This window comes from Eschrichtius robustus, chromosome 13, assembly GCF_028021215.1.
Source record: "Eschrichtius robustus isolate mEscRob2 chromosome 13, mEscRob2.pri, whole genome shotgun sequence".
Taxonomy (NCBI): Eukaryota; Metazoa; Chordata; class Mammalia; order Artiodactyla; family Eschrichtiidae; genus Eschrichtius; species Eschrichtius robustus.
In genome coordinates this window covers 10,814,137-10,958,315 of record NC_090836.1, presented here as the reverse complement: position 1 = coordinate 10,958,315, position 144,179 = coordinate 10,814,137, and the positions used below count along the sequence as shown (strand labels likewise).

Below are 144,179 nucleotides of genomic sequence, written 5' to 3'. Positions count from 1 at the left end.
AAGAATGTTGTCTTAGCCTGAAATGTACAGGATAGCCCATTCTCAAGGCTCTGACCTTTAAGGGGATAACACTTTTCCATAGAGATTCAAAGTTGCAGAACAGAGAATAACATTTGTTTTGTTGGAGGTTTACAGGAACATCATGACCTGACCTACATGGACAGATGTAAGGACAAAGGATTCTGACACCAAGAAGTTTGTAACAACCAACCATGCCCCTCCCTCACCTGGCCTTTAATAATGCTTTGCTGAAACCCTTCAGGGAGTGCAGGGTTTTGGGGGTCATGAGCCACTGGTCTTCTTGCATGGTCCTGCAGTAAACCTTTCTCTGCTCCAAACTCCCGACGTTTCAGTTTGTTAGGCCTCACTGTGCATCAGGCACATGAACTTGCGTTCGGTAACACCAGTGCATTAATATTAGAGGAATAGATGCCATAACATGGGAGGGAGAAAACTCTTAGATGGAGAACTGTTTATTCCTGAGGCATTTTCTCTAGCTTAGGTCACCAAAGGATTAGAATTAACACGTGCATGAGGGTAGAATTAAGCATAACAGACAGATGAAAAGAAAGGCGGAGATCAAGTCAACAGAAAGGTACATTCCAAATGAAATTACACAGGTGGAATCCAAGGACAAGGTTTGGGCTTTTGAGCCTTAGTCACTGCTGAGGAGTCCTAGGCTGGGATCCTCTCTCCAGCAGGGACGGGAGTTCTGATAGAAGAAAGACCATTTCCCTTCTTTCTGGACAGAGCTGCTCAAACCAGAAAAGCGAGTGAACCAAAATGCCATCGCTCCTGAGCAGATGTATGACTCTGGGAAAAGCCTAGAAATAGAAGGTGGAGAATCTTTGTAATCCAGAAGCTTGTGCAGAATGCATAAAGACCTAGCATTTGGGGACAAGGTAGGCTACTTGTAACACCAGGCTCTCTGGAATCTTTTAAAAATAACAGTGAATACAACCAATTACAAGAACAAAATAACCTTTGCCACCAAAAATGCCAAATAAAACATCTATCCAATTCAGAAGCATGAAATACACCAAGTTTGTAGCTAAAAGCCAGAATGAAGTATAGACATTTTCTGAACCACATACTGAACTTAGACTAACTTACTTATTTTCCTAAGCCTGAAGCCAATTCTAAGTGGGTTTAAGTATAAAAATTTAAAGATCTACATTCCAGTGAGCCAGGACAGAGTCAATTTTATAAAACTGAATCAGATACTAATTGGAATATCAAAATATGCTTAGACTCAAACGTAAAACAAACAATAGCTTGAGAATTCAACTCCAATTCGATTAAAACAAAGGAAATAAAGAATTCACAATTAGCCAGTAGTGATGATGATGGTGATCATGATAATGATATTGTTACCGAACCAAACTTGGGTCCACCTGCACACACACAGTAAAGCCAATCTACTGACCCTGGGTTGTGGTGAAGGAAAGTGTAGCGTTTATGGCAGGCACCAAGCAAGGAGTCCAGGCAGCTAGTGCTTAAAAGAACCAAACTCCCCAAGGCTCTCAGAGAAAGGTTTATAAAGGCAGGGTGAGGGAGGGGGTTTGTGGGGTGTGTGATCAGTTTGTGGACATTCTTCTGATTGGTTGGTGGTGGCGTAAATGGGGCTTGGCATCATCAGTCTTCTGGTTCCAACCTGTGTGGGGTCTACATGCAGCATACAGTTAACTTCTTCCACCTGGTGGGGGGTTTCAGTATCAACAAAACAGCTCAAAGGACATGGCTCAGAATATTATCTATAGTCCTTGAGGAAGAACTAAACGTTCTTTGATGTTGTTTAATGGCTAAACTATTATTATTTTGTCTTGCTTGACTGTTTTCCTTTCTTTCTGCACTTTCTCACTCCTCTGATTAAATTTATTCTTCGACTAAAGTTTTTCTACAGACAAAAGGCAGGCAGACGGTGGTCATTGGTGGGAGCCTATCCTCGATTATAGTACTATACTTCCTGGTACTGGATTCCCAGAGTAATGACATATCTCTGTACCCAGGGTGCTCTGATCCTGACTTCACCCTTCAATGATCTCAGTACCTTCTAATTGGATAATCTACCCTCTGACTGGTGTGGGCTTTGAAAAATGTGTTAGGCTGCAGATCACAGGGGAAGGTTAGGTCCCTCATGGGGAAATAGAAGATGGCTAATTAACTTTTTCTTTTTTCTTTTTACCTCTTTGAATATTTTATTTTATTACTTTTTTAACATAATTTTTATCTTATATTGGAGTATGGTTGATTTACAATGTTGTGTTAGTTTCAGGCGTACAGCAAAGTGATTCAGTTATACATATACATGTATCCATTCTTCTTCAGATTCTTTTCCCATATAGGTTATTATAGTAATATTGAGTAGAGTTCCCTGTGCTATACAGTAGGTCCTTGTTGATTATCTAAATATTTTACATATAGTAGTGTGTATATGTTAATTAACTTTTTCAACTGAGTATTGTGTTATTAGCATATTGGCCAGAGACTGTGCCTCTGTGTGTGTGTGTGATCAGTATGTAGGCATTGTTACACGTGCACATGGTTTTCCTTGTTTGTTTGTTTTGTTTTGTTTTTTAACATCTTTATTAGAGTATAATTGCTTTACAATGGTGTGTTAGTTTCTACTTTATAACAAAGTGAATCAGTCATACATATACATATGTTCCCATATCTCTTCCCTCTTGCGATACATGTTTTAATAATATAAATTAACAGGGAATTCTCTGGTGGTGCAGGGGTTAGGACTCAGCTCTTTCACTGTGAAGGGCCCAGGTTCGATCCCTGGTCAGGGAACTAAGATCCTGCAAGCTACACAGAGCGACCAAATAATAATAATAATAAACAACTTAAATGTACTCATTTTGTTGGAATGTGTCCTTCAGATTCTGTGAACCCTTAGAGGAAAATAAAAATGTGGACTTCACCAGTGGGGCCAGAGCACAGTGAGTTATTTGTGTTGCTAAAAAATACTGAAAAGGTAAAAGGGAATGCAAATCACATGTCCAGAGTGACATAGACACAGGGGCTCAGGGACGGTCTTTACGTGGAAGGAAAGGAAGACTTGGGAAAGTGGGGAAGTGGAGAGACACGTACATCAGGAGCAGTGATTTGGCAGGTCTTCCCGGAGACAGGGGAGATGTTGGCTGAGGGAAACAAAGGGTTTTTATTCCCTGCAGCCAGGAGTTGGACAACAGCTCTGACTTTCAGAGATGTGACGAACCACGACGAACCACGATGACTTGGCCACAAGGCCTCCGTTTTCCGTGCAGATTTACTCACCTGAGAAACAGGGGACTTCCCAGACCTGGTGAAAGAACAAACCAGGTGAGGCCCGAGAGAATGAGCTGCTGATTCAGAAGCTGAAGGAAGGAAGGACTGGGCAGTTTCTGGCTCCTTCCTCCACATTCTGGCCTCGGTTCCCTGCTGTCCTGAGTAAGACTCCAGACGCCCGGGTTGCCCTGTAGCCGCGCCTGGAAAACTCCTGGATGGGGCTGGATCAGATCTGTTCAGAGACCTGCAGGCACAACCCCTTCTCAGTTTTCTCTTCAGCAGCACAGTCTGAGGTGTGGCTTCTCTGTGGACCACAGATTTTAAATGTCAGCCCGCCTGGGAATGAGCGCTTCGAGTTCGTCTGGCCCCCGCACTGAAGAGTTGAACTTGGGTTCTGTTCCTCCCGTCTCATTCCTCTTCCCCTTGTCCTCCTTCCCCCCCACCCCGTGTCTGCGAGCGGTTTTTCCATTTCATCTCGCAGACATGTGAGGCCTCTCACTCCCCAGCCCCACTCTCCCACACATCTGGAAGAGCCATGTTCACATCTGGAGGCCATCCTCATCTGGGAGATTTCTTTCGACATTCTTTTCTTTGAAACTCAATCCATGTAACCTCTTGTTCAAAGGGCCTCTGAACTACTGGAATGATTTGCAGAGTCTCAGGAAGAAGTCTTTAGGTTCAGCCCTACGTGGTGGAATTTATGAGTCAAACCAAACCCAACATGATGCTTCTGACTGCTTTTTTTCCTCCATAATTACTTTTCTGAGCTTTGTGTTGAAAAGGGCTGGAAATCTAGTCTAGGTCGCATACAAAAGGAAGGTGGGAATCACAAGGGTAAGTCCAGTTCGTAGCTCTGTGGCCTTGAACGAGATAGTCATTTCCTCATAGATAAAATTGGGGGGTCCTTGTTTCACATGGGATTAATAACCCCGCTTTGTTAACTCCCAGGGTTCTGTGAGGACAATTTGGGATCATGAATCTGAGAGTGCATGGCCATGCGAACCTGGGTAAGATCACGGTGGATGGAGAAAGGGGAGGGCTCCCATCAGGAGAGACGGTCTGTGCGTTTGCACACCCCCTTCTCCATAAATCCATGGAATACCCCAAGGCTATGGTTCTGTGACGCTCTGCTGAGCAGGGAAAGGCAGAATTCTCCGGAACTCGAGTCCCGCTGTGAGCCATGTACCCTCATTCTAACCAAGTTGACAGTAGAGTATCTGATCAGAGTTTCAAACTTAATGTGTATTCAAATGACCCAGCCATTCGGACAAACTGCGGATTCTGGTTCACAGGTCTGGGGCTCGGCTGAGGTTTGCTTTCCTAACATGCTCCCAGGTGATGTCTATGCTGCCAGCCCCCAGACCGTATTCTGAGTGACGTGGTACTACGGAGGTGGATCCCTAACCCTCACATTCAGCCTCTGCTCACAAATGAGTTTGTCACTTTTGCAGTGTCAGGCAGAGTCAGTGGCAGGAGAGGCCTGAAGGGAAATGAACTCCACATTCCTGAAATGCACAAAGACCTGTTCAGCTTGACTTTGATCCGCTCCAGCCACGGAAGGGAGGAGCCATGTGGCCTCTTGGATGTGAAGGGAAAACCAACTACTTTACCCCACTCCCTGCCTTCGAATATTTCCCCTCCTGAGTCACGTTCACGTCTAGTGGAGAGAATGCCACAGCTATGGATGGCTGCCTTTGACCTTCAGCAAGTTGCCCAACTCCCAGCCAGGCTGCCACAAGGAGAAACACCAGAGCTCCTTCAGCTGGGCACTTCCAGCCAGACTCTATCGCCCCTGAGCTATGTTGCCTGGCAACCAGAGGGCAGGAGGAAAGCAGGGATGTAGGTTGATAAGAGGGCAGGGAGGGAATCACGGTACCTGGAGAGACAGGGCTGAAGCCATCTGAGGGCTTCTAGTCACACAGACACCCACACCCAGCACATGGAATGTTAATTAGCCTCAGAGGGAGGGCACCCTGGGTGTGGACCTAGAAAGCAGGAGACCAGAAGTTTACAAACACTCATTCTTTCCATTTTACTATTTTAAAGATATTAATAATAAAAGAAAAAGGGGAAAAAATCCTACTTCTTAGATGAGTTAGCAAGGCAGGAGGAAAAAACTGAAAAACTGCTTATAAAAACCAAGGGAACCATTAAAAGGTATGGGGGGTGTGGGGAGAAGTTGGTAGAAGTCCCATCCTAAAAACTAAACCATGGCTTAAAAAGGGGCCAAAAAATAGTTTATAGGAACGTCTAAAAAGCTGCACTGAGACGCCGCCCAGGCATGGGCTTCTAGCAGCTCCCAAGCGAGGAGGGGCTGCAATTCCACGAGGGCCCCCCACTGCCCCCCAACACGCCGCCCATCAGCGCATCGCTGGGCAGGGGCCACCCAGCCAGAGAGAGGGTGCTGGATGGCAGACTGCAGGCCAGGGCGGCAGCTAGAGTGGCAGGAGGATTTTTGATTCCAGTCACAGGTATAGAGCTCCAGTTTCCTCCCAGGTTGAAAGCCTTAGTTCAGAGCCGTAAGTCGTGGATGGTTATAACCATCCCTGCTCTGGTCCTCCGGCTTCCTGCCTTCCCACACTCAGAGCCCGCTTCACATTGCAATAAGGATGAGCCGCCTAGAACACAGATGGAATCATGCTGCTTAAAACTTTTCAACATTCCGTTGCCAACAAAGGAAATTCCAATCTACTTAGCGTGGGCATTCGATGCTTTCCACTGCCTTACCCTGGTCTACTTTTCCAGAGTCATCTCTGTCTTCTCCTACCAGCCCCCAACGACCCTTCAATCCAGTCACTTAAACCATACCATTCTCCCCAAAGCCATGAACGTTTTGCTCTTCCATGCCTTTGCATGTTGCCGTAATTCCTCATTTGGCTTATCGTCCAAAGAAGCCCTACTTACCCTTTTTAAAATACACAGAAATAAAATTTTAAATTTGCAAAGGAATATGGGCACACAATTTAATTTCTTCAGGTGCAGAAGACTTAAAATGTAAAGAAAAATCTCTTGCCCTCCTCTTCCCCCTGCCCATGACTTCTCCCTCAATTAAACCACCTTTCACTCTTTTTAAAATTGTATCTCCTCATGATTACATTCATTTCTCTAGGAACTCCTTCTGGATTTCTAGAAAGTTATTTCTTAATTTAGCAATTTTGCATAGCTTTTTTTTTTTTTTTTTTTGCATTCTGACTCTAATAAATGCATGTTTAGCACACATGAAACATACTAAAATTTTTATTTTCCTGGTGGAAACCATAAGTCACTTTAAGTTACAAGAAGACACAATGTAAGATAAAAATTAAGAGTTCAGGCTCTGAAGTTACTCTAACTGGGTCCAGATCACTAACTTCAACTGACTTAACTTTCTGTGCTTATGATGTCTTTATAAATGGCAGAAGATACACATTCGTGTTTCCTTCAGCTATAAAATCTGTACTGATCTCTCCTTAGACCTGCAGCAAAACTGTCATATGCATTTCTCATCACTCCTGCCCAGGGTTGCACATACTGCTTCCAGAATCCTATGTCTCCTCCTGGCTTGCTTTAGTCCCTCATTTTTTTGTGGGAGTGTGTCCTCAAATGACTTCCTTCAAAAGATGTGTGGAATTAAGCTTTTTCAACACTTCACTGTCTGAAAATGTCTCTTCTTCTGCCTTCAAAATTCACAATTTTTTGCTGGACATAGAATTCTAGTGAAAAGTAGTTTTCCTTCATAATTTGAAGTATTTCATTACAGTCTATCATCTAGAGTTGCTTTTTCAAGCCTTTGGAGCCCATTTATTTGTGGGTTATCATTATTTTTTCTTCATTCCTCTCTCTCTCTGGAAAGAGTTAAGATCTCTTTTTTAATATTAGTGTTCTGAATTTTTAAATGTTGCATTTGCTGTCTTTTATGCATTATGATGGAGAGTAGGTGAACACTTCTTTCTTAACTTTTGTATCCTTACACTCTGGGAAATTCTCTTGTAATATTTTTTCGTAATTCCTTCTCACTTTTTTTTTTTTTAAATCTCTTATCAGCTGGATGTTGAGCCCCTGGGTTATTCTAAATGTTTTTATTGTTGTTGTTGATCATTTTATACTCTTTGTCTTTTAATTTTCTCTATTTTATCTTCCAGCTTTTTAATTAGCATTTTCACAGCCTCTTCTTCTTGTTTAATTGATATGGTGCCTTCATAAATGTCTCTGGGGATACAAATTAGTTTCTCTCAAGCTCCTTATTTACCCTGAATTATCTCTTGTATTTCTATGAGATTATTTCTCTATTCCATGACATTTCTTTTTCATGTATCACAATTCCCTCAAGTACGTAGTCACTGGTGGGATTATTAAGGCTGACCGTGAACTCGGTGTGCCACTGTTGACTATTGGGCTCCATTTCAGGGTGAATAGAAATGGATCCCAGATGTGGCATTATTGCCCACACTAAAAACAGGTTGTTTGATTTCTTTAGACAGGAACGAAACTGTGTTGAACCCAAGTTCATGTGCCCTACTCACAGTAAGGCCAAACAAATAGAAACATCGAAGTTTGGAGCAGAGAAAGGTTTATTCCAAAGGCCAAGCAGGGAGAACAGGCAGGTCATGCTCAAAAGACCCAAACTCCCTGTTGGTTTTCAGAGGAGAGTTTTTAAAAGCCAAATTTGGGGTGAGGGCTGTGCGGTGCATGACTTTCTTCTGATTGGTTAGTGGTGAGGTAACAGGGCAGTGCTCCAGGAATCTTGTGCTCAGCCCGAAGTTACCTGGGTGAAGACCTTAGTTCCTATAGAAGAACTCAAAGATTTGTATCAGATTGTTATGTGTCAATATATCCCTTGAGGAGGAGCTATCTCCTTGCTCGGTGCCCTGTAATAAACGCTCCACTTTCCTTCGCCATAGCCCTGAGTTAGCGGATTGGCTTTGCTGCACATCGGATGAGTGGACCCAAGTTCCATTTGGTGACCGTCCTACTTCTTATAATCCACACATCACTTAATTGCCTATCTTCTGAAGACTCTCTCCATGTTCTCTACATTATTGGAAGTTTATACCAGTTTTTACTCCTTTGCTGTCATGTCATGGGGCTCAGAAGGTAAAGAAAATAAATATGTTCCAGGAAACCAAAAACAAAAATGACAAATCTAAAAGTTTCCAGAGAGAAGGTATAGATCCCCTGAAAAGAAATGGGAATTCTTAATATCTATAATAAATGCTGGCCAAGAAAATAACTTTTTCAGCATTGAAAGACAAGAACCTTCAACCTAGAATTTTAACACCTATTAAATTGTTTAAAATTTGGGACAAAATTAATGATATATCAAGCATACATAAAACTTCTTTTAATATTCTCTTGGAAGAAGTACTCCACTAAGAAGAGAATTAATACAAGAGGACACTATGAGACTTATGTTAATTAAGAATAAACAAATAAACACCATATAAATTTTTATTTTTTTCTAAAAAAAAGAAGCAAGAAAATGAAAGTTAAGATACAGAGCAGAGAAATAGAATTGAAAAAAACTTACTGAGTGTTATAAAACATAGATAAGCAGGGGGATCCATACCTAGATACATTATAGTGAATTTATAAAGTGCTAAATTGTATGTGGAATCGAAAAAAAATTAAAAATGATACAAATGAGCTTATTTACAAAACAGAAAGGGACTCACAGACATAGAAAACAAACTTATGGTTACCAAAGGGGAAAAGGGGGGGAGGGATAAATTAGGAGTTTGGGATTAAAATAGACTCTCTATTATATATAAAATAGATAAACAACAAGGACCTACTGTATACCATAGGGAACTATACTCAGTGTCTTGTAATAACCTATAATTTAAAAGAATCTAAAAAAAGAATAGATATACATGTATATGTATAACTGAATCACGTTGTTATATACCTGAAACTAGCACAACATTGTAGGTCAGCTATATTTCAGTAAAAAAATGTTTAAAAAAGAAGAATGTGAAAAAATACAATTTAATACAATGGCATTTTACGTGGCTTAACTAAAAAATAATTTAAAATTTAAAAATAAACAAATAGCCGTTAAAATATAAAATAAAGAGGCAAGTTGGCAAAGAATAAATTTAAAACTTGCATAGATAAATAACCGTTACAGAAGTTAAAACGTCAATCACTTTATGAGGTTAATAATATATATAACCTTGATTCCAAAACTGGACAAGAACAGCACAAATTATAGTACCTACATACGTAGGTAGTTATATATCTAACACATACAAGAAACTCTTGCAAATCAACATGAAAAAGATAAGAAACCCAAAAGAAAAATGAGCAAAACTTGCCATACACAATTTAGAGAATGGATACCAAGGATGAGATGAGATATGCATTTCTAGGAAGGCCTAGAAATCAGCAAAATGCGAACTTTTAAACTGCGATATACTACTTGATACACATACACGATATACAAAGATTAGAAAGCTGGGTAATACCAAGTGATGGAGAAGACTCGGGGAAATAGACTTTTTTGTGCATTTCTGGAGCAGCGTTAAACAGGCATAACCATTCTGGAAAGCAACCAAGTATTATTTAGTGAAAATGAAGTATTCATATACCTTATGCCCAGCAATCCCCCATGCTGGGTATGTGCCCAGGAGGCTCTTGCAGAAGTTGTAGGAACACAGGTCCAAGGGTACTTGTCCTATCATTAGAGACTGTCCTATGTGAGTCCGTGATTGGCACTTGGGGGGAGTGGGAAATGAGGGAGGGGGCAGAAGAGAAATAGAAATGATAATCAGGGATAAAAGGGAAAAGCAACCAAGGTAAAACCAGACTGTGACCTTGCACAGCCTGTTCAGGAACTGAGGGACATGTTCAACTCTGCATCTGAGGATCCTATCATGGGTCAAGGCACTTGTGGTAGAAAAATACATGAGTAGCTGCCACCTGACTTCTTCATTTGCTTTGACCAAATAGGTGAGCTGGGCAATGGACGTGACCTACCCTTTCCTTGACCTTCCAACAGTCTCCCTTCCCTCCCCCATCCATTCAGCTGGCCTCACCTTCTAGAAACAAACCCCTCCCCAGGCCTCAGTAATCTCCAGGCTTAGGGTTTCCCACCCAAATCTCATTTCCTTCCGTAGAACATTTGTGGAATGGGTTGCTCAACCCCTGAGTAACCCTGCCCACTTCACCTGGAGTCACATCAGAGCAGTGTCCACATTTGTCCCCTGCACTCACCAGAGCCTCGCTGCAGCCGTATCATGGGGTCTCGGACCCTCGTGCAGAAGAAGCCCTAAGGAACTAGATGGAGGCCAGATCCTGTGTTTTCTGGGGAAAGTAAGTTATTTTCACAGCAATTACTTCTGCAACTTCCTAGGCAATCAAACTGAGCACCTGGATACAGAAGCCCCACCTCTCACAGATAAGGATCAGAATGGACTTGTTGAAGTGACCGCAGTAATACAGAAAGGCAGCACAAAGGTGAACTCTAAGAGCTGGAGAAGTTACAAGAGACAGAGTTTTTTATGGGACCATTACTTGCCCATATGCCTGCATCAGACTTCTCTTTCAGAGCAAATCCTCAGTTATGTTTCCCCTAGATTCCTATTCTATGGATCTTGCCTCACCTGGTTTCCCGGCAGACATATACCGCCCCATCGTTCCATCTCCTGCAAGCCACCTGGTGTGGGCACCCTCAGTCTGGGACTTCACCAGACTTCAGAGCACAAAATGACCCTAAATCCTTTTCTGATTGTGTGTCCTCAGCTACCAAATAAGCTGGCCAGTCAGCAGTCCTCATGAAGCTTCTCCAGTGGGCAAAGCAGCATCCTGAGCCCTTAACAAGGAAAACTATAGAAATAGAAGTTATAGGCGCTGCCCTTAAAAAATGTGAATTAGTGCCTGCGGGTCACCCATTAAATGGGAGCCATTATCCTCAGCACTTGCATACATTTTCCTTGATTTATCTTCACAATGACCCCAGCAGTTGAAGCCCCATTTTCTCTGTTTTCCAGATGAGTAAACGGAACCTGTCTGAGGCTGAGGAACGTGTCTCAAATAACAGCTGGTGAGTGACAAGTCCAGGACTTCTGACTCCAAGTCCAGGCATTTTTCACAGCACCAGAGTTGCATTAAAGAGAATCCACCCTACTCGCAAATACAGAGCGCTGTGACCTGAAATAGACTCAGAATATTTGCAAAAGAGCATGTCAACAAGAACAAATGCGTGAAAAAATAAACCCCAAGCTTGTGTGTTCTGGTCTCTCTGGATGAGAGGGGTTCAGCAGTGAAAGATTCAGAAAGGGGGTTCAACCTTTGAAATCTAGTTTGAAAGGGGGCTATAGATTGGCAGGGAAGAGAAAATAAAGTTGGAATAAGCACCTTCCCTTAAGGTTACTTAGACACTCCTACTGCTATGAAATGAATTTTCCGGTCTGTCTCCCTGAGTAGCTGGAATCACGCTGAAACGTGGCAGGGTGAATTCAGGTCAAGAGCACAGAGATATTTCTGGTGACGAGGTGGTTAAATACCAAACCATTTCATTAAAGGAAGTGGTGAAATGTCGATTTTTTTTTTTTTTTTTTTCCCCTCGGATGATTTTGGCTTACTCCGTTTGGAGACAGGAGCTAGAATACACGAGCTCTGGAAACCTCATCTGAAAATGGCAATTCTGCAGCTATAAGATAACTTTATTACACTGGCATAAAAAGGGTTCAGGGCGAGCCACATAACAACAAACTATTACTCAAGCCCAGACCCTCCCAGAGAGCTGGTGCAGGAGCTTTTCACCCTTCCTCCCTGGTTCCCATACTCCAACAAGCATGAACTAGAAAGGGCCTGAGTCACCGGGTCACGTGACTGAAAGTGCACGCGGTGCCTCTCCAGTGTTGGCAGGGCCACATGAAACCAAAATAGCCAGTGCCCTGCGAGCCAGGGAGCACCAGACACTGACAGGTTCATGTCAGGAAACACCCCGGGGCTGCCATCCAGCCATCGGAGCTTTAGAGAAAAAACCATCCTTGGAAATTCTTCATTCCAAGGCACGCTGGCCTGGCTGCAAGACCAGTCTAGCCAGTCTCCTACTTTACTGGCGTTCACACGTGGGGTCTGCTGCACCCTGCAGGCCCGGGATTGCTGGGGAGAGCTCAGCATCACTCCCTGTTTCAGCGTCGTTCACTGTTGTTCACAGAAGAGGATGTTTACATTCCTACCCGTTCAGGTGTGTGTTGGTCAGTCAGTTGATTTAGTTGTGTAGTCAGTTGGTTAATTGATTGGTTAGTTTGTTCATTTTGTAAATAGCACAAGGGCACAAACCCACCTACAAGAAAATGATGTTGTTTCACAGACTCGTTCATGATTTCACTGCCCCTGTGGGAAATCAGAAAAGGCCTTGAACAGGAAGTCCACCTGAAGAAACTTTTCTCCTGCTCTATGATTTCTGTTTTCCTACGAATGATGGACCCGGAGACGATTTAGGCTTAGTCGGACCTTAGGAATCATCTAGCCCAATCTCGTTTTCCAGGAACGGAAGCCCAACCCAGGAGAGATGGAGGAACTCACCCAGGTCACACATCTGGCCAGTGTGCTTCACCTGGGAGTGGACCAGCCCACATCCAAGGTGAAGGAGGAGGAAAGAGGCCATTTCCCGCTTGTGTTTCAAGTAACACCGTACCCTTCACCTGTCCGTGTCCCAAACACCACCACCATCACCAAACACACACACCTATGCTGCCTGCCCTACTGCTTCTAAGAAATCACTGAGTCTTTCATTTCCAGGAGATTTTAAATATATAGGCACCATCGTTGCCTTCCAGCAGAAATGGGAGTGGCTTCCTGACCACAGAGGGAGGTGCCATCCTCAGCAAGCTCAGGCTGGGTGACAGGTTTTGTGTCATCAGTCTTGTCATTCACCTTTTTTTTTTTTTTTCATTCCTGCCTCCCAATTCCCAGAACCCACCTCCTCAGCACTCAAGTGGATCAATTGGGTGTAGACAATGAGGGTGGTTGAAAGAGCCGGGGTTTTCAAATCAAAAGGCCTAGATACTAGCATCAGCCGCATGGCCTCACTCAAGACGTTTAATGATTGGCATTTTAAACTGGCAACAGTAATGCCATGGTGCCATGAGAATGCAATGACATCATATTTTGGGAAAGCCCTTTTGAAATGGTTGTGAGAGGAAGCGTAAGGGATTTTCATCACTACCTCCAAGCTGCCTCCAGCCTGAACACGCGAGTAGCGTTCACAGCCCAGAGGAAGGGTGTCAGCAGCTGGGCTGGGCCAGAGGCTGGCCTGGAGATTGGGAATGTGGTCTCCCCCACCTGTGTACTCAGGAGAGAGCCGCTTCCCACTGTCCTCAGAGGGGACGTGGCAGGGGCCCAGGGTGGCTGGAGCCCAGAATGCACTGGGGCTGCTCTCCTGTCAGCCCCTGAGGCTGCTGTGTGTGTGTGTGTGTGTGTGTGTGTGTGTGTGTGTGTGTGATTGGTTCTCATGGCTTCTGGAGCATTTTAAAGAGGCTGTGTCACGGCTGGCCTGGCAGACAGGCAGCTTGCTCTAAGGCAACAGCTCATTTTTTTTCCCAGCCTGATCTTGTGCAAGTGGAGAATATCAGGGATGTGGACGCCTCTTCCCTCTTACTTCACGTCCTTCAAGCAGTGAGTTTCTCCCTCCCACTCCACTATCTTCAGCAGTCTTGACAAGAAACGATAGTCTCCTACCTAACATGAATGTCTCACCGTCCTTCTTCATCTCCAAAGACTGTTCCTTCAAGAAAAAGAGCATCCCTTTTTTTTTTTTTTTAACTTGGAAGCAATGGTATAGATTTAACCATGACAATGATGGGGGTTCAGAGCAGCCTCTTTTTACCAAAGGGGAAAGGTGGGGGGAGGGATAAATTAGGAGTTTGGGATTAACATACACACACTACTATATATAAAACAACCAACAAGGACCTACTGTATAGCACAGGGAACTCTACTCAGTACTCTGTAATAACCTATATGGGAAAAGAATCTGAAAAGGGATAGATATACGTATAACTGAATCACTTTGCTGTACACCTGAAACTAACACAACATTGTAAATCAACTATACTCCAATATAAAACAAAACTTAAATTAAAATTTTTAAAAAGAAAGAAAAGAGCATCCTCTTTTATACAAGCTAACCACAACACCTGTTTCATCACTTCCTGAACCCCCCCTCTCTCAATGAGCATAGCAGACCCCACCTTCAATTTCTCCTTTCCACAGACTTTTTCCCCTCTGCCTATGAGCATATCCAGGCTTCTAATAACTTGAGAAATGTTCCTCGATGCTTCCTCCACTATTTTCAATCCGATTCTTATTTTCCTTCCATTGCCACACTTCTTAAATCAGTGATCTATAGGAGCAGTCTCTTCTTTTCCTGAAATTTTGCTCCACCTCATGCCCCATAGAAACTTTTCCCCCAAAGGTCACCAAGGAGTTGTCTAAAGGTCAGTGACTGATTTTCAGGTCAGGCCTCAGTCTTCCTCTGCAATGTTGATGTTCCACTCAGTGGGATTCATTCGCCCCATGGCTCCTGTGAACGACCTTCATCTCTGTTTCTCTGCCGGATCCCATGTCCCCCTGGTCAACTCCTCTTCCTTTTACTGCCTCCTAATATGGACATTTGTTCTCAGGGCCTCTGCTATTCTGTTTATTCTCTTTCCCTTATTAATTTCCTTCACTCTCTTAGATGGATGTTTGTTTCATTCTGAAGACATGTCCAAACCTCCCTGTGGGGGGATGGAGGAGGGATGAAAAAGTAGGAGGCTAGCTAAAAGATGCTGGGCTTCTTGCTAAGGTCATGAAAACCTTCTAAAATTGACTGCTGTGATGGTTGTCTGTATCTTTGAATAGTCTAAAAAACATTAAATTATATACTTTAAATGGATGAATTGTATGATACATGAATTACATCTCAATAAAGCTGCTAAAAAGTCAAAAGATGTCTGTAAGGAATAAACAATTGGAAAACTTAATGGAAAAAAAATCTCATCCATAAAATCAACAGAATCTGGAAAACGAATAAATATTGTACAAAATCTTTATTTAGAAAATTACAGTATTGAAGTACATAAGAAAAGACCTGAATGAATGGAGATATAAAACATGTCTGTGAATGGAAGATTCAATATTGAAAAGACATTAATTTTCCCTGAATAAATCTATAAAAGAGATGCAAGTCCATTCAAGTATTTATTGGATCCTAAAATTCACAAGTAAGGGAAAGGGGTGAAAAATATCCAAGACACTCCTGATAAATAAAGTGAAAAGACAAGGCTTGCTCTACCAGAAATCAAGACTTAACTATAAAGTCGAATTGTTGAGAGTGTATTAGTAGGGGATGGACAAAAAAGCCAATAGAAGAGAATAGAGAACTCAGAAATGGACTCGCATATAAATTAAAACTTGATAAATGAGAGAAATGACCTTAAAAATAATCAATGGAGATTTTTAAAGAAAAGATGGCGTATTTAATCAATCAGTGATCCTCATAGGATTGATTACCCCCAAAATTATGTCTCTGTCTTCCACCAACCACAGAAATAAATTCCAAGTGAAGTAAAACATAAATTTGAAAAGAAAGCTTCACAACTTTTAGAAGAAAATTTGGAGAATTGCAGAAAATAAAATATAAATCATTCATAAACTTCTTAAAACCCGTTATCAAAGAAATTCAAATAAAAGTAAGAAGAAATTTTCACATATTAGGTTATCAAAAATATTTTTCTTGGTAATACTCAATATTGGCAAAAGTATGATTCCATGAACATTGATATGCTGCTGGTAAAAGTATAAATTACAACTAATATTCAGAAAAACGATTTGGCAATTCGGATAAAAATGTCCACAATTTTTTACCTTGTTATTATACTTCTAGTTAACTATCAGGAGCAAAAACAGGAATATGACAAAGATTTGTGTTCAGAGATGTTATTTACTGCATTGTTTATAAGAGAAAAAAAAGAAAGAAAGAAACAGCATAAATATCCAAAATAAGGGAATGTTTAAATAAATTATAGATTATAATTTATTTATAAGATAGACTATTAGCAGTCATTCACTTACAATGATGTTTATAAAGAATTCTTAAAGGCATTGTGAAATAAGTGTGCTGTAGGGTTAAGTAGCAATATAGGGTATAGACCTGTATTACAGTGTTATCTCCACTATGTAAACATACGCAGGGGTCCTCGTTATCTACATAGTCATTATCCAAGTCTCCAGAGTTGCAAGATTTAATGAAATGAGGGGGAGTCTGGAGAGCTGCACAAATCACGTGCGAAGCCACTAGCAAATAATTCAGAGTTAGATCCATAAAAAATTGAAGGTAAAGTTGGCAAGGGTGATGATAAGATGGGCCATGCAGAAGAGAATAATCTGACTAGTAAAGTATTCTGAGAGGCCATTGAGGAAACTGATGAACTCTTCAAATGTTTTTGCAAAATTGGTCCTCTTTATGACTGTGTTACAAAATAATCCAATATGAAGCGAAACGTGTAGTATTAAATTAACTTTCATTTTCTTGGGAAAAATTATCCCCCATCCCCTCTCCTGCCATTTTATTTGTTGGTATTCTCTTCTAAGAATTGGTGTGTAATTGAAAGTTTAACCTAAATTTCATTTCAAGAAGACTTAAAGTTATTTGTATATTTTTTATTGCATTTTCAAGGTAAAAATCATAAGGATTCTTTTTAAGAACTGTTAAAAGATAAACGAGGCATATTAAAAATTTTAAGAGTTTATCTGAGCAGAAATTTGTTGGCATCAGGCAGCACCAAATGGGAAATGGTTAGAAGCACTCCAAAGACAAGAGCCAGGACTAACTAGCCAGTCTCCAAAGGCTAACATAGAGAGTGTTAGGAAGCAAAGAAAGGAAATCATCTGATTGGCTATAACGTAAGCCTAGTTGGCTGTTTGTGACTGGTTGTCCCAAGTGTTTCAATTTGGTAACCTTGGGGCATTTACAGGCTGAGATTTTGATTTCTTTACATAAGCCGCCTTGGCATTAGAGCCACCTAAGTCTAACAACCTCCTTGTTTAATTAATTTAATGCTACTTATGAAATTTTGATTCCCATTTTAATTGATTAACTTCAGATGATTCCTAGTTAACAAAGACTTCCTGATTATTACATACAGAAAATAAAAAGTGGACAGTACCATCAGATGGAGATACAATGCGACCCACTTATGTGATTTCAGTGAAATTAATTTAATAATATATTGTGTTTAACACAATTATCCAAAATATTACAATTTCTACATATAATCAATATAAAATTATTAATGGGGTTTTTTTTTTTTTACTAAAGCTTCAAAATCTAGTGTGTATTTGACACTTAAGAGCATCTCAGTGGGAACAAACCTTATGCCAAGTATTATATAGCTCAGGTCTAGAAGAAAATGCACACAAAATGATTATGTATAAATGGAGGGATTACATGTGAGAAAATATTTTCTTAATTAACATTTTTATTAATTTTGGCTTCAAGTATCACATATTTCTAGCTTTCTTTTTTCACTTACAAAGGATAATATTTTTTCTATATCTCTCATTTATTGGTCAGTATTTAAATAATACATTTTTCCCTTATTTTTTTTCTTCTCTTCTTTGCTACTTGCATTTTATTTCCTGTTTTGGCTTTTCCGGTTTTCTGAGCAAATTATTTCTATTTTTTCCATCCTTTTCTCTGGTAGCTTGGCAAACTTCCACTTCTGAGATCATTTTAAAGCAAGCCTTAGCCCTGCCAAGTTAATTTCTTTCTACCCTTCCCTTCTTTCCCATGGGTCAAGATAGTTTTTTCATATGTTATTGAAACCATATTGTTTTCTTATGAAACAAGCAGGTCTCTTAGACTTCTTTTTTTTTTTTTGATTTTTTTTTTTTAATGTGGACCATTTTTGAAGTCTTTATTAAATTTGTTACAATATTGCTTCTGTTTTATGTTTTGGTTTTTTGGCCCTGAGGCATGTGGGATCTTAGCTCCCCGACCAGGGATTGAACCTGCACCCCCTGCATTGGAAGACAAAGTCTTAACCACTGGACCGCCAGGGAAGTCCCTCTTAGACTTCTTTGTCTTTAAAAAGACCCTTCCCAGCAGACTCTTTAAGCTACTGGAATCCACTTCGTTGATTTTCATTCTTCTACCCTTGCAGGTTTACTCCTTTCTGTCCTTCAGAATCATACATTTTAGAATGTATAAATGCCTGGTCACTTTCAACCAGGTTGCTAAATTTAAAATCTGAAATACTTTTTCCCTGAACACGAGTATCACATCAAGTTCTGTTTTCAATCCAGTGCTTTAACTTCTCCATCTCTTGCCATTAAAGGCTATTTCTCCTTAAAAGAGCCAGAGAAGGACTTCCCTGGTGGTGCAGTGGTTAAGAATCTGCCTGCCAACGCAGGGGGTGCATGTTCGATCCCTGGTCCGGGAAGATCCCACATGCCGCGGAGCAACTAAGCCCATGCACCACAACTACTGAGCCTGCACTCTAGAGCCCGCGAGCCACAGCTACGGAGCCTACACACCACAACTACTGAGCCCATGCTCCGCAACAAGAGAAGCCACCACAATGCCGCTCACCGCAGCAAAGAGTAGCCCCTGCTCGCCACAACTTGAGAAAGCCCGCGCAGCAACAAGGACCCAACGCAGCCAAAACAAATCAATAAATAAAATAAAATAAAAAATAAAATATTAAGAAAAACCAAACAAACAAAAAAAAAGAAAAACAAAGGTGGTGGTCAGTGGATGGAAAAGTATTAAATAAAAATACACAACAGCCCGAGAACTTATTTTGCATCACTTCCCTGCTATCTCCTTTCACAGAGAGAGACGCAGAAATTGTTGGGCTGCACTACTGCATTCTGTATTGAACATTTTGGGCTAAGTTGTACAAAGAAAAATGGAATTTGGTCAAGAGATGGTGTATCCTTTTCTTGAGCGTAACTGCTAAATTTCACTTTTTTTGATGTCCTTAAAATCCCTGAGTTAGGTGAGAAAAGAACTGTCAATATATGTATAAGCTAAATAATGTTGAAATCTTCCTTATATATTAGGAGATATATATATTCATATAATATATACAATATAATAGATTGTATATTAGGAATGATATATTCCTTACATATCATTACTGTAAGACACGACACACTCAGAAAATAGAAGAGTTCATTTAAATAATAGAAATAAACAGAAAGGAAAAAAGTAATAGAGGTGCTGGGGAGGGGTACTCAGGTAGCAGCCTACTGAATACTAACTAATACTACTGAATACTAACAGCTTACCAAAGTGATTCAGACACAAATTTACAGATGAAATCTAATTCTCTGAACATCTGCTCAGGAACCCTCACAGGCCACCCACAAAAAACAAGAGCATCCTTTTTTCTCCCCTCGGGGATGGGGGAGGAAGGCCATGAAAAATAGCTTCTTAATGCAGGAAATGGAAAAATAAAATAGAACAAACGCTTGGATTTGGGGTGGAATGAACTAATGATAATTTATATTTCCTATGTATTGTGGGTAAAAGTGGTGAAACGGACAGATCAAATGAGGTTATTTGAGGGAGGCGCATTATTTGTTTGTATTGTGCCTGTCTCTGTCTAGGGCTTGAGCAGGCTGGTAGTCACTCTGAAAACAGTAACATTCTATATGCATCAATGTTTAGAAGAAGGTAAGAAAAAAAAGAAAAAAGAAAGAAAGAGGGGGAGGGAAGGGAGAAAGACAGGAAGGAATTTCAGTTAAGTGTATTTCATTCGTAGAATCGGTTTCCTGGAGGGGGGAAAATAACAAGACAAAATATTGGTTACCATTGGATTAAATTCAAAAAAACATTTATTGAGTACTTGCCCTGTGCTAACTCGTGCTAGGTGCCAAGGAGTGTCACGAGATAACTGGAGTGAGTAGATCTCTACATAAGGGATAACCGTGTCCTCCTTCCCACTGTCACATGCTCACAAAGGATGGTCCCAATTTTACCCCATCACAAGGCAGGAATCCACATCAGGATGGAGCCCAAACCAATGCCAGTTCCCTTTGAGCGAGACCAATCCAGGGGAGCCTCAGAAGAGAGGAATGAATCCAGAAGTCATCTGCATCTTTCAGAGTCGACCTTAATCTTGAGTTATTATCCCCTCTAAAAGCGGTCTCTGGCCATTCTCACAATTCGCTCTGTCTTCTCACTAACTACTAAACCAGCTAGATAGGAGCTTTGGGGAATGACTCAAACCGGAACAGAATGTTTAGGGAGAATGTATAAAGCGTTATTTATGTCTAGGCGGGTTACTTGCGGCAGGTTACTCTCTTCCCCAAGAAAGAACAAAGGTGCTATAAGTTAAGGGAAATCATAGTGCCTGGGGCTGAAGAAAGGAGGCATAGGGTCTGGGGAAAGCTAGGGACCCCGGGTTTGGGAGCCAGTCACTATCTGTGCACTCACTACTAAATAAATTATTCAACTTTTCGTGTCTCTGTTTTCTCAAACTAGACTCAGAAAGCTGGAAGGAAGCATCTGGCTTGATGCCTCCATGACAGAAGCTATCCAAATAATCAGACTCTGCTCTGTAATTTGGGAACCTGGGACTATATTTGTATAATCGTATTGAGCCTAAATTCTACACGCTGTCTGTGAGAATTATAAGCAAAGAACATCAGAAGGCAGCCTAAAATCCACCGCTATCAAGGGCTTTTGAGGCTGGGGTGTGTTGTGTTCTAGAAGCCCTGAACATGGGCGGGACGTAGCTGGCCACTGACAGAAACCTGGCTATAGTCCCACCCCACCGTCATCTCCATCCTGTCTGAAACTGCCCTCCTGGGGCCAGGCTGAAGCTGGACCAGATTCCAAGTAAATGGGGATGCAAAGTGCCTTTCCCTGGACAATCCAGGGAGACTTGGTGTTACTTCTTGGTTCCCAGTCCTGGGTTTCTTTCCCCCTTGTCTTTGTTTAATTTTGCCTTTTACCCTGTTGCATCTTTTGAGCCCACACAATAAAAGCTGTGAGGAAACCAGTGCTGAACTGACAAAGAGGGCTGCAGAATTGAGCTAAAATGGTCCTTTGAATCTCACTCCTGGTAAATCCTAGAATGACCAGCTTTTCCCTTACATCTGTTTCCTCCTGTCAACTAAACGCCAACAAGGACACATAGTCTCAAAAAACTTACTACTATTTCGCAGACAGCTGCAGAATTCCAAAACACTGTAAGAATTTTGAACAACTAAAGCAGGAATCGTTAATAAGCAAACTGCAATTAGCTTTGGACAATTAATTCAGGTCAATAATCAACTGGTCCTATTTAATGTTTAAATAGCAGGTTAAATTCTCCATGTTAAGTCCAAAGACTTGAGCCGAACTGTGGTACTCATGTTCCCCGGGCATCTCTGGACCCCAGAACCTTACCACTCCCTCCACCCATCCTGCAGCATTCACACTATCTTCCAGCCCACGATGTCTGACCTGGAAGCCCCCGGGCATGCTGCGGCTGAGAGCACTGGAGGTGTGGCCAGTCCTAATTAAAACGTGCTCCGAGGGCAAACGCACAGCAGATTTTGAAGACTTGGGACAGAAATAAGGTAAAACGTATTAATAATTTAAAAATACTGATCACAATTTGGATATACAGAGTTAAATAAAATACACTATAAATATAATAAATAAATAGCAGGTTAAAGTTTACAAAATCTTTTACATCCATTGTCTCATTTTTTAAACATTAATTAACTTATTTATTTTTGGCTACATTGGGTCTTTTTTTGCTGTGTGCGGACTTTCTCTAGTTGCAGCGAGCAGGGCCTACTCTTCGTTGCGGTGCGTGGGCTTCTCATTGCGGTGGCTTCTCTTGTTGCGGAGCACAGGCTCTAGGTGAGTGGGCTTCAGTAGCTGTGGCTTGCGGGCTCTAGAGCGCAGCCTCAGTAGTTGTGGCGCACGGGTTTAGTTGCTCCGCGGCATGTGGGATCTTCCCGGACCAGGGCTCGAACCCGTGTCCCCTGCGTTAGCAGGTGGATTCTTAACCACTGCACCACCAAGGAAGTCCCCCATTGTCTCATTTGATGAAAGCTCCCCAGGTGAGGCATGTATTTGTGGTAGGTACCCCCAGAAGGCTCCAAGTGATTCTGGCCTCCTAGTATTCATGCCTTTCTGTAGCCGCTTCCATATGGAATGGGGCTGACCTGCAGAGCTGTTAGAATATTGCAGAAATGACGGAGTGTCACACTTCACCACGACATTGCAGCTTTCACCTTACTTCACTCGTGGGTCACTCTCTCTGGGAGGAGCCAGCTGCCATCTTGCGAGGACACTCAACGGCTCTGATGGCTAATTTTATGTTGTTAATTTGACCTGGCTAAGGGATGCCCAGATAGCCGGTAAAACATTATTTCTGGGTGTATCTGTAAGAGTGAAGGAGATCAGCATTTGAATCAACAGACTGAGGAAAGAAGATTGCCCTCACCAATGCAGGTGGGCATCAAGCAATCCATCAAGGGCCCAAATAAAAGAAAAAAGTAGAGGAAGTGCAAATTTGCTTTTTCTGCTTAAGCTGAGACACCCATCTTCTCCTGCCTGTGGACACTGGCGCTCCTGGTTATTGGGCTTTCAGGCTCAGACTGGGACTTACATGGTTGGCTCCCCGAATTCTCAAGCCTTCAGACTCTGAATTACATCATGGGCTTTCTTGGTTTTCCAGCTTGCAGGCAGCAGATATTGGGACTTCTCAGTCTCCATAAATGCATGAGTCAGTTCCTATATTAAAATAAATTATCTACCTATCTATATCTATATATCCTATTTGTTCTGTTTCTCTGGAGAATGCTGGCTAATTCAGCAGCCCGATGCAGAAGTCTACATAATAGGGAACAGAGACCTTCTGACAACAGCCAGGAGCAACTTGGAACTGGATCTTTCAGTCCCCATCAAGAATTCAGATAATTGCAGCCTCTCCCAACATCTTTTTTTTAAATAACAGCTATATTGAAATATAATTTACATATCATACAACTCACCCATTTAAAGTGTACAATTCATTTAAAGTGTACAAGTGTTTTTTTAAGTATATTCACGTACATGTGTAACCATCACCACTGTCAGTTTTAGAACATTTTCATCACCTCAAAAGAAATCTCGTATCTTTCAGCTGTTAACTCCCTATGACCCCATACTCCCCAGCCCTAAGCAACTTCTAATCTACTTTCGGTTTCTATAAATTTGCCTCTTCTGGACATTTTACATAAATGTAATCATCTAGTATGTGGTCTTTTGTGACTGGCTTTCTTCACTTAGCATAGTGTTTTCAAGGTTCATCCATGTTGTAGCAGGTATCATTACACCATTCATTTTTATGGACAAATAATATTCCATTGTATGGATATACCACATTTGTTTATCCATCCATCAGTTCATGGACATTTGGGTTATTTTCAGGTTTTTGTCTACTATGAATAATGCTGCTGTAAATATTCATATACAACTTTTCCTGTGGACATATGTTTTCATTTCTTTTTGGTATATACCTAAGAGTAGAATTCTTGGGTCATATAGTAACTTTGTGTTTAACCATTTGGGGAACGGACAGACTGTTTTCCAAAGTAGCCGAACCAGTGTATGTCCGGAACAGCAGTACATGAAGATTCTGATTTCTGTACATATTCACCAACGTTTGTTATAGCTGACTTTTTGGTTCTAGCTACCCTAGTGACTGTGAAGTGGCATTTCTCTGTTTTGATTTGCATTTCCCTGGTGACTAATTGTGTTGAGCATCTTTTCATGTGCTAAGTGGACATTTATACACCTTGTTTAGAGAAATGTCTGTCTGTTCAGTTACTTTGCACTTTTTTAACCGGGTCATATGTCTTTTAATATTGAGTTGTAAGATGTCTTTACATATTCTAGACACAATTCTCTTAACAAATATATAAATTGCAAACACTGTCTTCCATTCTGTGGCTTGTCATTTTACTTTCTTGATAGTGTTTTCTGAGGTACAAAATATTTTAATTTTGATGAAGCCCAATTTACTTATTCTTTTCCTTTATGGATTGTGCTTTTGATATTATATGTAGGAATCCATTGCCAAATTCAAGATCATGAAGTTTTACCCCTGTGTTTTCTTCTAAGAGTTTTATAGTTTTAACTCTTACAATTAAATCTTTGATCTATTTTGAGTTAATTTTTTTAATTAATTAATTTATTTATTTATTTATTTATTTATTTATTTTTGGCTGTGTTGGGTCTTCATTGTTGTGCGCGGGTTTCTCTAGTTGCGGCAAGTGGGGGTTACTCTTTGTTGCGGTGCGCGGGCTTCTCATTGCGATGGCTTCTCCTGTTGCGGAGCATGGGCTCTAGGTGTGCGGCCTGCAGTAGTTGTGGCATGCGGGCTCAGTAGTTGTGGCTCACAGGCTCCAGAACATAAGCTCAGTAGTTGTGGCTCACAGGCTTAGTTGCTCCGTGACATGTGGGATCTTCCCCGACCAGGGCTCGAACCCATGTCTCCTGCATTGGCAGGCAGACTCCTAACCACTGCACAACCAGGGAAGTCCCTTGAGTTAATTTTTTATGTGGTGTGAAATGAGTCCAATTTCATTATTTTGCATGTGGATATCCAGTTGGCTCAGCACAATTAATTGGAAAGACTATTCTTTCCCCCAGTGAAGGGTCTTGGCACCCTTGTCAAAAACCAGTTGACTACAGACACGAAGATTTGTTTCTGGACTTTCAATTCTATTCCATTTATGTATATGTCTATCATTATGCCAGTACCACATCTTGACTACTGTTGCTTTATAATAAGTTTTGAGATATGTTGTTCTTCTTTTTCAGGATTGTTTGTTTATTCTGAGTCCCTTGTAATTCCATATGAATCTTAGTGTCAGCTTGTCTAAGAAGCCAGATGATATTCTAAGAAGGATTACATTGAATTTGTAGAAACATTTGAGGAATATTTCTATCTTAACAGTATTAAGTTTTCTGACCCATGAACATAGAATGATTTCTATTTATTTGAACTTTATTTAATTGTTTCAATTTTTAGTTTTCACAGTATAAACTTTGCACTTCTTTTGTTAAATGTATTTCTGTTTTATTTTTTGATACTATTGTAAATAGAATTGATACCTTAATTTCATTTTCATTGCAAATATATCCTGCAACCTAGCTGAACTCATTTATTAGTTCTAATAGTTTTTGTGGATTCCTTAGAATTATCTATATACAAGATCATGTCATCTAAAAATACAGATGGTTTTACTTCTTTCTTTCCAATCTGGATGGCTCTTTATCTCTTTTTCTTGTCTAACTGCGCTGGCTATATTCTCTAATACAATGTTGAATAGAAGTGGTGTGAGTGACATCCTTATCTTGTTCCCGATTTGCAGGGAAAAGCATCTAGTCTTTCAGCATTAGGTAGATGTTAGCTATGAGTTTTTCATAGATTTCTTTTACCAAGCTAAAGAAGTTCCCTTCTATCCCTACTTTATTGAGTGTTTTTATCATGAAAGGGTGTTAGATTTGTCAAATGCTTTTTCTGTATCCATAAACACGATCATGTGGGTTTTGTTTTTCATTCTATTGATATAACATATTATGTTGATTGACCTACCAAAATCTTGATCAAGACCTCACAAGAGACCCTAGGCAAGAACCAGCTAATCTGCTCCTGAATTCCCAACACACAGAAACTGTATGAGATAATAAATGTTAATTCTTCTCAAAGCTGCAAAGTTATGGGATAATTTGTCATGCAGCAATTGATAACTAATACAATATAGTTATAACTATTTTATAAATGAAGAAACTGAGGTTTGGAGTGTTTGTCTGCTTCATAATTCTGGCCTGGGTTACAGAATTAGAAGTAGAAGTGATTTGAACCAAGTCTTCTGCTTCAAATAACAGGGCTTCCTCCACAAAGTTCTACTATGTTTGGTGACCGAGACCCAGCTTACGGCAGACTGCTGTCTCTGGTTGGCAAGCCCATTTCATATGATCGAGCAGGTAGTTCACTGCAAAGGGGCAACCAGCTGAGGGGGCAGATAGGGACTAATATCTGGCCTGTGCTTTTTCTACCAAGCTGTGCACCCCGACTCAGGGCTGCATCTGCCCAGAGGAAATGGCCCCTTTTCAAATGTGTCTGGAGGCATAGTCTGGTTGTCAAGCCTCATGCCCAGAGGGTTGATACCCACGTGTTGGCACTTTTTTCTAATTTGCACAAAGGTATTGTACAAGCCAGTTAGTTTGTTCCAATAAAATTTATATAACTGGAAAAAGTTTCATATTTCCCTGTTTACTAGTTTTGCATGCCAGTTAGGCAATATTAGTCAATGGGACTGGTGCCAGACAAATTTTTTAAATCTGTGACAAGATTTGTACTCACCACCCTCCCTTACCCCCTTCCCCACCAACACCTCTTCCCTAGGACCTGGCATTTAGGAAGGAGAAGCACAGGAAAAAGACCTCATATTATCTGAGTGTCTCCTGTGTGCCAACATGTGGCTGGTCACCTTCTATGTTCAATATCATTTAATGTTCATAATTATGAGAGGAAGATATTATTATCCCCATTTTACAGATAAGGAAAGCCCGAGAGAGGTCAAATAATGTATCCAAGTCCCACAGATGGTAAACGGTGGCAATGAAGTTAGAACTCAGGCTCATCTGGCTCCAGAACCCATGATCCACCCACACAGCTTGCGGGTCCACAAATTTACAAAGAAATCTAAAGGAGGTGTCCCACCAGGAATACTAAAATTCTCATAGAGAACTTCTGCTGAATAAATAACACTCAAGACTCAAATAAATTCATCTAAAATGGTAGACTGTCGAGCCTTGAATTATAGGATTGTTTTGGGCATTAAGAACTCCCAACACCCTTCAAAACATACCACATAAGTTACCTCCTTGACTTGAAGTTTGCCCTACTGACCAGTTTCCATGGATCCAGACAATCCACTGAAGTACATATCCTGGATCTCAGAGGCTAAGGTACTTTTTAAGTCTGAAACAGAAGAGAAGATCTACTGATACAGGAAGACAGATGCTCATTCATTCTTTCAACCAATCTTTATTGAGTGTTTACTATGTACCAGGTATGTGGCAGGGGCAGAAGAAACAGCACAACCAAGGCAGATATGTTCCCTGCCCTCCCGGAGCTTAGAAGATAATGGGGCCCCTTGAACTTGCCCTTTCCCCTTTTCACTGAAACACACACACACACACGGCTAACCGAGTAGGAGAGAAACTACACACTTAACTCTCCTTATAACCCCTACAGTGGAAGGCTCAATTGCTAGGGCAGACACTGATGGTTTAAAAAATAAGCAATAGCCCAGAAAGCTGAGATAACGCTTCCAAAAAATCTTCCTCTTACTTCTCAAGTGAACAACCAGACCGTACATACAGATGCCACCAAGCAGACGTTCACAGGGTCAGAGGGAAAGGCTCAGACTATACCCGTCCCCCCACCTCCCATGACCTGAAGGTAAAGAGAAGGCTGAGAGAAGGGCCACAGTGGAGAAACAACCTTTAGGAAAACTTGGCTTCAGAATCAGGAGTGTCAGCTTCTCATTGCCACGATTTGACCAGGGATTCTCAGAAGGTGACAGAGTTTGGGTTCATTTCAGAACAACATGTAGAAAGAACTGACTGGCCACCCAAAACCTTATCTGAACCTAAAATGTCTGCAGAGTTGGGCAATAAAGTTAAAAGAAACAGCCTTTTCCTTGCAGACTTTTAGTGCCAAGACTCCTTCTGGTCCCCTTGTAACTGAGTGAATATAGAAGCCAAAAATTTAAATGGAATTTTTGAACTCGAGACTGGGTGTGCTGCAAGCTGAGGACAGAAATATTCAGGTTGATGAAAGTGGGGTGTAGGCTTGTTTTCTTTAGGGTCCTTCCCATCCTCTAGAACTTTGGCCCATGTTAATGGAGTCAGGCTGGCTTCCAGGCTCCTTGCAACGACCAAAGTTCAAGGTAATCTGCTCCCAAACTTCTCCATTTACAGTATATTATATGGAGAGTATTAGCTAACAACCCCCTTTTAAGACAGAATAGGTTCCATAACTCCATATACCAGAAAAACTGGTTTGAAAAATGGAATGTGACACCATGTCAAAGAAACAGATGCACAAGTACTGATAAGATAGAGATGTGGGCAGACTCAAGGCTGCTGCAGCAGGCAAAGGAAAAGCCAGTGTGCAGGGTCCAGGTCCTACATCTCCCTTCAGCCGAGCACACAGCTTTCCCTCTTCATAAACGTGGGCTCAGGAAAAGATGTAATTTGAGGGGAAATGATTCAGATAAATGAAATGGATGGATGGATAGATAGATAGATAGATAGATAGATAGATAGATAGATAGATAGATAGATAGATAGATAGATATAGATGAAATCTATAAAACATGAAAAGCCCTCTTGTGTAGAGAGAACACTGCATTGGGAGTTAAGAGACCAGGCTTCTAGCCCAGGCTGCCACTAGGTCCCAGCTGACCTTAGGCAAGTGATCATAACTTCTAAGTCTCATCTTTGTTTCAACTGAGAAATGCCCAATGTGGGCTAAAATTTCTCTAAGGACCTTCAGCTCCAACATGAGTTGATTCTCTGATTGCAAGGAAGCTCTAGAAGAAGCCGACAGCTGCCTTTAATGACCAGAGCTGGAACCCTACTCTAGTCTCCCCTTCTTGAGAAGATGGAGTTTTATATGGAGATAAGCCTGAGAACTAAGTCATCTCTTTGCTTAGAAGATCCCTGTAACTGAGCACAGAACTCAGTTTACAGATGGAATCAGCACACTGTACTCTAAAGAGCACTATACTGTACCCTGGGCCATAATAATAACCCCAACATGGTAATGATGTAAGCATACTGTTATTGAGAACACGTAATGGGTCAAACCTGGGGCCCAGAATCTTATACATATTGACTCCTTCAATCCCCACAACAGTCCTACAAAATTAGGACGATTAGCATTCCCATTTTACAGATGAGAAAACTAAGGCTCCGAGTGGTTAAGTGGCTTATCCAAGATCACATTGATGCTAACAGCAGGAGCAGACTTCAACGCCAGGCAGTCTGATATCAGCGCTCTTGACAACTGTGCTGTTCAAAGTGGAAACCAACATGGCGACCCTGTTGACATTTGAAGACTCATCAGAGAAGGGAGGAGACATTGTGAACGCAACGAAATACATTTTCTAGCAAAGAGGTAGCTACTCAGTAAAAATTGGAATCCTTGTGGGGATGCCTCAGAGATAACTTCAGTATAGGCTGGCCAGACATACTGAGTTATTAAAGAACAGTGGCTCCAAGGAGCAGAGGAGAGACAGACTGAAAAGGAGTTCTCCAGGGAAATGATGAAATCAGGTCACTGACAATTGGCAGAATGAGGGAAAGATAAATAGGCAGGTGCCGGCAGACAGGGTGAGGGAGGCATGCTGGCATGTTGGCAAGGGGAATTGCCAGAAATCCACACCAAGTGTCCAAGAGTCTGTCTGCATTGCTTAATGGTTCTAGGACTATTTGAATGGAACTTGTACACTACTGAATTCCCAGTTTAGATCTAAAACAGGGTCAGTTCTGGATCAACTGAGCTGAGAGAGGGCTCTCTCTTCACCTGCTGTGGTAGCTTTTCCTCCGCATGTGTGCTGATTTCTTGTGGAGAGGGAGAAAGGAAAGTGACACGAGTTAGCATTTAAAGGCGATCCCTCTATAAGACTGAACTTCCAAGACATTCCCTTCCCTGTTGCCCCACAGCCTTCACCTTCTAGTTCAGAATTTCCAGAGTCCCAATCTTTCCCTCCACTCCTCTGTCCATGCTTGAACTTAAATACATATTCCACATGGCTTATTCCTTATGAAAAAGTTTCATCTCTTGCTTCTTTCCAACCTTAGCAACAATGAAGCATCACTGTCTCTCAAAAAGGGTCTGGAAAAGCTAGTCTGCAGGAGAGAGAGGAAGGGTCCGTGATGACAAAGAGCCACCCCAGAGCTGATACCAACCGGAAGCAGATGCCTAACATGGTGCCCGCCACGTGCCAAGGACTCAGTATTTGTTGGAAGGAAGGAAGGAAGGAAGGAAGGAAGGAAGGAAGGAAGGAAGGAAGGAAGGAAGGAAGGAAGGAAAGAAGGAAGGAAAGAAGGAAGGAAGGAAGGAAAGAAGGAAAGAAGGAAGGAAAGAAGGAAGGAAGGAAGGAAGGAAGGAAGGAAGGAAAGAAGGAAGGAAGGAAGGAAGGAAGGAAGGAAAGAAGGGAGGAAGGAAGGGAGGAAGGAAGGAAGGAAAGAAGGAAGGGAGGAAGGAAGGGAGGAAGGAAGGAAGGGAGGGAGGAAGGAAGGAAGGAAGGAAGGGACGGAGAAAAGACGGGTTATTCTGATTAATATTTATAGCTGATTTGAGGATTTGAGGATTTCCAGACTGTACTAAGGGACTGACAGAAACCCCTGAAAAGTATAAAATGAGTCAAATAATACATTCTATTTATGACCTTGATGGCTGCTCTGTACTGTTTTGTTTCTTCAACCTTAAGTCTAGAAATTCTCCACCAAGTGATCCTAATAACAATCCAACTTTATCTTCCTTAGCTCCTACAGGGAACCCTCTTCCCCAGCAAAGGCACCAGGTCAGATCTGTCTAATTAGAATTATGTGCACACCAGTCTCCTGCACTAAAGTATAAGCTTCCAGAGGCTAATGTGCTAAAACATTTTCTATCTGCCCCTCCAGGTCCACTTTCCATCTTTCTCCACCCTGCCTTTGAGAGGCTGAACTCTTCAGACTATTACCCAGACTCCCTTGCACCTTTGGCTTCCGGTGGGTTTGGCCAATGGGAGGCGCAGGTGAGAGATTGGGGGGTGGGAAGAGAGAGGTCTGGGGATTCATTCCCTCCTGCCGAGCCATGTTCAGGCAGTGGCTGTGGTCTTCTACCCAACGCCACAACTCCTGTCAAACAGCCCTTCTCTGAAAGTCATGACTCTCTCCGGGGCGGCTAGCCACCCTTTTCCCCTGCGCCATCAGGCTGAGAGGTTGCATGGGTTTTCCACCGTGTTTATCCTCGTGGTTCTCTCAATCTCCTCCCACAGCTTCGCAAATTGTCCATTCATGAAATCTCCACTTGCGTATCTATTCATTACAGATCACTCACGGTGTGGACTGACACAGGCCCCAGAGCCCCAGCCCTAGTCCCACAGGGTCACCTCCTAATTCCTTTCGCTTTACTAGCATTCTTTTGAAGGTGATAAATGTATCACTGAGTTCAGGCTTAGAAATCTCTCTTACAATGTAAATATGGCTTCTGGGAGGAACACACTCCTACTGTGATCATTCTGGCAGTGAATAAGCTTATCAGACTTACAGGAGAGAGTGAATAAATATAACGTATTTTGAAAGCCTGTGATTTATTAGCCATTAGTTAAGTGCTATCGCTTATGGGACTCCCTAAAGACGTAGTGCAGCAGATGTTGCTTTGGAGTGGGACAAAGGGAGGGAGAGACTGGTCAAGGCAGAGCAAAGGAGGACCTGAGGGTGGGTGACTAGAGGGGAGTGAGGACATGGAGAACAAAGGAAGGGGATCGTGTCCAAAGATAGGGACGGACCCTGGAAAGAAACTGGATTCATTCACATATTTGTACAGGGCTGGGCTGGCCCACCCTTTCCTTCCTCCTCTTCGCCCACCATCCCTTCTCCACTTGAACCGCTACTTCCTCTTCCCTCCTGTGTCCTCAGTCGCCACTCATATATGTATTGTCTAGGTGACAGAGGAAATGCACATTCACGATTGCTCAGAAAGAGGCTGGGTACCTCTTGCGTAGCATTCAAACAGCTGAAGGTCTGGGGAAAAGTTAGGAACATCCATACTGATGTTCTCAAGAAACTTGGAGGGCTAGGGTGGTAGCACATGGGGTGACCCCGCCTTTCCCTGGCATTTAATTAAGACCAGTGCTAAAAATATCACACAGATGTGAGGCTTAGTGACTCTCTGGAGGGCCCCTACAGCTGTTACATGATTCTCTGAGGCACAGGCCTCTTTGTTAAGAAGCAGAGGGGAGAGGCGAGGGTGTGTTCACTCTCTGAACACATGTACAGTGCTGGTTTCTTGCTTGTGGGATTTGTGGCAGAGGCTGCTAGTTGCCTACTGTAGCATCTATTCTCACCTTGTCAACTAGAGAAATGACATTTCCCAGGCTCCACTAAGTTCTGGCTCATGTGTTATAAGCAGAAGTGATGTGTGACAGCTTCCAGGAAATCTCTATATAGGACAGCTGTCAGGTGCCACTTAACCCCCTTCTTAATTGTCCCTTCCTTATTTCTGCTGTTGGGAGTATGGATGTGATAGCTGGAGCTTGAGCAGCCACCCAGGGCCATGAGATGGAAACCACATGCAGAGGATAACAGAGTATTAACACCGAAGTCTGAGTCCCTGACACTGTGCATGATTGTATCAACCTTAGACAGCTTACCCCTAGACTTCTTATATAGAAGAAAATATAGAAAATAAATTTCTATTTTGTTTAAAACACTGTTATTTTGGTTTCTTTGTTATATGTGACCTGATCTGATTCTAATTGATAAAGCCTCCCTCCAGGCTTTAGCTAGAACACCTAAGTTATCTTGAATAAATTCTAGTCCAAAAATTCCATTGTTGTTTCCTTAATTTCTCCAGAGGCTCTAAATATGAAACTCACTTCCCTTTTTTTCCAGGGAAGTGAAAAAGGCAATATTTCCATGATTCCAGAAGATGCCCATCTCACGGTCTGAATGACAAAGTGGAAAGTAGTGTATCATCTAGGCTCCCATCCAGGCCAAAGTCTAGTCCATGGATTCCCCGAGAGCAGCTGTGCCACAGTCTAACTACTACATAAGCAAACAACACCCACCTACATTTAGGGTCATGAGTGAGCTTAGTAGTGATTCAAAGTCTCCAGGTGACTTGATGATCCTTAGATGACAAGAGGCTTAGGAAATAGAAACGCATCCTTTTCAGCTAGAAAGCAACACTCTGTGAGTCAGAACTGGCACAGCAGGACTGAGGCCTAGAATGGTCTCTCTGGCCACTTCGGGAAGTAGTTAACACTGGAGGGAAGTGGCCAGTGATGAGAAGGGAGGGTGGAGACTGCGGGGCTGCTAGGGAGTGAACACAGTGTTCCCTCCGGCTACGCCAGCCACATGGTGTGTTTCGGTCCTTTATGGTTGAAACCGAGCGGGGCCTGTGGGGCTCCCAGGCACGGAGGCCTTTTTGTCCCCCCTTTCTTGTAGGCAAGACTCCAGCCTCCATGACCTTCCCTGAGTTCCAAAGGGCAGATGTGAACAGTTGCTAATCAAGGGAGGAGCAGCCAGGAAACCACCTGAGGCGAGATTAAAGGGACCAGAGAAGCTCATCAAGATTAGGAGACCCGACCACCTGAGACCCTGCTCACACCCTCATCTTGTCAGCAACCCCACCCTTTTGAAACTTTGCAGAAGAAAGAAGAATGCGAGACTGTTACTGTCTAGATCCGTATCTCATACCCCTGACCACAAGCCCCGACTATAACACCTCTCCCTATGCCCCAGGGAGGGGGGCACAGTTCTTGAGGTGCTAGCCTGCTGTGTTCCCCTCTCTGCCTGGCAAAGAATAAAGCCACCCTTTCTCCTCCAAAACTCCGTCACCGTATCTTATTTAAGCATCGGTGTACAGGGAGCCAATATTTTGGCATCATGGTCTTGCCCTAATGAACTTCTCTTTTCCCATCACTCCCCATGGTCTCCACTACCATCCTCCCTGCCCTAACCATAAACTCTAGATCATTCCCTGAAGAAACTCTGCTCTCCCACATCTACAGGCCTCTGTTCATGCTGTTCTCTGTGTTTAGAATGCTCTTAACCCTCCACCAGTTTGAATGACACCTCCTCAGTGCAGCCTTCCTAGATTTCCTAGGATAAAGTTAGAACCTTTTCCCTCTGTGCTTTCAGAGCACTTAGTACATTCATACAAACTTCCATCTTAGGGATAATGCAGGGCTGTCTCATATGCACATTTAACTTGCATGGATTTAACTGCACATGCTCAGTAAACAAAAAGAGGGAAAGGAAGAGAAAAGAAAGAGAAAGACATCTTTTTTTTTTTAATTCCCCTCCCCCTGCAAAATATACCTTAGCTTCAAAAAGTTAAAAAAATTTTTAAAAAAAAGGAAGTTCTAGCTGAAATGCAAAGAAAAATGAAGGAAGTTTCTTAGAGTTGATTTCGGGGGTTTTTGCAGGCGTGATTTCCCTTTGTCATTTCACTTTATATGCTGACTTTGGACTGAATCTCTGAATAAGATGTGACACTTGTGCACAGCAACATGTGGTGGTGTCTCTGACTGTCCCCAGACAGAATGCTCCAGGCTGTGAGCTTTTGAAGGGCAGCAATTTGTGTTATTCATTTTGGGGTCTCCTGGGCTTAGCACAGTGTCTGGTAGATAGTTGGTGCTCAATAAACATTTGTTGGAAGAAAAGTTGAAGGATTCCAGTGCTTCACATTGGCTACACCATAGTCAGGATCTGAGGGAGACTGTCTCACCCCACTCAGCTCTCCTCACTCTTTTCAAACTGTCATCCGGTCCCTTTTTGAAGACACCTGACCATGACCTTTCCAAAGCAGCACATGTCACTTCTTTGTTAGCAAATGTCTACCAGGTCCAGTTGTTAGAAAATGAAGACTGTGGCGCCGTGAGCTTCATTAAGTGAATCCTGCTGCTGTCACCACTGCCAGTGGGATTCACTCCAGGAATCAGAAGCCTTCCATTACTGAACTCACAACACTGGCTTTTGGCTTTCAGGGTTTGAGGAGTTGAGGGTCCGTTCCATTCTCGACAATGATCTGAGATCTGCCTTTAACATCTCAGTTATCCAGAGATCAGCCTTTTGGAATCCTCAGAATGGCTATGACTGTGGAAGTAAGAATGGAAATATAGATAGACAGATAGATAGATAGATAGATAGATAGATAGATAGATATAACTGAATTACTTTGCTGTACACCTGAAACTAACACAACATTGTAAATCAACTATACCCCAATATAAAATAAAAATTAAATTAAAAAAAAAAAGACTTTGGGGTGCATAAATCAACTCTTGATCACCCATCATGATGGATCAAAGAAAGATGAGGACCTGAAGGTGACAGCTGATGTCTGCTTGGCTGAGCCAAGAAGAAAATAAGCCCCAACTGCTGGTGGTGCAGAGGAGAGTGTGTCTTTGGTAAGGAGAGGCATAAAGCTGTCTTAACAGTGTTTTGGTTGGTTTTTTTCTTTTTTTTCAATTTTTTTCTCCTCTTCTCCTTCTACTTCATTTTACAGGGAATTGAAAATCCTTGCTTTGTATTCATCCATTTATTCAAGAAATGTCTTTTGAACATCTGCTCTGCACCAGGCACTGTGCTGGGCATTTGCGTTCAATAAAGGAAAAGCTCACAGTCTCACAGGGAGACAAGTAAAGATTAAACAACCTAGTGTGGGAAGTGCTAGGATCAGGTAACAGTCAGCATAACAGAAGCATATATGAGCGGCACCTACTCCCATACTGGAAGAGAAAATAACAATAACAATGACAACAATTAGATGACGAAAGCATAGTCAGTGTTTGCTGTGTGTCCAATGCTATTCTATGTATTTCATATATATTAACTTCTTCAACCTTCACAACTTTATGAGGGAGGTAAGTTTATTATTCCCATTTTCAAAAAAAAAAAAAGAGAGAGAAAAAGAAACAGAGCCCCAGAGAGGGTACGTAACTTATACAAAGTCATGCAGCAAGTAAATGGCAAAGCTGGGAATTGAACAGTCGGTGGACTTCAGAGCTGTGCTCCTATCAGCTCCCCTGTTCTGCTCCCTAGAGCAGAGGAGAAGGTCATCCATGAGAATGACTCTGATCTGGGAAGGACGAGTGGGCGAGGGCACAGGCAAAAGCAAGGTAAGTGTGGGAAGGTGCTGGGAGTAGTGAGTGGTGAGTCTGGGAAGGTAACCAAGGGGCAGATGAGGAATGGCTCAGAAATCTGACCATTAACCTGAAAAAGATGAATAACCACTGAAGGGTCAGAACTGCATTGTAGAAAGGTCCCTCTGGCTACCGTGGAGATTATGAATTACTCAGGTTCAAACTGGAGCCAAGAAGACCAGAGAGGAGGGAGTTGTTACAGTAATCCAACTCAGAGCTGACGGCCACCTGAATGAAAGTGGCAGCAGGAGGAAAGGAAGTAGATATTAAGGCTGGTGATGACAAGACTCGATGGTGGAAATGAGCAGGTGAGGGACAGGGAGTTATCCAGGGGGCACCTTGGTTTCTGGCTCGAGTGATGGGTTCATGGTGGTGCCAATCACTGACAACAATCCCGTGGAGGAGTTTATCTTCCATCCAAAGCGTCGCACCGTTGGGAGGAGAAGGGCAGAAGACACAGCCTCCCTCACCCTCTCTTACCCAGTTCTCTGTCATGGTCAGGTGCATGATGCCATTCTACCGATGTCCACAATCCAGGTTCTCTGGGAGATTCCTGTAGGACCCACAAAAGTCTGGGAGGCAGAGTGGTCACCTCAAAGAAGATAGGGCGGATATGGGAACAGTGGAGGAAAGACCCACTCAGAGACAGAAGACAGACTTGATCAGAGTGCAGCTGGCCAAGGGCCACACGACTCCTCTGGAGCCTCACTACTGCCTATTCTCAGAGTGCCTTTGCCTAGCTACGAGAAATCATGGGCTGGGGTGATGGATCTGTACAGTTGTCAGCCTAAAAAATTTATAGACTATACACCAGGTACCAGGTACTAGCTCGAATCTTTAAATTCAAGGTTAAAACAGAAAAGCTAGCCTCTGCCAACCCAGTGAGGGGTGGCTGGCTCCTGGAAAAAACTATGGTTCACTGTATTGATTGTGAGAGTAAAGAACAAAGATCCAGGGCTTCCCTGGTGGCGCAGTGGTTGAGAATCTGCCTGCCAATGCAGGGGACACGGGTTCGAGCCCTGGTCTGGGAAGATCCCACATGCCGCGGAGCAGCTGGGCCCGTGAGCCACAATTACTGAGCCTGTGCGTCTGGAGCCTGTGCTCCACAACAAGAGAGGCCGCGATAGTGAGAGGCCCGCGCACCGCGATGAAGAGTGGCCCCCGCTTGCCGCAACTGGAGAAAGCCCTCACACAGAAACGAAGACCCAACACAGCCATAAATAAATAAATAAATAAATAATTTAAAAGAAAAGAAAAAAAAAAAAGAACAAAGATCCAACGTCAAGGAACCTGAATGGGACAAGAAAGAGACAGGAAGGGCCAATTAGGTAACTTTTCATACAGAGAAAACATTGGTGTTTCTTGACAGCAACTCAGAAGAAAAGATCAAGAGGTCAGGGGAGCAGTTTAGGAAATGATCGAGGTGAACTCAGATGGAAACTAGATGGAGAAGGAGAGAAACATTCATCATTAAGACGCATAGCACAGAAACTTACTCTTGGAGGATAGGGTCTTATTGACAACAAATGCAAGGAAGTCTTTAAGAACTAGCGTCCAGAGAAGCAAGAGGTAGAAGACTTAATAGCATAGAGCTCCAGAGGGAGGATCTGGACATCTAAACAAGAAGAAATACGACCAAAAAAGCCTGGCCTTGACCATTTTGCGACTACAAGTGGGAAAAAGAGGATCTGCCTTACTAGATATTCGTAGAAGCAGCACTATTGGTGGCAGAGAGTGGAAGTTGGAATAACTGACCCCAAACTAGGTTAACCAGAGCAGAGAACTAGAAGTGAGAGAGAGGCAAGAAGGTGGGGAGTAGTGCAGAAGGAGACTGAGAAGGAGACTGGGGAAAAGGGGGTGGGCATTTACTAAGTGAAGTTATAAGAATTGGCAATGGTGCTAAAGCCATGGATGAGTTTGGAGAAAAGGCAGGGTGGCCAAAGGGTAGATGTTTCCTCTGATCAGAAAGGAGACAACATCTTTGTCCGTGGTCTCCCCAGCAACAGGTGGATGGGCCCTGGGATCCTGCCTCGTGTGGCCTCCACATGTTGTAGTCCAGCAGCATTCAAGGTGAGGAACTCACACCAGAATGTAACCACGAACAGCCTCCTTCGTCTAGAGCAGAGGTTGGCCAGCTGCAGCCCCTCCCCCACCCCCCAAGCCACATCCAACCCACTGGCCACTTCCTGCTTGTGCCAGTTTTTGTTTATTTTCATTTTTTTTTAATCACCCTTTTTTTTTTTTTAAGTCTTTATTGAATTTGTTACAATATGGCTTCTGTTTTATGTTTTGGTTTTTTGGCCGCAAGGCATGTGGGATCTTAGCTCCCCAAACGGGGATTGAACCAGCACCCCCTACATTGGAAGGCGAAGTCCTAACCACTGGACCGCCAGGGAAGTCCCCCAATTTTTGTTTAAAAAAAAAAAAAGTTGGGACTTCCCTGGTGGCACAGTGGTTAAGAATCCACCCGCCAGTGCAGGGGACACGGGTTCGAGCCCTGGTCTGGGAAGATCCCACGTGCCACGGAGCAACCAAGCCTGTGTGCCACAACTACTGAGCCTGAGCTCTAGAGCCCGTGAGCCACAACTGCTGAAGCCCACGTGCCACAACTACTGAAGCCCATGAGCCTAGAGCCCGTGCTCCGCAACAAGAGGAGCCACCACCATGAGAAGCCTGCGCACCGCAATGAAGAGTAGACCCCGCTCGCCGCAACTAGAGAAAGCCCATGCACAGCAACGAAGACCCAACACAGCCAAAAATAAATAAATAAATAAATAAATAAAATTTATTTTTTTAAAAAAATTGTATTAGAACACAGTCACACCCATTCGAGGTGCGTTGCCTATGGCTCTTTTAGTGCTACCAAACAGCAGCATTGACTACTTGTGATAGAGACTGTCCAGCAAAGCCTAGAATATTTTCTATCTGGCCCTTTACAGAGAAAGCTGGCCAACCTTTGATCAAGAAGTCTTACTCTAAAATGGCAGTAGAACCTAACAGTGTGCTTAGTGGCATGGGTGGTCGACATTTTGGTGCAAGCTCCTTCACTGGCGGTAGACCTAGACCACTAAGGGTATGTGGACTGGCCACTGTGGATGCTTTGAGTAGTGCTGTCAACTGAGCAGTGGGCAAGGGTCGCTACTGCCCACGTGTGGGTTCAAAGCTCAGGCTCCAAGGAGGCAGAACACCATTTTAACCCCATAAATGCAGTCACCCAGCACTACAGATGCCTAGAACACCCTGCCATCCTAGACGCCATATTTAAAAGAGTGGGGTGTTCAGAAGCCACAGAGCAGAGGCCCTGCCTGGAGGTTATTTTGATGAGAGGAGCACTTACGTGTATTTATGCTTGTTTGTCTTCATTATAATTAGACTGCTGACTCCTCAGGGTAAAACTTGTCTAACCATAAACTTCTGAGTGTATACTTCATTACTAAGGGTAAATAAGTTAACAACAGGAAACCACCAAACTCTTTACTAGGAAAAAAATATTTATTTTTATTCTATGGAAACTTTTGTGAAGTGATGGCCAATAATAATAATATGGGGATAATTTACCCAATTTTTCCCAATTTTAGTATCTAATTGATTTCTTGGATTTGACTGTGTGAGGAGTACTAGAACAGGTGGGGTGTTGTTTGCTTTGCTTCGGTGTGCGTGTGTGTGTGTGTGTGTGTGTGTGTGTGTGTGTGTGTGTGTGTTTTAAATCAGGAATGGCAAGTAGTTTCAGAAACATAGTTTAGATTGATTCTGGCTCTGGTTCTAATGCTGGCTCCACGCTAGCTGTTCAATTCAACCATCTCTGGCCTGCTGGGCCCAGGGTTCCCTGACACAGAAATGACCCCGCCGGAATGCTGTCCCATTCCGAAATGATCCCTCTGCTGGGCCAGACTCATCTAGCTGCCCTGACACCACTGGAGTACTTGACTCATTCCCCCAGCCAGGCTGCAGCAGGGTGTGGATGCCCAAAGGAGCTCTCCCACAGCCTCGCCTCCTCCAGCCCTTCCAGAAAGGCCCCTCAAGGATTCCAGCATTCCAGCAACCAGCCCTTCCAGTTGGGCAGAAATTTCCTGCCTTGGCAACCGAGAGGCATTAGGTTTCCTTTCATTTTAAATGCACGGTACATCCCCAGGCCCCCCCACCCTCTGTTCTAATTCCATTCAGTCGATTCCTTTTGGCCCTTTATTTTCAGGCATTAGAAAGGGGGCTTAGATAGCTAGTGGGAAGCAGCTGCATAGCACAGGGAGATCAGCTCCGTGCTTTGTGATCACCTAGAGGGGTGGGATAGGGAGGGTGGGAGGGAGACGCAAGAGGGAAGAGATATGGGGATATATGTATATGTATAGCTGACTCACTTTGGGTTTTGTTTTTTTTTTAATTCTTGAATTTTATTTTATTTATTTTTTTATACAGCAGGTTCTTATTAGTCATCAATTTTATGCACATCAGTGTATACATGTCAATCCCAATCTCCCAATTCATCACACCACCACCACCACCCCTCCACTGCTTTCCCCCTTGGTGTCCATATGTTTGTTCTCTACATCTGTGTCTCAACTTCTGCCCTGAAAACCAGTTCACCTGTACCATTTTTCTAGGTTCCACATATATGCATTAATACACGATATTTGTTTTTCTCTTTCTGACTTACTTCACTCTGTATGACAGTCTCTAGATCCATCCACGTCTCAACAAATGACCCAATTTGGTTCCTTTTTATGGCTGAGTAATATTCCATTGTATATATGTACTACATCTTCTTTATCCATTTGTCTGTTGATGGGCATTTAGGTTGCTTCCATGACCTGGCTATTGTAAATAGTGCTGCAGTGAACATTGGGGTGCATGTATCTTTTTGAATTATGGTTTTCTCTGGGTATATGCCCAGTAGTGGGATTGATGGATCATATGGTAATTCTATTTTTAGTTTTTTAAGGAACCTCCATACTGTTCTCCATAGTGGCTGTATCAGTTTACATTCCCACCAACAGTGCAAGAGGGTTCCCCTTTTTCCACACCCTCTCCAGCATTTGTTGTTTGTAGATTTTCTGATGATGCCCATTTTAACTGGTGTGAGGTGATACCTCTTGTAGTTTTGATTTGCATTTCTCTAATAATCAGTGATGTTGAGCAGCTTTTCACGTGCTTCTTGGCCATCTGTATGTCTTCTTTGGAGAAATGTCTATTTAGGTCTTCTGCCCATTTTTGGATTGGATTGTTTGTTTTTTTAATATTGAGCTGCATGAGCTGTTTATATATTTTGGAGATTAATCCTTTGTCCACTGATTTGTTTGCAAATATTTTCTCCCATTCTGAGGGTTGTCTTTTCATCTTGTTTATGGTTTCCTTTGCTGTGCAAAAGCTTTGAAGTTTCATTAGGTCCCATTTGTTTATTTTTGTTTTTATTTCCATTACTCTAGGAGATGGATCAAAAAAGATCTTGCTGTGATTTATGTCAAAGAGTGTTCTTCCTATGTTTTCCTCTAAGAGTTTTATAGTGTCCAGTCTTACATTTAGGTCTCTAATCCATTCTGAGTTTATTTTTGTGTATGGTGTTAGGGAACGTTCTAATTTCATTCTTTTACATGTAGCTGTCCAGTTTTCCCAGCACCACTTATTGAAGAGGCTGTCTTTTCTCCAATGTATATCCTTGCCTCCTTTGTCATAGATTAGTTGACCATAGGTGCGTGGGTTTATCTCTGGGCTTTCTATCTTGTTCCATTGATCTATGATTCTGTTTTTGTGCCACTACCATATTGTCTTGATTACTGTAGCTTTGTAGTATAGTCTGAAGTTAGGGAGTCTGATTCCTCCAGCTCCGTTTTTTTCCCTCAAGACTGCTTTGGCTGTTCGGGGTCTTTTGTGTCTCCGTACAAATTTTAAGATTTTTTGTTCTAGTTCTGTAAAAACTGCCATTGGTAATTTGATAGGAATTGCATTGAATCTGTAGATTGCTTTGAGTAGTATAGTCATTTTCACAATATTGATTCTTCCAATCCAAGAACATGGTATATCTCTCCATCTGTTGGTATCATCTTTCATTTCTTTCATCAGTGTCTTATAGTTTTCTGCATACAGGTCTTTTGTCTCCCTAGGTAGGTTTATTCCTAGGTATTTTATTCTTTTTGTTGCAATGGTAAATGGGAGTGTTTCCTTAATTTCTCTTTCAGATTTTTCATCATTAATGTATAGGAATGCAAGAGATTTCTATGCATTAATTGTGTATCCTGCAACTTTACCAAATTAATTGATTAGCTCTAGTAGTTTTCTGGTGGCATCTTTAGGATTCTCTATGTATAGTATCATGTCATCTGCAAACAGTGACAGTTTTACCTATTCTTTTCCAATTTGTATTCCTTTTATTTCTTTTTCGTCTCTGATTGCCATGGCTAGGACTTCCAAAACTATGTTGAATAATAGTGGTGAGAGTGGACGTCCTTGTCTTGTTCCTGATCTTAGAGGAAATGCTTTCAGTTTTTCACCATTGAGAATGATGTTTGCTGTGGGTTTGTCGTATATGGCCTTTATTATGTTGAGGTAGGTTCCCTCTATGCCCACTTTCTGGAGAGTTTTTATCATAAATGGGTGTTGAATTTTGTCAAAAGCTTTTTCTGCATCTATTGAGGTGATCATATGGTTTTTCCTCTTCAGTTTGTTAATATGGTGTATCACATTGATTGATTTGCATATATTGAAGAATCCTTGCATCCCTGGGATAAATCTCACTTGATCATGGTGTATGATCATTTTAATGTGCTGTTGGATTCTGTTTGCTAGTATCTTGCTCAGGATTTTTGCATCTATGTTCATCAGTGATATTGGTCTATAATTTTCTTTTTTTGTGGTATCTTTTTCTGGTTCGGGTATCGGGGTGATGGTGGCTTCATAGAATGAATTTGGGAGAGTTTCTCCCTCTGCAATTTTTTGGAAGAGTTTGAGAAGGATGGGTGTTAGCTCTTCTCTAAATGTTTGACAGAATTCACCTGTGAAGCCATCTGGTCCTGGACTTTTGTTTGTTGGAAGATTTTTAATCACAGTTTCAATTTCATTACTTGTGATTGGTCTGTTCATATTTTCTGTTTCTTCCTGGTTCAGTCTTGGAAGGTTATACCTTTCTAAGAGTTTGTCCATTTCTTCCAGTTTGTCCATTTTATTGGCATAGAGTTGCTTGTAGTAGTCTTTTAGGATGCTTTGTATTTCTGCGGTGTCTGTTGTAACTTCTCCTTTTTCATTTCTAATTTTATTGATTTGAGTCCTCTCCCTCTTTTTCTTGATGAGTCTGGCTAATGGTTTATCAATTTTGTTTATCTTCTCAAAGAACCAGCTTTTAGTTTTATTGATCTTTGCTATCGTTTTCTTTGTTTCTATTTCATTTATTTCTGCTCTCATCTTTATGATTTCTTTCCTTCTGCTAACTTTGGGTTTTGTTTGTTCTTCTTTCTCTAGTTCCTTTAGGTGTAAGGTTAGATTGTTTATTTGAGATTTTTCTTGTTTCTTGAGGTAGGCTTGTATTGCTATAAACTTCCCTCTTAGAACTGCTTTTGCTGCATCCCATAGGTTTTTGGATCATTGTGTTTTCATTGTCATTTGTCTCTAGGTATTTTTTGATTTCCTCTTTGATTTCTTCAGTGATCTCTTGGTTATTTTGTAATGTACTGTTTAGACTCCATGTGTCTGTGTTTTTTCCCTTTTTTTCTCTGTAATTGATTTCTAATCTCATAGCGTTGTGGTCAGAAAAGATGCTTGATATGATTTCAATTTTCTTAAATTTACTGAGGCTTGATTTGTGACCCAAGATGTGATCTATCCTGGAGAATGTTCCCTGCGCACTTGAGAAGAAAGTGTAATCTGCTGTTTTTCGATGGAATGTCCTATAAATATCAATTAAATCTATCTGGTCTATTGTGTCATTTAAAGCTTCTGTTTCCTTATTTATTTTCATTTTGGATGATCTGATACCGTCTTGGTTCCAAAGCAAACTGGTCAAGGCATGAGTTTTCTTCCCCCTCCATGGTCTGGTTTAGGGCCAGAGAATTTCTTGTTGTTTGGAGAATGTAAGGGAAGGGCCAGGATGCAGAACTCAAGCTTCTGCCCTGTGTCAGCAGCTGCCCCACCAGGGGACCCTGAGCTGGCTGTCTTAGCACTTTTGGAGTCCAATTCTCAGTCTATAAAGGGAGTGACGATTGTACCACTCTGCTTCTAGGATGGTGTGAGACTTTGTTAATTGGTGTTTGGAAAAGCTTATATCGTTGGATGAAAGCATTTACAAGTTTTGAGCTCTGTTCTTAGCTGAGTCTCTGTACAGTTGGATTTTCTTGACTATGGTAAATGGGACTTCTATAATTTCCCTCTGGAGAACTAATTCTATAACCCTAAGAGTGTCATGGTGAACAGATGCATTTACAAACCTCTTATGTTTCCCTCGGACTCATTTTTCATCTCATAGATGATCACAAACTCCTTAAACTCTAAGAAAAATTCTTTAAAAGATTTTAATTCTAAAAATATGTGGTATAAACTGGATTTTTCTGAATCAAACCGTGGATTGAATGCAGGAGCAAATTGTGCTTGCTAAACATTTTTAATTTTGAATCTTTTAGAAATGATTATGTTTTTCAAAGTGAATAGCTACCTTCTGATATTATCTTTTTTTAAACAGCTTTATTAAGGTATAAATGACATGCAATAAAGTACACTGTTTAAACTGTACAATTTGAAAAGTTTTAACAAGGATATACGTCCGTGAAACCATCACCCCAATCAAGATAATGAACATACCCATCAACCCCCAAACTTTCCTTGTTCCCTTTTGTAATCCCTCACTGTCTCCCCTTCCCCCATAGTTTGCATTTTCTAGACTTTTATATTAACAGAATCAAAAGGCATGTGCTCTCTTTTGCCTGGATTCTTTCATTCAGTGTAACTGTTTTGAAATTTATTCCATGTTGTTGGGTCTACCATAGTTCATTCCTTTTTATTGCTGAATAGTATTCCATTGTATGCGTATAACACATTTGCTTATCTCTTCACATATTGATGGACGTTTGGGTTGTTTCCACTTTGGGGCTATTATGAATAAAGCTGTTATGGACATTCATGTACAAGTTGTTGTCTGGGTATATCCTTTCACTTCTCTTGGGCAAATGCCGAGGTGGAGAATGGCTAGGTCATATGGTACAATATTATCTTCTGAGTAGATCCTAAATAAATAGAGATTGTGTTTGGAGAAAAGCATGATATATGTGAACCCCTACATATAGTTCTCTTGATGCCTGTAAGTGTTTATCATGGAACCAAAAAAAAAAAAAATCATACCTCCTTTTTCTTTCCTTGTATTATAATAATAGAAAGCATTTGCTTTTGTGTTACACAAGGGAATTTACAAAATGCCTTTGCATATATTATCTTAACATATCCTCTTAACAAATAATTTATTCTTCTGTTTCTCCAATTCACTCCAATTGATTATCTCTCCCTACACAACAGTAACACCTCCAGGACTGAATAAAATATTCTAGATGTGTTCTCAAAAGAACTACATGTTCCTATGACTAAGTCGCTTTGCTGTGCACCTGAAACTATCACAACATTGATAATCGGCTATACCCCAATACATAATAAAAAGTTAAAAAAAAAAAAAAAAAAGAACTACATGTTCAAATTGCTTTTGCTCCCTTGTTTCTCAAACCCTAGGTCATGCACCCTTACAAAGGCTACATTGTCCCCACCTCAAAAGTGGATCAGCAAGATGTAGACCAGATCCCCCATATGCCTGCTCTTGGCTGCTGTCTTCTTTCTCTCTCTCATTTCCATGTCTGTAGAGACTCATCAATCGTTAACGCTGCAGTTTTTATCTTCCAAACTTCATATCTGGGCTCTAACTCATTCACAGATATCTCCACTAAGAAGATACAGAAACTGCAATTCCCAAACCCTGAATCATCTTACCATGTTGTTTAAGTTAGAAAATAGTATTATTTGGGAGATGCTGTCAAAAACTAGCCTTGCATGTTCACTGTTTTATGCCAGAAATCATTCCACTCAGTTGTTGTAGAAAATTTTAGTGACACCTTTAAAATCATCACTCCAGCAATCTCATCCACTCTCTCTCCATCCCCTTCTGCCCTACCTTCTGCTTTTTTGCTGCCTTTTCTCTCTTCACTCTTCCAATTTCTTCTAAGGTTTGGAGAAAACTCAAAGACTATAGGAGAGGATTCTAAAAAGAGTGTTTGGCTTTGGGACAACTGGTTTCCCCACTGCAAAAGCTATATTATATTCCTCCCTACACAAAAATACAATTTAATGTGGATTTTAAATTTTTTAAATAGAACTACCAAAGCACTGAAAATATGGAAGTCAAAAAGTAATATTAGGGGACTTCCCTGGTGGCCCAGTGGTTAAGAATCTGCCTGCCAATGCAGGGGACACGGGTTCGAGCCCTGCTCGGGGCAGATCCCACATGCCACAGAGCAGCTGAGCCCGTGCGCCACAACTACTGAACCTGCGCTCTAGAGCCCACGAGCCACAACTACTGAGCCCGCATGCCACAACTACTGAAGCCCGCGTGCCTAGAGCCCGTGCTCCGCAACAAAAGAAGCCACCCCAATGAGAAGCCCATGCACTGCAATGAAGAGTAGCCCTCGCTCACCACAACTAGAGAAAGCCTGCACACAGCAACAATGACCCAACGCAGCCAAATAAATAAATAAAATAAATTTTTTTTAAAAAGTGAAAATATTTCTGCTTTATAAAGAAAAGGTAATATTAGGTTGGGAGACATCTTCCTAAGCAAACATAACACTTAGAATGAAAAAAGAAAATTATTGATAGATCGACTATGGACATTTTCCATTTCTGTATGTGAAAGATATCATAACAAAGTTAAAAATTAAGAGGCAGCTTGAGAGAGAATACTTGCAATATATATATAAGGGGAAAGAAGGTTACTCTTTTTTTTTTTAAACAATGAAACATGCAACACCTTTAATTTACTTTATTTTTGGCTGCATTGGGCCTTTGTTGCTGCACGTGGGCTTTCTCTAGTTGCAACGAGCAGGGGCTATGTTTTGTTGCGGTGCGTGGGCTTCTCATTGTGGTGGCTTCTTTTGTTGCAGAGCATGGACTCTAGGCGCTCAGGCTTCGGTAGTTGTGGCACGTGAGCTCAGTAGTTGTGGCCCACGGGCTCCAAGGCACGCGGGTTTCAGTACCTGTGGTTCACGGGCTTAGTTGCTCCGTGGCATATGGGATCTTCCCAGACCAGGGATCGAACCCGTGTCCCCTGCATTAGCAGGCGGATTCTTAACCACTGCACCACCAGGGAAGTCCCAGATTGCTAGTCTTAATATATAAAAAGCTCCCTACATTGAATTGTACCCTTAAGATTTCTGCATTTTACTGTATGTAAATTTTACTTCAAAAAATAGGACTGTAAATGAATATCAAAGTCTGTTATTGATAAACATCTGGAGTACTTAGTGTATGGATATCAACAACTTAATTTTGAAAGGCACAAAAATAAGGTGGCTTGATAAATGAATAAAGGGATGAATAGATGGAAAGATAAATGATAAAGTAAATATAGGAAAATGTTAATGGTCAAGTCTAGATGGTGGGTGTGTGGATGTCTACTACACAATTCTTTCAACATGTCTGTATGCTTGAAATTTTTCATAGTAAAATGTTGGGGGAAAGTCCTTAAAAAGGAATAAGAAAATACATATAGCTCCTAAGAAGAGTAAACAAGGAAATTTACAGAAATAATTTCTTTGAAATAAAGAAAAACAAATAGACAAATAAAAAAGGATGTTCAATCTCACTTGGAATCAGCAACAACTTATAAAGCTTGACAACATGCAACAGAAATATACACACATGGGAAAAAATATATGTGTAAGGACATTTATTGATTTTTTTGTTTAATATAGAAAATTTTTAAAAAAGAAAAGAAAGGGAAAAAAAGAAAAGAAACAAGCCAAACACCCCTCCCTAGGGAAATGTTTAAATTAATGACAATGTGTCCATGGTACAGAACGTTAGGCAGCAGCACAGAAGAGTGAGGTAGCTTAGGGTGTACTGACATGAGATCTCCAAGGTCTATTGTTCATCAGAAAAATGAACATCACAGAGGGAATTGTATAAAATGACCATTTACATTAAAAAAAAAACAATACAACTATGAATGTATGCAGATGCACAGAAAAAAAAATGTCCAAAAAGATGGTCAATCTCTGATTCATTTTAGGAAACAGTGAAATTGGAAGGAGGGGAAACGACACTAGAAGGACGTTTAAGCTTCTACCCTGTAGACTCCCATCTTACCTGGACTTTTTACAACAAGTAAGCAATACTTCGGTAACTTTTTAAATTACCTAAATTGATCCAAGATGCTAGTAATGACTATTATCTAAATATTCCTAAAACACCCTGTGGAAGTTGCAAAATTCAGTCAAGAATCCACATATTTTTCCTGCCTAACATCAAAAGCCTGAAGTCTTGCAGACAAAACATCGTGATCTTTTAAGGGGTTTTTCTTTACTTTTCCTCTGAATGTCTTAGCAGTCATGTCTATTAAGCCAAATGGTCACAAGCCTATAGACCATGTGAAAGTTCTTTCTTCTCCGAATTACTTCGCCCGAGGGTTTAACCCAACCCTGGACACAGAGCCTGATCCCAATAGAAGCTCCGTTGAGAGAAAAGGGTTCTTAAACATAATGGAACGTATTCTGAGCTAAATGCCAAAGAGTAGATGGGTCAGGAAGGGGGAATTTTACAAAAACACTGCAAGCCAAAGGAAAGAGAGGCAAAGATGGTATGTGAGAAGAAACAGAAAGAAGATGGAAGTAGAGAGAGAAGAGAGTGAGGAAAGGGTTTTGATTTTAAAGCTTGAAACATTCTGATCCGTGAAAGAATTCAAGAGGAATTTCACCACCTAGGCTCGCATGTGTATTTGCACATATGGCTCCATTCAGGAAACCAGAAGAGACTTTCTGGAGGCAGACAGAATGGTAAATCATTTAAGTGAAGGTTCTAGCTATGCAGATATGCAGACATGGGTAGAGGAGCAGAAGAGCTGAGTTGGGATACACCCTCTGAAAGATTATGCGCCCACGACGAACAGGCTCCCTGCCCACGAAGAGCCTCAGAGCTTTTCACAAATATTTTGTCATGAGTAGGGAGGACATTCAGCTTCTTGCCCCGCTGTGACTTCTCTGGTGCAGACTAGATGGCTTGCATCTGGAATTCAGCAAAAATACCTGTGTCCAGGTGAAGAGGTAATGTAACCGGTACCAGAATGCCATTCCCAGAGCACGTGTCTCATTACCTCTGCTGAAGGAAAAACTCCCCCTGTACTTTTGAGGGAGGCAGGGGTGTCCTGGTCAGTATGTCCTCATGTTAAACCTCAGTTCACTCAACACACACGTACTGGGGACTTAATTAATGCCAGACACTGCTCTTTGCTGTGGAAACGCAAAAATGAGTGGCACGACCCTCTCCCCAAGAATCTCACAGTCTGCTGGGTAAATACTTACAATACAATGGGTGTTTGTAAAAAGTACAGTGCCAGTACAAAGTCAACAGAGATCAACTGCTGGGGAAGGGAAGAGACAAGCCCAATGTCACAGAAAGTGAGCACTGAGCTGCACTTTAAACATGAGTAGAAGCTCAAGAGAATGAGAAGATAAGCCAAAGACTGGGAGAAAATATTTACAGAAGACATATCTGATGAAGGACTGTTATCCAAAACACACAAAGAACTCTTAAAACTCAAGAATAAGAAAAGAACGACCTGATTAAAAAATGGGCAAAAGACCTTAGCAGACACCTCCCCAAAGAAGATGTACAGATGGCAAGTAAGCACGTGAAAAGACGCTCCACATCACATGTTGTCAGGGAAATGCAACTTAAAACAACAATGAGATACCACTACACGCCTATTAGACTGGCTCAAATCAAAAACTGACAATACCAAATGCTTGCAAAGACATGGAGCAGGGCTTCCCTGGTGGCGCAGCGGTTGAGAGTCCGCCTGCCAATGCAGGGGACGCGGGTTCGGGCCCTGGTCCGGGAGGATCCCACGTGCCGCGGAGCGACTGGGCCCGTGAGCCACAACTGCTGAGCCTGCGCGTCTGGAGCCTGCGCTCCGCGACGAGGGAGGCCGCGACGGTGAGAGGCCCGCGCACCGCGATGAAGAGCGGCCCCCGCTCGCCGCAACTGGAGAAGGCCCTCGCGCGGAAACGAAGACCCAACACGGCCATAAGTAAATAAATAAATTAAATAAAAATAACCCCCCCCCCCAAAAAAAAAAGATATGGAGCAAAAAGAACCCTCATTCATTGCTGGTGGAAATTCAAACTGGTACAGCCACTTTGTTTTTCTGTTTTGTTTTGTTACTTGTACTTTGCTTCATTTATTGAGGTTTTTAGCTGTGTTCATGAAAGGCTTTGTGAAACTTGGTGCAAGTATAGCAGAACTGAGGAGAGGGCCATTCTCCTAGCCTGTCACCACTACACCACAGCCCACAGGCGGAGCCGCTTTGGATGACAGTTAGGCAGTTCCTTATAAAACTAAACATACTTTTACCGAATAATCCAGCAATCACAGTCCTTGGTGTTTACCAAAAGGAGGTGAAAATACATGTCCACCCAGGAACCTGCACACAGATGTTTACAGCAGCTTTATTCATAATTGCCAAAACCAGGAAACCACCAGGATGTCCTTCAGTAGGCGAATGGAGAAACAAACTGTGGTACATCCAGAAAATGGAATATTATTCAGCACTAAAAAGAAATGAGCCATCAAGCCATGAAAAGACATTGAGGAACTTTAAATGCATATTAGTAAATGAAAGAAGCCCATCTGAAAATCCTACATATTGTGTGATTCCAACAATATGATATACTGGAAACGGTAAAACTAGAGACAGTAAAAAGATCAGTGGTTGCCTGGGTTTGGTGGAAGAGAAGGATGAATAGGTAAAGCACAGAGGATTTTTTAGGGCTGTGAAACTACACTGTATGATTCTACAGTGGTGGATACATGTCATTAGACATTTGCCAAAACTCATAGATTGTACAACACCAAGAATGAACCCTAATGTACACTATGGACCTTGGGTGATAATGATATATCAATGTTGGTTCATCAGTTATAATAAATGTACCATTCTGGTGTGGGGCATTGATACTGGAGGAGGCTGGGAAGGGAAAGCACGGAGTATATGGGAACCCTCTATACCTTCCACTCAATTTTGCTGTAAATCTAAAACTGCTCTAAAAAATAAAGTCTATTTAAAAGGGAAAAAAATGGGACTTCCTGGTGGTCCAGTGGATAAGACTCCACACTCCCAATGCCGGGGGCCCAGGTTCGATCCCTGGTCGGGGAACTAGATCCCACATGCCTGCCGCAACTAAGAGTTCGCATGCCTCAACTAAAGATCCCGCATGCTGCAACTAACACCTGGCTCAGCCTAAATGAATAAATATTTTTAAAATAAATAAATAAAAGGAAAAAAACATGAGCAGGAGGTGCAGCACTGGTTACTACACGTGCCAACTTGAGCTCGTCCAGTAGGTAAGAGACCCAGGCAAAGTCAAGCCCTCTGGATTACACATGAAGCACTCTTGTGAGTAAATACAAAGATAGATTTTAAAAGATGATAATTATATTAGAAATATTGTATGATATGGCTTACAGGTAGAATCAAAAAAAATGATATTTATTTACAAAACAGAAACTGACTCACAGACTTAGAGAACGAACTTATGGTTACGGCGGGGGGAGGGGCGAGGGACAGTTAGGGAGTTTGGGATTGACATGTACACACTGCTACATTTCAAATGGATAACCAGGGCTTCCCTGGTGGCACAGCGGTTAAGAATCCGCCTGCCAATGCAGGGACATGCGTTCGAGCCCTGGTCCGGGAAGATCTCACATGCTGCGAAGCAACTAAGCCCATGCGCCACAGCTACTGAGCCTGCGCTCTAGAGCCCACGTGCCACAGCTACTGAGCCTGCGTGCCTGGAGCCCGTGCTCCCCAACGAGAGGCCACCACAATGAGAAGCCCATGCACCGCAACCAAGGAGCCCCCGTTCACCGCAACTAGAGAAAGCCCGCGCACAGCAACGAAGGCCCAACACAGCCCAAAATAAATAAATTGGATAAATAAATAAATAAATTTTTTTTAAAAATAAAATAAAATAAAATGGATAACCAACAAGGACCTACTGCATAGCACAGGGAACTCTGCTCAATATTCTGCAACAAACTAACTGGGAGAAGAATTTGAAAAAGAATAGACACATGTATATGTATAACTGAATCACTTTGCTGCACACCTGAAACTAACACAACGTTGTTAATCAACTGTACTCCAATATAAAATAGTTTTTTTTAAAAAAAAAAAAGAATAGGGCTTCCCTGGTGGCGCAGTGGTTGAGAATCTGCCTGCCAATGCAGGGGACACGGGTTCGAGCCCTGGTCTGGGAAGATCCCACATGCCGCGGAGCAACTAGGCCCGTGAGCCACAATTACTGAGCCTGCGCGTCTGGAGCCTGTGCTCCGCAACAAGAGAGGCCGCGATAATGAGAGGCCCGCGCACCACGATGAAGAGTGGCCCCCGCTTGCCACAACTAGAGAAAGCCCTCGCACGGACACGAAGACCCAACACAGCCAAAAATAAATAAATAAACCCAAAGTTTAAAAAAAAAAAAAAAAGAATAAATAAATAAATGTCCTGAGATTTCAACAACAACAAAACTGATAATTATATTTGATGAGTTGGGGAAAGGCAGATTATGAATGTAAAGCACTGAGCCTTGAGAATCGTACATTGTAAATTCCCAGTACACGGTGGCTGTTATTCTTATTACCATCCTCCTCTGCTTCGTCGTCCTCCTCCTCATTATTAACAGCATTCCAGAAAGAAGGAATGTGTTTAAGGCACAGAGATAGAAAACCACACAAAGCTGTTGGGAGTTCACAAACAGCGTCACGTCTCTGGTACACCCGAATGGGGGTACGAGCAGGAGGAGACGGCCCAGGTCTTGCCGAGCCATCATTACCCCCAAAGAACTTGGAGCTTTATCCCGAACCTAAACAGGGATAGTCTTCAGCAAGAGAGTCCATGAGATCAGATTTGCATTTCTGGAAGATTGGCGAGGGGAGCCAGCCCCAGGGCTGCTGCCATGGTCTAAGAGAGGAATCATGCTCTTCTGGGCCAAGCAGCAGGGGTGAGAGCGGTGGGAATGGAGGCGGAGGTGGTAGCACTGATAGACTTTGAGACTGCTTAGATGTTAGAGGTGAGGGAGAGGAAGAGAGAGGCAGCTAGGACGGTCTTGGGTTTCTGGTTTTAGTGAACAAGAATGATGGGGTCAGTAAGGGGAGGCACGGGCTGGGACAGGGCAGTGAGATGGGGGAAAGTGAGCAAAGGGCATAAGAGCTCTCTGCTCTTGAGCACTTCCTGGATGGCCGTGGGCATCATGGCACCACCGATGATGGACAGAGGCGGAATTTAGGAAGCACTGAACATGGTCCTGCCACTCTGAGAGGCTTCTGCCTGCATTATCTCATGTAATCCTTCCACCAACTTTATGAAAGAGATATTGCCATTATCCTTTTTTTACAGAGAAGGAAACTGAGGCTTACAAACTTGCCTAAAGTCACACAGTAAGTGGTGGAGCAGAGATCTACACCCCTGTCTCCTTGACTGCAAAACCCACACCCCCTAAACCAAAACACTCCACGGACGCAGTGAATCAACATCACCTCTGGCCCTTTCTCCTCCGTGTGACCTAGAGACACATGGCCTTGTCTTCCTAGCAGAGCCAGTCCCCATCCGGATGCACAGCTAGGAGAGAGAGCTCCCTCCCCTTAGCTGGGGACCCCTGGGCATGGTGCAGCCCGCACAGCTGAACATGGTGTCCCTGAGCCCAATTTCCTAAGCACGGTTCCCTTGCTGTCACGCTGGGGCAGGATAGGGCCCATCTGAGGACACCATAAATCCATGAAGGCATTTCAGCAGCTATAAGGGTCACGTTTCACTCTGGTTAAATGACACTTCCCAGAGGAGTGCTCCTTTTCTGCACGTACTGTTACTTCCCTTGCCTGGATGGGATACACTGTCCTGGGAACTAAATAAGCCCTCGCGACAAAGTGGGGTTTTCATTAAAAAAAAAAAAAAAAAGTAGAACTAGGGGTAAAAATTGAACCAAGAGGAAATAAAAGATGGATGTATATTTGGTACCTTTGTAATGAAAACCTTTGGGACTGTGAAATTTGCTTTCCTCGGCAATGTGGAGCAATGAAAATTGCTACAGTTAATTAATGGCTGTGACTTTTAGCATAGCAGTTTCCAAATGCCAGTCCTTGGGCCAAGTAAGTCCACGATGAAGTGTCACGGCAAGATGAAATGGGAAAAATAAGGGCAGTGCAATATGCTTGTGTATGTGGAGACGTATACTATGTAGATTACATAACTTTATCCATGTCTGCATAACTTTTCCAATTGCCTTTCTTGGGAAGAACTCTCCTTTCTTCTGAGACTATTATCTTCCAATTTTGAGAGTATTTTTTTACACTCCAAGCAGCAACGCCAAGATTCTGGAACAACTATTGCAGTTGGCAAACCTTGTTTAATCATTTAACCAACATTCATTAAACATCTACTGTCTGCCGAGCTCTGGGGATGTCCCGGAAAACAAGACCAACCAACCGCGGCTCTCACAGAGATCACCCAGCGGAAAAGGAGGGTGCTTGTGATGTCATAAGGAGCAGAAAGAATACTGTGAAGGAGAACACAGGGTGTTACAGGAGCACATGACACGCAAACTTGCCTCACTGGAGTTCTGGGAAGGCTTCGTTGAGAAAACGGCACTTAGGCTGAGCCCCGCAGGATGAGTAGGAATTAGCTGGTTGAAGTGACCCTGAGTGGCAGCAAAGGATGAGGTATTTTTGAGGGATGGGGGAAAGGGAGTGAGGCTCAAGTGCTAGGAGACTGGCTATGTCACAGGAGCACTTTACTGGTTTACATGTAGATAGTCTATGGCTAAGAAAGGCAAGTTCCCCTGCACAGGGTAAGCCAGAATCAAACCCATGGACCGTGTCTCCAGAAGTTGCTCCTAACTGCTTGCAGTAAAGTCAAGTTATAAATGTGGGACTGCACACTCTCACGCACTGTTTGATAGATAATAAGTGTCCAATGAATAAGACGCTGTCACTAGTTGGCAAGGCTGGGCGAACAGGTCATTTTTCTGACCGCTCTGTGCTTCGTTTTTTCTTGTGTGTAAAATAAGAGGGTTAGACCATACAAACTACTATATATAAAATAGATAAGCAACAAGGACATACTGTTAAGCACAGGGGATTATACCCATTATCTTGTAATAACCTAAAATGGAGTATAATCTGCAAAAATACTGAATCACTATGCTGTACAGATGAAACTAACACAATATTGTAAACCAACTATACTTCAATAAATAAAGTAATTAATTTAATTAAATAAGAGGGTTAGATTAAATAAGCTCTAAGGTCTACCCTGGGCAAACATTCCATAATGATAAATGCAGAATAGCATTTGAAAATTGAGGTCATGGTGGTAGGTGTTTCATGTGTGTTACCAACGATCCTCATCACAGCCCCATGAAATAGGTGTTATTACTACCATTTTACAGATGAGAAACTGTGAGGCAGAGAGCAAAAGTTCCAAGGTCATGCTCAAGTACACAGCAGATCCAGGATTCAAACCCAGTTCTGTTTGATTCCCAAATCCATGCTCTCTCCATCAAACCGAGCACACTACCATCAAGTTTTACGACGCTCTATGATTTAGCAGTTGCTCCATCAGTATTCTTCAGCCTGGCATTCAGAGTCTCTTCTGTGCCACTCTTCCCCTTGGCTCTAATCAGACTGGCCTCCGGGCTGGCCCAGTATCGCTATCACCCGGCAGCACTCCGCTCATGCTGTTCATCTTCGATCTCCCCATCACCTTCTCCCTCTCCCACTGGAATGAAATCAAGTAAGCAACTGGACGATGACCCAGAAACAAAACACACTGGACATGGTCATACAAGCACGTGGGAGGAGATGTTACAGGAGAGGATATCTGAAGCCCAACTAGGCCTTCAGAGTAGCCTTAGTAGAAGGAATGACAGCACAAAGCTCTTGGTAGGCAGGTCACTATCGGGAGTTCCTGCAACTGCGACAACTGCACCAAGTACAGTGGGGTAGAAGACACACAGATCCAGGCATGATGCTGAGCCAGAGTGGCCCGGAAAATGGCAGGGGAATCCCTGAGACTGTGGAACTGGGTCAAGTACCAAGACAGGCACTTCAGCCATGAGAAACAAGGCAAGAAACACCACAAGAATGGAGCCCAAGGTTGGGACTTGGCTCCAAAGGGCAAAAAAGGAGCCCAATCATTGATGAGTGATGCCTCATATGAGCCAGACCAGCAACAAAACTTCCCAAACAGGACGAGGGCTGGTCCCAGGTGTTGGAACAAATCTGAGTCGGATATCTTGGACAGGGAACCAGTGAGACCATTTCAATGATCTTGGCTGCTTTGGTTCTAATCCTATCCCTGATGCTTACTAGCTGGGTAATCTTGAGACAGTAATGAGAGACAATTCTCCTTGGGTCTCTCATGAGTTTGCATGGCTTATGAGAGAGGCACTGACTACTCTTTGTTCCAGATTTATCTTTTCAAAGACATTGGTATAATAAACAGCCTTGGAAGACAGAGTCTCCCTTCGGAACAAAAATCAAGGCTTTTACTCCCCATTATAAAAGATTTGGGTTCCCTAAGCTCAAGATTCCTCTTCTGTAATGAAACCCACTTCGTGCGCAGGTGTCATCTGGTCCACTTAGCATATTTTTCAACAAATTCTATTCCTTCCTTCCACCACCTATCTCAGAGAGGTGGTATAGGGATCATAAAAAGAACTTACTATAAATGGTAATGTGCTCCATTTTTATAATTATTATTAATAATACAAATTCTACAATTTTTTCAAGTCCCAGCTCATTTCTGGATCTCCATGATGACCTTCCCCAGCACTCCAGGACAGAGGTTAGTCACACAATTTATACATATTGTCAAACATTTTTATGCTTACATCTTGAGTGTTATGTTTAACTCCTGGACTTTATTATTAGTGTTTGAGGGCAGGGACAATATCTCCCACCTCTTTTGGATCAGGCCTCTACACTTAGCTATACAGTAAAGATGCCCAGTAAACACTTGTAAATTGATAAGTCTCATATGTCACCGTTCTACATACTTATTACCAGAAGAAGCTTAAGAAAAGCTTAAGGAAATAGGAAAGAATAGGAATATGAATGTTAGATATAGGAATAGGAAATAATGTTATATTATTTATAGGAATAGGAAAGAATGTTAATTGTTTTTAATCAGTTTTACTGTCTCTGTGATACAGGTTTTGTAGCCTGGAGAGAGGGCAGGCTGTTAAAAACTGTTTGTGGGATGACAAGCCCATTGAACTTATCTGAAAGGCTGATTTAGCAGTTCATGTGTTCATAGGATATTTACATCAAGGATATTATTAAGCACAGACTTAAGTATTTATATATGCAAAGCAGGATACAATAATTCATGTAAGTTCTTTCCAGCAACTCAGCATGTGGAACAGACCACCTGCCCACCCACAGGAAACCGCCAGGGTCAAACTTCAGAAGCCATATCTTCACACTGTTCCTGGGATCTCTGAGCCACAAGGTGTGTCATCTATCCAAAAAAGGTGTCAATGGAATTAAGTTCTGAGCTATTATGGTCAGCAAGCAACAACTCTTATGAGCAAAAGCAAAACTAAGGCAATAAGAACCAAAATTAAGCAGATACCACAAATAGTTATCATGCTATTGACATCACTATACATGTTCAGGGTATCCAGTGAGTTTATTTTCTCCGAGATACTTGTCCTGCAAGATTGGTAGAGGTACCTTGGTCACGGCCTGATCACCTAACAGCCATGCATCTCAGACACATGATTTATGAAGTGCTGAGAATGTTCTCTCAATGAGTTATGCTAAGATGCTAAATTGTTTCTTCAGGGTCACCAGTACAAATCCAAAACGCTACTGCCATTGGGTATGACAGTCCACAAAGTAATATGAGCCTATCATTTCACAAACCTGCAAAGGAAGATGTGCACTCCCAAAAAGTGCCCAAATGTGGAAGTCTATCAGTGTTAGAATCTGACATCGTGTCAGCATTTTCATCTCCTGTGAGCCGAGAGAACTGAGGAGGTTCTACAAAGAGAATCCTCCTGTCCCCTTATCTCCTGTGTTGTGGTCTGAAGTGTAGATCATCCGCCATGTTCCTTAACATGGATTTTCAAAAAAACCAGGATTCTCAGGGAATGTTACAACCTGTGAAATCATGTATGTAATGTGTCTGATTCATTATAAGGACTCACCGAATGTTAATTCACTTCTCTCTGTCCTTCTCCCTAAAGAAACCAGAAATTAGGAACAAGAATGTGCCACCAAACCCAAGCGGGCAGTGACAGAGACTACAGATCACTTCATCAAATGCTTCCTCCATCCCACCAGCCACGTGTGGGACAGAGGGCAAGAGGAAACCCAGGCACATCTGTTGCCACTGGAGATGGGAACACACATCTTTGAAAGTCTGTGCTGTGAAGAGATTCTCCCAGATTAATAGATCCTAATCTTCCCAAGAGGTTCAGATTATCCCTAGGCAGATGACACATCCTATTGAGAGTGTTCATGTGGCCATCAGGAAATGGAATTTTAGCATTTCTTTCTTTCACCAGAGCATGAGGGATTTGCAATGTGATTGAATGCAGCCTTTGACCATTCACGGTTGTGCGTGTGACAACCTCCAAATCACCCACTATGCTGTAGGGAAGCAAAATTTGCCACCCCAAAATATGCCTTTTTGGCCTGAGGATTAATTTAGACTGATTGTTTTTAGGAAACAGAAGACTCAGGAACTTTGACCTTCCCCATAATTTCCTAAAAGAATTTAGATAGAGGGCCTGTTCCTGGAATAGAGCTGTCACCAGAGGGATCTGCAAAGAGTATGGGCTGAGTGTAGTGGGGAAGCTCAGCAGGGCCTGGAGACCAGAGTCCTCTGTATCCCATTGTCTCTGGATGGCCCAGCAAACATTCGTTTACCAAACATTCGCTTTACAAACTCCATGTGAATTGCTTTCCTCCCCTTCCAAATTCCAAACCCCATCCCCAACATTTTCTTTCATCTTTAGCTGAAGGTAGTATTTAAGGGGAGGGCTTTGGCCAACATTGTGGTTGAGTTACCCCATTTTCCTGGGTCTCTCCCATGTATACTTGTTATTAAACTTTTGTTTGATTTTCTCCTGCTAATCTGTTCTGTGTCAATTTCATTCTTAGACCAGCCAGAAGAACCTAGAAGGGTGGAGGAAAACTTCCTCCCCAACAATGCAGTCATGCCCATGCAGGCGGCCAGGCCAACCATGCTGCCCAGAGCTGGGACCAGAACAGACCTCCAGCACCTCCTTGATTAAGGAACTTTGCAGAGTTCATTAAAAATCAGAAACAATGGGACTGATCTCACAAACCAATATATCGTTGTTGTTTTTGCTTATGCCTAAGAGGTGAAATTCTAACCATGGGCAAGTCAAAACATTCTCTACATAAATTAAGTACAATTATGTCTGACTGCAGATACAGAAATGTCAAGTATAAATAGCTGTGAGATCTTAAGATGAAAGGTCCAATTCTCTTTGCTGTTTGTGATGTGATTTTGCAGGAATCCCATGTCACTGCCTTTTTCCTCTTTTGGCCTGCGCCTTCCTCTTCTCCCATCTGAGGAAATGGAGCTGGAAGGAGTGCTCAGAGCCTTTGTCTCTGGTTTGCCAGAAGGGAAGGAAAAAAGGAATGGAAAGGAGACTCTGGGTTGAGCTTTGAAATTTAAAGATTACTTAGAATAAGCTCTTAAAGCCCAAACTTCAGATAATGAGCAATTACTACAGATAACGAGCTGTATCAGAATGACTTCTTGTACCTGCCATACAAATGTCCAGAGTTTTAATGATTGTTTTGGCTTCATTTATTCAAGGGCCTTGGAATTCTTTAGCATGAAAGGGATTAATGACACGCTTTCCATGTTATTATCCTCCCACAGAGACACCTGCAATCCGGAAGGCAAACGTGAGTCTCCAGCCTGAAGCACTCAGGTGAGTTGTAGTTTTTGCTGCTTCAGAAAAGTTCTCCAGGAGTGACCAACAGCCCCAAGAAAAAAGGATGGCAGAGAGAGTAACAACACTTATAACAATAATAGCATGCATGAGACTTGCTTGTCACCAGGGGCTGTCCTCAGCACCTTTAATTCCATCCTGACAACAGCAATATGATTTTACATTTTCCAGATGAGGAAACTGAGGCACCGAGATTAGGTAACTTGCTCGAGTTTAGACATCTTATAAGTGGTACAGGACAGGATTTGAATCTAAGTAGTCTGAGTCTGGAAACTAAGCCCTTGACAGAAAGTCAGCCAAAACTATTTAATCCTGTCCATTTCGTAAAAGGCTTGACCAGCTCAGGTGACCTTTGGCCCCTGTTCCTCCTCCTGCACCTGTGGTCTCATCACTGATGCCTGCCAATCCTTGCCCACCATGCCCGAGAAAGTGTGTGGAAAGAAGCTCAAGAAAATAAGAGGGTATCTGCTGAGCATCTGTTCCTCGGGTCTGTCTAAGAAGCTGCTGTGTCAGGCCAGGTTGAGAGATCTAATAGCTACAGGCAGAAGGAGGACTGCTTTTGGCTCCGGGCAGACACTTTCAAATACAGACAAAGTGGAGCTCTTTCAGAAGAGCAGCCCGGAGGGCAAAAGACCAAGAGACTACGCCGAATAAGGAATTGCTGAAGGAACTAGAGAGATTTAGTCTGAGGAAGAACAGACTCAGTAGACAGGAGAACTATCTTCAAACATCAATCTGTTCTTGTGGGAAGAAGGATGAGGTCCTGCCTGATGGCTCAATGGAGAGAATCCACACAAAGGCAAAGAAGCTGATTTCAGCTAATGTTCAGAACTGTCCAGAGACTAATGCACTGCTGAAACCGAGCAGGACCCTGGGGGGCCCTCCTGGGTACAAAAGACTTTCCATGTCTCAGTTCCTTATTTGTAGGGGAAAGGCTTCGGCCTCCTACCTTCTCTGAGTTCCAAAGGGCAAATTTAAGCAGTTACTAATTATGGAAGTAAGGGAGTATAGAAACAAAGGAGAAGCAGTCAAGAAACAATCCTGCAATGGATGGGGCAGGTTCCAGGCCCTCCTCAAGGGATATACATAACAATATCTTTGAGTCCTTCTGCAGGAACTAAGGTCCCCGCCCAGGTGGAGGATAGTAACTTCAGGCTGAGCACAAGTACAAGATTCCTAGAGTACCGCCCTGTTACCTCACCACCAACCAATCAGAAGAAAGTCACACACCCTGCAGCCCTCACTCCAAACGTTGCCTGTAAAAAGTCTTCTCCAAAAACCATTGCGGAGTTCAGGTTTTTTTGAGCACCAGCTGCCCATTCTCCTTGCTTGGCCCTGCAATAAAACTTTCTCTGCTCAAAACTCTGACATTTTGGTTTGCTTGGCCTCACCATGCGTCAAGCACACAAACGTGCATTCAACAACACTGCCTAGTCTTAGTAAAGGTATTTAAGTACAGACTAGAAGACCACTGGCATCCTCGTTAGTAATGCATCCTTTCACTCTCAGATAAGTCCTGGTTTGGGTCTAATTGTTACCAGAAGGGGGACCCCTTCCAGGGCCCAAGAGTGGGGTCTTGTCTAACACTCGGAAATGAATTATCTGAGGAGACACATGTACTGACAAAGCAAAAGACTTTATGGGGAAGGGGCGCCCAGGCAGAGAGCAGTGGGGTAAGAGAACCCAGGAGAACTGCTCTGCCACTTGGCTCACAGTCTCAGATTTTATGGTAATGCGGTTAGACAACCTGGTTAGACAACCAGGTTTTGCTGGTTGTCTCTGGCCAATCATCTTGCCCATGCCCATATTTGGCCCAATTCAAGGCCCTTCCTGGTGGTGCACACATCTCTCAGTCAAGATGGTTTCCAGAGCAAGGGTTTCTGGAATGTTGGCAGGACATATTATGGGCTGGCGTCTCCTCCCTCCTTTTGGCCCCTCCCGAATTCTCCTGGCTAGTTTTCCAGCAGCAGCAGCATGTTCCTTGTCAGGACCTCTTGTTGTGAGACAGCTCATGCAAGCAGTTATTATCATGCCTGGCCAAGGCAGGCAGTTTCGGTCAATGGTTCCCTAACAAAATTACTGGTCACCAGAAGGAGGGAACACAGCCCTTTGGCTCCCAGATAACTTGAGCAGGTTCCAAAACATTTCCAAGCTGTAATTTTTATATTTGCATATACAAAATTTTTTGAGATAATAATCCTATGAATGATTTGTAACTACAAGGATTATACTTTGTATCTACTTTTCCATTGTTTCCATTGTGGTAATTGAGCCTATTCTTTCACAGGCTTGCTCCATTTTCCTCTTTTTGTGAGTCCTCTGCCAGCAGAGAAAACAGTCCTGTTGTGCTGAATGGAAAAGGCAGGAAAGCACTGTTTGACTTGGAATTCCATAACATGTGGCAGACAGGGTAGAGGACAGACTGGGCTCGCTGAACAGGGTGTTCTTTGGGGTCTAGGGAACTTGGTGAAAGAATCTAAGTTCAAAACAAATGGGAGGGAAGAGCAGAAGGGATGAGCAGGGACCAGCCTGGTGTCCTGATGTGACTGGTGGAAAACAACGTTTGGGATACAGTTGCCTTGCCACATGGCAGCACTGCTTTGTTTTGCTTTGTGCCTTTTTTTTTTTTAAAGAAAATACATCACAAGCCTAGGGACTAAAATAGTAATATTTAATTATAGTGTATAGGGAGGGAGGAATTAAGAGAAAAAACAAGCAAAAAAGAGAGAGTGAAAGACAGACTTATAAGAGACCTCAGTGAAAGAACATCATGTAGGAAGATGAAGTAAATAGATTTGCCTACAATCTGGGTGCCAGGTCAATGCTGCCTCAATCAGGGGGCTAGAGCAGAAGCTCGCTCAAGTTTCCTTCTAGTTTATGATACTCCGTTTATTGCAAAGAGGAATTTCAGCCCCATGCAGTGTGAGAGAGCAGGGCGTACGTAGCTGGAGCCACCTCGTCCCTTAAATCCCCTCATCTCTTTGAGCCCCCAGGTCCACGTGTGTCCACATGAAACTCTTAGGACAGCGGTTTCCAAGGCCTCTACTGACTCTGAAGTTCAGTGATTCTGTGATTAAATTCTAAAGGAAGTTATAATTGCCCTGGAAATGTCTTTCTCCAGGTAAAGTGAGAAGCGGAGGGAGTAGCAGGAAGGGAATTTGTCCATGAGCGTCTTGGAGTATTTGTAAAAAGGAACAGAGCCGATGAGAAATGTAAGCAGGGAAGCCTCTAGACTTTTCCAGAGGATCAATTACCTCTGTCTACTCACGTCTGATGATTACCAATGCGAGGGGCAAAAGCAATCTCAGATATACCTCTCTCTTCCGGAAATGTCCTCAAAAAATGAGGTGATGGGTAGTAATGGTCACAACTGATAATGTCCCTTCTCCTGGGGGACCTGGGGAGACATAATTGACCTATGACGCATCAGCCAACGATTTTGTCATTGGCCAGGTCAGACGTCATACTCCAAGGATGAGGTGTACAAGTGGGTCACTCAACCCCAAGAGTTACAGCAAAGACTCTGGAAGGAGAAGTCTGGCAAAATGTGGAAATACTTATCGAAGACCCTGGAAGCACCAGAAAGCCGGAACAGTGGGGGAATGGTTACCCTCCCACAAAGAAATTCTGTTCTGGGGTCCTCGACTGCACACCAAATACAGCCAGTTGCTGCCTAAATGTCTGCTCGTGGCCACAGGCAACTCTGGGCAGAACAGTGACTGGTGAGTGCTGGAGCCGGGGGAACAGATTCATGCACGCCTCCTGCTTCTGGAGAGCCAGGTTTGGGCCCTGGTTGCTTTGGAGAAATTGACAGCACAGTCTGTGAGCTGGAGGACGAGGGCCACTGAGGGGGCACAGCCCCTGAAGTGTTCTGGACAGCAATCTCTCCTGGAAGCCAGTGGAGTACTCAGCGCTTCAGATGTAGCTGACTGTCATCTCTGGGCAAGAAGCCACCAAAAAGACCCATGCCCGTAGTGGGGGTGACAGCATAACAGTACCTGTGTGTACCCAATCCCGTGTATCAGTGTGCATAGCTTTTATGTATGCCTTCTCATCAGTGCTTAGGACAGCCCCGTGAAGCAAATAGAATGGATATTATCACCCCATTTTACCTTCTTTTAAATTTTTTAAAATTAATTTTTATTGGAGTATAGTGGCTTTACAATGTTGTATTAGTTTCTACTGTACAGCAAAGTGAATCAGCTATATGTATACATATACCCCCTCTTTTTTGGATTTCCTTTCCATCTAGGTCACCACAGAGCACTGAGTAGAGTTCCCTGTGCTATATAGTAGGTTCTCAACCCCTGTTTTAAAAATAAGAAAATTGAGGCTCCAAGTGACCTAATGACACACTCCAGCTCCCACAGCTAGGAATTATCAGAGCCTAGACTTTGGCGTCTAAATTAATGTAAGCCACTACTTCAAAAGAGAAAGAAAGGAGCCATAACCAGTCCTCTGGGCTTTGCTTCAGAATTTACTTTCTTTCATACCGCTGTGGATGTCAGCCCCAGGGAGAAAAGCATGTGCGCTCTCCTGAATAACAGGCTCCCAGTCCTGGCAAATCATTAGCATCTCCCCTGCTCCATGTCCCCTACGCGCAATTCCCCAGAATCACACTGGGCGGAAATGTGAACCATTCCTGCCATGCCCCAACACCGATTAGTACTTAATGTATTGAACACACACGCCGTCCTCACCAAGGCCCACCCGGCTCAATAGCCACCGAGAAAATGCTGTCTTTATTCTCAAGGAATTTACAGTCTTAGGAAGTAGAAGATGCATATCAAGTTACACATGGAGCAAAAAGCTTCACAAAATGCCAGGATCAGTAGGAATATCTGAAATCGAAATAGAGGTGGATAATGTCTCAGCTGGGGAAAAATCATTAGGGCTTGGTCGTACTTCTGTGTCTAGAGCTAATTGCCCGAACAAGCATATTTGCCTTGCTCACTGTCATTAATAAATAAAAACGTATTTGCATTTTTCACAGGCATGCTTAGATTTTGCGAGCCTTGTACCAACTACTACTGCTACTATTCAGTAAGATGCTGCACAGTTCCTTTTAACCTTTTAAATTCCTTGTATGTCAATTATGACTCTTAATAATCAGAGCTTCTATGAATGAGATGTTTACTCTATGCCTGGCACTATTAAATGCGTTGTACTTGTTATCTCGTTTAATTTCCTCTAAGACCCTATGCAGTAGCTGCTACTATCTCCACAGTTCAGACATAGAAACTAGACTAGAGAGATTTTGAATAAACTAGTTCAAAGTTCTCTAAGTGGAAAAAGTAGATTAGAACCAAGATCTGTCTAAATCCAAAGCTCTTAAGAAGTTCACATTTCCTCATTCTAGTTTTACGACATCCTCATGAAGTAAGTAGGAAAGATTTTATTAACCCCATTTTAGATATGAGGAAACAGATTTCTTCAAAGTTTCAGTGACTTAACCTAAGAGTTTTGGCACTAACCCTGCAATTCCATTCTACCTACCATCCATCCCGTCATCTTTATACAGTGCCAGCAACTACTTATATCAAGAGGGAAAGCCAGAATATTATAATTGGCTTAGAGACTGAAGTATCAGCTGCATTTTTTAACCATGCATTTTTTAAACTGTTCTTTGCCACATGGGTAATATCACCTCCAAATGTTCAAATTCTACCCGTTACCCAGTAGAGAATGCAGATGGTTTAGAATCTTCACAGCCAAGATAGAAATGACCTACATTCAAGAAAACTCCTGACCTGGACTCTCTCAAAGTCACATGATACCAGAGACAGTTGGAAACCTAAGCAGACTTAGTTATGTTGGAATCACTGATGACTCCACCAACTTCAAATTCCACCGGAATTCCTGTCTGCGGGCCCTGTCCATTCTGTTTGCCTCCGTGGAGATTCACCTTCTCTGAACTTCTGCCATATTTGCTAATCACCCCCAGGAAGTTGGGCAAAATGTGTGTCCAGGCCATGCTTGCATAGAACTCCCCTTAGATCTGCCATCCTACCATAACTTATCAGAAAGTCGTGAATCATCATCTGTAAAGTCACTTCCTCAAGGTCATCCTCATCAGGAAAATAATATTAATAAACCTACCTGGTTGCATTATGGGGATTAAATGAGACAATGCACCAAATTAACGATGAGGAGTTTAAGTGCATTAAATTTTATTAAAGGGAGTATGACTAATAAGTACATGCAATTGGATTTCTTTTTAAATTCTGAATTAGATCCTTTCTCAGCCAAATAATGATTTAAGAAAGAAAAAGACAGGAGGTAGGATTATTCATATAGTCAATTTGGATCACCTTGTGCCTGTGATATCTGGATGGATCAGAGAGAGGTGGCAAGGTTGGGAAGCACCTACCTTTCCGTATTAGAGGGAGGAAAGGCTTGCATGATGAGGTTGTATTTTGCAGACCTTTGCTCCTTTACCCTCAGTATCCCTACATATTCTATTTTTCTATGTTATAAATTAGAAGCAGTAAGGCTCAGGGAGGACACACCTTCCTGAAAGAATATGTAATGGGCTGGAGGGTGAGGACAGAAGTTGAAGAAAGTTCAGTTTCTACCACTGTGTTAGTTTCCTAAGACTCCTCTAACAAATTAACACAAAACTTGAGAGCTTAAAACAGCAGAAATTTACTTCGCCAGATTTCTGGAGGCCACAAGTCTGAAGGTTGTTTCACTAGGCCAAAATCAGGATGTCAGGGGCCCACGTTCCTTCTGGAGGCGCAGGGGAGAATTCTCCCCCGCCTCTTCCAACTCCTGGTGTGACTGCCAGCATTCCTTGGCTTGTGGGACATCACTCCAGTCTCTGCATCCATGGTCACATTTGTGACATTGACATTTTTTAGGAACACAGTCCAACTTTTTAAAATAGAATGTTATATATTTATTTGTTTATCTATCTGCCTACATATTTATTAGTAGGGACTTATTAATTCCTACTTTTTTCAATGGTTTATTATTCAATGCTATACTTAATTATTTTGGTGCTCAAACTGTACCAGATTTAACCAGTAGAAATCCCTTCAAGGTGGTTGCTGTGTCCTTGTGAATGCCCCTCATCATTTTTTTTTCATGCATTTCTTTACTTTCTGGCCAAATGTTCCAAGCTCATCATGTACCTACCTTGTCCCAGCTCTGGAACTGGCCATTTCTTTGAGGAGCTCTTGGAATTAGCAGCCAAGATTTGAGTTGTAGGTGCTCATTGCTACTGGGGTGTCTCTGCTTCTAGGCCCTTTCAGTAGACAAAGCTAGAAAAAATATACACGTATTTATATACATACATACAAACATAATACTATATACATATTATATATACATACACATGCACAATACATATACATGTATACATATTTATGTGCACATGTATATGTATATATGTATATGTATACATACATATGCATGTGTGTGTGTGCGTATATGTATACATACAAATGCATATGTGTGTATGTATACATACATGAAATCATGAGTTCACATTGATGCCTCTAATTCCAATCCAGCCCCACAGGGTTCCTTCTTGCCTTCCCCATTCCACATTTTGATGTCCATTTCCCATACGGGACTTCTCACTGCCAATAGCACTAACACATTTCTTCACTTGCCCAATGCCACAGTACATCTAAAATAGTTTCCAAATTTCTTGACACATCTTACCATGAGATGAATAAGATTATATACTAAGAAGAGTTCGGGAGTTGATTACAATTCTCCTCCACTCAACCTCAGCCAAGACAGAAGATAAATAGTCAAACAACGTGTTCATGAGTTACTTAGATTCGTTCTTTCTTTTGCTTTTTCTCCTTCAGTGTGGTTGAAATACAATTGGATTCATTCGTTTCAGTTTGTTTTGTTTTAGGCTTTTCTTTCCCTTCCCATCTTGTTTTAATTTCATTTTTGAATATGTGGAAGACTGACATGCTTCCAAAAGTCAAACTATACTAAAAGTATTATTCACATAGAAGTGTCACTCCCTCCTGAATCACTTCCATCCCCTCCCTCTGGTAAGTAATCAAGTTTATTGCTTTCTGATTTGCCTTTCCTGTGTTTGTTTTGGTAACGATAAGATATATGTATGTTTCCTTTCCGTTCCCTTTTTACACAAAAGATGGCATACTATATATCCTCTTCTGTACTGTCCATTTTTTCAGTTAGTATTTCCTGGAAATCATTTGATACTAGTTCAGAGAAAACTCCCTTATTTTGTTTTTTGGGTTTTCTTCATACAGCTGCACAGTACTCCATTGCATGTATATACCATATTTTATTCAACCCATCTCCTATGCTTGGAGATATAGGTAGTTTCCAATATTTTACAATTACAAATAATGCTGCAGTGAATAACTTTGTGCATATATATTTTCATACTGTTGGAGGTGCACCTTCAGGGTAAATGCCTAGAAGTTGGATTTCTGTGGTCAAGGGATAAAGCACATGCAGTTTTGTTAAATACTGCCAAATTCTCCTCCACAGGGGTGGTACCATTTTGGATTCCTGCCAGCCGTGAATGAAAGGACCTGTTTCCTCACAGCCTCATCAACAGAGTATATTGTCAAGGTTTATAGTTTTGCCAATCTGACAGATAAGAAATGATTTCTTTATAGTTTTAATTTGCATGACTCTTAAATGAAGTTGAACATCTTTTCATATATTTAGGGCCATTTATATTTCTCTGTTTGTGAACCACCTATTTCTGAATTTTGTACTTTTCTATAGGAAGTGTGGCCCTTTTCCACCCTTAATTTTTAAAATTACTCTCTATATTAGGGATATTAGTCTTTTATCTGTCATACGTAGTACAAATATTTTCCTCCACTTTGTTTCGTTTGTTTGGTTTTTTAGTGTAGTCAAACTTATAAATCTTTTTTTATCTAGTATCTGGATTTTTAGATCATTAGGAAGCCTTTATTTACACCCAAGTTGTAGAGGAATTTACCCATGCTTTCTTCTGGTACTTGTATAATTTCATTTTTGCATTCAGATCTCTAGTTCATTTAGAGTTTGTTCTTATATAGGGTATACAAATGAATCCAATTTATATTTCTCTAAATGGCTATCAGTTTGTGCCAACACCATTTGTTAAAAGATCATCTTTGCCCCAGTGATTATAGATATCACCCTTGTCAGATACTGGATGTCTGCTTGTAGCTGTGTTTATTTTTGGACTTTCTCTTCTATTCCACTGGTCTGTTTGTCTAGCCATGCACCAGTAAATACCATATTGTTTTAGTTACAGAGGCTTAGCATGCTTTAATATGTTAGGGCTAATCCCCCCTCAGAGCTCCTTCTTTCCAGTGGTTTCCTAGCTAGTCTTGGGCATTTGTTTTTTCATAGGAACTTTAATATCAATCTGTCTCTTTTTTAAACGCTCACTAGTATTTGTATTAGGGTTCCATTACATTTATAAATTAACTTAGGGAGAACCGACATCTTGATCAAATTGAGACGTTCTAAGAACGAGGCATGTTATTCCTTTTGTTCAAGTTATTGGTACTTTGAGACCTGATGTTCTCTCTCGGACATTTACTTAGGTATCTTAGCTCATTAAATCAAATAATATCTATTGAGCAGCTATTACGCCCTTAACGCTATATTAAGCACAATAAAAGTAAAGAAGTAGGTCTGTCCTCCAGCAGCTTAGAATCTCATGAGAGAGACAGGCTAACACACCTGAAGCATAGCAAGCAGCACAAGAGCCCACGGAAAGAAGCTCCCATAGTGCAGCTGGACCATCCATGCTATGCAAGCTCAAAGGCAAGGGAGAGAAATGAGGGCTAGAATAACAAGGCAAGACTTTTGGCTGAATTGAGGTTGGAATTGTGTGCCCTGAAGGTCATGTAGGATTTACGTGGGGTGACAAGGAAGAAAAAGGAGTCCCAGTGAGGGGTCCCCAAGTAAAAGCTCAGAGGTGGACTGAACATGACACTTCACAGGGCAGAAAGTCCCCAGCCAGACCCTTGGCTGGAAAACTCTCTTCAAGCCTCAGAGTTACGTCTCAGTGTTAACAGCCCCCAAATCCTCATTATGTACTTCTTAAAATAATATTAGTGAACACCTACTAGTTTCCAGGTACTAGTCCTTTAGAGTGCTAATTTCTGTACATCACTGTCTTTTCTGGGAATGGTCTAGAGCTGAGATGTTCAGTAGCCCAGTTTAGCCACATGCAGCTACGCAGTCCTCAAAGCCCTCAGCGGAGTGCAACTGAGGCACTGGATTTCTAATTTTATTTCATTTTAATTGAAATTTCAAAAATGGAAGCAGGATTGCCCTGGCGGTCCAGTGGTTAAGACTCCGAGCTTCCAGTGCAGGGGGCATGGGTTCAATCCTTGGTCAGGGAACTAAATCTTGCATGCCGCAAGATGTGGCCAAAAATAGTAAATAAATAAATAAATAAAAATAAATGAATAAAAATGGAAACAGTGTAAATTATTTTTCCATTGAACCCAACTTTATCGTTTGGGGGAGGACTGCATTTGACTTTGACGACAGCACTGCATAAGATATCATTGTTGTATTTCAGGGTGTGTGTCCATTTTACTTTTTTTAATGTGGCTACTAGAAAATTTTAAATTACGTCATATCTCATTTCTCTTTGTCAGCACTGGTCTAGGGTCTTACAACCCCATGTGGTCTGGTCACTTTCACGTGGGAGCCATCCCCAACCTTCAGAATCTGATCGTTTACTAAGATGCCCAGGTGATTCTTATGCATAGTAATCAAAGCACTGATCCAGATGACAGAGAAGACACCCAGGCCTCCGATAGGTACCCCCGGAGTGGCCCCAGTCCTTCTGAGAGTGGGGGGATGAGGCAGAGGGCGCAGCAGGGAGACCCCTGCTGCCACTGTGATGTCACAGAGGCAGCCTCCTGTGTCAGCCAGCCCCACCTACATGGGTGTCCTGGCTGCAGGATATCCTCTTCATCATCTCCAGCCCACCTCACACCACCTGACCCCTCTGCTGGCAAGAGGGGCCTTGATTCATCTTCAACTCCATACTCATCCCATGCAACCGATTAAGACAGAGCAGAAGAAACACTGAAACCCCTTGGCCTCAGAACTTCAAAAGTGAATGAGCAATTCCTCTCAGCTGACTCAAAATGTTTCTCTCACCCAGAAGGTAGGTACCTTGAATTCTGAAATCTCAGGACTATCTCATGTATAGTACTCTTAATGTTGGATTGGTAATAGGTGTTATACAAATTCATCAATTTATTTCACATGCTCAAGGTAAGGAGCTTGAGAACACATGGTAGGATTATCCGAAATGCAGTAAAAATTTGTTACTCAAGCCCAGTTTTTATGGATAAACCTGGTGATGTCCCTACCTTGGCCTCTTGTTTTTTCATCATCTTCCATTAAAACTTCCATTTCTTCCTCCTTTGACTCTTATCATACTTTTCCTCTCTGTTCCCAGGGCAGCTTAGCGTCTTCTAGCTCTTCTTTTTTCCTCTCCATCTGTATGATTCCTGTTACAAAAGCTGGTCCCCGGTAGAAGGCCCAACGACCATGGCAGCGATAAAGATGTGTATCACTCTAGTGAACAGAAAGAGATGGTGAGGCAGCCCCATGGTCCCACTGAAAGCCAGCTCTGATGGGAGATCTGCTGGAACTAAGGAGGACAGCATGACCTTAGGTTCTTTCTGGTCTCAAAGAATCTGCAGAAATGCTTCCAGACCCAGAAAGACACTCACAGCCAGCAAAGATGTCTTGGCTTGTTTAGGGTAGAACCCACATCTGGAAGGGACTTGCCTCCCATTTTGAGAAAGTTGGGAACTACCAAACTGCAGCTCTCAGGGTTACTAACAAAAAAAGGCAATGTTCATTCTCCCATATCTTGCCTTTCTCAGGAAAGAAAAATGAAGCTTACAATTAGCCAGAGAAATAAAACACACAGAGCAATGTGGTGTGCTGTTCATGGGCTGGAATTTAGGGATCTCAGAAGAAAGGATAGGACGGGTTCTAGGAAAGAGACCCTTCTGGGGCCGCGGAGAAGAGCTCATGGTGGGCTCAGCCCGCTTGCCTGGTTCAGAAGCTCCCTAAGTGAATAGATCACAAATAAGAGAACCCTCAGAAGTGGACAGGCATAGGACAGGAAAGCCAGCCACAGTGAAAAAACATTTTGTCCGTCTATGAGGAGAGATACAGAGGAAATATGGGAGAGTCTGTTTATCGGTATAAACCCGTGAAGTTTAAAGTACGCAATCCATCGCCTCATTCTGTGTGCGTTCTCCTAACTGGGCCTCAATCTGGGCGATGGTTAAGGTGACTGGGCCTCCCCTTTGCTGCGGGGAGGCCAGGCCATGGCTCAGGACGTTTCCAATATTTACCAGCGCTGTGGCCTTGAGCGAGTCAGCCTCTGGGAATCTGACTCGCGTCTAGACGGAGCGGCCGCCTCTCCTTCGGGCTGGTTGTGAGGATTAAATGTCTGTGGAGGGACTGGTAAGCCGTCCAAGACACGGACGGGGTCCTTCTCTTCCTTTCCACGTTCACTCCACCGCTTTTGATCTTCACAGCAGAACCGTGAAGGTCAAACTCTTTCTAATTCGCCTCTAAGAAAACAGTCGCTCGGGGAGATTAGGGAACTTGGCCAAAATCTTTAGTCCCGTCCTGGTGTCGTGGGTAGAGCAGTGACTAGAACTCAGATCTGCTGAGGGTTCGTGGCCCCGAAGTTTAGCCTCTTGGACCCACGAAATGAGGCAAAGGCACGGCCTTCCTGCAGAACTGGAGCCGGGAGAGTAAGTTCAGGGGAAGGGCAGGGGGCGGGGAAAGCCTTAACTGGATTCCACGGTACCCGGCTCCTCCCGACCCTCGGCCCACCAGCCTGTGTTCGGAATTCAGGGGATGGGCAGGGTCTCCGCACTCCCTCCGCCCGCCCCGCCTGGGAGGGCCCCCGGGCGGCCGCTCCGGTCCCCGCAGGAAGATGGACAGCCCGAAGGGCCCTGGCGGGGCGCCCCACCCGCTCGGGACCTCCTGGCGCTCGGTCGCTGGGCGGAGCCTAGCCAAACAATTCAAAGCACGCGCCCGCGCGTCGCCATGGCAACGCGCGCCCGCTGCTAGGCGACCGGGAGGTGTAGTAAACCTTGGGCTGGGGTGTTACTCCGGGAGGGAGGGGGCTGCGGGGTGGCGGCGGGGACTCGCCTATGCTCGGGCCTCGCGGCTGCCGGGGGGTAGGAGAAGAGGGCAGGAGAGGAAGGGACGAGGGGGGCGCACGCGGGAAGGAAACGGGGCAGCCCAGTGCTGCCCGCCCGGGGCCGCGCCCTAAGCACCCCTCGAGAGGTTTCTCGCGTTAGACCCCCCGCCCCACCCGTCGGTCCCCGAGACCCCCCCCCACCACCACCACCACCACCCTCACCCCCTCCCCAAGCAGGCCACGAGGGCTCTGTCACCCCAGCGTGAGCGATTGCCCCACAGGATGTGCGGATGGGCTGCCCCTCTGATTCACTCCAGCTGCTTGCGGCATGGAAGAAAGGCGGCTTCCTCTCCTGGAAATGACTGCATTAGCAAAAGCCCTCAAACAATTCCATTAAAAAGCGGAAAGGGAAAAGGCACAGAGAGAGGAGAGGCCCCCAGATGCTTTTCTTTGGGCCTTCCCACTGCACATAAGTAGGTGTTCCCAAAACTCCAGGACCCATGTTAGGAAGACAGGAGTCGTTTTTTATTCTGTGAGCCCCTAGGGTCATGTGGACATAAAGCATGGTTACATGAGAATTAACCTGACGCTAGGAAATCCCAGAGCTCAGTGTCCTAGAGTGGTATTAGTATTTTGGATACTCGGCATGGGCATTTTAGCGGCATTAGTCTTCCCTTTAGGGCTGGGAGGCAGATATCAAAAATGTCCTGTGTGAACCTTCTTTATCTTCGTTAATAAATGAGTCACATGTCAGGCACTGAAGTAAAAATTGTAATTTAGAGCTTCGAAAGCTCAAACCGTTCCAAGATATGTCAGCCTAAAGGGCTCCAGTCAGTGGGGAATCAACGAGCTTGGGAAAGGACATAACATTTCCAATCTGTCACTGGCTTGTGAGCAATCTGACTGTACCCTGGTGTCTGTGAACTGAAGATAATACTGGTTCATGAGATCATTGCTGTTTTCTGGGCTTGGCTGGTCAAACAGCAGGAATGTTTCCACAGGTGGGAGGAAATGTATTGGCAGAGGGTCTGTTTGATGAAACTCTGGGTGCATCTGTGTAGAAAGGCATAGGGTGTTTCTGTGGACCTGTGGACCCTCTTTTTAGCTTCTCACTGCTCTTCTGTATGTGAAGCAGGAGGATTCGTGTTTCCTCTACAATAGAAGGCTGTTTGAACACCTTTCTTCGTTATCTTATCTTCACCCATAGTCTTCCTAATTGTATTCTAATTGTATTCATGAGCCTGGTTTCCATTTCACACTTAATTCATTCATTCCATTCATTTGTGGCTGTTAGGGCTAGGCTCTGAGGATCAACAATGAATAAAGCATAGTTGCTACTGTATCTAGAAGCTTAGTCAAGTGGGCAGAACAGCTAAGTAAACCACATGATGAGTTACATGAGAGAGGCACACAGTAGAACACGCTGGAACAGAGAACAGGGCAGTGTAGATCAGAGCCAGTGACAACCAAAACATTTACTCTTCATTCCAGCCTTTTGTCTACTGAGTAACAGAAAGGAGTTAGTTAACAGGGCCTGGGTCAGAAATCTGACTCCTGGGAGAAGGACAGAGATACTACTATCTGTCCCAAACAAACCTCTCTTGGGACAAAATGCCAGAATGGATATATGAAAAAAAAAAAAAAAAAAAATGGGGACCCTGTAGCCCCAGGCTTGGACCTGAGGGAAGTGGTGTGCTATACAATCTTCCACTGCTCAACATCTCAGCATTCTTACCCATTGTTTTAATCACTTCTAACCTTCAGCGTAATCACAAAGCAAACTGAATTCCTGTTTACAAAGTAAGTGTGGGTGTCCCAAGACCAGTTTCTCTTCATTCATACCTAGTAAATGTGGTTTTGCACAGTGCAGGGCGTGGCGACTTAAGACCTTAGCAAGACTAGGTTAGTCCCAGCCCTTGGCTTTGTGATGTCGTAAATGTTCAGTCGCACATACATCCCTGTGAGGTCAACCCTGAGATGGTAAAAGTCCAACACACAAAAGTTCAATATTGTTTTGAGATGCGGAATCTTCTCATCTGTCTTGAATCATGAGCTTCTGAGCCTAACCAAATTATATTTATGTGGCATTGACTAGTGATTACTTTTTCTGTCCTAAGAGAAGAAAAAAAAAAGATTAACATGCCCAAATTACAATGAAAGGAAGTGAGTGGGATGCTGGGCTCTGATTTTTGTGGCCAGGCAGAGAAACTCATGTTTTGTCAAAAAGAGGAAATTAGACATTGTGGCCCAGGGTCCTTGGGGAGGGAAGGGGGGTGGTCTCAACATTGGTCACAGCTAGGAGCCAGCCAGCCAGCCAAGCACACACACTAAATGCACAGCCTCCTAAGGGGTAGATTCAGGCTTTGGGAAGGGCTAAAATAATATAATTTGAGAAGCCCTCTTTAAGAAAAATAATACAAAATGACAAGTACAAATTAGGTGACAGCATCTTGGAAGGGGCCTGAGTAAGTGGGGGACCACAAAGCTGAGGTTTCATCAGCTACACTCTCGAAATCCACCTCCAGACCTCCTCATGTGACCCACCTGAGACTCTGCCACTCCCATCCCCTTTTCCCTGGAGAAGGCACACTTCGGGCTATTAAGACACAGGGCGCACGGTTTATGAGCAGAGGCAATAAAAACCCAAAGACAGAGTACTGTGCCAAACGGTGACTCAAGCGGGATATGAGAAGTGTCTCCAAGTATTTGAAGGGTGGAAGCAGAGAGAAAGGAAAAGAATTGCTCACTGTTCTGGGGTGGAAAGGGAATGAGGATACGATTAAGTAGGGGAAAATGTGCGCAAAACTCATCAGGAAACATTGGCTAACAGTATTTTCTGTTACTGCGGAGTTGTATTTCCCATGGGAAGTATATGAGGACCTATTGAGTTACTGAAAACTAAAACTGGCCACACAAAAAAATGTGCCACAGCAAACAGTCTTACAAGATGTCCTCAGGGGAGCAGCTGGATGGCCTCAGAGTTCTTTCTGAGCCCTGAATTCCAGAAGGCTGACGCACGGCTTCTATAGATTCGTGTGTGGGGAGGAGGCCAAGGGAAGAAGAAAAAGCATGAGTGCCAGCCTGCCCAGCGGGCAGCCACCTCCACCCACCTTTGCCAACTGGTGGGGGAAACTTGTGTCCGGAGAGGGAAAATATGGGGAGATAGTGCCCCCCAGCGTTGAGATGAAAACTGCAGCCTAGAGACCAACAGCCAATTCAGGGGTAAAAAGTGACCACAAGCATCCCTGCTCCCTCCTCCCAAAAGAGAGGGAGTTCTGTCACCGTGAAGAAAGGGCCATTTGGGTGATACAGACATCATGCCTGGACAGAAGGACATGTGTAAAACGTGCTGTTAAGAGTAGAGAACATATCCGGTGACAGACTCATTTGGCTGGAGTGTGGGCCAATTCAAATGCTCCGAGGGAAGCCTGCCTTTGATTCCCTAAACCAACTGCACAAACATAGGATGGGAAGACCATGACTTGGTTGGTGGCAAATCTGGACGAGGTGGCAGAAGGGCGGGGCAGGGTAGAGAGGCTTTCATTAAATGTCAGCCCAAAGTGAATCAAAGAGGTGTGATTTTATGGTACATTAATCCCCTGACTATATAGTTTTCAGTCTGTTCAGCTTCTTACTTGTTTTTTGGTCAGAGTGGTGACTCCCAAGGTCCTCACATGCAGAACCGGAAACCAGAAGTCCATCCCTGGTTGGGTACCAAAACCTTTCTAAAATTACAGATTCCTGGGCCTCACCCCAGAACCACAATGGCAGCTCAGGATGGAGCCCAGGAATCTGCATATCTTCCAAAGTTGCAAAGATTGTTCTGATGCTCAGTCAGAATTGAGACCTACTGCTCTTGAACAAGCAGCAGCCGTTGAGGACTTTACAGTCAAGGCAAACAATTAGAATGGAATATAGAAAGCGTCATGGGAGGGGTACAGTGTGACAAGGACAAAGCAAAGGGAACTGTTCTTAGGAAGCAACTTTTTTTTTTTTTAAGTATTTATTTATTTATTTATTTATGGCTGTGTTGGGTCTTCATTTCTGTGTGAGGGCTCTCTCTAGTTGCGGCGAGCGGGGGCCACTCCTCATCGCGGTGCGCGGGCCTCTCACTATCGCGGCCTCTCTTGTTGCGGAGCACAGGCTCCAGACGCACAGGCTCAGTAATTGTGGCTCACGGGCCCAGCTGCTCCGCGGCATGTGGGATCTTCCCAGACCAGGGCTCGAACCCGTGTCCCCTGCATTGGCAGGCAGATTCTCAACCACTGCGCCACCAGGGAAGCCCCAGGAAGCAACATTTTTAAAGAATGAGTGACTTTTATTAATCTTGATGAGAAGCAGATCACCAGGTAAAAGAGAAGACATTCCAGGAAGAAAGAGTATCTGTCAAGGGGAGGAGGATGAACTCACAGCAGTCTTCCCGCCTTCTCATCCCACTTGGTACAATTTTTGAGTACAGAAAGCACAATTTGTACTTCTAGGGGACTGACGGCAAGAAGAGATGCAATCAAACCCTTATTGATTTGCCAGATTCGTTTTTTTTTTTTTAAGTTTTAGAAATGATTTTTTAAAAAATAAAAAATTTTATCCCTTTGCCCAAAGATTGGGAGAGAAATGGTAGATAGCTATAGCATTGCTGATCCTGGGATTTATTTCTCTCCAACCCTCCTCCAACTGCATCCTCACCCCCAACCCTATCTAACGCTCTGACGGTCTCAGGATGTTGTACTAATCCTTACTAATATCGCTAACTGGACGGTGGAGACCACCCACGACACCAAGAAGCCTTTTCATGCCCATGGCTCCATGAGGCCCTGACACTGCAGGTCACAGAGTTTATTAAAGGGATGGAAAACCCAACACAAGGGAATGTAGTATTTTGTACTAATGGTGACTCTGGAATATTTTGTCTGCCATAAAATCAAGACCAGTCCATTCACACTAGTTACCTAGGGAATGGCAGTGAGATGGAAACTCAGTGATCATGTACTCTTTAAAGAAATTTCCCTCTGCACGTGCAGAGGTCCAGGTTCTTGCTTCTTATGCTGAATCCCAGATCCCCACTGGCAAGCTCTCCTGTGTAATCTCCCAGAACAGCTGGGTCATGATTGCACTGTCAATTATTAAATGCCCAAGTTCCCTGCAAGGCAGCATTTAATCATGAGGTACTCCAAAAAAATATGAGATAGAGGGGAGGGGTGGGAGGGGGAGGGAGGAGGGTGGAAAGGGAGTTTTCCTTCTTTCAACACTAAACCAAAGGGATTTGGAGCACAGATGGCATCTGCAGTCCTTCTGGACAAGCCACAAGATGCTGACCATGGCCAAGGTAACCAGCTTCCCTCTCTTATTACTCAGAACATAGATTCCATAGCTGTTTTGCGCCTGATTCTTTTAAGAGATGTGCCAGTCTCATCAATTTGCTCTCCTTACTAGCCTATATTAAATCTCAGGGTTTTCTGTTAACCTACGTCAATGGAAGAATTACTGACATTTTCACATCTGTGTACTTCCTAGTGATCTGAGCAGGGAAGCCACACTCTGTCCCTTTTCTAGAGAGTAAAGAGTCCCCTTGGCTTGGGGCTTATCAGTACATGCAAAGACAGAACTTGTCTTCTGGCTGCTACTTCTCCATGATCCCCTTAAGGAAACCGTTGCCAAATTAGATTGTTCTTCCAATTCAAAAAGTATCTGGATCCTAGTGAGAAAAGGCATATTTTGGGGGGAGGAATAAAATATGTGATGCAGGGCATGGCACTGCGGGTGTCGAAGATAATTCTTGAAAATACTGTTGAATGGATTCTCATTCGATGATCAAGATAATTCTTAAATGAGGCTCCTTGAGTCTGTCCTTGGTGGACACTCCTGGAAACAACCTCTCTGGGCTTCATTCTAAGCTCTTTTTCATTCTCTGCTTCTCAATTCCTTAATTTGGTTGTCACCTTAGTGCTGCTACAAAGTGGTCGTACTGTGGCGAGGGGTTCATTATTCTTATTTTGGAATAACCTGAAGAATAACTTACAAATATATATGATCTGAAATGGATTGAGAGTAGAATTAAAATCTGATGTGATGTGATAGTAGATAAATCTCCAAGCCATAAGTGATTGAAAATAAAGTTGTCGAAAATGTAGAATTGCATAAATCCTTAGTTCTACTTTTATACAGGATGATTGATGAAGATGTTTTACCTTGAAGTCTATTTTCCTAGTCAAGCAGTGGATATAAAAATAGAAAGGATAACTAACTCATAGTAACAGAACAATGACAAAAGCCAATAGGATTTTCATAACTAAAAAAAAGAATAAAACATTCTTTTGCAGGAAGAAGGGGGCCTCATAATGACTCCCGTATCTGGCAATATAAGATCATCCCCCTTCCGGATGCCATGGCTTTTGAGTCCTCATCATGGTCACCCAGAAAATTCTTGGTGGAGTTAATTTGTTGAGTGCTTAAAAAAAATCATATTAGCAAATTGTTTTTCAGAAGCTGTTTCATCATACGTTTTGCTTACTGGCTTTTTATATACATGTGAATCTGGTATATTTCTTATTGCCATAAAAAAAAAACCCTGCACTTTGTCTGTGGTATGCACTGACATAACAGTTTGAAGAACAAACTGTTATGTTTCTAAGAGAAAGTTCCCTGTTTAATGTAGAAAATGTTAAGCTGGAGGCGATGAGAGGAGATGGGCCTGTCTCATTTAGCTATGGTTTTATTTACATCTCTTAAGCTAAGCAGATTTGGGTCTGATTAATTCTGATATGAGCGATCGCCTAGAAAGCTCAAGATGGTTTACTTTAAGAAGTGTCTGTCAGCAACTAAGTATGGGCTTCTTCTCCATTCGGTATGTATTAATATAACAGTACAAACTGCTTCGTAATGCAAAGGTCTCAAAATCTGAGACCTGTCAGATTTCTTTATTTTTCTAAATCAGCTTAAATCTGGCTCCAAGCCACCACTCCCCAACACTGAAATATCTAATAGTGGACTTTTTCAGCCCGCCCTTCTCTTCTCTTAGGCTAAAAATGACGAGGTCAGGGGCTCCAGCCAGAGCTAGCCGGGCCACGTTCATTCTGCAGCCACGCACTGGGTTACCCCCAGGAGTCAGGCACTGCGGCTGCATCAGGCTGTGGGCCCGGCCCTGCGCGTTCCTTGTCCACCCACCAAGGGCACCGTCCCGTGTCTCCAAGGTCACAGCACTCGGCGTCCAGCCTCCATGGGTACCATGCAGCCAGCTGGCGTTTGAGATTCTGTCATCTCAGGGGCAGTGGATGGAAGCTGGACCCATATCGCCACCTCTCTGAGAACCCACAGCTTCCTCTCCTCTCCAAAGTTCACAGCATCCCCCCATCCCAGTTGGCCCACTGCCCTCTTATCCTCAAGGGCCCAGTGCCTCTATCTGCTCCCCCAGGGATGATCCCCTTTAACATTCGTTGATAGGATATATGCCCCTTTACTCCTCTCAGAGGAATCTAACGCAGGGAGGAAGACATCCAAAACTTCCGTTGTCGCAATAACAAATACCTCCACAAGTCAGTGCTGCTACCTTTCAATGAAGACAAAAATTACCAGCAGGAGCATTTGGAGAGCTCCCAATTCTTTTTCTCAACCAGATAGATACTAGCTCAGTGGCTTAATCTCATTATTATCTGATGCTTATTCAGATTATCCCCAATAAGCGTTTTAATATAATAAGGTCCGGCTTAAATGAACATCATCACTACGGTGCCTACTCTGGGCCACTCCTGGAGCCCGAGCTGCCTCACGGCTACTTGGAGAAAACTCCCAGTGGCTCGTTGTGCCCGTCTTTTTGGAGGAAAGTGGCTCGAGCTTAGGGAACCGCAGGGGAGGGCACTCATCTCCGAGGAAGCTCTGAAATCGGGCTCCGCTCTTGTGTTTGTCTGTTACAGATGGAGCTCCCGAAGGCCGTTTCTGACCAATGGACATGCCTATCTGCCTTCCTCAACATGCTGTCACTCAGCCTCTCCACAGCACCCCTGCTCAGCAACTACTGGTCTGTGGGCATACAGAAGGTGCCCAAGCCCCTGTGCGGGAAAGGTCTGCCAGCCAAGTGCGTTGATGTGCCGGTGCCCTTGCATGGGAGCAGTGCCAATGCACCATCCCAGGAGGTGGCACAATACAGCTGGGAGACTGGGGATGACCGCTTCACCTTCCATGCCTTCCGGAGTGGCATGTGGCTCTCCTGTGAGGAAATCGTGGAAGACCCAGGTGGCCCCTCACCCCACCCACCTGATAGCTTTTCCCCACCAGGGATCTCATGCGGGCAAAGAATCAGTGGGAGTCTTTGTACGGCCCTCACTCGCCCCCGCCGGGCCTCACCTCCGCCTCGGGGTCTCCCCACTCTGCACTGTGTCCCTTCCCCATCAGACTCCCTCGTAATAAGGTCCAAAGTCCATCCATCTGGCGTTTCACCTCCAGTCTCGCTGGTTTCAAATAGCATTACCCTTAAAGGGTTTCATGCAGACTTTTTTTTTTTTTTTTTTTTTAATTGGGGTAGAGCTGTTTTACAATGCTGTGTTAGTTTCTACCGTACAGCAAAGTGAAGTAGAGTTCCCTGTGCTCATGCAGACCTTTAACATTATGAGAACTTCCATCCCAGCGAGCTAGAGTTGCCTGGACAAAACGAGGAGAATATCATAGAAAAAGCCCGGGCTCTGCCCAGCTGTGACCTTATAGGGAGAACTTCATTCCTACAGGCCTTGATTTTCTCATTTGTGAGATGCAGGGATCAGAGTAGATCGCCTTTAAATAAGACCCCAAAAGGGTGTTCTCATTCTAAGTGTTACTGTTACAATTGAAAAGGTAGGAGAACTGAAGCCCAGAGGGGATAACTAGACTGTGGAAGGTGGACCCAGACGGACCCTCCCAGGTCTCATGCCGCTGGGTCTCACACTCGCAAAGCAGGCGCTGTGCCAGCCCGTTAGGTAAGGGTCGTCCTTGGGTGGGGAGCAGTGGGGTTGAGGACACCCCCTCCTCCCTGCTCAAAGCATGCAAAGATTCCCCTGGTCGTGAAGTTTTCTAAAGCCCAGAACTGTGTACAATTTGCAATCTGCTGCTTCCCCCGATTTAGGCTAAGGGGAAAAGGAGATGGGACAGGATTATAATTCGTGTGTATTTACATTTACACTTGAGTTATTATTCTGCCACTTAGCACTGCTCCAACTCCAGTCCCGGAAACAATTTAGAGCCCTGCAGGCCAGTGGTACAGCAGGAGAAAAAGGTGCTGGTGAACCAATGCTGGGAACATTCCCCGGGGTGACTCAGGGAAGTGTACTCTTCATTATCAGGACTTGAGAGAGAAATTCATCTTGGATGACTCTGGCCTATTTTGTTCATCCATCCATACATCCTTCCCTGCTTCCAAAGAGACATTCATTGCCTGCCTACCACCTGCTGGGCAGGCCTGTGTAGGACCAAATGGAGCGGTACCTGGGATGGGACTGGGGAAAAGTCTGCATCCCTTGTCCAGGGCCACACCTCATCGCCTTGTACCTTGTCTGTTTCAGGGGAGAGGTGCCGAAGTTTCCTTGAACTCACACCACCAACCGAGAGAGGTGAGAAAGGACTACTGGAATTTGCCACGTTGCAAGGCCCATGTCACCCCACTCTCCGATTTGGAGGGAAGCGGTTGATGGAGAAGGCTTTCGTCCCCCAGCTTCCCTTGGGGCTTGGGGCAAGTATGTGGCTTTGATAACAAATTTAGTTGCCATTGAGTTGGGCCTCTGAGTATCTAAACTGTACTGTGATCTCTTGCTTTTCTCTTCTTCTGAGCCCTATAGGGTGACACAAACTCCTGCTAGGCTGACTCTCATTCCTATGCAGGAATGCAAAATAGGAACAGCAGGGACAAATAAAGTCCACAAATAGAAATCCACCAACAGCTCTAACCTACTCCAGTTGCCAAGTAACCATGTAGAAAGCTTGGGTTTTTCCTTTTTCTTTTTTTTCCCCGATAATTTTATTGTAACATAGAAAGAAGGGGGTCAAAGAGGGCAAGGCGGGGGTGGGGATGGGGGGGAGGAAGAAGAGAAACAAAATGGATTGGTCCAAAATTAAACTTTAAAACAAAGGAGAAACAAAAATGATAACTAGCAAAGTCATATCCCTGCAAGATTTGGTGAAACTTGGATGATTTCTTCTCAAACCTCCCTAAGAGTATTTACAGTCAATCAAGCGTACTTGGCTATGTATTGGGTACTGAGCAGAGTGAGAACACAGAGCCCCAGGTTAAGGGCTGTCCCAGCTGCTTTCAGCTCTGTCTCCTCCTCTGGTGCTACGAGGCTCTCCACTTCTCATGGGCAGCATTTGTTCACCGCCGGCTCAGTTAGTTAACTGTCAGGGTGAGGGTTCTTCTTCCTCTGGTTTCTGACAGAGATCCTGTGCTTATCACTGGGAGTCCAATTCGTCTACATCGGACTTGAACTCATCAGCTTCCTCCTGCTACTGATGGACTTGCTATTCACGGGGAACCCCGGCTGTGGCCTCAAGCTCAGCACCTTCACCGCCATCTTCTCCGTCTTGTCAGGTGAGCATCTCCAGAGCTGGAGAGGAGGGTGGGTGTCCTCTGCTGCCTTTGAAGCACTAGCCGAAAGGCTGGAGTCTCTGTCCCAAGGGAAGAAGGAGCCCCAAGGCAGTCTCAAGAATGGAGCCAGGAGACAACAGCACAGGCGTCTTTAATTTTAAATTGAAATAACATGTGAAATGTTGTATTAGATCATCATGTCCTTTGCTAAATGATTTCTCTCTAGGCTCTTTTTATTTTTCACTTTCATTTAAGTTTTCTCATTATGTACAATACAGTCTGGTTTACTTTTGAGTCATGACATACACACAGCTTTTCCACGCTCTGTTGGACAAAGTGAGAGATGCGTGTAGACGAAGGACAGGGATACAGGTGGGAAAGAAGTAAAGAGAGCAGCAGCCTGTGTGCAGCATTGACTCAGAAATGTTCCCACAGCTTGAAACCAAACATCTGGGGAAGCGACTGCAAATATGCCTTCAGGGAGAAGCCCCCATTGCAGAGTAGTCTCCCTGGAATGTGGTGGCATCGGGGTAATGGAACGCCTCGACACAGGTTGTACCTGCTGCCAAATGAGGACGTTGCTCCCGAATCGTGTTCCCTGTACATGGCAATGCCAGCCTGCCTCTAAGGGAGCTGCTTTCCTGTTTCCTCTGTAGGGCTTCTGGGGATGGCGGGCCGTGTGATGTATTCACAAGTCTTCCAAGCAACGGCCAACTTGGGTCCAGAAGACTGGAGGCCCCATGCTCGGAATCGTGGCTGGGCCTTTTAGTAGGTGCTCCTCCACCTTTCTTCTCTTCCCTGGTCCACCTCAACTAGAGGCTTGCTCTGTGTCCTTCTGCCTTCTCTTCATCCCTCATCCCAGATGTGCATGAGTCACCCAGAGGGCTGGACCAGCATCCCACACCCATTCCCTCCCCACCTTCTGAGGAGGTACAGAGTGGATTCCTCGGGCTTATTGTTTCTGCTGATAAAGCTGTAACAAGTGCTTCTTCACCTGATACATATGACGCCCTTGGGAAGTGAGACTAATTTTGCATGGTTTACAGAAATGATGCTCTCTGTTTTATATACTTTATGATTCAAGGTATTGGGAGACACAGAAATGAAGAATCAGCCTTGCAATCTGGATTGGAGTCCATTCCTGTGAATGGCTCACTCTTCTCCTGTGACGAAGAGTGACTTCATCCTGTTTCCATTCTTATTCCATCAAACTGTGATAGAAATGAAACTTCCCCTACCGGTCTCTCTCTAACCCTTAAAGAACTGAGGGCTCAGTTAGTTTAGATTTCTCTTAAGAGGGAAGCACCAACCATGATGAAACACACACCTTCAAGGGAAACACCCCCTTTGTTTGGGTTCCTCACCTTCTCCCTTGAGGATCGCTCTCCATTCACTGCACAGGTGCTGACTTGGACCTACATGAACCACCTGGGCCGAGTGCTAAGCACTTAACAGCGCTGGAAAGACAGTCCGTGCCAAAGAGGCATATGGAAGCCTATATATGTCCGTCGCAGGATCTCATCCCCTTTTCTCACGGTGGTGTAATATGTGCTATTGGATTCAGGGGCCTTTGATCTCTCCATCAGCCACCCTATCAGTTTAGCTCATTTTCCAGACTCATCGTTTCTCACCTTTTATCCATTTTCAAGCCATTCTGGGCATTTCAACTGCAGAGCTCAGACTTCAAAACTCCCATCACTTGGCCTCGTGAAATACCACCCCCCTGACCTACACCACCCCTGGTGTCCTGGGCTTCCCATGATCATGGAAGACTTAGGGGTTTGACTTCCCCAGTTTTTAGGAATGTGTTTGATACAGTTCCCTGGTGTCTTTTCCTCTTTGTTGAATCCATCCAGCTTCTCTTCATCTCCAGCATCTCTTCCATCCTTTACAAACTCCCGTAAGCCAAGAACCACATTGTTTCCATAGTAGGCAAATTCCACTAGAGCAACCTATAATAATACCTCTAGACGTGTAGTCAGTGTTTCCTGAATGCCTATCAGAGGCTCAACCTTGTGGACCCTAAGACAGCTAGGTGCAAAACCAAGGAAGATGGAAGAGGTATCTGGCAGGAAGTATGTGTGTCAGGGAAAGGAGGGATGTAGTGCCTCGGGCTGTGTCCACTGTGTCCAGCTGAGCTACAGGTCTATGGAATCTTGGAGATTATACAAGGGTAACTGTAGCTTGGGAAACAACCGTCCAAAAAATTGTGTGGCAGGGTGGGGGGTGAGTGTGTGTGTGTGTGTGTGTGTGTGTGTATACGCACACACGTAAAATAAGCCACCAGGTATGAAAGAACACAGCACTTACGCTAATCAGTGCAGTGAAAATGAATCTGTTAAAATCCTAGCCTGACTTTAACACTATACGAGGCATTGTCTTTTACTAGGAAACATTCAGAACCTACCCTAAGACAGACCAAATTCAGTCCTCTTGCCCACAGCTCTTTACCTGCAACGTGGTGGAAGGCAACACCATGAGATCCTTAAATCCCTAAGGCGGCATTGGCCTAGCTGACTAGTAGGAAGGGATCCCGGTATTTTTCTTTCAAACCCGTAAGGAAGTCAGTCTTACATTCCAGTTTTTTCGTATATTTGTCCCTAGCACGGCCTGGGTTTCCTTTACCTGCTGCATGGCATCAGCTGTCAACCACCTTCAACACATACACCCGGCTGGCGCTGGAGTTCAAGTGCAAGCACAGTAAGAGCTTCAGAGGAGCCCCGCCGAGCTGCCTACTGCATCACCACCTACGTTTCCTTCAGGAGCTGGCGTGCACAGCCCACCCGAGGGGCCTTTGACCAGCTACCCCCAGTACCACCATCAGCCCGTCCGCTCCGTCTCCGGAGGAGTGGACTTCTACTCAGAGCTACACACAAGGAATTTCAACACGGGACCAGCTGGGAGCCGCAGGAAGAGGCGGCCGGGTCATCTGTAGAGGAAGAACAGTGTTAGGGGTTAGTGGGTTTGGAGAGCAGGCTGAGCCCTACATGTTGCTTTGTTATCAACACGTGCTTAAGCCTAAGTCTGTTTCTTGAGCATGATTTTCAGAGGTTAAGAACAAGGGCATTTAAAGTCCAAGTCCAGGGGGCGTGTGTCCGGGTGCCCAGTGCCCTCGCTCCCTTTTCTGTCACAGCTTGGTCTCACTCCCGCCTCCCACTCCCCGCCCCCCGTGTCACTCATTCAGAAGTTCCTGCTCGCCTTTTCTGATTGTTGGTTATATGCCAGGTTCTGGGAGATACAAAGAGGAGTAAAATATAGTTCCTGCCCTTTAGAGGCCGACCAACTTGGTCATCTGTCCTGGATTTGGACAAATGGAGGTGGGTAGTTGGTGGTGGCTCAGCTTTCCGTGGTGCACTTGACTTTTCCTGGAAGCCACACACTGGAAGCCTCTCCTAGGAGCTCTGACCTGTAGAACGGGCGTCCTCCGCACTGCCTACCACGGTGTCCTGCATCCCCGCGACAGGGAACATATCACATCACGTTAATTACACATTATCCTCAGAGCCATCAGGAGACTAGGGCACACGAGAAGGCTCCTGCAGCCTGCGGGGACAGGCCACCCCCAGAACGGCCCACTGAGGCCACGCAGACAGGATGGCGGCTCCCCAGCGACCAGGCTGCGGCCTACACCCCCCTCTGAGCCCCACCTTGCATCCATCCACTCGCCCTTTCTCTTTTCCGTCAGGGAAAACCCACCATCCTTGACGGCTGAGAAGAATGAGAGCAGCACACACGTATGCTCCTATACACAGTGTTTATTTGTTCTGTAACGATTCACATTTTAAACAGCGCTTCCTGACAAAGTACCAGCTGGTTCTTCTTTAACACAGGCAATAAGGGCGGCCATTCACATTCGGGGGAGGGGGCAACCACACTAGACGGGGCAGCAGAGTCCCTCTGGGGGTGGGGAGGATATCGTCTAGGGTAGAGGGCTTGTACGGGAAGGAAAGAGGAGAGAGTGGGAGAAGGAACACCCTGGCATTCACTGAAGTCAATACTCTTTCTAAGTAGTGCTTGATTGGCTCCGCTGGCAACCCCGAAAGAGAGGAGCACTTCCTATCTTTGACGTCTGGCTGGGGGGTTGCCTGCGAGGAGAAGGAAGTTTAGGGACACATCTGACAAGAGACCAGCACCCACACCGATCAGGTGAAGCTTCCTCGATCTTCGGCCACCACTTACTCCCCCTATACTGGCTGCAGGAGGAAGAAGAAACCTAGAGCTTGCGTCCTGTGTTCAGCAAGAGAGATTCAAACCGGTCAGAGTCTAAACAATCTATGTGAAGCTAGTCTGCAAACACACCACAAAGAATTTAGGGATGCTCTTTTCCTAGCTGCTGCTTAGGTATTTCTGGGACTCACCCAGCATAAATATAGTCTCCTGCCCCAAACAGTCCTCCCAAACCAGATCCTCCGTAAACAACTTGGCATTTGACTCCTGCCTAAAGTGGCTGGCAGCTCTGAAAGCCTCCGTGTGGTAGAGAACGAGGTGGCCCAGCCCAGGCCGCCACTCAGGCTTCAGGTATTCGGTTGACTATGAATCAGTCCTTAGAATTCTCTATTAGACTGAACTAGATCCTACGCCCTTCTACCCAGGCAGATTCAAACCCTAGAAGTGAATCTGGAATCAATCCCATACTCTTGGGCGTCTCCTAATTGTTCTCCCAAGTTCACAATAAGCTGGACCCACACGTGCCTTCCAAAGTGTTGAAACCAAATCTGCTTTCAGGGACTTCAGGCAGCGGGGCGGGGGGCGGGAAGGGGGCAGAAACCTGGCGAGGCCAGTCTCCAGGCCAGGCAACATGCCTGCTTACAGCTCTGGCTACCAACCTTCCTTTACGTCACAATGCCTACCAATGGGCAATTCAGACATACCCTTTTAAATCTGGCATCCCGATTTTCTGGAATCTCTTTAGTAACACAATCTAAAAAGACACGGGCTCAAGTAAAGAGAGAACCTGAGTGCACTCAGGGATGACCTATCAAAATTATTCGAGAAGAACAGCGATTCTCTGTTATATAAACAATGACCTAGAAGTTTAGGGGAGAACCTGATAAAGTAACATATTCATACAGAAGAAGGAAGAAATAAGCTCTGGAGATAATTCTAAAGAACTTCTCCATTTATAAAAGCTATAGTATTTACATAGACATTTTCTCAAAATAGAAACAATGACCTAGAAGTTTAGGGGAGAACCTGATAAAGTAACATATCCATACAGAAGAAGGAAGAAGCAAGCTCTGGAGATAATCGCAAAGAACTACTCCATTCATAAAAGCTATAGTATTTACACAGACATATTCTCAAAATACTCTGCTTCAAAGGCTCTACAAGGAAGGGAGGGTACAGGGCAGAATGGTTGCATGCTGGACTCAAGGAGCCAAAGTCCAGAAACAGCTTTGCTCTCATGCAAGCAAAGCAAAAATATCCCTGAATAAAAGAGAGCAAAATGAGAGGCAGAAAGGAGGACGCCCACTAGGAAAAGGTGCTGAGAAAGCAGGGTGGAGATAAAGGGGATGAGGCCGCCAGCCTCAGGCATTCCTGACTTGAGTTTTCCTCTAAGCTGTGGACGGTGCACACCTAAGCACGTCCGAAGTGACCACGGTAGGAACGGTCATGACTGGAGGAACCACCCGAACCATGTCATAACCTATGGACCTTGTCAGAGGTGGGGCGTTTAAACTTCTCCTGCTCCCCTTCTGATAGGCACAGGGTTATTGTTATGGTCACTGAATACAGAGCAAAGGAACATGTGAGGAGAGAGGAGACAGGAGCCACAAAACAAGGAAGAGAAGAGGATTCTGGGTGGCCCGCACCACCCCCGTGTCAGTCTTTCTTGCTACTGCAGCCAAGGTACAGGTAGGGGGAGACGGAGGGGAGAAATGCTGAGGGGCCCTCCAAGTCAGAGGTAGGCTATCTGGGAGTCTCAAGAGGCCCAAACCAACCAGATGTGTTTCGGACAGATGAGAACCTGGGTCCCTGGAGCTTAGGACATACTTATCTAGAGAAGGTTTCATCACCACACCAAGAGATACACAATCAGGGCGTAACACACAACAAAATGTTCCAGGGAAGGACTTCACTGGAATTTCCCAGCAAGGGTTCATAAATTAGACACACAAAAAATAACACAAGATTCACATTTCCAAACTATCCACACAGAACACCTAGGAGGGGTTAATTAGGGGGTTGGAAGGGCAGCACCCCAGCCAAACGGATCGTGCTGTTGGATCCAAGACCTCCAAGTGCCTTCCAAAGTGTTTGGCAACCTTCACGCAGAGGTGGTGGAGTGGGTGACAGAAGTCGTCCTCTCCAGCTGGAGAGAGACGGTACCATTCAGTTCACTTCTTCTGAAACTGAAGAGTCCAGCAGCCTAGACCTAGGGAGAAAAGTGCAAGTATCAATGACTTTAATTTTTTTCACGGTAGAGACATGGAGGGACCCTAAATGTCAGAATATCCCTCTATTTTCCTGTCCTTTTGTCTAGCCCCAGTGGTTTGTAAGTGTCCCTCCAGAAAGGCCCAGAGACTTTATCTTTTTCCATGTTACACTCTTGAACATTGAACTAGACCGTAGTATTTTCAGAGGGGTGGGAGGGAGGGTTGCATCTTGAGCAAGATAATTCTTCGTGGTGTGTAACTGCCACAAGCCCTGCACAATGCTGGCACAACGAGCCCTTACCCAGAAGAGGCCAGAAGCGACAGTAAAAGCCATGAGTCCACACTTCCAAATGTCTCCTAAGAGAGATGGTACCATTTCCAGCTCAAAACAACTGAGCAGTAGTTCATGGTCATGAAGTACCCTTACAAAATAACACTGGTTGAAAATAACTGTTTCCTGATACCCGGCTACTCGAGAAGGCTCCCACTCCCCAAATCTTCTAAAGAGCAGACTCGGGGTTGGTAGTATGTGTCTTAACCCTCAGTAGTAACCAAACATTTCTTTCACAAGCTCTTCACCTGGTAGGGAGAGTCAACGAACTTTATCCTAGAGAGGAATCTTCGCAGCTCCCCGCGGCCAATTTTGGGGGTGGTCTCCCTTAGCTGGACCACTTGGCCCTCCATCAGTGCCCACCGCAGACTAAGCTTGCTGACCACCAGGGGTGCTGGATGCCCTTCAGAGCTTGGCCCTGTTGTCCTGGTAACATAAAAGGCATCTTTCCAGAGGTCGTTGATCCCAACTGAGGAAAGACAAAAACAAGAGCAGTTAAAAAGGACAGAAAACTTCAGCTAACAGGAGAGTGCTTTGGTTCGGCAACTGGATTCATTCACTCATTTCCTCCTTCGCTAATTCATAGAAGTTTACTGAGCACCTAATCAATGCAAGGCACTGACTAGACAATGGGTGCCCAGGGGTGCAAAGCAGCAAATTCTCAGCCTCTGTACCTGTGTTTCTCCGAAGCTACTTCTAAGAAAGCCCCAGATCAGGAAGTGAGAGGAATGGCCAACTGTGGCGACAACTTGGTAGAAAAGTGAGTACAACAAACTAGAAATTCTGAGAATTCCTAGACTGTCAGTACCTGGTGGCATAAGCTATGTACACAGCCAGTGTTTATTTTGCCTCATCTATAAACCAGGTATTGTAATAAAAATGGTCTCGATTCTTAATTACCATTACGCAACGTTCACTGAATAACAACTTATGCTACTATTGAAAAAGAGATCATTTAGGTCCAGTCACAGGATTTTGCAAACTCACGCCTCCCCACCGCGGCCCTGCCGCGCACAAAGCCAGTGGGCAGGAGTGCCTGCAGGTTCCAGATGAGCTATTCTTCCCAGTGCAGTCCAGTGGGCCCACAGCCACAGCACCAACCTCACCTTCAAGGCAAACGAGTTTGTAAGGAGACAGCAAGTCTCTGAATGGCAAGGGAATACGGAAAAGAAGTGAAGAAAGGAACTGTGGCCGGCCTGGCCGGCCCCAGCAGGACTGCAGACTCCCAGAGGCCAGTGTGGGATGGGACCCTCCAAGGAAGGGACCATCGGACGATCCCAGACCAGCTGCGGTGGCCGACTTTCCAGGGCTTTGCATTACAGGTGTCTCAGATGTGATCCCAGTTTTGTTCTATGATATTATTTAGATGCACATATAAAGTAGAACACTTCCAAATGTTAACGGCGGTTATGAGCGGTCAGATGACGGGTGATTTTCCTTTTTCCCTTTTACTCCTGGCGCCAGTTTCTATGCGATGGTCATGTGCACTTTAGTCCAAAGAAAGTCTCTACTGAGCCTAAACGAATGCCCTGAGGAAACATCCTGCCTCTGCTTTATCCTTTGCAGTGACTTCCAGGTCCTAAGCTCCTATAAGGTCGAGAAACTTGTCTGATTTGTATTCCCAGCCCCGGGCACATCGCCTGGTGTATGGCTGATGCTGAGCAAACACCTGCTGAAACATTAGCTCCGTGGACCCTTGGGGATGGGACAACACTGCCCCGCAGCTTCCAGCATGTTTGGAGGCTGGGGGGTCCTCACCCCGTGAGCCGGGTGCTGCCCCCAGAGGGCGCTCTCAGGCGATGGCCCCGGGCACCAGGGCCACCAGGGGGAATGCATGGGAGCAGCTCGGCACACGCGTCCTGCCGTCACCTGCAGGCACACACCCTCCCCTCGGTGGGAGGACAGAATCACCCTCACCACGGCCAGCACATCCCCTCCCCTCCTCTGTGTACACAGACCCCACCGTCCCCGGGACTTACCCTCTGAAGCCGTCACGGTGCCGGTGGCGTTGGCCAGATCCAGAAGAATGGAGGGGAAGGCTGGATGCAGGAGGTACAGGTGGTGAAGGCTGGGTGGCTCGGTTCCCGGGACGACATCCTGACAACAAGCAACAGTGAAAGCAAAGGTCAGTCCACACACTAGCGTACAATGTCACTCAGATGAAAGGGTAGTGGAGACGGTGGTGATCACTCATCCCCTGCGATCCCAACTACGAGGGTGTGTCTGAGAGAAACTCCCACATACGAGAGACATGTCATTTCAAAGAGCTGAAAACACTGATTAAACACTAACTTCTTCAAACCACTAGAGCTAGAAAATGCTTTCTCTCCCTCATGAGAAAAAGAAAGGAAGAAAGGAAATGGGCATGCCGCAGGAGATAAACTGATGGGGGCCCTCGCAGTCTGGTGCCAATGGAGTATTAGGAACAAGTTCTTCCCCGACAGCAGGCGGGGGGGCTTCGTGGAGGCAAAATCTGCATATAAAAAAAAATATTGAGCCAAAGACATTTGCTTTCACTGGATATTGAAGCCAATCGCAAGAGTCAGGCTAAAAAAAAATCACAAAGATCTTATCTGTTCCTGAAATAAACAGGAATGGACCAAACAGAACTCACTAATCGTAAAATAAAAATTCCAAGGCCTGAGTGTCAATCTCCTGACCCCCGATGGCAGAAAAAAATGCACATCAGGGACTTCCCTGATGGCGCAGTGGTTGAGAATCCGCCTGCCCATGCAGAGGACATGGGTTCGAGCCCTGGTCCGGGAAGATCCCACACGCCACGGAACAACTAAGCCCGTGCGCCACAACTACTGAGCCCACGCTCTAGAGCCCGCGAGCCACAACTACTGAGCCCGTGTGCCACATCTACTGAGCCCGCACGCCTAGAGCCCGTGCTCCCTAACAAAGAGAAGCCACCTCAGTGAGAAGCCCCCGCACCGCAATGAAGAGTAGCCCCCGCTCGATACAACTGAAGTGAGTGTCAGCCCTGCTTCCACACTGTCGGCAGGGGAGGGGACACGTGTGCGGGAAGCTCGTGGTGCGCTCCCACCACTGTCACAGAGCAGAAGAGGGCTTTCCCACACACCTCAGGATCCCAGCATCGGCTCAGCTAACATGACAAGAAAATAGCCCAACTCCCTCCTCACTGCCTATGGCATGGTGCCCAAACTCCTTAGCATGAAAACCAAGGTCTTATGCCTTTCAACCCCAATCTGCCTTCCTTGGCCTCCTACGATTATATGCCTATGCACCCAACGCTCCAAGAACGTCTGTGAAACAAGCACATGCTTCACTTGACTTTACCTGACCTTGGCCAATCTTATTCCCCCTTAGACGTCTTCCTCGTGAGCCCATTTCCACACATTAAAACACTTCTTGTCCGGAGGTCCCCAACTCGATGCCACCTCTTTCAAGAAAAGCTCCCTAATCGTCCCCAACAAAATGACTACCCCCCTCCCTTTCTGCTTCCATCTAAACTTCCTATGTGTACCTCTATTACAGCATTGGTAATATGTCTTTGTTTTGTGGTCATTTATAGACACTTACATTTGAGAGTCATCTGATCCGAGCCCCTCATTTTATTAAAGGAGGAAACCAGGAAGTTAAATGTTAGGTAGATTGCCCACATTCATATGTCAGGGAACCGCAGAGTTAGGACAACCATTTATGGAAATCTGATCCGAAAGCGAGGGACCATATGAGCATCTTCATTAACGGATAAAGAGCATGGGGCCCAAAAAAGTTAAGTCCTAGAGCACAGGGCTGATGAACGCAGGACTCCCCCTCTGTCAGGCCACCCGATCGCCAGGGACCGTCCGTCTTCTCCTGCAGCGGGCAGCACTGTTCCTAGTTTACCCTGAGGTCCCTGGCACACAGTAGGTGCTGGTCAGCTGTGTTTAACTGGACTCAATCAGTGTGAGTCTTACTCAAAATCCCCAGGCACCTTGTAGAGGTGGCCCCGTGCCTCCTCAACCCTGTTAAAGTGCTGCAGGACAGCATTTAAGACATTCTCAAACCTGCCTTCCGTGTATCGGAGCTTCTCTCCCGTGATCCCCCAGGTGAACCCTCACCTTCAGCCCAGCGTCCCCCCACCCCACTGCTTTGCCACCCTGCGGCCCCGCCCATTTCCGAAATCTCAGCTTATTCACCTCAAAGCCCAGCCTCAGCCCCCATGAAACCCTCCCTGCCCACTGCAGACCAGGCATGGTTATTTCTCTTCAACACCTGCAGCACATAGGAATCAGCTGTTAATATGAGTCTAGACTTCACCCTCTACCTACGCCTCCCACTGTCATGGAGCCAGTAGCTGGGAGCCGTTGTCAGCTTTCGCTGCTCAGCGGAAAGGCAGAGCAGACAGATCACAGCTCAGAAGGAAGCAGGTTCCTGCCCTGCCCACCTGAGGGCTGTTTCGCCTCTACCCATAACTGCTTGGAAGCGCGGCTGGTCTAATAACACCTCCGGACCCAGTCAGCCCCGAGAGCTGCTGCCATCTGACGAAGCGACACAGGGGCCCTCCCAGGCTCACTCACAGGATTGGGCGATGCAGCTGACAGCCCTTCAGCCCAGAAGAGGAAGACAGACTTCTGGTCCACAGTGGCTGCTGAGGTGGCTGGGGTTTCTTCCATGTGACATGGAACGCTGTAACTCCAAGCGACCAGGCCAGAGGCCCCATCCACCACCATCACCTGCAGAAGAGAAGATGGTGAGTACAGGCCGTCCTCAGAGAGACAGCGGAAAACACAGGCGCACCCAAACAAAAACCCATGGACATGCAAATAACACATACATTAACAGGCGGAGCTTACCAGATGCAAACAACGGGGTGTTCAGAGAGCGTTAAATAGCAACTAGGCCCAGGACCCTAGATAGAGTCTAAAGGACTGCAGCCTTCCCAGGTGGGAAGGGACATTATAAATCATCTAGGCCTCCTCGCGTCCTCAGATGAGGGGATGGAGGCTCAGGGACAGGAAGTGACACCGATTATTCTGCGTTCGGGACAGTCCTGGACGGAGCAGCCATCCCACCGTGGAGGGGCTGAAACCCGACCCTCGTCCCTTCCCTCCAGCGATGCAGCTGCCACGATTACGGGGAACATGATTTGGCGACAGCTCTGTCCCGTCCCCTGTGCTAAAAGCTTTACAAGTTTGACTCTGTCCTGTGCATCCTGGCAGGTGCAGCTCAACCCAAAGGGAGTCTCAAATTTAAAAGAGCATAGTCTGAACAGGCACAAAAACATAAAATTAAGAGAAAAATTCACTCCTTAGTTGCATCTCTCAAGGGATAATTAAGGGGATTAGATTTATAATCCCCAGCAACACTTGTATCTCCTGTCACCCCAAATACCTCACACCGCACAGTTCTAGAACAAAACAGCCTCTCCTTTGCCAAAATCCCCGAGAAACTCCCCCATCACCTCCAGCCCCAGCATCTCCACGGCCTCTGTCCTCAGTGTCTCTGCCCTGCACCTCCTTCGACAATCCCTTCCCTGCGCCCCCAGCGTCCTGGGCCTGCCGTTCTCTGCCCAGGATCAGACTCTGCTTCGCCGAGAGCAAGCAGAGAGGAAGCAGGCTAGCAGTCCAAGATTCCCTTCATTAGTCTCAGGAAGAAAAGAAGTCTAGAGACACTGCACTAAAACACTTTAGCCAGTGACACGTATTATTCCATTTAACTGTCACGACAACCCTATGAAGGCAAGTGGTCTTATTACTCCCGTTTCACAGATGCAGAAACTACAGCTGGGTGAGACTGTGTCATCTGCCCAAGGTCACCAATAAGTCAGGGACTAAAACCCATAGGTACCCTTCTTCCTTCATCCTGCTGGGAAAGCCAACGGACATGTCAGTCTCTACCTGAATTATCTTTGAAACACACTCAGACACTGCTTCCTTCCTGTCTAGCACTGCTGGAAGACTCTCCCCGAAGTGGTACTTGTGTCCTCGGATCTGTCCCCTACCCATGACTAAATAACCCTAGGCTCTACGCCTCATCTGAATTCCGCAGCCTGGCTTTCAGGCCCTCCACCAGCTGAGCGCGTCCTGACCGCTCTGTAAGGAAGGCCCCTCTGCCCAGCCTCCTATATCCATCCAGCAAACCTCCTCCCTGCTCTCGTGACTCTGCACATCTAACCCCCAACCGACGGGAAGCATCTCTTGACACCCTTCACTCCAGCTGCTCCCCACGTCCCTGTGGCATCGTGCGAACTTCCGTTCCAGCACTTACCACGACATACGAGGTACAGGCACCCCGGTGACTGAACCACACGAGGCAGTGGCTTGTTCCCATTGATGCTGTGTCTCCACAGCCATCATCTGCGCACCTGGCACAGAACCTGGCATACATGAGAGGCAGTGATTAAGTGTTTGTTGAAGTCGCTCTCAGGGAACAGTGTACAATCGTATATAAATACATATTTCACGCTGAAGATAAACCAAAACGCTCAGTCGATTATAAAAAAAAGGAAATTTTTAAAACTCGAATTCCACCTGTAATGTTAAAGGAATGAAAACTGTCTATCCAGTCATTAAATCCTCACAATATACAACTTGACATAAAATCAGAATGACCTATTTGTGTCCTTGGGACACACCCTACCGTCTATCTCAGGGAGCTGGAGCTCCTGCCCCTGCCTGCCTGACCACCCTCCTCTAGAAACGCAGTTCAGCGGCAAGGCTCTGCTCACCTTTCCCGGCTTCATGAAGTCCTCCGTAACAGCCCAGCCACCCCGGCTAGCCCACCTTCTGTGAAATCTAGGCGTATGTGTACTGAAGTAGTACATTTATGTATACCTGCCTTTCCCCATCAAGAGACTTCAGAAGGCTCCTGTACATTGAGAATCCAGAAGGAACTCCTGCATAGGAAGGAGGGCAGCTAGAAAAGCTTCTGATGCTGTAGAGTTTAGCACTGCATTGTGACTTTTCATTTTATCCATTCAGCTAGACTTGGAGCTCTTTGAAGGAAGAGACCATATTTTAGGTTCTTTTTATTTCTCACGATGCCTAGCGCAGGGCTGGACACCAAGTTTATACTGGATATATGTTTTGACGGATCTTGAGTCCCCAGGTTTTACCTTTTTCTTCCCAGCTCCATTCGGTATCTGCAGGAGGAAGTCTAACGTCTCATCGTCCGTGAAATACCCAGGAGTAGGCTGGCTGCAAGTGAGAACAACGTGAGTGATTAGAAGTAAGGGAGAAAAAGAGGAGACCCTAACTCCTTCCCGCCCCCTTCCCTTGCACTAGCCCCAGATATCAAGCAATCATTCCGGGCGATTTTGAAACGCGGGCAAGTGGAACAGAAAGCACACTGCCCACCTGCGCAGGCCTTGGAGGCTCAAGGTCCAGGAAGGTGTGAGATTTTGCCCCTGAAGCAGGACGAGGCCTTGTCTGGTTGTGATCAGGAGGTTGCTGCTGTTGGAATCCGGCACCTTCACCACCTGGAGGAGCTCTACCCCATCACTGCGTTAAACAAGACCCCGACAGTTAGTCTCAGGCTTGGATGAGATTCCTGCCCTGCTTATTTTGGCTCTTCCTCTCGGCGTACGTGTTTGTATAGACCCTCGCATTTGTCTTCCACCAGTGTCTTGTCAAGCAGGGCACTCTGTCATTCCAGTTGAATCTCCTTTTCTTGGTTTCTTTAGAAACCAAGGAGCCCTAGAAAATTCAGGCAAGTTCAGAAGGAACTGACAGGAGAAGTGCATCTCACTCTGGATGCTCTGGGAAAGAGAACAGAGCTGAGGACAGTGGCAGGGAAGGAGACGGAGGTCGGGACAGGATGCTTGAAACTGTCATTAAGCTCGGACAGCTGCTCACGCTATACACTTCATCCAATTACTTCTCCCTCTGTACAACCGGGACTACTCTATTTAACATCTGTCAAATGCACTGACACAATGTGATACTGCCTAAGAAAATGCTAGAAAATGATTTGAAGCTTCTGGGAGGAAAAGAACGAAGACAATTATTACCCAGGCCTGGGGTGAAATGAGTAGAATCCACGGTAGATAACAAACAACATGCTTTTAGTTAAGAAATAAACAAGAAAAAAAAATAAGATTTCATGGATGCTGCCCTTGCTTCTGCAAAAGTGATTCTTCAACTAAGAGAAAAATACGGGCGAAGAGCAAGGCCGATCCTTCAGCACAGTTTTACAAGCAGTTGTGTTAAATAAATCTACCTCCCTACCTGAGGTTCCCCAGTCTCACCCTGCCCTGCTCTGACTGCCACGCCAAACGAATATCCTTCTTCGCCGCCTACGTGCGAAGTGATCACACGCCATGGTCACCCACACGTAGACGTCAACGCTTTATGTCACCAAGAGAAGAGCACTTGTAACTCCCCTTAACCAGATCAGAAGGTGGTATATGAAGGCCAGCCCTGTTTTCCCCCCAAACCTCTGCCCACGTGTTCACCAGCCCAGCCACACAATGACTTGGTCTCACTGTGACAGGGCCAGATCGCTGCCCACCTGTAAATGTCAATGAGCTCAGACAGGTTGATGGATCTCCGCCTCTCCCACTCGGGCTCGTCTATCTGCAGGGAAGGTGGTAAGCTGTCTCGATTTTGGGCCTGAACAAAAATGTCCCGCAGGGCGACAGCCTGGATATTTCCTAGCAGCACAGAAGAACCAACACGGAGAAGGTGAACTTTACAGCACTTTCCCAGGGTGAGGATGGAAGCGAGAGACCCAGAGCCTGGGCAGGTGGATGGGTCCAATACAGCCCGCCCGGCCCAGCAGGGAACGAGTGGGGAAGTGCTTAAGGGGATGCTGGGCAGAGCTTCTCGTTGGAGAAGAGTGAATGCCCTGCAGCAGGGGGGCCCGGGCAGAGGTGGTGACAGAGGGCTGGTGTCAGTGACTCCAGGCTTTCTGACTCCAGGCTTTCTCTACGTCACACGGGGAGGCCTCACCATACACCCATGGGGACAGTAGCAAAAATGAGCCTTGCTTCTTACCAAAGCCAAACAGGATGTAGGCAGCCCCGCTGGTGGTGATGTAAACCTGAGGGCCGATCAGGTTCCCCACTCCCACGATGTTGTACTTCACGGGTCGGCCCACGGGACTCCCTGTCCGGCCAGACACCAGCAGAAAGCACAGATCTGGCTGACGAAGTGAAAGACGGGGGTTGAGTCCATAGAAGACTTATCGTTTCCGAATCAAATCGTTTCTCTAGATAGTCATTGCTTCCTCAAGAGCTAAGAGGTCAGAAACACCTCCCAAAGTTGGAAAGCCCAAAGCCAAGCCCACTTCGTTCTACTTCCCTGGAAGTTAGAAAGTGGGGCAAATGCCCCATTCCCTTGTTAGATGGTAGCTCGGGCGAGTTCTCCGAAGCACAGTTGTTGCTGACAAGCAGTCTCCTGAGGCAAAGAACTCTAGCCTAGAGCTAAACAGAGTAGAGCCGACCCCCGGTCTCTACCCCCACACCCAGAAATCCCCAGTAACATTTGGTCCCAGGAGAATCAGCGCAAGCAGTGTGCTCCCATCATGACATACACATCTGGCCTGGCCACTATCAACCTCACCATCAAGCAGAGATCAGCAAACCTTTTCTGTGAAGTGCCAGACAGTAAGTATTTTACGTTTTGCCAGCCAGATGGTTTCCGTAGCAGCTACTCTACTCTGCCACTCTAGCGTGAGAGCAGCCATAGATAATACATGAATGAGCAGGCGTGACTGCGTCCCAATAAAACTTTATGAAAACAAACTGCAGGCCATAGTTTGCCAACCCCTGCGCTAGAGGATTTTCTTTTGGGAATAGAGTCACTGGTTGGGAAATATAAGGACTACATCGATATCTTGACTTCAGTAAAGCTTTTGACAGAGTTTATCATCATGGATTCTTATGGACAAGATAAAGAAATGTGGTTCTCAGTGTACCCTGAGAAAGGGCCAATGCCAACCCAGAGGGAGGTTTCAGTGGAATGTCACAGCACCCAGCTATTATCTCATTCCTATTCATCATTCTTATCAAAGACCTGAATGAACAGAATTCAAGTTTATCACAAAGCTGAGAGCGATAGGTAATATGCTGTTTGACAAACTCAAAATTCCAGAAAGTCTTAGACTGGAAGATGGGTCAAAATCTGGAAGAAAAGATTAGGCCATTAATTAAGACGTGGGTATTTTATGGTAACAAGACTTATCGTGGTGATCATTTTGAAATGTATAGAAATAACAAATCAGTAAGTTGTTCAGCAGGAACTAACACAGTGCTGTAGGTCAGTTATACTTCAAAAACAAATAAACTCATAGAAAAAGAGATCAGATTTGTGGTTACTAGAGGGAGGGGTGGTAGGAGGGAGGATTGGATGAAGGCGGTCAAAAGGTACAAACTTCCACTTATAAGATAAATAAGTACTAGGGATATAATGCACAACATGATAAACATAATTAACACTGCTGTACATTATATACAAAAGTTAAGAGAGTAAATCCTAAGAGTTCTCATCACAAGGAAAAATTTTTTTCTATTTCTTTAATTTTGTATCAATACGAGATAATGGATGTTCACTAAACTTACTGTGGTCATCATTTCATGATGTATGTAAGTCAGATCATTATGCTGTACACCTTAAACTTATACAGTGCTGTATGCCAATTATATCTCAATAAAACTGGAAGGAAAAAAAATGAAAGAAGTAGGGGAAAAAAATGTGGGTATTTTAACTGGTTATAAACAAAAACTGATTCTTAGAAAAGCTATCACAGCCTTTGGCTGCATTTATAGATATACAGAGTCTATATCAAAAGAAGCAACAATTTCCTTATGTTGATATAACTGGTTATATTACAATACAATACTGTTTTCATTTATGGGTACCATATTATAAAAGAGATATGGACAAAGTATAGTGAAAAAAGAAAGACATCAAGAAAGAGAGGGGTCTGGATCATTTTGCATGAGGAACAGTATGAGAAATTGGGACTGTTTAGCCTTGAGAATAGCAGGCTTTAGAGGGACCAGGCTTCCAGCAAAAGCGCTTTCATGTAGAAAGAGGATTAGATTCATTCAGAGTATTCTATGGAGCTGAAGCCGGCACCATGAATGGAAGCTATGAGAAAGCAGATTTCTCACCAATAAGAATTTTCTAGAGTGGGCCAAGAACAAAATGGACTGTCTCACAAATGCACACTATTGCCATCAGCCTGAGGACTCAGAGGGAATGGGTGCCAATGTATCTGGAACAGTGTATCAGCGACTGGAGCACAGTGTGCGGGGGTTAACTTCACGGCCTCTGAGGTCCCTTCCCACTGACATGCTAGCCCAGATCTGTCCTCTAACCCCAACCGTGTCCAGGTGTCCCAGGCCCGCCTCACTCCAGCCCCAGATCTAAGAATGCCGCCCCTCTGTATCATAGGCCTAATACCTCTCACTCCTCCTTCCACATCTGCCGCTCGGAGCAGACACGTCCCTCAGGTTCTTTTTTGCTGGTATAGAGGTCAGAAAAGTCAGTATGAAGATGAAGCCACTGCTCTGAACCCACCACTTCTCCAAGATTTTTCTAGTCTTGTCTATCACTTTCCAGGCAGAATGGAGACTAGTCCATATCCCCTCCCTCCACCACCATATCCCCTCCCTCCACCACCATATCCCCTCCCTCCACCACCAAAAAAGGCACAGAGTAGAAGCAGGTGAGAAGCCATTCCCGTAACACAGCCCCCTTGCTACGGAGGGTCCCTCAGTCAGACCTGAACTGTCATCCCGTCCACCACCGCTGGCTAGAAGACAGATGTGATGTCAAGGCCAAGAGTTTTAAACTTGTTCGGGACACATAAACCTGTTCACTGTCTTGCTATGCTTCTGCTAACAACCATAATTCCTTTTAAAAGAAACTCCCCTATTTGTAGTGAGGCGGATGAACCTAGAGTCTGTCCTACAGAGTGAAGTAAGTCAGAAAGAGAAGAACAAATACCGTATGCTAACACATATATATGTAATCTAAAAAAAAAAAAAAAAAAGGTTCTGAAGAACCTAGGGGCAGGACAGGAATAAAGACGCAGACGTAGAGAATAGACTTGATGACACAGGGAGGGGGAAGGGTAAGCCGGGACGAAGTGAGAGAGTGGCATGGACATATATACACTACCAAATGTAAAGCAGATAGCTAGTGGGAAGCAGCCGCATAGCACGGGGAGATCAGCTCGGTGCTTTGTGACCACCTGGAGGGGTGGGATAGGGAGGGTGGGAGGGAGGGAGACGCAAGAGGGAGGGGATATGGGGATATATGTATATGTATAGCTGATTCACTTTGTTATACAGCAGAAACTAACACACTATTGTAAAGCAATTATACTCCAATAAAGATTAAAAAAAAAACCAATAACCTATATGGGAAAAGAATCTGAAAAAGAATGGATATAATATATATGTATCACTGAATCACTCTGCTGTACACCTGAAACTAACACAACATTGGAAATGAACTATATACTCCAATATAAAATAAAAATTAAATTAAAAAAAAAAAGGAACTCCCCATACTTTCCACTTTGGGACCTTCTGAGAATCACTCCCTGATGGATGTAATCATTAAAATGTTCCCTACTCCCAGGTCTCTTTATTCACAGTGACTGGAATGAAAAAAGATTATGTGGAGAATTCCTGACATTCTGGTTCAGTCTACTTCGAGACCAGCTGAAGAAAAACAAACAGAAAGGACCCCTAAAAGCCACTAGCCTTCGGAAATGTCCCTCACTATCTATCTCCTTTTCTCTCACCTCACAAACATAAGGTATCATCTGAGGCACTAGAGCAGGGCTCCTGAAACTTGTGACTGGGAGAGTACGCTGAGTTAGTTCACGGTGCTCTTGACAGAAAACCGTAAAGTACTGATAGATTTAATTCCATTCTAAATAATTTTACTTGCAGATTTTGTAACTCCACTCCATATTTACATTACGAAAATCACAACAAGGTCTAGTAAAATTAAAATCAGCTATCAAATGAGGCACAACGATCAATAGCCACATTTTCCCACAGATATTCCTGGCTGACTGCTGTCCACGAGCCTTTCCTGGCAGACTCACACTAGACAGTCTGAGAAAAAGTCTAAGAGAAAGTCTGACAGAAGCTCTGAGAAAAGCTTCAGGAATAAAAACTTAAAATTGAGATAATTCTGTCCATTAATATATTCTTTCCTGTGATTTACGGGGAACAAAAAAAAAAAACTACTATTATTTTTTCTGTGCAGAGAATAACTAGTTCCAGGTCACTGGAGTTCCAAAAGCATAATTGAGAAGCATAATTTAGGGACCACTGTACCAGAAGCAAAGTCTGTAGGCACAGCTTAAATGACAACTCTTTCTTTGGTTGCCGTTGTTATTACTTGTTTGACTTACAATTTTTTTCTATATATATCTTATGAGCTTTCTATCCATCTGTCTCATTGTTTTATAGTTGCAATAAAAGTTAAATATACATAGTAAAATCAACAATATGTACACTTGGTGAAAAACAGGCACCACTCTGGGCATTTCATATATGTTAGTTCTAATGTTCATAACCATCCTGTAAGTAGAATAACATCCCCGCTTTACATACGAAGTAACCAGGGCTGGGATAGGCTCTGTGGTTTGCCCAAGGCCACAGGGCAGTAGAGCAGCAATTCAAACATAGACCTATTATTCACTTAATCTCACAAGGAGAATTTATTTAAACCTAAGCCCTTGTAATGAGAAGGTTTCAAGCAGCATTTCTAATAATGATACTAGGAAATAACCAAAGTTGACACTTTCCCTGTTAGAGACAAGGACCACCTAACATGGAGCATACCTGCAATTCCCCAATGGCCAGAACTGCGAGATCTCTAATGCCATCTTCATCCAGGTCTGGCAGCACCACGCCTGGGGCAGCCAGGGTACCGTTGGATAAGTAGTGTGGGTCTAAAGTCCAAATGGCTTTCCCTGGGGAAAGATAAGTACACTCATCACAATTAGGGATTTCTGCCTCTGCAAAAGGCAGATGCAATGCTCCCAGGCCAGAAAAGAGACTCAACAGACTGAATGACAGACAGCAACTCCTACACACTTTCTCCTTTCGTTTTTATCTTACTGGGGAGAAATGGAGCAGGGAGTATGAACTGAAATCCTCAAGTATCTGGCTAACAAGCCCATGTAATAACGTCACACCTGGATTTTTTAGGTAACATGGACATGCTGAAGACCCTCTAAGAAAGAAGAGCCCAGTTGTCTGGGATGGAGGAATTGATCTGTTAGAGATGATTCCAACTCCTAAGGAACCATCCAGGGGCAGCCAAACAGAAGCCCATCTCGCTCCTTCTACCATGTGTTTATATAAGTAGAGAAATCATAAAAGGTTTTCAAGATGAATTCAGTGCTAGAGTTAACTCACACACAAATTTTTTTCACTCAGAAAAACCCCACTCCCAAACTCCAACCTTTACAACTAGGAAGGAGGCTATTTCACTCAGCTTCACTCAAGTAGAAGGTTAACGAGCATACTGGCAGTATAAGACTCTGTAAGGAGCCTTCATTATATTTGATTCTCTTCCATTCCTTTTGTCACATATGTCTGAATGTGATAAAAAGATAAAAGAGGCCAAATCAACATGCCTCCACAAACCTTAGTTTCTTCACTGGCATATTTTTCAGTGGTTAATGCCCAAGTTTACATGTGAACACTTGTATGTCAAATATTGAATACAAAGAGAAAAAGCTCCATGGTCTTCTATACAAAGAACAGATAAGGGAGATTACTTAGAAACTGAAAGCCTTGGGATAGGTTCTGTTTGGATGACTGAGTTTAGCCCCATCCTATCACCAAACAGGTTGAACCATGGATCTATTACTCACTCTGCTCAAACCCTTTCTCCTTATTTCCCTTAATATCCACCTTGCAGAGCAGGAAATCAGACCTCCCACCATGGGAGAGTGCAACGGTCCCTTCCCTACCAGACTGTTCTAACCTGAGATTAGGCCTCCCAGGAACAGGGATCTCTCATGGTCAGTGATTTTTTTTTTTTTTTTTTTTTAATTTATTTATTTTTGGCTGTGTTGGGTCTTCGTTGCTGCATGCGGGCTTTTCTCTAGTTGCGGCGAGCGGGGGCTACTCTTCATTGCGGTGCGCAGGCTTCTCATTGCAGTGGCTTCTCTTGTTGCGGAGCACGGGCTCTAGACACGCGGGCCTCAGTAGCTGCAGCACGCGGACTCAGTAGTTGTGGCACACGGGCTCAGTAGCTGTGGCTCGGGGGCTCTAGAGCGCAGGCTCAGTAGTTGTGGCTCACGGGCTTAGTTGCTCCGCGGCATGTGGGATCTTCCCGGACCAGGCAAGAACCTGTGTCCCCTACATTGGCAGGCAGATTCTCAACCACTGTGCCACCAGCGAAGCCCCCGCAGTCAGTGATGTTTACCTGATGTCGCGTTGAATGCGCTGAGCATCTTGTGCGTCCCCGTCACAAGGCAGACGGTTTTGGCCACTCTCCCTGGCATTAGATCCAGACAGGTAATATCTCGGGCCTCCTCGGGGAGGCGACTAGACCAGAGCGTACTGCCATTCATCCCCGAAAGGCACACGAGGACAGCAGGTGGCCTTGAGACACCTAAAAGCACACAAGAGACAAGAAAGGGCAGGAGGCAGAGGAGATAAGAGGGAGAGATGAGCGGGGGGCTAGAAAACCAAAAGGAAATAGAGGTAAGGCAGCAACTCAGACCTGTGTGCTCAGCTCCCTCCTGTATTTCTGGCAACAAAGTCTGCAAACAGAGTACCTGTCACATCTGTTCAACACATCTCTCATGTAAGACGACATCCTCCAGGCAACCCGTGTGCACCTCTACTCTCCCAACACACTTGCTGACGTGTCTGTCATCTTAGCCCTCGCTAAACAGGGATATCCTTAAGGCTAAAGCCTGTCACGTTCATTTCTGCATCCTCAGTGCTTTGCAAAGCGCCGAGCATATCTAGCAGCCAAGTGCTTTCTGAATAAAAGGAGCAAAATCAAGAATATGGAAAAGGAGTGATTGGAAACAAACAAAAAAAACGGGAGGCACAGCTAGGCTCAGAAAATTGACACTGATCTAGAATATGTATAGAGCAGGAAGCAAAGTACCTGAATTCTAATCATCGCTAGCAAATGCTCCCTGAGAGCAGAAAACAATCTCTTTAAAACATAAACCTGGGGAATAAAAAAGGTCATGAAGAACCTAAGGGCAAGATGGGAATAAAGACACAGACCTACCACAGAATGGACTTGAGGATATGGGGAGGGGGAAGGGTAAGCTGGGACAAAGTGAGAGAGTGGCATGGACATATATACACTACCAAACGTAAAATAGATAGCTAGTGGGAAGCAGCCAAATAGATAGCTAGTGGGAAGCAGCCGTATAGCACAAGGAGATCAGCTCGACGCTTTGTGACCACCTAGGGGGGTGGGATGGGGGGGTGGGATAGAGAGGGTGGGAGGGAGGGAGACGCAAGAGGGAAGAGATATGGGAACATATGTATACGTGTAACTGATTCACTTTGCAGAAACTAACACACCATTGTAAAGCAATTACACGCCAATAAAGATGTTAAAATAAATAAATAAATAAAATAAAATAAAATAAACCTGGGGACTTCCCTGGCGGTCCAGCGGTTACAACTCCACACTTCCAATGCAGCGGGCACAGGTTCAATCCCTAGTCGGGAAATTAAGATCCCACAAGCCGAGTGGCACGGCCAAAAAGTGTAACAAACAAACAAAAAACCCTGAAGATTATACTTAGCAAAGATCAGGAGGTCCTCCTGGTCTAGAGTTCCAGGGAATCAGCTGATCTGGCCCCAGCCAAGAAAGAATACTTGGGCAAACTCACTACCTAGCTGGCAAAGGATTCGAGCAGCTCAGCTCTTTAACAATCCTTCATGGCACTCAATTAACCTATCAGAGTAATAACTTTCTCTCTTGCCAGTTTCACATTCACTTTCAGGATAGGGATACGGCCCACCTCACACACTTCCACTTTTCACTTCTAGCAACAGCTAATAAGGATAAGGACGTGTAGGCTTTAGAGCTTCACTGTACCTATTCCTCAGAACTGCTAATTAAACATACCACCCAAAAACAAGTGACAAACTGGCTCGCCCTTTCAGACCTTGTTGCCAGAAGCAGCGGTTTACATGACAAATCTCAGCCATGTACGTTACCCCCCCGGACTTCCCAGGGACGTTCTGATTAATAGACTGTGCTCTCCTTCCTCCTTCATGACCCTATCGACTCCACATCAATCGCGTGACTCGTCTTTTTCCCGGTGGTGATGGGCCATCTCTTTCCCTTCACACCACGACTCCTTGAGGCAGAGACCACACTCCTCTCGTTTAGCTCAAAAGAAGCAGTGCAGCTCTATGTGAGGTGCGCAGCAGGTTGCTGGATGAATGAACAAATGAACAAACAAATAAGAAACACAATCCCCCTCACGTTCAGTGGCACAGATCTTTGAACCCACTGGCTGGGGTTATGGGCACAGCAGTTTGACGTAAGGGTCAAGGGCAGGAACTCCAGAGTCTCCCGGCTGCACCATTTGGATCCCAGCTCTGCCACTACCAGCTATGAGACTGATCAAGTTCCTTAACCCCACTACCCCTCAGTTTCCCCAACTGCAAACGGGGATGATAACATTAGTCCACATTATAGGTACACTGAGGGATAAATTGGTTCATAACATGCACTTACAACGGTGCATAGCACATACAAAGCACCATGTGTTAGTTAGCACTATATAACCAAATCAGGCTGGTCCATATTGTGTCCGAACTCATGGCCTTGCCATCATGAGTCCTGATGTGTAGCAAACCATGTAAAATACCAAATGACTGAAAAAAGTCTCTAAAAGTGGATGGGGGAAATTTTTACTTCAAAGTCTAATGAGTCATAGGCAGAAAAAAAACATAATTAAGGTTGAATCATATAAAGTCAATTTCTAGGCTGGAGCTTCTTCCCATAAACAAATCTATGCCCAAATTGCTTCTGCATATTGCACAAGCCCCCAGAAAGGTATTTCTAATAACATCAGAGAGACATGCAGCCTAGAATTCTCTATAACACACCTAAATGTTTATTCCAAGGCCTGAATGGTTAAAAAACAGTTGGTAGGGCATCCTCAGCCTCAAACCAGAGTTCCTGTATCAGTTTACAGACTTCAGTTCCAATCCACTTAAATGGAGGCTCCAGGACGAACCAAAAGCCCCCGTGTACCTATAATGAAAATGCAACTTTGTTGTTGTTGTTGTTGCGGTTGACATGTATCAGCTGGGGTCCCAAAAAAACCCAGCTCACTCAATTAGGGTAAGTTGTGGAGGTTTAATAAAGAGACTGTTTACAAAGATGTGGTCAAGGTGTAGGGAAACCACAAGAGATAGTACAGCCCCTCAGAACTGTGGCCACGCCCAGGCCCAAAGAGACAGGGGGAGGAAGCGTTTCCTGGAATGCAGAAAAAGAAAGTCCTGTAAGAGGACCACCTTGAGAGAGGCTGTGACCTCTGATCAAGGATGTGGCCAGCCTGAGGTGGCCCAGGCAGAGGGAAGCCAGGGGAATAAATACCCTCTGGTCACTCTCTTCCTCTCCTCCAGCTTCTGGCCTGTGCTCCCCATTGGCCAAACCCAGTGGAAGTCTGCAGGCCTGGGGCCTGATGTAATGCGTACGGGTCAGCCTCCTGTCCCGCGGAGAGCAGGATGGAGAACAGAGACGGAAGAGCAAACAGACGGGGTCAAAGGAGAACACCCAGCCAAGAGGTATGTGTATAAAGACATGTTAGAACGTGAGCAAAAGCTTTCCGCCAGGGAGGGGAAGGTAGATAGAGTCTGTGTTTGTCATCATCTAAGAGGCCAGGGAGAACCGACTCGGAGAAAACTCCAGCAGCCTAGGTGCTGGTGCTGTTCAGGGCAGGCGTGCGGCCACGGAACCTCCTCCCTGGGTCTCAGGTTGGTCCCTGGACCGGGGCGCCCTCCAGCTCTCGTGCTCTGTGATTCCCTGAACCAGGCGTTATGCAGCACATGCAGGAGCCTCCCGACGAGGCCCGTCGTGTGGGCCGGATCCCCGAGGGCTTTCTCCTCACTGCAGCCCGCTCAGGAGGCAGCCCCAGCGCCTCCCCTTAGCTCACACCCTCCACTCAACCAGCCTCTCCCGCCGAGGCCTCCAAAGGCACCCTCTTACCAGCGGTGCTCCCGTTCCCTGATGTCACGAAGGAGAGGAGCACGTCACGCAGGCCGTCCCCGTTCACGTCCGCCAGGTCCAGCGGAGACAGGTCCCCACCTGATGGACACATGAGAAACACAGGGTCCTCAGCAAGTTGCACAGACCAGCTCCCTGCTCCAGGCTGGAAAGGGAATGCGCCATAAAAACCAGGCAGACTTCTGGGTCCTAGATAAGATACACAGACCCAGCTCTGCCTGTGCGTCTCGCCAAGGACAGCTAGAATCCCTGGGCGTTAAACATAAAACAAACAGGAGAAGACTCTGGAAGGCGGAGAGAAGGCAGACCGGCTGGGGACGGCGAGACCCAAGGAAGGACAAGCTGGTGGCTCCCCTGGGTTTTCTTTGGCCTCATATCCCAGACAGGGTGTTGCAGAAGCTGGCAACCCAGAAATGCCAACAGGGACACACAGAAGGCCCCAGAAGAGCTGGTCCCCAGCCAAAGGACAGGAAAGGCACAGCCTAGCAAGCCAGAAAAGTTTTCCTCAAGAACTGCTCTACCCCAACCAAACACCACAGATAAAACTGTGGTCCCAGCCAGCCCCATAGCAAAGGCCAAGAGGAAACCCTTGCCGGGCTGTAACAAGGTCCCCCTCACCCCACCAGCATCAGGTCAGAGAAGGCCGGGTGGGGAGGCTGGACTCCCATCCCCACCTAGCAGCACTCAGGCCTCCATACACGAGGGAAGCCTACGGCTCTATCCCCACCGAGCATTAATGGGGCAGCCGCCCAGCCCTGGTGTCAGCAGAGGCCTGACGGGAGCCTGGACCTCCATCTCCACCCAGCAGTGACAAGGTAGGTAGTGTCATTCCCCCCCACACACCTCCAAACAGTGTGGAGTCAGAGGATGCTTGCCAAATTCAGAGAAAACTCACACACGGCTAGTGGAAGTGTAAACTGGTACAACCACTACGGAAAATAATTTAACAGAAACTCCTAGTGCTGGACATGCACATACCCTGTAACCCAGCCATTTCACTCCCAGGTTTATGCCCTAGAGAAATCCTTACACACTCCAACAGGAAACATGCACAAGAACCTTCTTAGTGGCATTACTTATTTTTTAAAAAAACAGAAGTCACCTAAATGCTCATCGACAGTAAAGTGGATCGATAAATCATAGGACATTCATACCATGGAAAATTAGTGGTGAAAATAAACTCCAGTGACAGTACATTGATACGGATAAACCTCAAACATATTCTTTAAATATGCTGAACAAAAAAGCAAGTCACAGACAACTACATGATTATATCAATATTTATATGAAATTCAAAAACAGGCAAAATTAAAGAACATATCATTTAGAGATGCATATCTATGTGGTAAAACTTTAAACACAAGTAAAGGAATAACGACACAAAACTCAGGAGAGGAGGAACCTCTGGCGGGGAGAGGGGGATACTGTGAGGAGCGACACATGCGGAATTGCAAAGATCTTCACAAGGTCCTATTTCTTAAACTCGGTGGTGGATACACCAAGAATTCGTTACTAGTCTTTACGCTGCATATAAATATTACAAGAGCTAACTTAGAAAAAACAAAAAAGGAAGGAAGAGAGGGAGAGACATTCTATGTGTAGGAACATATCGTAAGACATATCCACCCAGTTTTGCCTTAAGAGAAAGTAAAGATGAGAACACAGAACTCATCAGAAGCTAACTCAGCTGGGATCAGAGAAGGGTCAGAGAGAAAATGTTTCTAGATCAAGATGATGCAGGGGTGTGGGCATACTGTAGGGAAGGGAAAATATTTCCTCTCCCTTCTTAAGGTTTCTAGCTGAGACTGACATAAGACAGATGAACAAGGGAAAAGCACTCAAATTTCATTTAATAAAATTGTGCATGTCCATGGGAGTCTCCACAGTTAAAATGAAGACCTAAAGACGTGGCTAGGCCGCAGTGTTTATATCCCGCATTGCACAAAGAGTGGCGACTGGAAAAGTAACTAAAATATATGAGGGAACTACAGGAAGATGAGAGTTATTCTAACAAGGTCTGTTTGTACAAATGTCTCTCTGCCTCAACCCCCTGTCTCTGGTGATAAGAGTGTTCTTTCCTCCTGGAATAGGGAGGGCATCTTTCACCTGGGAGTTTCATCTCCTGCTTTCAGGAAGAATCGAAGGTCAGAGTGGCCCTCTTGCACCTGCTATTGGTCAAATGCCTTTAACTCAGAATAGTCAATACACCAAAGCGCCACGTTGGGCTGGTGTGTTCTGAGCCCCTTCGGCCTGGTGCAGTTTTCGAGGGACAGGACCGTTGGGCACTGACAGTTAGGTGGGATCCCCAATCTTGACCCAGAGCAAGCTGCTTTAAAGAAACCTGCTCCACAACCTAAATGTCCATCAACAGATGAATGGATAAAGAAGATACAGTACATATACACAGTGGAATATTACTCAGCCATTAAAAAAGAGAGAAATTTTGCCATTTGCAGCAACATGGATGGATTTGGAGGGTGTTATGCTAAGTGAACTAACTCAGACAGACAAAGACAAATACTGTATATCACTTATATGTGGAATCTCAAAAATACAACATACTACTGAATATAACAAAAAGAAGCAGATTCACAGATACAGAGAACAAACTAGTGGTTACCAGGGGGGAGAGGGAAGGAGGAGGGGCAATGTAGGGGTAGGGGATTTTAAAAAAGGGGTTTACAGGAAATCATGTATGTGAAACTTTTGAAAATTGGAAAGCACGGTAAAATTTAAAGACTCTTTCATTCAATAAAAAAAATAATAATAAAAATAAAAAATAAAGAAACCTGCTCCAAAATGAGACAAAATAGCCAAAATTACTTGGGTAGCACCATCCCAACCATTAGGAGCAAGAAAGAAAAGTTGCAGCAAGGAAGCAATTCTCTTTTCCTTGAAAAGAAATTATTTGATAAACAACAAGGTCCTACTGTCTAGCACAGGGACCTATATTCAATATCCTGTAATAAATCTTTTCCATAGTGGAAAAGAATATGAAAAAGAAGATGTGTACAAAACTGAATCACTTTGCTGCACACCAGAAACTAACACAACATTGTAAATCAACTATACTTCAATAAAGAAGAAAAAGAAAAAGAAATTATTTGAAAATTCAATTTAGATCAGGCTTCTACAATCAACAAAACCCCAAGGGCCCTACAGGAGCTGTGGCCTCTGGCCTGGCCAGGATGGGAGCTTCACTTTTCTCTGTAAACCGCCCTTCCCACAGCTTTGCTCTCCCCTGATGCAGGCTCGGCTGCACGGCAGGACTCAACAAACCAGGGTTCTCTCCTCCCTGCGTCTAATTAAGACCTTCCCCAGAGACACACAGCGCAGCGATCCTCCCAAGTTTTTGGAGCCGTACAGATCCATCTTTCTGTCTTATTTCAAATCCTAACCTCCTAACCACCTCCACACACAGGGGGAGAAATGCTAGATGACACACACGTTAATGTGTAAAGACGTGGAGGAAATTTTCAACGTAATCAGAAGCTTGCCGGAATGACATGCGATCGTGAAGGTTTACAGACTTAGAGCTAAAAATCCCACAGCTCACCTCCCTGCGGGCCCAAGTGGCGGCTCCACGTGCTGTGCAGGTCTCGGGGGGGACAGGGGATCAGGAAGGCACACACGAGCACCAGGACCATGGAGATCACCAGCATCAGCAGAAAGACGGATGTGCGCACGTAGGACGCGATGGAGGAGGCCGCCTTCCGCTCCAGGCCCCCCAGGGGCTCCAAGGGGTACCCCTCCGTGGTGACCTCCGAGAGATGGGGCTTCCCAGCCCCTGTGACCTCAGCATCCGAGTCGGGCTCTGGTGCTTCTCCCAGCGGACTCTTCCCGTTCTTGACCCCTCCGTTCTTCTGCTGCAGGTTAAGCACGAGGTCATCTTCACTCTCGTCGCTGTCGGCCTGTGTGAGGGGGTCATACTCCCCCAGGTCTGGGCTCTTCTTCCCTGAAAAGACAGAAAGCCAGACGGTCAAGGAGAACCTGGAAGGAGGGACCTTGGGCAAACACACAGCAACAGTAAACACCTAGCAGAACACACAGAACAGAACAGAACAGAACAAATCTAGGTTGACAAGCCTGAACCTTGGAGCCGTCTATAAAATAGATTCCAGCAAAAAGGGGGAAAGAATGGGGGAAAAAAAGAAAATCAGTGCTCTAGAATTATTGCTTTCATGAGCTTAAGAACATTGGAAAAGAAACAGAGAAAGCGGCAAATTTCAAATACATTTTAGTTGTATTTTTTTAAAAAGCCCTCTCTTAATTTGTGTGACTCTCACTAACGAAAAAGACCATAGCTCTTCTATGAAACCTTCCATACACCTAATGTGCATATTTCCTTTGATTATCTTAGATTGGCGATGTCCCGATCTTCCCTGCGACTCCTCTAAACTTTTTTTTTAAACATTTTTTTAAATTTATTTATTTATTTATTTATTTATTTTCGGCTGCATTGGGTCTTCGTTGCTGTGCACGGGCTCTCTCTAGTTGCGGCGAGGGGGGGGCTACTCTTCGTTGCAGTGCGGGGCTTCTCATTGCGGTGGCTTCTCTTGTTGCAGAGCACGGGCTCTAGGTGCACAGGCTTCAGTAGTTGTGGCACGTGGGCTTCAGTAGTTGTGGCACGTGGGCTCAGTAGTCGTGGCTCGCAGGCTCAGTAGTTGTGGCACACGGGCTTTGTTGCTCCACAGCATGTGGGATCTTCCCGGACCAGGGCTCCAACCCGTGTCCCCTGCCATTGGCAGGCAGATTCTTAACCACTGCGCCACCAGGGAAGTCCCTTTTTTTTTTTCTTTGAAGATTTTTTGATGTGGACCATTTTTTTAAAGTCTTTTTTTTTTCAGTTTATTTATTTTATTTATTTATTTTTGGCTGCCTTGGGTCTTCGTTGCTGCGCACATGCTTTCTCTAGTTGCAGCGAGCAGGGGCAACTCTTCATTGCGGTGCGCGGGCTTCTCATTGCAGTGGCTTCTCTTGTTGCAGAGCACAGGCTCTAACACACGGTCTTCAGTAGTTGTGGCATGCGGGCTCAGTAGCTGTGGCTCACGGGCTCTAGAGGGCAGGCTCACTAGTTGTGGCGCATGGGATTAGTTGCTCCGTGGCACGTGGGATCTTCCCGGACGAGGGCTCCAACCCGTGCCCCCTGCATTGGCAGGCAGACTCCCAACCACTGAGCCACCAGGGAAGTCCCTCTTTAAAGTCTTTATTGAATTTGTTACAATATTGTTTCTGTTTTATGTTTCGGTTTTTTGACCCCCAGGCATGTGGGATCTTAGCTCCCTGACCAGGGATTGAATCCACATCCCCTGCATTGGAAGGCAAAGTCTTAACCACTGGACCGCCAGGTAATTCCCTCCCCTAAACCTTTAGAACAACTGTTCTCTGCACACTGCTCCTCACAGGCCAATATATGTGGTTTCCCAGCTGTCGCTATGGAAACCACGTAGAAAGTCAAATGCTGAAAGTCATCTGGAGACGTCTTACCAAAAATTTACTTTTGAGAACCTTCCTGCAAGTCTATCGCCCTTTCAGTACATGTTTCAGTAAACAGTGGTTACCTGAAAATTGCTATTCTGAGCCTGCATGCCGAGAGGGGTGGGATCCAGCTGGCACAAGGAGGTGGAGGACTTGTCTTGAGGCTGGTTTACACAACAGGCACCCTGGTTTTACTTAGACCATATCTTTGCAGGGGTGGCAAGAGGCAGACATTACGGGGGGCTTAAGCCCACCTCCTCCTGAGCCACCCCTGGCCCTCGCAGCCAGTGACTAGATGAGTTTATGCCTTTATTTCAGGCTATAGCCAAATAAAAACCAAGAAAAAGTTTCTGGTTTTGGAAATTATCTGGTAAGCTATCACTAATGTAAACTCTATGGTTAAATCCTTTGTTAAGAAGACATATAAAAAGAAAATACAACCCAGATATTTAAAAGGGGAAAAGGAAGAATTTCTCATGTTCTCTGCCTCTGGTCACTGTGATCTTGGTGATGTCACTTCATTTTGTCCAATAAATACTGAATTTTATTTTTTAAGGTATTAAATTATAAGAAAATTAAGCAATTATTAGAAATTTAATGCAAAATAGTACCTCCAGGATATGCCACAGAGTCAGTGCAGCTGATTCCCATAATTTTTATATTTCCTCTATGAACCAAATGGTTTCATTAATTAGGGCCCATCATTCCTAACCATCCCAGATAACTTAATTTATAATAGTTTGCAAACAGACATAGGTTGTTGTAATATTAACGCTAATACTTTTTAAAGTTTTTTTTTTTTTTTTTTGCCAAAAAGAAATACACCTGACAGAATGTTTTAAACGTGCTGCCTGCATATGGTGGAGTATTATTCAGCCTTCAAAAGTAAGGAAATTCTGACACATGCTACATACAACACCGATGAGTCTTGAGGTCATTATGTTACGTGAAATAAGCCAGTCACCAAAACACAAATACTGTATGATTCGACTTATATGTAGTCACATTCACAGAAACAGGAAGTAGAATGGTGGTTTCCAGCGCCTGGAGGGAGAGGTCCATGGTGGGGTTGTTGTTTAGTGGGTACAGAATTTCAGCTTTGCAAGACGAAAAAGTTCTGGAGCTTGGTTGTACAACGATGTGAGTATTCTTAACCAGACCGTGCACTTAAAAATGGTTAAGATGCTAAATTTTATTATGTGTATTTTACCACAATTTTTTAAATTTCAAATTAAAAAAAAGAATACACTTGACAAAGAGGAAAACATACACAGCAGCCCCAAATCCCAGGGTTCTTAGAGACCTTGAAGGTCACACAATCTACCTCCACCCCTATTCCAAACATGCACCTCCTTACCAAAGCCCACCAGGCAGTCACTCAGCATACACCTCAGCAGAGGCCTTATCAGGGAACTCACTACCCTCCCATCTAGAAAGCAGCGCCTTACTCTGATTCAGGAATCTACTTCTGGGCATTTGCCAACTACCCGTCTTAGTTTCAATTTCTGGGACCCCTCTTCCCCATGCACAATACTTGAAGATACCAATCATAAGAAACATAAGATATGGTATTTACAACTCAAGTCTTTACAGTAAGCAATCTAAAGTCAAATCTTGGCTCCATCTCTCATTAACTGTGTGACCTCAATTCAATTTCTTCACTTTAGTAACCTCAATTTCCTTATTTGTGAAATGGGATAATTACCGTTCCTACCTCATATGACTGTTATGAGGATTAAATAAGATAACATATGCATGGTTCTCAGTGCTGCCTTAGGGTCACACTCAGCGAATTTCAGCTTCTGTTATTATGGTTGGCATTCTGTCTCCCCACTGCCCTCACCCAATCTCCTCAGCCCCGGTTAAGTACCTCTACCTCTTCAACCCATTACTTGAAGAAGCATTGTTTCACATGCTCACACATCCTGGTCACTCCCCTCTGGACACAATGGGACATGTCTGTGCTCTTTAAAGGACGGTTCCCAGACGTGAATGCAGTCCCCAGGGTGCAGTGTGACCAGGGCAGAGGAGAGCAGAACGGTGTCCCCCCTAGTCAGAGAGGACACTACGGTTCAATTCCTGTAACTTAGGGTCAGGCCAGCTTCCTTGGTAGCCCCATCACAAAACTGATTCAGCTAAAACTCCCAAGCACCTTCTACACACACTCAAGCTGTCCTATCATTGCACAATTTTTAGTGAAAAAGTTAGCATCGACACTTAACTGAATTCAGTCTCGCTAGTCAATCTTGCTGGTCAGTTTCCACCCTGCAACAAACACAGCCTAAAACAGCACCTTTGCCAAAGTGAAATCATGACTGAAATACTGGCGAACAAAACGGTTCAAAGGAAATGCACTTTTATTATATGATATACTATCACAGGCAGGAAGAAAGCTCAACTGCACACGCTGCAGAAATCTGTAAATTCTTTAATAAATCCATAAAAATAAATTGCAAGCATTCTTTGAAAAACAAAGCCGCTGTTGAACTGATCCCTCTAACAAAATTATGTGCTTCTAGTTAATGATGGCAAAGGAAGGCCTTTCTGTCTGTCTCTTCCTAAAATCAGGGGGCGGGGGGATAAAAAGAAATAAAAATAGGAAAAAGAAAAAAAAAAAGGGAAACAGCCACATTCCCAAACTAGAATTTATGAAAAACCGTTGCCAAAGGCAGTGAAACGTGTATCCAACTGAAGAAGTACAGTGAGAATAGGGACATACATTTCAAGTCTCCAGCAATGAGGAGAGTTCACAGAATTAATAATGGTGATGATGGGGATGACAACTGGAAAGGTACTGAGAGCTACTATGCCAGGCACTGGTCCAAGCACTTACAGGGATTAACTCATTTAATCCCCACAGCAACTCTAAGAGGTAGGTATTATTATTATTCCCATTTTCATCAAAAAGATGAAAATGTAGAGAGGTAAGTTGCCTAAGATCACAGAATTAATAAGAAAAGCCGGGATTCAACCTCAGGCAATTTGATTAGAGTCCACAGTCCTAACCCATCGGTTATGCTGCCTCCCTTGTTCCACGGATATAAAGCCAAACCAAATAATCTCTTGCTCGGAAAGACAAAGTTTGGGGTCCCAGAAGCACCAATGAGCCCCATTCAACACCACAGAGTCAAAGGCGAGGTTAGGACTGAAGGAGAAAAAGCACAAGCTTTTCTCTTCGTAAGAAGCAGGCTGGCAGCACGGCAGGTTAGAAAAAAGCGCTGAAGCGCTCTCAGTTCTCGGGAGGAGGATTTTTTGGACAGTGTGGGTCCAACAGGGAGACAGAAAGCAGACAGTAATTCAAAGAGGGCAGTTTCATATAAAGAATTATTAGACAGTGATAGGATAGTAAATATAAATATGGGAAGAGAAATCCAAAAGGTATCCTAGGATGGGGAGACTGTATCCCAGGAAGGACAAACTTGGTACTTAAAGGGTCCAGGTCCACTTTCACAGATCAGGCAACAAAACTGAAGGTGCAGCTCAGGGGCAATAAATTGATAGCTGGCACAAGAAGCAAAGAGAAGTAAACACTAAGTCAGCACTCTAAGGCCCCGTGACAAACGCCAGCCAGGAGAGAAACATCTGCAAAGGAAGAGCACGGATGGGAAAGGGATCTGAGCTGACAGCCTAAACTAGATTCCAGCCTCCAGCTGCCCCAGCCCATGGGTCAGCCAATAGCCGGCTGTAAAACAGCCACCCATTTAAATATGAAGAGAAATCAGAAAGGAGCCATCATTAGTACTTGGTCCATAAGCTACTGCAAAGTTCTACAAATACCTAAGAAAGAAGTTACAACAAAACCTAGCGAACGAAACCGGCTACAGAACAAATGCTGGACAAATTATACCATGATACGGAAGAGATAATGAACCTATACTTCCCCCTGGGATCCAAGAAATTCAAGAAATAGTCTTCTCTGAAATAAGGGCTCGTAGGAAAAATATAGTATTTCTAAGAAGAAATGACAATCCAATAGAGAAGATGAAAAGTAAACAAGGAGAGCTCAGGAAAACGATGGAAGAAAACAAAGCAATTTTAGGGACTTCCCTAGTGGTCCAGTGGGTAAGACTCCACGCTCCCAATGCAGGGGGCCCAGGTTCAATCCCTGTTCGGGGAACTCTATCCCACGTGCATGCCACAGCGAAGTCTCATGTGCCGCAACTAAGACCTGGCAGAGCCTAAATAAATAAATAAATAAATAAAATTTAAAAAAAAAACAATTTTAGAAAGGATATCCTTACTGAGATCAGCAAAAAGAACCGACGTGGCTAAAAACAGCATCAGAGACTTAAAGGATAGACTGTGAAAATCAAGCAGGATGAAATGGAAATAACAACAGTGGCTGGCAGTTCTGAGCACTTACTATGCTCTCTTCCAAACCCTTTTACTGTCTTAGCTCAGTAAATCTTCATAGCAACTCTTAAAGGTAGACACAGTATTATCTCCATTTTAAAGATGAGGAAACTGAGATTTGGAAGTTTAAGTACCTGGCCCATAGTTAAATAGCAAGTAAGTGATAGTAGAAGGATTCAAACCCAGGCAGTCTGCCCTGAAGCCTGGACTAACTATCTCTGTGCTTCCCATGGGAAAGATCAAAGCTTTTAAAAGGACTAGAGAGAAAGGGATAGATATAAAGAACAAAAGTGATCCAATATATGCATAACTAAAAAAGAGAACAGAAAAGAAAATGGAACCAAAAATGACATTTAAAAGATATAGAAACATAAAATAGAGGATTAACCAAGATGGCGGAGTAGAAGGACGTGCTCTCACTCCCTCTTGTGAGAGCACCAGAATCACAACTGGCTGCTGGACAATCATTGACAGGAAGACCCTGGACTTCACCAAGCAGGATACCCCACGTCCAAGGACAGAGGAGAAGCCACAGTGAGACGGTAGGAGGGGCGCAATCAGAGTAAAATCAAATCCCATAACTGCTGGGTGGGTGGCTCACAGACTGGCGAACACTTATACCACGGAAGTCCACCCACTGGAGTGAAGGTTCTGAGCGCCACGTCAGGCTTCCCAACCTGGGGGTCTGGCTACGGGAGGAGGAATTCCTAGAGAATCAGACTTTGAAGCCTAGTGGGAATTGATTGCAGGACTTTGACAGGACTGGGGGAAACAGAGACCCCACTCTTGGAGGGCTCACACAAAGTAATGTGTGCATCGGGACCCAGGGGAAGGAGCAGTGACCCTGGGGGAGACTGAACCAGACCTACCTGCTGGTGTTGGGGGGTCTCCTGCAGAGGCGAGTGGTGGCTCTGTTTCACTGTGGGGATAAGGACACTGGCAGCAGAGGTTCTGGGAAGTTCTCCTTGGCGTGAGCCCTCCCAGAGTCTGCCAATAACCCCACCAAAGAGCACGGGTAGGCTCCAGTGTTGGGTTGCCTCAGGCAAAACAACCAACAGGGAGGGAACCCAGCCCCACCCATCAACAGTCAAGTGGATTAAGGTTTTACTGAGCTCTGACCGCCACAGCAACAGGGAGGGAACCCAGCCCCACCCATCAACAGTCAAGTGGATTAAGGTTTTACTGAGCTCTGACTGCCACAGCAACAGTCAGCTCTACCCACCACCAGAGCCTCCCATCAAGCCTCTTAGATAGCCTCAACCACCAGAGGGCAGACAACAGAAGCAAGAAAAACTACAATCCTGCAGCCTGTGGACCAAAAACCACAGTTACAGAAAGATAGAGAAGATGAAAAGGCAGAGGGCTATGTACCAGATGAAGGAACAAGAAAAAACCCCAGAAAAACAACTAAATGAAGTGGAGATAGGCAACCTTCCAGAAAAAGAATTCAGAATAATGATAGTGAAGATGATCCAGGACCTCGGAATAAGAATGGAGGCAAAGATTGAGAAGATGCAAGAAATGATTAACAAAGACCTAGAAGAATTAAAGAACAAACAAACAGAGATGACCAATACAATAACTGAAATGAAAACTACACTAGAAGGAATCAATAGCAGAATAACTGAGGCAGAAGAACGGATAAGTGACCTGGAAGACAGAATGGTGGAATTCACTGCTGCGGAACAGACTAAAGAAAAAAGAATGAAAAGAAATGAAGACAGCCAAAGAGACCTCTGGGACAACATTAAACGCAACAACATTCGCATTATAGGGGTCCCAGAAGGAGAAGAGAGAGAGAAAGGACCAGAGAAAATATTTGAAGAGATTATAGTCGAAAACTTCCCTAACATGGGAAAGGAAACAGCCACCCAAGTCCAGGAAGCGCAGAGAGTCCCATACAGAATAAACCCAAGGAGAAACACGCCGAGACACATAGTAATCAAAGTGGCAAAAATTAAAGACAAAGAAAAATTATTGAAAGCAGCAAGGGAAAAATGACAAATAACATACAAGGGAACTCCCATAAGGTTAACAGCTGATTTCTCAGCAGAAACTCTGCAAGCCAGAAGGGAGTGGCATGATATACTTAAAGTGATGAAAGGGAAGAACCTACAACCAAGATTACTCTACCTGGCAAGGATCTCATTTAGATTTGATGGAGAAATCAAAAGCTTTACAGACAAGCAAAAGCTAAGAGAATTCAGCACCACCAAACCAGCTCTACAACAAATGCTAAAGGAACTTCTCTAAGTGGGAAACACAAGAGAAGAAAAGGACCTACAAAAACAAACCCAAAACAATTCAGAAAATGGTCATAGGAACATACATATCGATAATTACCTTAAACGTGAATGGATTAAATGCCCCAACCAAAAGACATAGACTGGCTGAATGGATACAAAACCAAGACCCATATATATGCTGTCTACAAGAGACCCACTTTAGACCTAGGGACACATACAGACTGAAAGTGAGGGGATGGAAAAAGATATTCCATGCAAATGGAAATCAAAAGAAAGCTGGAGTAGCTATACTCATATCAGATAAAATAGACTTTAAAATAAAGAATGTTACAAGAGACAAGGAAGGACACTACATAATGATCCAGGGATCAATCCAAGAAGAAGATATAACAATTATAAATATATATGCACCCAACATAGGAGCACCTCAATACATAAGGCAACTGCTAACAGCTATAAAAGAGGAAATCGACAGTAACACAATAATAGTGGGGGACTTTAACACTTCACTTACACCAATGGACAGATCATCCAAAATGAAAATAAATAAGGAAACAGAAGCTTTAAATGACACAATAGACCAGATAGATTTAATTGATATATATAGGACATTCCATCCAAAAACAGCAGATTACACATTCTTCTCAAGTGCGCACGGAACATTCTCCAGGATAGATCACATCTTGGGTCACAAATCAAGCCTCAGTAAATTTAAGAAAATTGAAATCGTATCAAGCATCTTTTCTGACCACAACGCTATGAGATTAGAAATGAATTACAGGGAAAAAAACGTAAAAAAGACAAACACATGGAGGCTAAACAATACGTTACTAAATAACCAAGAGATCACTGAAGAAATCAAAGAGGAAATCAAAAAATACCTAGAGACAAAGGACAATGAAAACACGACGACCCAAAACCTATGGGATGCAGCAAAAGCGGTTCTAAGAGGGAAGTTTATAGCTATACAAGCCTACCTAAAGAAACAAGAAAAATCTCAAGTAAACAATCTAAACTTACACCTAAAGAAACTAGAGAAAGAAGAACAAACAAAACCCAAAGTTAGCAGAAGGAAAGAAATCATAAAGATCAGAGCAGAAATAAATGAAATAGAAACAAAGAAAACAATAGCAAAGATCAATAAAACTAAAAGTTGGTTCTTTGAGAAGATAAACAAAATTGATAAGCCATTAGCCAGACACATCAAGAAAAAGAGGGAGAGGACTCAAATCAATAAAATCAGAAATGAAAAAGGAGAAGTTACAACAGACACCGCAGAAATACAAAGCATCCTAAGAGACTACTACAAGCAACTTTATGCCAATAAAATGGACAACCTGGAAGAAATGGACAAATTCTTAGAAAGGTATAACCTTCCAAGACTGAATCAGGAAGAAATAGAAAATATGAACAGACCAATCACAAGTAATGAAATTGAAACTGTGATTAAAAATCTTCCAACAAACAAAAGTCCAGGACCAGATGGCTTCACAGGTGAATTCTATCAAACATTTAGAGAAGAGCTAACACCCATCCTTCTCAAACTCTTCCAAAAAATTGCAGAGGAAGGAACACTCCCAAACTCATTCTATGAGGCCACCATCACCCTGATACCAAAACCAGACAAAGACACTACAAAAAAAGAAAATTACAGACCAATATCACTGATGAATATAGATGCAAAAATCCTCAACAAAATACTAGCAAACAGAATCCAACAACACATTAAAAGGATCATACACCACGATCAAGTGGGATTTATCCCAGGGATGCAAGGATTCTTCAATATACGCAAATCAATCAATGTGATACACCATATTAACAAATTGAAGAATAAAAACCATATGATCATCTCAATAGATGCAGAAAAAGCTTTTGACAAAATTCAACACCCATTTCTGATAAAAACTCTCCAGAAAGTGGGCATAGAGGGAACCTACCTCAACATAATAAAGGCCATATATGACAAACCCACAGCAAACATCATTCTCAATGGTGAAAAACTGAAAGCATTTCCTCTAAGATCAGGAACGAGACAAGGATGTCCACTCTCACCACTATTATTCAACATAGTTCTGGAAGTCCTAGCCACGGCAATCAGAGAAGAAAAAGAAATAAAAGGAATACAAATTGGAAAAGAAGAAGTAAAACTGTCACTGTTTGCGGATGACATGATACTATACATAGAGAATCCTAAAACTGCCACCAGAAAACTGCTAGAGCTAATTAATGAATATGGTAAAGTTGCAGGATACAAAATTAATGCACAGAAATCTCTTGCATTCCTATACACTAATGATGAAAAATCTGAAAGAGAAATTATGGAAACACTCCCATTTACCATTGCAACAAAAAGAATAAAATACTTAGGAATAAACCTGCCTAGGGAGACAAAAGACCTGTATGCAGAAAACTATAAGACACTGATGAAAGAAATTAAAGATGATACCAACAGATGGAGAGATATACCATGTTCTTGGATTGGAAGAATCAACATTGTGAAAATGAGTATACTACCCAAAGCAATCTACAGGTTCAATGCAATCCCTATCAAATTACCAATGGCATTTTTTACGGAGCTAGAACAAATCATCTTAAAATTTGTATGGAGACACAAAAGACCCCGAATAGCCAAAGCAGTCTTGAGGCAAAAAAATGGAGCTGGAGGAATCAGACTTCCTGACTTCAGACTATACTACAAAGCTACAGTAATCAAGACAATATGGTACTGGCACAAAAACAGAAACATAGATCAATGGAACAAGATAGAAAGCCCAGAGATTAACCCACGCACCTATGGTCAACTAATCTATGACAAAGGAGGCAAAGATATACAATGGAGAAACGACAGTCTCTTCAATAAGTGGTGCTGGGAAAACTGGACAGCTACATGTAAAAGAATGAAATTAGAATACTCCCTAACACCATACACAAAAATAAACTCAAAATGGATTAGAGACCTAAATATAAGACTGGACACTATAAAACTCTTAGAGGAAAACATAGGAAGAACACTCTTTGACATAAATCACAGCAAGATCTTTTTTGATCCACCTCCTAGAGTAATGGAAATAAAAACAAAAATAAACAAGTGGGACCTAATGAAACTTCAAAGCTTTTGCACAGCAAAGGAAACCATAAACAAGACGAAAAGACAACCCTCAGAATGGGAGAAAATATTTGCAAATGAATCAACGGACAAAGGATTACTCTCCAAAATATATAAACAGCTCATTCAGCTCAATATCAAAGAAACAAACACCCCAATCCAAAAATGGGCAGAAGACCTAAATAGACATTTCTCCAAAGAAGACATACAGACGGCCACGAAGCACATGAAAAGATGCTCAACATCACTAATTATTAGAGAAATGCAAATCAAAACTACAATGAGGTATCACCTCACTCCTGTTAGAATGGGCATCATCAGAAAATCTACAAACAACAAATGCTGGAGAGGGTGTGGAGAAAAGGGAACCCTCTTGCACTGTTGGTGGGAATGTAAATTGATACAGCCACTATGGAGAACAATATGGAGGTTCCTTAAAAAACTAAAAATAGAATTACCATATGACCCAGCAATCCCACTACTGGGCATATACCCAGAGAAAACCATAATTCAAAAAGACACATGCACCTGAATGTTCATTGCAGCACTATTTACAATAGCCAGGTCATGGAAGCAACCTAAATGCCCATCAACAGACGAATGGATAAAGAAGTTGTGGTACATATATACAATGGAATATTACTCAGCCATAAAAAGGAACGAAACTGAGTCATTTGTTGAGACGTGGATGGATCTAGAGACAGTCATACAGAGTGAAGTAAGTCAGAAAGAGAAAAACAAATATCGTATATTAATGCATGTATGTGGAACCTAGAAAAATGGTACAGATGAGCCAGTTTGCAGGGCAGAAGTTGAGACACAGATGTAGAGAATGGACATATGGACACCAAGGGGGGAAAACTGCGGTGAGGTGGGGATGGTGGTGTGCTGAATTGGGCGATTGGGATTGACATGTATACACTGATGTGTATAAAATTGATGCCTAATAAGAACCTGCAGTATAAAAAAACAAACAAAACAACTAATACTAAACTTTTATTGGGTTATTTGTATGGAAATATGTTAATATAAATGTTTCAGACATTAAAAAAAAAAAAAAAAAAAAAAGATATACCAAAAAGGTTCTGCAGTAAAGCAAGACCTAAAATTGCAGAATAAGGGGTCCACTGAGCCCCAAGAAAAACTGATACAGAATAATCAATATTGAAACATATCCTAGTCAAGGCACTGAACTTCAAGGACAAAGAAGGAATCACATGAGCAGGCAGGCCAAGGGAAAAAGAATCAAGTCACTAATGATGGGACAAAAATCAGGCTGCCTTCTCCACAGTAACATACGTTTCTAAACAACAGTGCGGCAAAATAGAAAAATCCTCAGAGAAAGAAGAGGGGGCCGCAAAGTCCAAGAACTGACCCACACACGACACTTCTGAAGTACAGAGGCAAGCATGCAAGAACGCAGAGGCTTTCTTCAAGGGATCACAGAAGATTGCGACGTGTTCGTGCCCAAATTATAGAGGAAGATAAATACTGACTTTAACACTATTAATATATATTTTTCCAGAAAGTGCAAAGACAAGCCTCAGCTTAATTATTACAGACTGCAAGTTTTAATTAGAGAAGTCCTAAGTAAATATTTTTTTTTCTGTCTATTCACAGAAAAAGAGGTATACAGTACGCTGACTTGCCTAAAATTATACTCAGGCTGAGGAGTAGACACCAAATCCTTGCTTCAACTTTCCCACCCTCTTGTCTGCTGATTTCAGCTACCACTCACATTTTTAGTCAATGAAAGGTTTTCAAAGAATAAAGAGAGGACACTGATTTCAGAATAAATCAACATAAATGAGCTTTCCATGGCTGTCACTTTTCCTTATAGGAAGACTGGGGTTACTAGGTAAATAGCATTCCCAAAATGGGATAGAGGAAAACATCAGTAGGAAAGACATGCAACTGTACCACCCCCAAGTGTTTTCAGGAAAACATACTATAATATATACTATTCTATGACATGCACTACACTTTACATAGACTATCCTATACACTCTACTGCAACTAAAGGTAAATCAATCGCATCATGAATTAGTTTATCCAGGGGCACATAATCTTTCCAAGTTACATATAATAAAACAAACCATTACAATAACATTATGCTCTTATATTCCCTTCAGTGTTTGACCTTTAAACTTTTAAATGGACTAAAAATATATATTCTTAAGAGATAAGTAGCCCCACCCCCTGCTTTATGACTGTCACACTGCCCTTCTGTTACTAATTAACCTCATTCTATGCATGTGGACCAAACATCTTTCCATCTTGAGCTTGGTGAAAGGGTACGAGACCGAAATACATCCCCAGCAACTGTTCTTTCTTCACCAGGTTGATGGACATCTGTCATATGCACATTACATCAGGTCTTCCTCAAGGTAACACATTTGTAAAGATCATGGTGCTAATGATGAAGATAAGAATGGTTAATTGGACTTCCCTGGTGGCGCAGTGGTTGAGAATCTGCCTGCCAATGCAGGGGAGACGGGTTCAAGCCCTGGTCTGGGAAGATCCCACATGCCACGGAGCAACTGGGCCCGTGAGCCACAATTACTGAGCCTGCGCGTCTGGAGCCTGTGCTCCGCAACAAGAGAGGCCGCGACGGTGAGAGGCCCGCGCACCGCGATGAAGAGTGGACCCCACTTGCCGCAAATGGAGAAAGCCCTCGCACGGAAACGAAGACCCAACACAGCCAAAAATAAATTAATTAATTAATTAAAAAAAAAAAAAAAGAATGGTTAATTAACACTTAACTGAATACTTAACACATGTCAAAGGTCAACAAACTTCTTAAGGACATCCATCTCTTTTACTACGCCAAATAACCCTACTGTGTGGCATACAGTGAATGTTCCACAATAACATTATTATTACATATGAAGAAACTAAAGCTTAAAGAGAATAAGTAACTAATCTGATAAAGAGTGGATTTAACCCAAGTCTGTCGCATGCTCTTCACCACCATTCTACTCTGCTTCCTTACACGTAAAAATAGTGAGGATGTCATGGTGGTGATCATTTTGCAATATCTACAAATATCAAATCATGAGGTTGTACACCTGAAACTAGTATAATGTTATATGTCAATGATACTCAATTTAAAAAAAAAATAGTGGGAATGTTAACTAAGGTAACATGATACAGTAGCCCAAACAGGACAGTAGCTTCACAGACCCAAAATTGGATACAGGGTATCCAAAAAGAGCTATAAGAAAGCAACTTCTACCTAAAAACTGTATTTGGGGTGCAGGGGAGAAAAGGGCAAGAGGGAGAAAACCAAAAGCACAAGCAAAAAACAAAAAACCCACATCACATAAAAGACCATATGGCCTTTGTACCTGGGCCTAAAAGTATCAAACACTCCTGAGTGCTCAAGGCCCTGCTGCTACCCAAACACAGGCCCAACGACCAGACTGTGCTTCCCCTACGCTGTCGGTTGACCAAGTGACTGCAACTGAATACTCCAGGAGTAATAATACCAAAGCCTCCGCATGCAAAAGAGCTCAAGAGTTTCGAAAGCAGGATTTTGTTTGCATTCCCAGCCTTTGAGAATGACAATTACCTATGCTGGAGGGGAAGCAGGGGGGCAAGGAATCTAAAAGAAAACAAGAAATAAAGCTAAATATGTCTGACATCCCATTACCCCTTGGGAGGATATCATCCTACACTAAGGATACACAAGGCTACTCTCTTCAAAGTTAATCCTGCAGGCAGAGGGACATGTCCCCCATTCCATTCCAATGTTACATACACATTCCAAGAGAGATATTATCAGTGTTCCTTCCGATGTTCTACTGAGCACATGTGGAAAAAAAAAAAGGTGTCTGAGGTCATGAAATCTGGGAACAGAAATAAAAATTCATACCAAATTCATATCCAACCCAGTGTCATCCGTGCCACAATGTAGCAGACTGGAAACTCCTTGAGAAACAGGACCCGGTAATCCCCCTGAAGCCTTATGCTGGATGTCTGCCAGACACCCAACTAGCACTTTCGACCCAAGCCGGGAAAACAACTGTTTTTCCCACTAACACCTTAAGTTACCATCAAACAAATGTTTATAGCTTAATATTTAAAACTTATTTATGTTAAACCATAAATTTTTCTAAAGCCTTTACGTCTAAAATTTATTTGGGCAGAATAAATATACTTTTATTAAAATAGCACGTTTCTAGTAGCACAGTCCCATGCTGGAGGTTTAAGAGGAAAAACAAAAACAAAAAACTTGGAGCTGCTGCCCAAAGTACTGAATTAGCTCTGGAAGTTGACATCACCACGAGTGCCTCCTGAAAGAATATTCCATCCGTTATCTGCAACTTGCAGGTGCCAAATAATTTCCCTCATAAATGCTCAGGCTCGAGAGCCAGAGGCCGAACAAGTGGAACCAAAAGCCCAGGATCTACAGTCAGAAGACCCCCCCCCCCCGCCCCATGTTCAAGTCCAGGCTTTTCCAATACTGCTTGCGCGACCCTGGACAGGTCAATTTGCCAAATAACTCATTTTTTAGGAGGGGAAATGCCTGTCCCACCTACCTCAAGGCAGCATTAATGTTGTCATCAAGTGGTGAGGCTGCTACAAGGTGTCACTCGCCATCCTGCCGCTCCCTGACCCCGCCCAGGTCCAGCCCAAGACGGAAAGAGTTGGAGACCCTGCGGTACCTCCTTCGCGTAGCTCGGGAAAGGATGCTAACCTCACCGCCCTCCCCTGGGGACAGTGGCGACGCGCGCCCTGACATTCGCCGCCGCCGCAGCGCCGAGCCACCATCCACACGCGCCTCCAGCGTCCCCCCCTCCATGTTTCCCAGGCTCGCCCAGCGCCGGCGACCCCCAACCCGCCGAACGCCTCATTTGCCCCCTGGTGGCGCGTGGACCCCAGCCCGCGGGGGCTGCAGCGCCTCGCCTCCCCGCGCCTGCAGCTGCGCCCGGGTTGGGGCCAGACCCCGATCGGCTTCGCCCCCGGAGTCTCGCCTCCCCATCTCCCCAGGCCCGGCGGGGGCGGGGTGGTCGCGGGGCTGCGGTTTCTTACCCGGGAGCTTGAGCGCCCTGGACAGCACGGTCGCCATGGCGGAGGCCCCGGTGCGCGTGCGCGCTCTCGCGTCCTGCCGGGAAGTGTAGTTCGCAATCGGGGTGCGTGGTGTCAGGACCTGCAAAGGTGGGAGCCGGACCGCGAGGCAGGGCCGGGAGGCGGGGCCGGGCTGCAGCATCCGCGCCCACGTGAGCTCTCCTCCCGCTCCACTCCGCCCCCTCGGGGACAGACCCCTCACTGGGCAGGTCACTTCACCACTCGGAGCCTCACTCTCCTTCTCGGTGAAATGGGGAAATAATACACCGCATAGGCTTGCAGTGAGCATGGAATGAGATAATAGATGGTAAAGTAGGCCCGGGTTGTGAAATGCGTGTGGGCGGAGTCGGACGGGATTTGAATCCTGCCTGCATCCATCACTCGCTGGGCCATCTTGGGCAAGTCACTCGGTATGGCTAAGCTTCAGCTTCATCTTTTAAATGGAGACAGTACCACCTACTTCATGAGCGTATTGTGAGGATGATATTATATAATCTGTTTAAAACACGCAGCACACAGTAGGCACCTAGTAAACGTGTTTCTCTATGTTTCTTAGGTAAAAGTCGAGGTTTCCTGGAGCTCTAAGCTTCATCTCTGGTTACCAGTTCTTTCCAGGTAATCCACACAGCACCCTACCCCGCAGCTTCTAGCTTGAAGGGTCTAAGGAAGCAAGAACAGACCTGCTTCTTCCCCACAGGCACCAGGAGATCGGCATTTTAGTCCAGGAATGCTGAAGATATTATTCATCTTAGAACTGAAACTGACCTTAGAGGCTCCTTGTTTTACTAAAGAGAAAACTGAGATCTGTAAAGGTGATGTGACTTCTCAGTGTCAAACAAAAGTTCTAAGATACCTGTCACTTGGACCGCTTCATTCCCGTGAGAAACTGTCCTAGGACAGTGCCGCCGTTACAGTCCCAGAGATTCTAACAGCGACCCTCACCACCCTTTTCCCCACGCAAAAATGTCACTCACTCCGACTGAGCGCAGATTTCTGGAGCCAGACCACATGAGTTCAAATGGACTCCACCATTTCCTAGCTGCCAGATCTAGGGCTAGTTGCTTAATCTCTCTCTGCCTCGATTTCCTCATCTGCAAATTGGGGATGAAATAGTTCCTATTCCACAGAGTAGTCTTGAGAATTAAATGGACACATGCAAAGCACTTAGAACAGTGTGTGGCACCTCGTGTTTTATAAGTGGTCGCACTTCTTTTTATTAACAATTTATTATTTTTGACAATTTAATAACTTAATCATAAATTTAATAAGACTTTAATGGGTTAGTAATTTATTTGTTTATTCTTTCTGCATACTACAATACCTGAAACTTCTACTGTTTGGCACTTCTCCGGAGGTATGATTAAAAAACACATTTTACATCTATGAGGGTCATCTAAGAGAAACCCCATTACAGGTCACAATAAACCAGTAGAGGCTTGCCTGAAATCAGATTAGCTAACTGGAACACATTCTTGAGATATGAAGCCTGAGAAAAATAACCTTTAAGGTGAGTAGGATCCGTTTTTGCTGTAGGATAGGAACTTGGGTTTCTAGGAGAGGGTGCAGGTGGACTTAAACAGACAGGTTACACAGCAGAGAAGGAAAGGAGAAAAATCTGTCCACTTTTCTTAGGGAAAGTCCCTTCTTATGTGATGAAAGTAAAATAAAACTGTACAAAGTCTGATTAAAACTTTGCTGCAAACTGTATCGTCACCCAAAGCACTCGTGTGGGTTCACACACTTACGTGTTTGCACATAAACATGTGTAAGGGTATATGCATCCCCTAGATGTGGCATCTCTAACCCCTTTTTATACCTAATCTTTATGGCATTTCCTCTCCCCCCACAGTCATCACCCCAGTTTTGCTGAAATGATTTTCAGGGGGAAGCAGATGCCAGGAATCCCTCCTTCTGGCTCCCTGACCTTTCCTCTTCTTTGACACTCTGGCCCCCTCCGGAAATCTCTCCCATCCCCTCCACATTTTTTTTTTCCATTTTAACATGGGAACCACAGCTTAAAACAGTGATTCTCACATTTAATGTCCTTTTCTTCAATTAAAGGAAAAAATTCAAAGCGGCCACCAAACAAATCAGAATCCTAGCCTTTAACCTAAAGAAAAGCTGTGACATCCTCTCTAGTCTCCTGGCTGACTGAGTGCCTTGCTGCACAGACACCCGCTGAGGGCGCCCTGGAAAGTGAAACGCCCAGGCTTCCTGACTTCCCAACTTGGCTTACCTCCCAGAGGAGTGAAACAAGGGTCGGCTGGGGAGACAAGCCTGTGGACAGCCTACCCTGCCTGACTGCTGTGCCTGCCATGAAGAGAAGAAACTCTATATCTGAAGATCACAGCTGAAGCCAGAAGAGCCTCTTCTCCCTACAAGGATCTGCAGTGGCATTGTTCTTCCCTAACCTTCCAAGTTTCCAATGCTTTGTGGTGGCAACCCATATTTGCTGGTTCTTTATGACCTTTGTGATGCCCCAAGCATTGCTCAAAAAATCTCCAAATGTCCTACATGGGCTCATAAGCAAATCTGATCATCTGGTACTTCCCATTCCCTAGACACCGTGGCCTCTTCTGCTGGTCCTGCCCCTCCCACTAGCTTTTACCCCTTCCTTTTGGAACAAGTACCACTGTGTGCACAGCAGCGGCCACCCCTCCCTCCCAGCACTGCCATAACCGCCAAGCCTCATGGGCATTTCTGCCTCCTTTCAAAAACCGTTACTTCTTCCTGTATCTCCCAGCAGTCACTGCCACTTCATATTTGAGTGCTGCTGAAATGTCAGAGCTGTTCAGTGCAGTGACAACTGGGGAAGACTGTCTCTTTCTTCTTCTTATGTTACACGTGATTAGAAAAATAAATGCTGTGCTGCCTATTCTTCAAGGTCAAATGCAGTATTTTCATTAAACAGTGCTATTTATTTTTACCCAGTGAGTCAATCGGGGCAAGGTTATTGCTGTTAGCAACAACCTCAAAAGTTCAGTGGTTTTAAAGAATAAGAGTTCATTTCTGCTCATGTCACGGTCAAGGCGAGGGCGGGGACAGGCAACCCTGAGACTCTCTATTCCTCCAGTTCATTCAGGGGCCCAGCTCCTTCTGCCTGGTGCTTCTTCATCCCAGGGACTTCAACTCCCCCACTGGATCATTGCATCTCCTGATCATGCAGGAAGTTTTATGGGCCAGGCCTGGAGGTGATATATGTGACTTCTGCCCACATTTATTTGGCCAGAACTAGACACAAAATATGTGTGCCAGGGAGGTATGGGCCCAGGAAGAAAAGGAAACAGTTTGGTGAGCATCAAGCCAGTCTCTGCTACACTAGTCACCCCACATATTTATAGGATACAGACCTAAGTTCTTGGTGAAGGGGAGGGGCTTCAGGCTCTGCTCTACTTGGAACTGCCCTTCTCTTCTAGGGACCAAAGCTCTGCTCGTGAGCTGAGCTTGTTGTCCTAAGTTAGGACTTGCCAGTGCGTCTAAAGTTAAGCTCTCCCGGGAGGCGCCTCAGCCCCTCCAAGGGTGGCCATTCCTATATCAGTCAGCAGGGCCTGGACAACTCTGAACTCACTGGTAGACCCACCTCAGGCTCAGAGCAGTACCCTCTGCTACAGGGGTACCAAAGAGATTGAATCAGGGAGCAATACCTATAAGATCAAAAAGCAAAAAGAAAATACTGTAGCAAATAGCAATGACAGCAGGGAGATGGAGAAAAGCAAAAGAGGAGCTCAGCAAAAGATTTGGGGGTGAGATGCAAATGTCAAGGATCCTATGACATCAGCCTTGCATTTGGATCAGGAAGTTCGAAAAGGGCAGGTACAAGTGGCATATTCACTTCTCATCACAGAGAACCTGACTCTACCACCAGGAGTTGCATGGCTTATCACGAAGACAGACGGGTTTATGTTCCCAGAGCAACCTCTAATAAAACACAAGGGCTCATCCAGATTAGACTCATACAGACTTCCAGACCATAAAACTTTCTAGACTAGTCTAGCCTAGACTATAAAACGTTTTCTGGGCCCTGAGATTGAAACAAATGCTGCTTAACAAGTCTCTGGCTGGAACGTATATTTAAGAATGAATGACAGTGTAATTAAGGACAGACTCACGCTGGCCACTGTAGCCCTCCTTCCTCTAGGCCCTCATCATAGTTTGTTCCTATGTGTTCATTTACTGAGCACTTATCACCTACAAGGAAGACACTGTTTTGGACCCTTGCCAAACTTGATCCAAAACCCAGCCCTTCACCAGCTTCCAAAAAACAATCCAGTGGACCAAGCATATTGTGACTTGTGTAGTTTTCATAAAGATTCGAGGGAGAGAAGGGGTCACAGGGCACATAGCATTTCACCAAAAAAAAATCTGTTAGGCACGTCTCTTCTCCCAGGTCTCTGCTCCCACTCCACCACTATGTCTTCCTCCACGAGGACCCTCTTGGGTCTGTCCCACTTTTAGGCTTTCCCCCCTTCCCTTTCCTGCCTCCTGCTGCCTTTAACCTCCACAGGAGGCTGGAATCTCACCCCCATCCTACAGTGGGTGAAATCTGTTCATGGAAGCTGTCATTTCATACAAGGGAATTCTCACACAATGTTGGTTAATACTCACAACTATCCTACAAGGTGGGTATTACCACCCGATTCTTACAATGAAGATATGTGAGCATGGATAGAACAAGCCACTTGCCCAAAGGCACAGGGTTGCTAAGCGCTTGAAGGAGGATTTGAATGCAGGTTTGTTTGTTTAATCATAAGAAAGAACATGGCACATGTGCTACAATTTGTCCTTTCTTCATCCGTGGCACATGTCAATCACACACTCCTGCACCGTGAGCCTACACACAGCTTTAGAATCCTTAACCCAGCTTTCCTGGGAGCTACTATCTATCAATTTGATTCAGCCTCAAATTTTAAAACTATTTGTAATCCCTGCTTCACTCATAGCATACTAACCATACTAAAAACCCCTTCAAGACGGTACTTGAGGGACTTCCCCGGTGGCGCAGTGGTTAAGAATCCGCCTGCCAATGCAGGGGACACGGGTTCCAGCCCTGGTCCGGGAAGATCCCACATGCCCCGTAGCAACTAAGCCTGTGCGCCACAACTACTGAGCCTGCACTCTAGAGCTCGCGAGCCACAACTACTGAGCCCGCATGCCGCAACTACCGAAGCCCACGCACCTAGAGCCCGTGCTCTGCAACGAGAGAAGCCACCACAATGAGAAGCCTGTGCAGCACAACGAAGAGTAGCCCCCGCTTGCTGCAACTAGAGAAAGCCCTCACGCAGCAACGCAGCCCCCCAAAATAAATAAATAAATAAATTTATTTTTTTAAAAAGAGTACTTGATTCATTATAGGTGTTCAATGATTGAGTGTGGCTGATATTTGGCCAACATTTGTTCTAATTGGTTGGGAGTCCTAGCTGATTAGTCAGACATGTTCTGATTGGCCAGGACATGTACTGATTTGTTAATATTTGGATTACACCCCTGGTTGAGTCTTTTTCTATTTTTTTTAGACTTTTTTGTAAAATTTATTTTATTTTTATTTATTTTTGGCTGCTTTGGGTCTTCGTTGCTGTGCGCAGGCTTTCTCTAGTTGCGGCGAGGGGGGCTACTCTTCATTGCAGTGCGCGGGCTTCTCATTGCAGTGGCTTCTCTTGTTGCGGAGCACCGCGGGCTTCAGTAGTTGTGGCTCGTGGGCTCTGGAGCGCAGGCTTAGTAGTTGTGGTGCACGGGCTGAGTTGCTCCGCAGCATGTGGGATCTTCCAGGACCAGGGCTCGAACACGTGTCCCCTGCATTGGCAAGCGGATTCTTAACCACTGTGCCACCAGGGAAGCCCTGGTTGAGTCTTTTTAGTTCTGCACTTCTAGTTCACTGGTTAAGTCCTAAGTAATGCTCTGAAAGTCAATAAATTAGGGTACTGCTGATTGTGTAACCTCTGCCCTTCTTAGAGGACTTATCATAGGCAGCTGTGTGTTGTAATGATTTGAATATATGTCTACCATATTAAAAACCCCACACTAAATGCTGAGTTCTTTAAGAATAGAAGTGAGGGAGTTCCCTGGCTGTCCAGTAGCTAGGACTCCACACTTTCACTGCTGTGGACCTGGGTTCAATCCCTGGTTGGGAACTAAGATCCCACAAGCCACGCTGGCATGGCCAAAAAAAAAAAAGAAGTGAGATTTTTGTATCCTTTTTAGCCCTATCTGATGCAAAGCACATTGCCCCAGATGTTTGTTGGATAAACTTGAATTCACAAATGAATGACTATCACATTATGAGAGAAGAATAAAATCATTTAGAAAAAAAAATTTTTTTAAACAGGTGGGGGACCTTTTTATAATTAATAAGACTTTCTTTTTCTAAGGTCACATTCCTTGCTTCCTGTAATCCAGATGTTCTCAAGTTCTTTCACTGCGCCTCTTCATACCAGTGCCATGGTCCAAGCACCCAGACTACTTGACCTCAGGAAACCCAGTCCCTCTGAATGTCTGTCCCCCAGGAATGCTTACATACTCCACACATGCCTCCCGGTTGCCCTCCAGTTAGGTGGACTCAGCTTTTCTGATAATTTCCTCTGGTCATCTCATCTCTGCGTCTCCATAGGCATCATACTACAGAATAAGCAACACTGACACTTGATATCAAGGGCCCTGGAGTCCGCTAGTTATATCCTTCTCAAGGGCCAGTTGTTTCCGCAGAGCTGCGTATAAAATAGTGAACAAACCCAATAAGATTCTTGCCTTCAAAGACCTTGCAGTCTAGTGGGGGAGACAGACATTAAGCAGGTTATGAATAGTGTAGTATTACGAATAGCAATAGTACTATGACTGAGAGGAAGCCAGTTCCATGAGAGACAATTACGGGGAGAACATAGCTTAGGCGGGGCGCGGAGGGGGCGAGGAGAGGGCTCTCTGAGAACCTGAGGGCCCGGAGAATGGGCAGAAGTTGGTTGAGTGAAGACCCGGGTCAGAAAAGAGCTTGGTTCAGTGGCGGAAACCAGCGGGCCTGGAGGACAGCTATGCAGAGAGCTGGTGGTGAGAAGCAAGAGATAACATCAGCCAGATCATGCAAGCGACCTCCAGGCCTTGACCGAGAAAGACTTTGATCAACTGTGATCTAGTTGGCTGCTATGTGGAGAATAAACTGGAAGAAACTGAAAGTGGAGATGGGGAGACCAGCTACAAGAAAGAGATCATGGTGGATTCAGTTACTCATGCTTTGTCTCTCAGACACAGTGTATGCACAAATTCTGACTTTTCACCTGCTTTCCTGTTCTGGCAAAAAAAAAGAAAATATGGGTGCTGTTTATCTTCCTCTTATCATACAACCTGTTGAAGCTTACAGAACTCACATTCCTTCTCCGGTGAGCCTGGCTGTAGGTGGGACAGTTACCTACCCCCGGTCTGACGCATACCTGCCGCTCCAACAGCCACGCTCTTATCTGCAGCCACAGATGGCTCTTATCCCTTGGAGGACTGGACCTAATAACACACAGACACTGAGGCTCCCTGGATCTCTCTGCCCTGAGCGATGCCCCTGGCTAGGTGGAACTATCGCCTTAGATGACAGCCCAACACGCAACGTATGGAAATCAACTTTCCTTCTATATTAATCTGTCACAAAAGGAAGGTGAATGGCCATCCTATGAGATATACTATATAAAAAGTAAGTTCTCCCTAACATACAATTATGGTAAATACTAGCCATTATTCACATTCCTGTACAATTAACACTTTCAGTTTTCCTTATTTGAAGCACATTATAATAACGTAACTTTTGAATAACCTAAAAATTATTTCTCAAATATTTGACCTAAAAATTATTTCATACTTTTCATCATCTAATTATTTCTTAAATATTTTTATTATAATATTGCCTCTAAAATAAACTAACAAAACCTGATCACCATGTACTTCTGGCCATCCTTCTAGGTTTGGCAGCAAGCTTGGTTCATCAGCCTGGGGTTTAATATAACACAGTACTTGATGTGATGCTTAGTTCATCACTAGGATGTTATCTGAGGTTCTGAGAAGAGCAGTGGCAGAGCAGAGAGGATGTATGTAGCCACAGACTGGGCAGAGGTTGTGAGACAAATAAATCTACTCGACATTTGCCTCCACAAATATTTTCATTCATTCTTTTTTCTTTTGCTTTGTTTTCCTTCCAAGTGCTTGTCCTTAAAGAACTAAAGGCTCTGAGAAAATTTCCAGAAACTGTGTATATAAAGCTGCCTTTTATGTATCCAGTTCTTCAGATCTCATTCATTTCTTTTACTTCTTCCTTCTCATAAATATTCTTTTTTATTTTAGTCATCAAAACCTGTAAATTTTATTCTTTCATCTAAGTAATTACTTTTTTTAAATTCCTTTACCCCAGTCTTAAAGACCACAGGTGGGCACTTAGAAATGAGATTTTGCATAAAGGTGTTTCCTCCTTCCCAACACAACTGTCTCGTTTTATTTCTTTCTCTGAGTTAATCTTAAAAACCTGAGTTTTGTTCTTCACTTGGAAGATTTTGCATGAGGCTAATCTTTCCTCCACTTCCCCAGTCTTAAAAGCCAGCACTGGTCTGATTTGAGGAGATGTTTTGTAATGGGTTTCTATATTTCCCCCCATCACTTTTTGGGGGAACATTTATTTCCCAGTCCCATGTTGGCACATGGAGGCATTTCTGCTACAGCACCATGGAAGAAGTGAGTTTTCTGATTGGTGAGATCAGAAGAAGGAAGGAGGGCATGTTAGCATAGCTGCTCCCTCTTTGGGACTCATTCATTCATTCATTCATTTACTTTTTAAATTATTCATTCAACAAATATTTGAGTGACTGCTACTTTCTGGGCTCTATTCTAGATGCTGGGATGTAAGACCAAACAAAATAGTGGAGCCAGGTCGGGGAGAAGATAGATAAATAAATAAAATATATAGTGTATCAGGTGGTGATAAATGTCATGGAGAAAAACAGAATAGGGAAGGGGGAATGAAGTTCAAAAGTTGCTGGCAATGGGGGAGGGGGTCCCAATTTTAAATTTGATGTCTAGAGAAGGCCTCAGTAAGAGGGTGACCCTTGAACAAAGATTTATGGAGGTGGCATGAATAGCAAATGAAAAGCCTCTGAGGCAGAAGCATGCCTGGACTGTTTGAAGACCAACAAGAATGTGGCTGGAAAGGATGGTTCTAGGGGGAAATTAGCAAAAGATGAGCTCAGATATGGCCAGAGCAGAAACACGTTATGTAGACTTTGCAGGTATAAGCAAAAACTTTGGCTTTTAGTCTATGTTAAATAAGGAGCTATTTAAAGTTTGGGGACACAGAAGTGCTGATTTTAAAAGACTTAGATTTTATCGCTTATATGTGGAATCTAAAAAAAATGGTACAAATGAACCTATTTACGAAACAGAAATTCACAGATAGAAAATGAACTTATGGTTACCAAAGGGGACAGGGGCAGGGGGAGGGATAAACTGGGATATTGGGATTGACATATACACACTACTATATATAAAATCGATAACTAATAAGAACCTACTGTATAGCACAGGGAACTCTATTCAATACTCTGTAATGCCCTATATGGGAATAGAATCTAAAAAAGAGTGGATATATGTATATGCATAACTGACTCACTTTGCTGTACAGCAGAAACTAACACAACATTGTAAATCAACTGTACTCCAATAAAAGTTAACTAATTAATTAACAAACAAACAAATAAGTAAGACTTAGATTTTAAAGGGATCCCTTTGGATCAGGATGGTAGTGGTGGTGAATAGCTTTTGGCCACTGCAATAATCCAGCCGAGAACTGATGATGGCTCAGACAAGGGTGGTGGCTTTGGAGGTGGGGAGAAGTGGTAAGATTCTTAATTTATTTTGAAGTTAGACCCCATGGGAATTGCTGATGAATTGAATGTGAGAGAAAGAGGATGCAAGGAGGCTTTGAGGCTTTGGCCTGAGCACCTGGAAAACTGGAAAAGGGGAGTTGGAGGAGAAGCAGGCTAGAAAGGGAGATCAGGGGTTTGGGTTGGGATGCGCTAAAGTGGACATCCAATCGGATGTGCAAGTGGAAGTGGGAACTAGGCAGCTGGATATAAGAACCTCGAGTTCAGGGAGAATTCCTAGGGGAAGATGTAAATTTGGGAGGCATTAGCATATAGCCCATATGTGAATGAGGGCACTAAAAGAGTGAGTGTGAGAAAGGAGAGGAGGGGAGGGGAGGGGAGAGTGAGCCCTGAAGCATTTCAGCATTCACAGTTCACAGAGAAGAGGGAGAACCAGCAGGAAACCAGCAGGAGTAGCCAGTGAGATCAAAGAATGACCAGGGGAATTTGGTGTCCGGGAAACCAAGAGAAAAAAGTGTTTGGGGATGGGGGGGCGGTATTTAATCAATTGTTTAAATGCTACAGAGAGATCCAGGAAGGAAAGACTAGGAGTGATCTGCATGCTTTCAGAGCGTGCATTTCGGTCTACTCTGCTGTGGCTTAAGGAGCCTGCAGTTTTCCTGCTATGCCAGACTGAGTAAGCCTCTCTAATTCAAAGAAAGAAGCTGCAAGCCCTTTTGGCCACAAATCTAAGCCAGGTTATTCAGTCTAGCTTTCGATAGTGAAGCTGATATTTTTATCTTCATCTGCGTATCTCTTTGGTCTACTCTCCCTTCAATCGGAGCTATGCAGGGAAGATGGGTATTAATTTATTGGCCCCCAAAAGCTTCAACGATCTCGAATATTCTTTTTGTGTATCTCTGTTTGATAGATGTGAAGTTTTGTTTTGTTATATATAGTAGGTTTCCCCAATATTATTTTGTCTTCTTCCTGCCCTGTCTTAGAAAGATTCTCCCCCAAGCTACTTTCTTCTTCTCTTGTCCGGCTTTTAACACCCACCGTAGGAGGTATAGATACCTCAGTGTGAAGCCAGGGACCCTAATCCAGCCCCACAGTGATTCTTTCTTCTCATGGGAAGCAGATGGGATTAACAGACCTAATAATTCCTAATTATTGTTCTTAAACAAGGTACAACAGGATTCATAAACCTCTTCCCAGAAGCCAGGCTGAACATCTGACACAAGCGTCAGGATTTTTTTTTACAACTTCACCATTAAAAGCCTCTCTTTATGGAAAAACCATGTGTGTATGTTTTCATGTTTCTAAGAGGATAGGAATAAACTTGCCCCTTGGTGACCCAAATGAAGTAGAGAATATGGATATCTCCATTAACCCACAGGATCTGCTCTGAGTAGATTAACACATGGAGTGAAAAACAATCTAAGTCCTTGGAAATGTCACCGGGTCATGCCTGCAGACACTCAGTTGCCCTCTGTCATTCATGTCCTGATGAACAAAGACACTGAATCTGGGCAGAGGACCACGGGGAACTTTAAGACAAGCTCAGGCAGAGAACAGGAGCCACAAAGCTCACAAAGATGATGAGAAATCCTCTGATGGCCTCTGGCTCTTAGGGTCTGACATTTCCGTCTCAAGATCAAAAGCATCAAGGTACAGTCCAGCTGAGAAAGGGCACTTGTCCTAATTTGGGAAGAGGCTAAAAATAAAACTAAGGAGGAGTTTTTGGAGAGATGATATGGCATGGGGTTACTCGTCCATGACATTAGACATATTTCTTCTTCATTCTCTCTTTCTCCTTAGAGTTACAGACCTTGGGGCTTTCTGTCGTTGTAGTTTTTGCCTTATCAATAGCTTTAAAGAATATTAGTAGTATTCTTAGGGAGATTTACAGGAAGCTGTTTTCTTATTACCATCACATACACTTCATTTTCATTCTACCACCCTCAGAGGTAAGATATGATTCTTTTATACTTTCTCATTCCTGTGAAAAATGTTTGTTTCTCTTTAATACCTTGGCCTTACAGTTGTGAAATTCTGTTGTCTTATTCCAGAGATTTTTATTTACACAAAGCTACTCTCTCCTTCACTAACAAAATCTTTTAAGACAAGTAGATTTCTGATAGAGGACATTTCACACAATATTAACTTGTTCTTTCAGAAGACAAATTTCTTTCTTCCTCAGCCTTCAATACATAATGATCGAGTTCTCTTATTGAGAAAATCTGTGTACATCTTTTCTCTTTCACCTTGAAACTAGGCCTAGAAATATTAGACGCTGAAGAATTTCATTTCATTACCTTTGGCTTTATATTATGTAATTCTTTCCCAGTGGAGTGACAATTTAATTTCCAATCTGTCTTCCATTACATCATTATCCAGGTTTTAAAATACTAATCTCATTGATGACACACCATCTCTTCCAGTTTCTAGTACATGGTAAACTAGATATTCGTAAGTATTAATTTAAAGGAAAAAATTTGGCAAAAAAATTTAGTTTAAACTGGAATGATAAATAAAAATCTTCTTTAATCTTTATCACACTCAATATATTTGCCTCAGATGCTGTTCAATTTATTTATTTTTTTTTTTTTTTATTTTTTGGCCGCATTTCACGGCTCGTGGGATCTTAGGACAGGGATCCAACCCGGGTCCTCAGCAGTGAAAGCACGAAGTCTTAACCACTGTACCCCCAGGGAATTCCCCGTGGACCAACTTTAATTTCATGCCTTCTATGCAAATCCAGAATGGCAATTTCAGAGGAAAGGACAGTACAGCCTTCACATGGGGGCAAAGGGGGCGTCTGTTGGGAGCCTTATGCCTCAGGGCACCCCAGGCTTTGAAGTGTCTTTGTGTGGAAATGCTCTAAATCTCCTCCAGCATGTGGGCCATTCAGGCCGAGCTGCCCATGCCAGCTCCGGTTTCTGTCCTTAGGGGAGCTCTCTGACCCTGCCTCTACCCACATGCCCATGAATTCTGCCATTCATTTTAAATTAAACTCTTTATATTGCTGAAGCCCTGCTAGAAATATTTCCCGAGGTCATCCCTCTGCCCCCATCCGCCAACGGTCTCTCCATGGCAACAGAGCCATCCTATGTCACTCCTACCCCCGTGTCCAGTGTCTGCCTGGCTGAAGGGGATTTGAGAGTGTGTGTTTGTTTCTTTTAATAGCGCTGGATCTCAGTGCTGGACAGGATCTCAGAGCTCTGCAAATCTAATCCCCGCTGAGTAGGAATGGCTTCTGTAATCCTCCATCACGTCACCCCTGCTTGGACAATATCAGCTCCCGAGAGCTCGTGGTATGCAGCCGAAATCCACTGCTGAATGCTGTCCTGACTACTGCCCATGCCCACCAGCCCGCAAGCTAATTTTCCCTCCCAAAGCCGCAGCGAACAAGGCCTAATCCCTGTTCCGTATGGCAACCCTTAAGAGGCCTGAAACACTGAAGCCTGTTTGCTTGAAGTTATTTCCTCCTTTCTATCAAAAACATTTTCTCTCCCTCCCTCCTTTCTCTTTCTCTTAAGCACATGAAGTTTTGTCTCCCAACGCAAGCGGTTTCCTTTGACATTAATTTCTCCTTCAGCAGTCAACGCTCACATTCCTTAGAGAGAAGGTTTTTTTATGGAATTAATTCCTCCTTCCCCTCAGAAATGTTTTCTCTCACTGTTCGGGCTTTAAATCTTTAAAGACATGAGACATGAGACGTGTATTCTAAAAGCTGAAAATGCCCAGTGAAGAGCAAGAATGGATTATTTAGAGAAGAGAATGTACCTGGAGCTACTGCTACCTATGACATCATAGAACTCTCTCCTTGTTTCTTTTTCTGAGTTAACCATAAAGACCTGAGGTTTTGTTCTCATGTCTAAGAATGAAACTCTTTTTCTTCTTTACTAGACCAACCTTAAATAAGAGAAAGCACCTCAGAGAAAGGGTTTTTGCATGAAGTTTTTCTGCCTAGTCCATATAAATTCTTTTTACAAATTCTTTTTTCAACCTTACAAATTTTTTTTAACCTTACAAATTCTTTTTTTAACCTTACAAATTCTTTTTTTAACCTTAATTTTAATCCTGCATCTCTGTTTTCTTATCTGAAAAATTGTTGAATATATTTTCTTCCACTCCCCAGTCTTAAAGATCAGGGATGCA

The 144,179-nt window shown here is 44.1% G+C and overlaps 2 protein-coding genes and 2 long non-coding RNA genes across 5 annotated transcripts; 2 read left to right on the top strand and 2 right to left on the bottom strand.

Annotated features, from left to right (window-relative positions):
• Window positions 1-21,598: 21,598 nt before the first annotated feature.
• Window positions 21,599-59,541, top strand: LOC137774939 (uncharacterized). 2 transcript variants are annotated; one of them, XR_011075950.1, is made up of 4 exons: window positions 21,599-21,816; window positions 57,190-57,244; window positions 57,805-57,910; window positions 58,650-59,541. It is a non-coding gene; the product is annotated as an uncharacterized lncRNA (long non-coding RNA). The 2 variants fall into 2 exon arrangements; XR_011075949.1 differs by lacking the exon at window positions 21,599-21,816 and adding an exon at window positions 55,048-55,119.
• Window positions 59,542-67,561: 8,020 nt separating this feature from the next.
• LOC137774940 (uncharacterized) lies at window positions 67,562-72,964 on the bottom strand. Its single transcript, XR_011075951.1, has 3 exons — window positions 72,734-72,964; window positions 71,732-71,939; window positions 67,562-67,657 (listed from the first exon to the last, which is right to left on the bottom strand). It is a non-coding gene; the product is annotated as an uncharacterized lncRNA (long non-coding RNA).
• On the top strand, window positions 71,476-87,031 carry GSG1 (germ cell associated 1). The gene is given in 10 exon segments (XM_068560459.1): window positions 71,476-71,523; window positions 81,447-81,765; window positions 82,709-82,777; window positions 83,064-83,234; window positions 83,930-84,082; window positions 84,736-84,847; window positions 86,684-86,726; window positions 86,728-86,824; window positions 86,827-86,946; window positions 86,949-87,031. Coding segments are annotated over 10 exon segments (1,215 nt in total).
• A 785-nt stretch (window positions 87,032-87,816) lies between these two features.
• Window positions 87,817-130,255, bottom strand: FAM234B (family with sequence similarity 234 member B). The gene is made up of 13 exons (XM_068560783.1): window positions 130,162-130,255; window positions 113,498-113,896; window positions 109,924-110,022; window positions 106,147-106,335; window positions 104,550-104,680; window positions 99,733-99,880; window positions 99,248-99,389; window positions 98,095-98,238; window positions 97,854-97,935; window positions 95,317-95,472; window positions 92,767-92,884; window positions 91,036-91,256; window positions 87,817-90,455 (listed from the first exon to the last, which is right to left on the bottom strand). The coding sequence occupies exons 1-13, from the start codon at window positions 130,196-130,198 to the stop codon at window positions 90,450-90,452; spliced, it is 1,872 nt and encodes a 623-aa protein (XP_068416884.1). The 5' UTR covers window positions 130,199-130,255; the 3' UTR covers window positions 87,817-90,449.
• Between the last annotated feature and the right edge of the window lie 13,924 nt (window positions 130,256-144,179).

Coding starts and splice junctions, on each gene's coding strand:
- FAM234B (XM_068560783.1), bottom strand. CDS start 130,198: ATGGCGACCGTGCTGTCCAGGGCGCTCAAGCTCCCGG. Junction 104,681..106,146: donor CGCATTCAACGCGACATCAG/GTAAACATCACT, acceptor ATCTTTCCCCAG/GGAAAGCCATTTGGACTTTA. Junction 99,390..99,732: donor CTACATCCTGTTTGGCTTTG/GTAAGAAGCAAG, acceptor CTGTGCTGCTAG/GAAATATCCAGGCTGTCGCC.